General features: G+C 40.9%; 1 protein-coding gene across 2 annotated transcripts; it reads left to right on the top strand.

Annotated features, from left to right (window-relative positions):
* The first annotated feature begins 47,718 nt into the window (after positions 1 to 47,718).
* On the top strand, positions 47,719 to 106,217 carry LOC124784891 (serine--tRNA ligase, cytoplasmic). 2 transcript variants are annotated; one of them, XM_047254135.1, is made up of 12 exons: positions 47,719 to 47,966; positions 48,286 to 48,356; positions 60,865 to 61,134; positions 70,639 to 70,881; positions 74,609 to 74,749; positions 76,374 to 76,529; positions 90,195 to 90,392; positions 96,515 to 96,704; positions 96,967 to 97,064; positions 102,843 to 102,972; positions 104,838 to 104,917; positions 106,004 to 106,217. In XM_047254135.1, the coding sequence occupies exons 1-11, from the start codon at positions 47,831 to 47,833 to the stop codon at positions 104,897 to 104,899; spliced, it is 1,695 nt and encodes a 564-aa protein (XP_047110091.1). In that variant the 5' UTR covers positions 47,719 to 47,830; the 3' UTR covers positions 104,900 to 104,917; positions 106,004 to 106,217. The 2 variants fall into 2 exon arrangements, with proteins under 2 accessions (XP_047110091.1, XP_047110093.1); XM_047254137.1 differs by lacking the exon at positions 60,865 to 61,134 and having other exon boundaries at positions 47,721 to 47,966.
* Positions 106,218 to 144,179: the final 37,962 nt, after the last annotated feature.

Below are 144,179 nucleotides of genomic sequence, written 5' to 3'. Positions count from 1 at the left end.
TCGCAGGCGCTCCTGTCTGTGATGCAGCATCAAGGGTAACTGCAGCCGTGGTCTCCGAGCTGATAGTCCATGCTGCTGCAAACATCGTCGAACTGTTCGTGGAGATGGTTATTGTCTTGCAAACGTCCCCATCTGTTGACTCAGGGATCGTGACGTGGCTGCACGATCCGTTACAGCCATGAGGATATGATGCCCGTCATTTCGACTGCTAGTGATACGAGGCCGTTGGGATCCAGCACGGCGTTCCGTATTACCCTCCTGAACCCACCGATTCCATATTCTGATAACAGTCATTGAATCTCGACCAACGCGAGCAGCAATGTCGCGACACGATAAACCGCAATCGCGATAGGCTACAATCCGACCTTTATCAAAGTCGGAAACGTGATGGTACGCATTTCTCCTCCTTACACGAGGCATCACAACAGCGTTTCACCAGGCATCGCCGGTCAACTGCTGTTTGTGTATGAGAAGTCGGTTGGAAACTTTCCTCATGTCAGCACGTTGTAGGTGTCCACACTGGCGCCAACCTTGTGCGAATGCTCTGAAAAGCTAATGATTTGCATATCACAGCATCTTCTTTCTGTCGGTTAAATTTCGCGTCTGTAGCACGTCATCTTCGTGGTATAGCAATTTTATTGGCCAGTAGTGTAGATGTAGAAATACTGCAATTTACATTCTGTACATAATTTTCTGTATAAATACTTTTTAAAGACGTAAAAAAGGTCGGATTTTTTGTATACTTTCTAGCACGCTGGGGATACCGTGTGATTGGCTGTTTCATTTTAATGGTCTGTAAAGCACTTTTAGATGTGGAAGTATTGCAAGTTACGCCCTTTATGTATTGTTTGATGAATGCTTTCGAATATGGCACAAAAAATAGATCGCTGGATACTTTCTAGCGCGTCCACGATTACTGTTCTGGGCCTACACTGTGTTTCGCATCACTGGAACTGCCGTAGATATAATACTGTTGTTTATGAGAAGATCATGTTACGCTCATGTAAGAAGGAGGAACACTTATCTGCACATTTTGGTATTTGACAGTAGGTACACATGGAGAGATTGAGCACCAAATGAATTGTTACTAGATATTCAATAACACCGTTGATGACATGATCAATGATGCCATGTGCTGTTGCCAGATTTCCCTCGCCCCGCCACTCTGATGTAGTCCAGCTGCTCTGTGTAAAACATCGGGAAATTGGAAAAGTGATGGGAAATTCAAATACTTTCCACTTGTGTTACAGAGTTTCCCTCCCCACACTCTTATGGCATCACTGCGTAAATAGAGTTGTTGCCCTAAGTGTAAACTGGCAGGAAATTCAAAAACCTTAAATGTCATATTGTCATTCTGGTGAAAATAGGTCACTTAGGCGAAGTGCAGAATCAATGGGAAGAAACTTGCCTGCAAGAAAGTGCTCAGTCTTGTATAGACCTATAGTGCTATTTATAGCAGTCAGTTCACTCGTTCTAAGTGTGGCATTGCATAATACCTGTCCTAAATTAAACAATACTTTTGATCTGATGGCAATCCTATAATAACACATTTAACGTTGCAGAGAGTAACACCTCACTATGATATGGTGGTGATGTAGGAGATAATGGAAAGTCAAAGTCTGGAAACAATTGTGTGTATCATGGAGCCTGTCTGGAAACACTTCTGCAGCTGTCCTCAATATATTCTCTATGCTATTAAGTCTGGACGCTCGGGACGAGTGGTGAACAGAAACTGCTAGAAATGTTAGATACCCTATGGACAACGTAAACGTTTATGTGAGAAGTCACTTAAAAATGCAGTGCTAGGCTGGACATAAATCACGTTCTGTTTATAAGAGCGATGGCTCGCGTTTAATGTTCCATCTACATCGATATCAAATTTATATCACACCAAGGCTACCTGCAGCGAAAATAATATAAAACAATACTGTCACCCATCAAAAGAGTGTGTGGGTCACAGCGGTAGAGCTAGCTGAGAATCCATGGCTATGAATCTGCTGCACAGCTGTTGCAATCTGCAGTATGAATCCACTTTTATGAATTCGTCATGGGGCCTACTGTTCGAATCTATTGAATCTACTGCTACTATTACTTCTACAGCCTCCAGTAGTCTACTGACTGAGCCACAGTGATCCACACATCGGTATGAACTATGATAGCACATTTTCCTGCACAAGCACCTTTACAATTCATCGGAACTGATTTATAAATGCCCTGGAAACGTTAAATGTATTTATCAGTCTTTAATATACCTTGAGGTGTAGGACATTCGCAGTCCAAATCAAAAGGGCTACTCTGTCATGTCGAGAACTATTTGCAACACTTGAAGTACAGGAGTTTCACGTCACTTCTGCCGAGCTACAAACTGAAACCTTACAACGTGGATCACAATTGCTTTAGACTGAATACAAACTGTTGGAAAACCAGTTTCAAAGTAAAATTCCTTGTTTCAGACGCAAAATTGAAAATCAGTTTGCATCTCCTCCAGACGTATGTGGGATGATGTGAAGTACACCATTTTCATGTTACACCCTGGGCTTCATGTTAGCTAGTAATTAGTGTATTGATAACAGTCGCTTTTGTATAAATAACTGGTAACGAACTGCTAAAAGCTGACAGTTTATCGTAGACAATGTTTAAAACCACAGTATTTTTGAAAGGCCTTTGTATTTGAGATTAAGTTATATCATCTAAACTTATGGAGATTTCAAAGATACAGCAATGATACTAATGCTACTCACAGCATAACTTTGTTGGTGATTCTCTTCGAAAACGAAATGTGTCTCTCAAAAGAGCCAGGCAGGAGATAATACCACAGATCTACATACTCTCGTGAAGTGTATGCTTAAATTACTTATGGTCATCGTCCTTGCAGTGACATTGAGGTCAATGGCTCACTGGTGTACATCACGTTAAACCACAGACGGCATACCATAAGAAACCCACTGAGGATGGTGGTTGTTCTATGTACAACGTAAAACACTTCTAATTTATATGGGGGAATAGCTTAAAATCGCGTCAGTACACAGTCGCTTTCCGTTTATAGGAGGGACGACGGAAGTTTTGTATGTCTAGCGACTAACGCAGTGTCTTACAGACCGATGCAGTATTTCTCTATTGACTTTTCTTTGACATGTGGGTGCCGGCCGCGGTGGTCTCGCGGTTCTAGGCGCTCAGTCCGGAACCGCGCGACTGCTACGGTTGGGCATGGATGTGTGTGATGTCCTTAGGTTAGTTAGGTTTAAGTAGTTCTAAGTTCTAGGGGACTGATGACCTAAGATGTTAAGTCCCATAGTGCTCAGAGCCATTTGAACCATTTTTTTTTTTTTTGACATGTGGACCTGACTATTGGACGGTGTTAAATCATCACAGCACATTTACACCCAGAAGACAGTGCAATAAGAAATCCGTTACATATGTTGGATGTCCTATGTACAGCAAAAAACACCTATAGTTTTGGTGAGGTTCTGTCAGCTCTACATATGTCTCTCCATCCATTTGCTTGATAGTTATGGTGAGGGAGAGAGAGATTGTGGTGATCTAGTACTCTGTTCTGTTCTTGTTCATGACTTTAGTGCTGCATACTGTTTTAAATTCGGATGTCAAATGCTGCTGTCTTCCACACATTGATTCATGTCAAGGAATTCGCTTTAATTGTATTAGTTTTATAGCTGATGGGATGGCTATATATTTAATGAAAATTAGTTTGATATATAGTGGGTAACTTGAACCATTTTTTCACTTTGTGAAGTATAGTAAAAGTGGATGGAGGACTTAGATTTGCTGGAAGGTTCCTTGAAGATGACTTATACTTGAAGGAAAACTGGCATTGAGAGGACTGGTATGATCAGTTGTAGAGTTCATGACAACACACATCGAACGAAACTAGAGGCACTCTGCGAAGATCGTAACAGTTACCTGCAGTACAGCTTTCTCAGAATGATAGTCACAGCACTGGACTGTGAATTCAGTCAGGGCCGGCGCAAGCCCAAGTGCCGCCCCCACCCAGTCTTTTTTTTACGAAACGTTTGTGGAATTTTATTTAAACAAATCTGTAGGAAATGTCAGCAATCAATCGCCATTTTTGTTTTTACTTTTCAGATCTACCTAGGTTTCAGCCACTGAGTGGCCGGTCTCAACGCTTTTAATATATGCTTACATCTAGTGTGCGAGTAGTATTGTCAAACAAAAGTGCTTGTCAGAGTTTAATTGTTGTTCATGCAGGCGGAGACAGGTGTTTCTTGGCTCAAAAACTAGAACGTCCAACTATAACTCAGAAACAGACAGCAAAAATTTTCAAAAATATGTCGAAATCCAACTTATGCCAGGCTTATTAGCAATGTCTTTATCCCTTGTAATTACTCGCAGCGTATTTATCCATTCAGAATACTTCTAGCCATTGTAGGTGTAGGACATGTTTGACTGTAGTGATGTTCAACCATTTTTTTTCCATAATACGGGAAGAATAAAACACTCAGAAACTGCCATTGAAGGGCTTAGCAAAATTGCTTCATGCTTAACATGTAACCGCAGTATCGAACATTGCATTCGAATTTCCAAATTAGATTTCGTCTTCTGCAAAATTAGTTGTGAGTAAACGCACGGCGCGGAACAGGCTGGCAGCGCTCCACTCATACGAATACTGGCGTGTACGCCAAACTGCTTCCCCTCTCTGTTCCTCCAGGGTAAACACGACGGTGGTGAGGGAGAAATTAGTCCTCCTCCCTCCCCTTGTTCAACAGGGAAGGCCGGCAGGTAGTCGAGGCGCCATGCCACAGTTCCCGAAGCCGCTCCCTCCGAGGTTTGTTTTCGAATCCCCTCTTGGGCATGAATGTTGAGTTTGTACTTAAAAAAAAAGGGGGGGAGGCAGATTTGTCGCCCAACGGAAAGTGCCGCCCCGTATGGCCGCACGTTTCGCACGTGCCTTGTGCCGGCCCTGAATTCAGTGTATGTTTCGGTCGTTGGATGGTGCAGAAGTATCTTATGCATTGAATGCCATCTGGCTGTGTCTCGAACAGAGGACATCTGTGCCACAATCGCAGCAGCCTTGCGTCAGCACATTGATGGATGTTACGCTCTGCTTAAGTCCCCTACTGTTTAAGTATAAAAAGTTCTTTCTCTACTGTACATATGGCGAAATAGCTTTGGCTGTGACGCTGGACTTTGTGGCAGTTGGTGTGGATGGTGTGACGTTTGGTATGTGTGTCTATGTTGATACTGTGGCCATTGGATACATGTGTCTATGGTGGTGGTGGTGGTGGTTAGTGTTTAACGTCCCGTCGACAACGAGGTCATTAGAGACGGAGCGCAAGCTCGGGTTGGGGAAGGATTGGGAAGGAAATCGGCCGTGCCCTTTCAAAGGAACCATCCCGGCATTTGCCTGAAACGATTTAGAGAAATCACGGAAAACCTAAATCAGGATGGCTGGAGACGGGATTGATCCGTCGTCCTCCCGATGCGAGTCCAGTGTGCTAACCACTGCTCCACCTCGCTCGGTCATGTGTCTATGTTGATACTGTTTTCGATTCCACACTGTCATCACAATCTTTCTTCGGGATCCTGGATGACGTTAGATACACGTGCCTGTATCGATACAGTGTCCAACACAGTTTCGCACTCTAATCATATGAATAGAATATGGAATATTAAACCAGATTTGCTATTAGGTTGGCGAGTTACTAACAATGGAGCGTTGTTCTTCATGTAGAGGGAAGTTTACGATTCAAACGTAGTTACATGCATTCCTTTGTGAAATATTATTACAGTTTCTAACATTGGTGCTGTCTGGTACAGTGTGCATTATGGTGTCAGTTTGTGTCTCAGTGCTCAGTTGGGAAACATATCAAACCATCAAGAATGGCCGCACAGGGTAGCTGTGTGGTCTAAGGCGACTTGTCACAGTTCACGTGGCTTCCTCCATCGGAGGTTCGAGTCCTCCCTCCGGCATGTGTGTGCGTGCGTGTGTGTGTGTGTGTCGTCCTTAGCATAAGTTAATTTAAGTTAGATTACGTAGAATGTAAACTTAGGAAATGATGACCTCAGCAGTTTGCTCCCATAAGACCTTACTGCAAATTAAAAAAAAAAAAAAAAGTAGTAAAGATACTTTAACGAGGGGAAAACGTGTGTATACTTCCTTCCAAATCCTCATTTTTCCTATCTTCGAGGTTACCATCCATTCTGCTGGGAACTACCCTGCGGATGCAGTTTATGTGACTTTCATGAACTAGTTGATGCCGGAAACCCACCAAGGGATTGTGTTATGCAGAATCATCACTGTATTCCTTGTAAAATGTGTGCAAATGATATCTTCACTTGTGCTATCCATACTGCACACATACAATAAAAAGTGACGATAATTAAAGAATAATACTGACATCTATCATAGGTAGTGTATACTTTCATCAAATCAAATTCAGGCTTCATCTTTAAAAAATTGTTAGTCAAACACCAATATAGATCGAAAATTACGTTAATTTGTGTCATCATACAGCCATGGGGGTGCTGATACCATTAAGTAATTGCTCGCACCGAGTGTAAGTAGTGGAACAAGGCCGGCTTCTCCCCACTGACGTCATCCAAGATTGTGGCCGTGACGTCAGCTGACAACACGAGTACGTGACATCACATGATGCCAGCTGATGAAGCGATTGACGTCATCCAATGTGGCGGCCATGACGTTAGCTGATGACGTGAGCACTGTTATCCAAGATGGCGGCTTTTGTCGGGAAAGTGCCACGCCCCTCTGGTGGGAATTTCGAATTATGGAGGGAAGATAAATCAATTGGGTTATCTCCAATAACCTAAGAAAATGGTGGGAAAGAAAGGGCACTTGAGCTAGCTCCACTAACCTAAGTCACCCAATCGCCACCTCTTCCTAGGAACTGGTGGGGAAACGACTCAGCCTGTGCTGGACATAAGTCTTTATTTTCAGTCTTTATTTAAACAATTAGAGGCAGTATCACCATCAAGTTTGTTCGCCATGGGGTCCTGGCATGTTATCCTCTTGGAAAATGGGCGGGAATTTCGAATTTTAGAGGAAATTTTGCTCTAAGAGCTTACTCCTGCAGCTGAGGGGAGTTAGTATGGTGTTGCTCCCACTCGAGGCTGCTCATGATGTCATTCAATTCGAATATAATTTGTTTAAATTTCTACAAATATGTTTAATTTTGTATAAATTTGTTGAAATTTGTTGAAATTTCTTATCTACCTACAGCAGTAGCAACTTAATTCGGTGTTACCACCACAAGACGCTGTGATATCAGTGCTTGTTGAGCTGTCAGTGTTCAATTAGCGAGATGTTGGTGCCAGATGGGGGGAGTTTTAATAGCTGTATTACATGCACTCATTCGTCTGAGGAGTGCATCCACAGCTCACGCACAATTCCCTTGGTATCAAAGAAAACGATGATCATGCTCTTTACTTTGCTCTTCACCTGTCTCGCTTTTTTGGGTCTTGGAGAGTCTGGGTTCTTCCACTGGGACGATTGTTGCTTTGTCTCTGGGTCATAACGGTAAATCCAGCTCTCGTCGCTGGTGATAACCCGTGACAAGACGGTTGGATCATCAGATGTGGTCTGACGAAGGTCCGTGCACACTTCAACACGTTGTGCCTTCTGATCGGCAGTCAAGATCCTTGGCACAAATTTTGCAGCGACACGATGCATGCCCAATTCATCAATCAAAAATAGTTGACATTTCCCATAACCAATACCCACTTCATCTGGAAAGTTTTGAATGATTCGACGTCGATCTGTACGAATCAATTGTTGAAGTTTGGAAATGGGCCTTCCAGTGTGAGCATGATCTTCGACGTCTGTACGGCCAGCCCTGAACCGAGCATGCCACTCAAACACATGCGTACGGCTCATGCTCTGTTCCCCAAACACTTGTTGAATCATTGCAAGGGTCTCTGTAGCACTTTTCCCGAGATTCGCACAGAATTTGATACAAACGTGCTGTTCTGTTCGTGGATCCATCGTAAAATCGCCACACACCAAACAGAGTATTACGGAAATCACTGTAGATATGCAACACGTCTTCCCAGCTAAATGCTAATCTGCACACTGACTCATCAGATATGCAGCTCTCGCCACCTAGCAGTGCAAAGATCTACTACTCCTACTGTGGTGTCACCGCCAGACACCACACTTGCTAGGTGGTAGCTTTTAAATCGGCCGCGGTCCATTAGTATACGCCGGACCCGCGTGTCACCACTGTCAGTAATGGCAGACCGAGCGCCACCACACGGCAGGTCTAGAGAGACGTCCTGGCACTCGCCCCAGTTGTACAGCCGACGTTCGTAGCAATGGTTCACTGACAAATACGCTCTCATTTGCCGAGACGATAGTTAGCATAGCCTTCAGCTACATTTGCTACGACCTAGCAAGGCGCCGTATTCAATTGATAATTAATATTATGAAGCATGTACCGTAACGAGAGATGTTCTACAACTGTGGATTAAAGTTAAGTATTACATTATCTACGTACTTTATTTACAATTCTCAAGATATTGTCCTGTTCCACACCTCACGCCAGTCAGCGTGTAATTAAACGCGTGCATTTCGGACTCCTCTAGAAAAACAGTGTTGGCTCTTCTGCCAACACTACACCTACTTTCCAGATGGCAGCACCAGTCGCGAAAATTTTGGATTCCACATCTTAACTCGCATAAAAGGGACGAATATACATTTCGTGTGAGAAATTCGATGTGTAAGATCAATAACATCCCTGTCTCGGATTGGGTAAAGTGGATTTTTTAAACTGGAGAGAGTCTATGCTGTGGTGAAATTCCTATTAGAACTATATGTCCAATTGGCGCCTGCTTGTCTTGCAGTGCTGGTGGCATGAGTGGCCATGAGGCTTCGGTTGACTGGAAGCCGGGCTAGCTTAGCCTCCAGCGACCGGCGAGTACAAAGAAAAGATTCCTACTACCGGCTAGTCACCTCTTGCCCGCAGCCACGAGGACAAGTCCCAGCGGCGGCTTTCGCAGCATCCTCTGGGCAGGTAAATAGTGAACTAGCCAGTACGCTTGTAGGGCATCGACAGAAGTGGACATATGTGTTGCGTGAGAAGATTCAATATGGCGAATGTTTCGCTGGTCAGTTACTCTCCCTCATTTAAATTGGTCGGTTGATGGCTGGGCAGCCACAATGATACCCTCTCCCATCCCTGAGTGTCTTGTATGGCAGTTGTGCAAATACTGGGAGATTTGTGTTTAAATGTCGATGTGTTTCTGCGCTTGTAGAGCGTTCATGCTTACAAGACCTCAGATATATTTAGCAGTAGAGTTATTTCTTGCAGAAATTTAATTGCCTGATTTGTAAAATGTTTGTGTCTGATTGTCAAACGTTGAAAATATATTTTTATTGAAAGACGTATCGTTGTAAGGTTGTGGTAAATGTTTTAAGCGATCTATTTGACTCATGTAAATTGTTAAACAATTAATTTGATGGTTGGAGCAAATGGTCTATTTCACTCTATTTTTGATATCGAAATTGCGTCAGCTCTCGCTCTGTTTCCAGCATTAGTCAACAGGAGCACAGTGTTCTGAGGAGAGATGAAAACCTCCATGTGCGCGTTTGGAGACGTTGGTTGGCAGAGACAAACAGGAAGTGGCCTCTTGAGAGAGGCAGAGACACGAAGCGAGTCTGGAATTTCCTGATCAACAGACTGCCACCACCTGATGATTTTTTGGGGCCGCAAGATCACAAGAGGCTGACATTCTTTCTGTGGTCGGTTGTATTTAGTATTGTGATCTGTAATTCGGACATTGGGTGGGTTTGACCTCAGTGGCGGCGCCTGGACGACAGATGCACGGGCTGGAGACACAAAACAGGGGTTGTTATGCCGCACTTCATTCCATTCCTCAGTGCTTACAATTGTTACATCATGGGAAGTGGGGATAGGGTGGTGCTGACATGAGCTCTACCTAAGTGGGGAGCCTTATGTCCTGCAAACTGATTTAATAAAGAGTATGCATCAATATATTATTGGCATTGATTTGAATTTTGTGTCGTGAGATCCTTCCTCCCCATCCCAGATTGAGTCTTTCTCCTGCCAATTTTTGTAGGAGGGTTGGTGAGGGAGAGAGCGATGGATGAGGGATGGGACATCCCCTGGTGGTGACACTGTGCACTAGCTCAGTCGAGCCCTGTATGGCAAAGTGAGGACATACGAAAATTTTCCAACAAGACAACATCTCCAATCTGCAGCTGTGTAATTACATAATTAGGACATGTAGTGAGCTTATCTTGCCAAATATAGAGATCCAACGCCAGAAAACTGAATTTTGTAAATAAACAGCATATTGTATGTATGGTTCTCGGGTGAGACGTCGGATGTCATAGTGAAAACTCCACAATATTTCGTCAGCGCAACTGGCCGACATCTTCAGGTGCGACGAACACACTGCTAAGGCAGCACCAGGGCCCCCTATTTATGCCAGTTTTAGGCAGGAAGTACGCATGCGTGGAGGCGCCAAATTCGATGGCCAATAGCGACGGTATCAACTGATAGCTGGAAGGACAGTAACGCCACCTACAGGATGAAGGACCAAATACTTCGGCGCACGCGCGGAGGCTGCCGCCGCTGCTCTGCGCTGCCAGCGACCTCTGTCGGAAACCGCAAGGGCGGAGGCTGCCGCTGTTACTCTGCGCTGCCATCGGCCGCCCCAGCGACCTCCGTCGGAAGCCGCAAGCAAAACTGCGCGTCCACGTAGGCGCCTTGATTATCCTCCCGTTGTCAACAGAATATTTATGTTGCTGGCGAATCGTCGTCCGTCTTATGACCAATAGTATTCCTCTCTGCTCGAAGCGACTTCAATATGGCCAGTGCAGGATCCCATACTGAACTAAGCTGAAAGCCCGTGTCTCTGTTTACAAGATTCGTCGAGCTACGTATTTCCACTGCTTCCTTAATAACACTGTCCCACTACGAACTCGTCGATGCGAGAATTTTTGTATGTTGATAATTCATAGAATGTACTGTACTGAGACAATGCTCGGCCACTGCAGACTTTTCTGGTTGCTCCAGACGAGTGTAGCGTCGCTGTTCAGTGCATCTCTCTTCTACAGTGCGACAAGTTTGTCCGATGTACGACATGCCGCAGCTACAAGGCATCTCGTAAACACCGGGTCTTCTTAGGCCAAGGCTGTCCTTAGAGGAGCCCAAGAGAGCTCTGAGTTTTGCTGGCGGACGAAAAACACATTTAACTTTATGCCTCTTCAATAGTCTTCCTATTTTGGAAGAGACACCGCCGATGTATGGCAAGATGACCATTCCCCTTTGTTCTTCGCGCAGAGCAGCGGCGGCAGCCTCCGCGCGTGCGCCGAAGTATTTGGTCCTTCATCCTGTAGGTGGCGTTACTGTCCTTCCAGCTATCAGTTGATACCGTCGCTATTGGCCATCGAATTTGGCGCCTCCACGCATGCGTACTTCCTGCCTAAAACTGGCATAAATAGGGGGCCCTGGTGCTGCCTTAGCAGTGTGTTCGTCGCACCTGAAGATGTCGGCCAGTTGCGCTGACGAAATATTGTGGAGTTTTCACTATGACATCCGACGTCTCGCCCGAGAACCATACATACAACATGTCCGTCGGGAAAGCCTCAAGCAACAAAACAGTATATTCTCTGCAATGTAATTGGAATTGACTTCAATTTCATATCATGAGATTCTTCCTTTCCACTACAGCTGAGCCTTTTTCCCGCTATTTTCCAAATGAGGAAGGGGAGGGAGAGTGGGCGAAGGGAAGGGAGGGCTGGGGGATTTCCCAGAAGTGGAAGGGTAATTAATTGATCAGTTTAATTAATTAGCCAATTAATTTGGAATCAACAGTGTAAGAAAGAGGGGTGTGGGGTTTCTAAGGAAGATAGATTGTCCTCAGAGGGTCATAAAACAATTCTCAGAGGCTCATAAATCAGTTAGCGTAAAAATAAGTTAAGGGGAGGGGGAAAGGGTCATAAATCATCAAATTTTCCTCTGCACATATGCTTTCTCCTAAATGTATACAATCTGCAATGTGGGATGATACCCTCCTCATCCTACTGCTGGCATTTGTCACTTATTGTTAGTAATGCATCTTTCAGCTTATTGAAGTCTGACACAAATTCTTGTTACCACATTAATGGAACTTTCTTCCAACGGAGGCGATGCAAGGGAGCGGCTATCTGAACAGCATTAGGGATAAACCTGGCCGTTTGCTGATCCAAGTACTGTTGAAAAAAAGGCGGGCGCTGAAGCGCTACCGAAAGATAAATGCCGAAATCCGGATAGACCCATGTGCGTATTTATGACAAAACACTGGTATGACTTCTTGTCTAAGGGAATCAGCAGATAGGCATCTTTCAAAGCCATCTTTGAAAGATATCTGCCAGTACCTAGTCTCTACAATGAGTGGGAATCAAAATAGGTTCACAGTGGACTTAAAATCTGCACAAATAAACCAGCCATCCAGCTTGATTATTACGACCGAAGACGAAGACCAGTGGTTTGTTGTGATTGACTCGTTCCACTACACCTTGTTCTTGCCAGTGTTGCAAATCTTTTGCCACTTTGTCCCAAATAACGTGTGGTACTGGCCATGCCCGGAAGAATTCTGACTGTTCATTTACTTTCAGTGTAATATGAGCTTCAAAATCATTGACCATGCCTAACAAGTCTTGAAAGAGATCCTGAAACCCATTGCACGGTTTAGATACACTGTTATTAGGCACGAATGTGTTGAAAGACAGAACATCGTCCTGAATTTTCAAACCAAGCACTCCAAAGGCGTCCATGCCAAAAATATCTGGCCGTCTTTTATGCACAGCACCACAAATGACACTGGTCTTGTTACTTTCTAAAAGTGGCAGGGAAACTACGCACGCTAAGAATCAGAATATCACCCCCACTGTAGATAGATAGCATGGTTCGTGATTTTGAAAGTTTTGGCTGACCTAATCGTTCGTACGTACTCCTGTTTAATAGAATGAATGATGCTGCCATGTTTATTTGCAAACACACATCTTGATGACAAATTTCAAAGAGACGAATAACTTGTTTGCTTTTCTCTGGGTTAAAGACAGATTCTGTGACTTCGTGACTGACTTCACCACTGACTTGAAAACTGACTTAGAATTAACACTACTCGCCTCAGAAACTGGTTTTGACACAATTACATTCACACTGTTATCTTGCGTTTTGAATGAATGAACACTTGATTTGTTCTGAAATTGCTTTTGCGTGCAAACTGATTTGACGTGTTCATATTTGCTCCATGTAAAGCATTGTGCCTCCCTGTAAGGACAAGTTTGCTGCTTATGTCCCTTGAAGCACTGAGGACATGATTTAACTTTGTTTACAGCTCGCTTAGCGTGAGGCAAGTGTTTACTACGGCCGCCGTGTCGCACGGGCTAGGCCAGGCTGGTTCGATTCGCACTATGCCGCGGCACGTAACCTGCGCTCCCGGCCTGATTAGTACTGCCACTAGCCTGAACAACGGAAGTGTGTGGCGAGTCGAACCCCAACACCGCACTATCTAGTGTGTTTTGGTGATCAAACAAATCAGGAACCTGCTTGAGAATACGATCTGGGTATCTACGAATTTGATCTCTAAGACGACTGTTTGACACAGTTTGGGTAATTGCATCGCGCAACATTTCGTCACTATAATGTTTGTCACATTCACATTTAAACTTGTACTATCTGGTTAAGCCTCTCAAATCTCCGACCCATTGTTTGTTAGTTTGTTCTGGCTTATTACACAATCTAATAAATTTAAACCTTGCAGCTGCTGCATGAATCTGTTCGTCAAAATGCTTTCTTAAGCTACTACAAGTTTCAGCATCGACACTTGATAGAAAATAAGCAAGCCGCTTGTATGTGATAGGCTGAAAAGTGCACCTGCAGCTGTGCAGAATACTCAGTCCAGTCTTCCAGTTGAGCACTGAATTTCCAGAACTTGGTGCACAGGAGGCTGTACATTGCTACGGCGGGGCTTAGGTAACAGGAAGCGATGCCGTTATGTATGATTGCAGCTCCAAGAGTCTTTTCATACCGTCCATGAGTTGTTGAATTTGTTGTGCCTGAAAGTGAGAGATTTTTGTTGGAGACTTTTCTGACTTAGCCATGACGTACACAAATAGAAGTAAAAAAAAAATGGTTCAAATGGCTTTGAGCAGTATGGGACTCAACTGCTGTGGTCATCAGTCCCCTAGAACTTAGAACTACTTAAACCTAACTAACCTAAGGACATCACACACATCCATGCCCGAGGCAGGATTCGAAACTGCGACCGTAGCAGCAGCGCGGCTCCGGACTGGAGCGCCTAGAACCGCACGGCCACCGCGGCCAGCAAATAGAAGTAAAGCCACAAGCAATGACTAACTGTAAGCAAAAGCGAAATCTGAGCACTGCACAACAAAATACAGTATACACAACAGAAGAAGTCTCCTGCCAGAATTTTGTAAACAACAACACGTTAATACACTTATTACTGGTGGGCAACGGCTGGATCTGAAACAAACACATATTTACTACTGAAAGTAAACGACACCTTCTAAATTTTCTTTTTCATCGTCATCACATGTCAGGGCGCTTAACGTCGGCGCCAAATGATATGTGTCTGAGTGGTAAACACGCGTAAAAAAATACATTTCTGTTCAGAAAGGTGCACGGGAACTGAAGCATAAATCAAACGTGGAATGAATAAATAAACATCAATGTAAAATAGTTGTACTGAAAGTACTCAGCTTATATAGCGAATACCTGCACGTAGTGCAGTACAAAGTCCTTTGCCGGCTTCGGTAGCCGAGCGTTTCTAGTCGCTTCAGTCCGGAATCGCGCGACTGCTACGGTCGCAGGTTAGAATCCTGCCTCGGGCATGGATGTGTGTGATGGCCTTAGTTTGGTTAGGTTTAAGTAGTTCTAAGTTCTACGGGACTGATGACCTCAGATGGTAAGTTCCATAGTGCTCAGAGCCATTTGAACTATTTGAAAGTCCGTTGTCTGCTGACGGCGTTCGCGGGTCACAATTGTAAGTTTCTTTATAATAGTTCTGTGGCGCCTGGGAAATTAAAAGTTCCGCAAAGCTTACTGTCCTAGCAGTGAGTTGACGTTTCTTGAGGCGAGATAAACACCGAATAGCAGCGTGCGTCACTATACTGGTAAGTGCCTCCACTGGCACCATCGTAGACTAGACTAGCTGCAGCCGAAAGAGCAAGCGGGGTGTGACGCGAGTAACTGGAATTGCTACTGCAGAAGGCGCCTCTACAGGGCGATTCAAAAACGTTTGCCAACTGACATGGCACATATGGTATACAACAAGGATTAGTAATCATATAGGAACTGGGGTCGCAAACGCCACGAAAGGGCGCTACAGTTACATGTGGGCCGGCATTGTCAGAGACTGCTTAATTGGACTGTACATTCATCTGGGCCGACTTGATGGTCGCACGTATCTCATATTTCCGCTAGAGGTTTTGCCGGACATGATAATTGATGTTCCCGTAACTGTTCGTAGCGGCATTCGGTTTCAGCACAACGGAGCCCCTGTGCATTTCAGCAGATAAGTGAGGGCACATCTGCGGGCAACCTGTCCCAGCTGCTGGATTGGTCAGGATGTGCTAGTCACATGGTCACCACAATCATTCTATCTGCCAGTCAATCGATTTTTTTCTGTGGGGATATCTCAAAGGCCTTGTCTATGAAACACCTGTTACATCGCCGGAGGATCTAGTGGACAGGATTGTTGCGACAGCAGGAAGTCCTCGAGGTACAGCAGGTACCTTTGAGATAATGCATTGTTCAATGCAGCGTCGGTATGAGGCGCGGCTCGATGCATCTCGATAAAACTTTTGAGCATCTCCTGTAGTGGGCGTCCATTCGTGGCATGTGCCTAAATAACTGCAACACTATTTGCTAACCCAGAATGGTCTTTACAACCCCCAATTCTTATATGATTACCGATCCTTGTCATGTTCCTGGTGCATCGTGAAAGTTCGTAAAGATTTTTTTGAATCACCCTGTATATATTGTCGAGTCACGTGCCATGGTGATGCTGTCACAAATGGGTCGTGAATGTGGGCGTGGCACCACTCGAGGTTGGACGGTGACAGTTGCAGTAGCAATGCTGGTGGATGACAGTTGCAATTGTGCTGCCACTTCAGGGTCTTCGACGACGGTGCCCCTCTGTGTGATATCGATTGTGCAGCGATACCACGTTAATATTAGCAGAACTGAAAGGAGGCAATGCCTTTTCGCTAAAGACACTATTGAGAAGTGACATTGGTAGCAAGCGTAGATTTTCCCGTAAGATAAAAGAAATTAGCGATCGATAGATGTGATTCTCTCTACTCCTGTTTTTTGAGTGGCGCAAGGAACCATACTGTGTATGTGTCTGAGGAATGGAGCTATCATGATTGTGTGATCCTCTTATAAGGGACCTAGAGTTCGGACAAGCATTAAAAAAAAAAAAAAAAAAAAAAAAAAAAAAAAAAAAAAAAAAAAAAAAAAAAAACCAGAATGAATCTGTGTCTAACGTTTGTTCAGATTTATGTATACAAAAGAGTAGAGGGACAAGCTATGTAACTGTACATTTTATTAGTGCAGGTTGCCTACATCAGGCCCAGGTATGCACTCAGGGGCCAACTGATTGTTCTCCTTTGATTGACCGGTCCTTAACCTATTGTTCTGCTAAAAGGATTCTTCCTTTTGATTGACAGGTCCTTAACCTATTGTTCCCTGCCCCCTACTCCTCCCCCACTCCTCAGGAAACATTCCCCACCCCCCACCCCCTTTCTGCAACAGATACACTTTCAGGTGTGAGTTATTGGAATAGCCCCCCACTCTTATCAATTTGATTGACTACTTAATTAAATTGATAAATTAATTACCCTCCACATGGGAACCCCCTCCCCTCCCACCCTCCCTCTCGGAAATTGGTCGGAAAAAAAGACTCAGCTGATCGCCCATTTGGGAGGAATTTGATTGCAGTGCATGGAATATTGTTTAAACAATTTAGACAATGTCTAAAATATTGTTTAATTATTTATGGCAGTGTATGGTATATAGTTTATTTATTTATTTAAAGAATTTTGAGGAAATCGATCACCACCCCCATCAACCCATCACCGATCCTCATGCCCCCTCCCCTACCTGGAAACTGGCGGCTCTGTGGTGGAGAGGAAGGATCTAATGAAGGGAAATTCGAGGGTATATTGTTAATTTATACAAAAAATCAGTTTGCAGGGGCTGGAGTTCTCTTGCTCATCATTCCATGCTGTTTGGAAAGATGCAGGTCTTGTAAGAAGTAATTAAATCGATCACACTTCTTTTCATTCCAATTGCACTACCATCATGCAAAACACATCACACATACACACAGTTAAAAATCGATCGAGAAGCACGCACTGTCCACCTCCCCCGTCCACTGGACTGCACATGCTACCAGGATTCAGGATGCTCCAGCGGCCCTGCAAAGTGACGACACAGCCGTCAGCTTCCAAACCATGCACAGGTGTCAGTTCAGGTCCCACAAGGATGAGGCGGCGGCATCCATTTCATACATGACACGTGAGAAATACCTGTCGAAATACGTGTTCACCTAGGCACCTTTGCTTGCGTGACGATGGAGAGCTGCGGGTCCAGTGCTGAGAGAGATGTAACGAAACAGCCCACCCCTTACTTTGAGTCCCTTCTCGAGAAAAGTAAAGTGCTGCAGAAATAGTTAACCATCTGGAAGGTGCTGCATCCTGTCAAGACTCTCTTAAACAAGTATTATAAAGCGCAGACATCCGGCACTATGTGCTAATCAAGAATTCCCCCACAGTCTAAAGGGTTGGAAAGAAATCACCGATAAGGGTCGGTGTACTGCAATCAACTCTGCTTTGCCACTGGTGATGAAAGCTTGAATATTACAGCGTGAAACCGATCTCCAAACCGACAATATATCACCACATACTGTGTCGAATTGTAAACATACAATTCGTATCCTGCGCCATACAAATTCGTACCCTTTTGGGTCATGCATATAGCTATCGACCGCCAGACACTTGTACATATTCTGTGAATACAGACAGCATAATCACATGCACCATAGGTACACTCCTTGAAAGCGCTAGATATTTTCCCACAAGATCGGATAGTCATTCACCGTGGCCGAGGGTCACAAGTCATCCACTCCTGATGCATGAGCAGAGCGCCCTCAGTGGACTGAAATCACTCTCCGAACTGTTGTACAAAATCAGGGTCAGTTCCCCTCGGCACAAAGGCATTATTGTTCCTGGCCCTGACCTGCTTGCTTGGTTTGCTGGAATATCATACCATTTACGCGATACTTCTCGATATCAAGCACACATCAATATCGCTTGCATGCCGCTTGTATAACTTGCACAGTATAATTCCGAAGATATAGACTTGAAATTATTTCTCTAGAAACCCGAAACCTTAGCGAGGTGTAGCGTGCTGTAAACCACTTAGTAACTAGAAACTTACCCTGTCTGTGAAGATCTTTACATAAGAATTCGAAAAAAAAGAAATAGAGGAAACTGGTATTTCCACTCACGAATACAAATGTCGGTGAAGTAACAGATTCCAAGTCATTCTTATAATTTACAAAGACAACTAAGGTGTATCTCATGTCTAGAGAATCAGCAAACGTGTCTTCCATCCGTCTTTCACTTGCTAGATGCATTCAGCACAAACTACACTCCTGGAAATTGAAATAAGAACACCGTGAATTCATTGTCCCAGGAAGGGGAAACTTTATTGACACATTCCTGGGGTCAGATACATCACATGATAACACTGACAGAACCACAGGCACATAGACACAGGCAACAGAGCATGCACAATGTCGGCACTAGTACAGTGTATATCCACCTTTCGCAGCAATGCAGGCTGCTATTCTCCCATGGAGACGATCGTAGAGATGCTGGATGTAGTCCTGTGGAACGGCTTGCCATGCTATTTTCACCTGGCGCCTCAGTTGGACCAGCGTTTGTGCTGGACGTGCAGACCGCGTGAGACGACGCTTCATCCAGTCCCAAACATGCTCAATGGGGGACAGATCCGGAGATCTTGCTGGCCAGGGTAGTTGACTTACACCTTCTACAGCACGTTGGGTGGCACGGGATACATGTGGACGTGCATTGTCCTGTTGGAACAGCAAGTTCCCTTGCCGGTCTAGGAATGGTAGAACGATGGGTTCGATGACGGTTTGGATGTACCGTGCACTATTCAGTGTCCCCTCGACGATCACCAGTGGTGTACGGCCAGTGTAGGAGATCGCTCCCCACACCATGATGCCGGGTGTTGGCCCTGTGTGCCTCGGTCGTATGCAGTCCTGATTGTGGCGCTCACCTGCACGGCGCCAAACACGCATACGACCATCATTGGCACCAAGGCAGAAGCGACTCTCATCGCTGAAGACGACACGTCTCCATTCGTCCCTCCATTCACGCCTGTCGCGACACCACTGGAGGCGGGCTGCACGATGTTGGGGCGTGAGCGGAAGACGGCCTAACGGTGTGCGGGACCGTAGCCCAGCTTCATGGAGACGGTTGCGAATGGTCCTCGCCGATACCCCAGGAGCAACAGTGTCCCTAATTTGCTGGGAAGTGGCGGTGCGGTCCCCTACGGCACTGCGTAGGATCCTACGGTCTTGGCGTGCATCCGTGCGTCGCTGCGGTCCGGTCCCAGGTCGACGGGCACGTGCACCTTCCGCCGACCACTGGCGACAACATCGATGTACTGTGGAGACCTCACGCCCCACGTGTTGAGCAATTCGGCGGTACGTCCACCCGGCCTCCCGCATGCCCACTATACGCCCTCGCTCAAAGTCCGTCAACTGCACATACGGTTCACGTCCACGCTGTCGCGGCATGCTACCAGTGTTAAAGACTGCGATGGAGCTCCGTATGCCACGGCAAACTGGCTGACACTGACGGCGGCGGTGCACAAATGCTGCGCAGCTAGCGCCATTCGACGGCCAACACCGCGGTTCCTGGTGTGTCCGCTGTGCCGTGCGTGTGATCATTGCTTGTACAGCCCTCTCGCAGTGTCCAGAGCAAGTATGGTGGGTCTGACACACCGGTGTCAATGTGTTCTTTTTTCCATTTCCAGGAGTGTACATCAATGTTCTCTCAACTACATAAAGACGGGAAATGTGAAGAAGCAGTCTATAGAACAATTTACATGAGAGGTAATAATGGTCTAGCGGAAACACATCTCCATATTGAATCTTCTCAAATTTCCAACACATACTAAGTATCAGTCCGCTATTCGGCCTTCTAGAGGACGCCATGATCATGATTAAGGAAGCTACATTCATGCATCCCAACAGGCCTCTCCATTCAGACAGCTTCTACTGTTAGCTGGAAATGTGAATACATAATTCCCGCCATAGACCACTGCCGCAGCTGAGCGCCACGCACCCACAGATAGAATCATCTTAGGAAACATACATATTTCATTGCTATACCTAAAATTAAATGTTACGATTGCAGTCTCAATTGAACAACATTCGACAATGAGCGAAATATCAGAAATACCCCTGCTGACGGCTATGGGTCTGGAAATAGAAATATCTGTACCATTCTTATGACATGACATACTCTTCCCTTTGCTATCACAGCATTCCATGTCAAATCCATACCTTCCTTACGACTGGACATAGTTATTTCCTTTGCACATGTTGGAACACAAATACATACTTTATAAGCCTGATGCTCAAGGCACACCTATCACGCATCCCCTATTACAAAGTATAATACTTCACAAATAACTGATTGCTGACAATACGAAATAATACTGACCGAAAATCAGTGAGTGGTACCACGATGTCTTAGAAATAGAAACATAATCGTCTCACAAACCGCCAGATGTTAAAAAAACACAACCATATTACTATCACTATCGGTCCTGGTTCTACAGGTGCTCACAAGTATCCATGTTAAAAGCTATACTGGCTTTATAAATCGAGGTATTGCATTACCTCCAAATGAATGGTTTTTCCCAACTAATACCGCAACACTGAATACAGGGGGGGGGGGGGGGGGGGGTCCATTGATAGTGACCGGGCCAAATATCTCGCGAAATAAGCGTCAAACGAAAAAGCTACAAAGAACGAAACTCGTTTAGCTTGAAGGGGGAAACCAGATGGCGCTATGGTTGGCCCGCTAGATGGCGCTGCCATAGGCCAAACGGATATCAACTGCGTTTTTTTAAATAGGGACCCCCATTTTTTATTATATATTCGTGTAGTATGTAAATAAATATGAATGTTTTAGTTGGATCACTTTTTCGCTTTGTGATAGATGTTGCTGTAATAGTCACAAACGTAGAAGTACGTGGTATCACGTAACATTTCGCCAGTGCGGACGGTATTTGCTTTGTGATACATTACCCCTGTTAAAATGGACCGATATCGTGTTGATGTATGGCTATTGTGATCAAAATGCCCAACGGGCATGTGCTATGTATGCTGCTCGGTATCCTGGACGACGTCATCCAAGTGTCCGGACCGTTCGCCGGATAGTTCCGTTATTTAAGGAAACGAGAAGTGTACAGCCACATGTGAAACGTCAACCACGACCTGCAACAAATGATGATGCCCAAGTAGGTGTTTTGGCTGCTGTCGCAGCTAATCTGCACATCAGTAGCAGACAAATTGCGCGAGAATCGGGAATCTCAGAAACGTCGGTGTTGAGAATGCTACATCAACATCGATTGCACCCGTACCATATTTCTATGCACCAGGAATTGCATGGCGACGAGTTTGAACGTCGTGCACAGTTCTATCATTGGGCACAAGAGAGATTATGGGACGATTACAGATTTTTTGCACGCGTTCTATATAGCGACGAAGCGTCATTCACCAACAGCGGTAATGTAAACCGGCATAATATGCACTATATTGGACAACGAAAAATCCACAATGGCTGCCACAAGTGGAACATCAGCGACCTTGGCGGGTTAATGTATGGTGCGGCATTATGGGAGGAAGGATAATTGGCCCCCATCATATCGATTGCAATCTAAATGGTGCAATGTATGCTAATTTCCTACGTAATATTCTACCAGTGGTACTACAAGATGTTTCACTACATGACAGAATGGCGATGTACTTCCAACATGATGAATCCAGAATGAGATTTTCACTCTGCAGCGGAGTGTGCGTTGATATCAGCGCACACTCCGCTGCAGAGTGAAAATCTCATTCTGGAAACATCCCCCAGGCTGTGGCTAAGCCATGTCTCCGCAATATCCTTTCTTTCAGGAGTGCTAGTTCTGCAAGGTTCGCAGGAGAACTTCTGTAAAGTTTGGAAGGTAGGAGACGAGGTACTGGCAGAAGTAAAGCTGTGAGTACCGGGCGTGAGTCGTGCTTCGGTAGCTCAGTTGGTAGAGCACTTGCCCGCGAAAGGCAAAGGTCCCGAGTTCGAGTCTCGGTCGGGCACACAGTTTTAATCTGCCAGGAATTTTCAACATGATGAATGTCCGGCACATAGCTCGCATGTGGTTGAAGCGGTTTTGGATAGCATATTTCATGACAGGTGGATTGGTCGTCGAAGCACCATACCATGACCCGCAATTTACAGGATCTGACGTCCCCGGATTTCTTTCTGTGGGGAAAGTTGAAGAATATTTGCTGTCATGAGCCACTGACAACGTGTGACAATATGCGTCAGCACATTGTCAATGCATGTGCGAACATTACGGAAGGCAAACTACTCGCTGTTGAGAGGAATGTCGTTACACATATTGCTAAATGTATACAGGTTGACGGACATCATTTTGAGCATTTATTGCATTAATGTGGTATTTACAGGTAATCATGCTGTAACACTATGCCAGAAATGATAAGTTCACAAAGGTACATGTATCACATTGGAACAACCGAAATAAAATGGTCAAACGTGCCTACGTTCTGAATTTTAACGTAAAAAACCTACCTGTAATCAACTGTTTGTCTAAAATTGTGGACCATATGTTTGTGACTATTACAGCGCCAACTATCACAAAGCGAAAAAAGTGGTCCAACTAAAATATTTTTCTTCACGTACTACACGAATATGTAATAAAAAATGGGGGTTCCTAAAAAAAACGAAGTTGATATCCATTTGTCCTATGGCAGCGCCATCTAGTGGGCCACCCATAGCGCCATCTGGTTTCCCCCTTCAAGCTAGACGAGTTTTGTTCTTTGTAGTTGTTTTTTTACGCTTATTTCGTGAGATATTTGGCCCGGTCACAATCAATGGACCACCCTTTATAAACGGTCATCGCCGGAATGTATATTATCAGACCAACAGTGCGGTTACACGTCGCCAACGTTGCAACCTCGTAATAAAATTACCGAATTTAAAAAGTGATTCGGCCAAGGAACGTGGGATGAAACTGGTACTTGCAACTCCCTCATTCCGCCGCTAGATATTTCTCCAGAATTTGTACCGCATTCAGTCTCCATGCCACATCAGAGGATTGGTGATATATCCACTGAGCTATAGGTGGTGGTTGATTGAGAAGGATCACAAACAGTAAATGGTGCGCTGCTTGAGGTCATAAGAAATGTGCAATAGCTTTTCAGATCTCTAGTGCTACGCTTTCTGGTAGAAATGATGTCTATGATTTGGAATCAAGTCCTTCTATTGAACCACATACCTGCATTGCATCCTTTAATGATTACAGGCACTAGTGAATCATATATCTGGCACTCTCATATCTCGAAACGAACCACATTTTTCGAACCTGTCTGCTGTAGTAAAATTTTAGATAGTTCCTATTCCTCTTGCAACTGCTGCCATTTCTGCAGCTTTGCACATGTGATCGTTCCAATTTAAGTCGGAACTGAGCAGAAGTTGGAGAGAGCTGTATCTACCACCTTCTGCAACCTGTGAAGAAACAGAGTGACTTGAGTTAGTGCAATATGACCGAGTTTTGACCATTTGGTGGAAAAGGGAACATGTTGTCATAGCTTTGACAACAGTGTATGATGTGTCAGGTCAGCGCCAAATGAAGCCTGCTCCTGTAACACGAGGTAGTACAAAAGACAATGCGGGGACTAGGAGAAGGACGAGGATTTTGCTACTGCACTGTGGTGCATCCCCAAACTACATACAGGTACTGCTGTCTGAAGCAGATCTGCATCCCTCAGGGCCCATTCACGTCTATCACCCCAACATCGTTATTCAGTACCATCCTACAAGAAAAATTACGAACTATAAAAGATCCACTAACTTCATCCGATAGAGTACTCGACAAGATTTTCACCCCCATCTCTCTCCTCCCATATGTTAAAAACAAACACTCTCTGCATGCTGGCATCGAGCACATGTGATGATCCTATTAAATATACAGGCATTGATCCATTGCACAGACCAGTGTAAAGTTGCATCGCCTGTCCTGTAGGTGGATGACCATACCCCACAAACTATACTAGAAGTCGCAAGAGACGCTCCCTGTGAGAATGTGTTGTTTGAAACATTTTTTGTTTCTGCTATAACACGCTTTGTACATAGCCATACATTTTGTTTTTTCCTCCACGACTTCGAGGTCTGTGTCAAGTTCTAAACTGACATTAATACCTTCTGATACATTGCTTCTCACAGAAAACTAGACATCGCATGGCGTAAATCATGTTGTTACTACTACTACCCTCCCCCCATGAACCATGGACCTTGCCGTTGGTGGGGAGGCTTGCGTGCCTCAGCGATACAGATGGCCATACCGTAGGTGCAACCACAATGGAGGGGTATCTGTTGAGAGGCCAGACAAACGTGTGGTTCCTGAAGAGGGGCAGCAGCCTTTTCAGTAGTTGCAGGGGCAACAGTCTGGATGATTGACTGATCTGGCCTTATAACATTAACCAAAACGGCCTTGCTGTGCTGGTACTGCGAACGGCTGAAAGCAAGGGGAAACTACAGCCGTAAATTTTCCCGAGGACATGCAGCTTTACTGTATGATTAAATGATGATGGCGTCCTCTTGGGTAAAATATTCGGGAGGTAAAATAGACCCCCATTCGGATCTCCGGGCGGGGACTACTCAAGAGGACTTCGTTATCAGGAGAAAGAAAACTGGCGTTCTACGGATTGGAGCGTGGAATGTCAGATCCCTTAATCGGGCAGGTAGGTTAGAAAATTTAAAAAGGGAAATGGATAGGTTAAAGTTAGATATAGTGGCAATTAGTGAAGTTCGGTGGCAGGAGGAACAAGACTATTTGGTCAGGTGATTACAGGGTTATAAATACAAAATCAAATAGGGGTAATGCAGGAGTAGGTTTAATAATGAATAAAAAAATAGGAGTGCGGGTTAGCTACTACAAACAGCATAGTGAACGCATTATTGTGGCCAAGATAGACACAAAGCCCATGCCTACTACAGTAGTACAAGTTTATATGCCAACTAGCTCTGCAAATGATGAAGAAATTGATGAAATGTATGACGAGATAAAAGAAATTATTCAGGTAGTGAAGGGAGACGAAAATTTAATAGTCATGGGTGACTGGAATTCGTCAGTAGGAAAAGGGAGAGAAGGAAACATAGTCGGTGAATATGGATTGGGGGGAAGAAATGAAAGAGGAAGCCGCCTTGTAGAATTTTGCACAGAGCATAACTTAATCATAGCTAACACTTGGTTCAAGAATCATGAAAGAAGGTTGTATATATAATGGTAAGACAGAGATTTAGGAACCAGGTTTTAAATTGTAAGACATTTCCAGGGGCAGATGTGGATTCTGACCACAATCTATTGGTTATGAACTGCAGATTGAAACTGAAGAAACTGCAAAAAGGTGGGAATTTAAGGAGATGGGACCTGGATAAACTGAAAGAACCAGAGGTTGTAGAAAGTTTCAGGGAGAGCATAAGGGAACAATTGACAGGAATGGGGGAAAGAAATACAGTAGAAGAAGAATGGGTAACTCTGAGCGATGAAGTAGTGAAGGCAGCAGAGGATCAAGTAGGTAAAAAGACGAGGGCTAATAGAAATCCTTGGGTAACAGAAGAAATATTGAATTTAATTAATGAAAGGAGAAAATATAAAAATGCAGTAAATGAAGCAGGCTAAAAGGAATACAAACGTCTCAAAAATGAGATCGACAGGAAGTGCAAAATGGCTAAGCAGGGATGGCTAGAGAACAAATGTAAGGATGTAGAGGCTTGTCTCACTAGGGGTAAGATAGATACTGCCTACAGGAAAATTAAAGAGACCTTTGGAGAGAAGAGAACCACTTGTATGAATATCAAGAGCTCAGATGGCAACCCAGTTCTAAGCAAAGAAGGGAAAGCAGAAAGGTGGAAGGAGTATATAGAGGGTTTATACAAGGGCGATGTACTTGAGGACAATATTATGGAAATGGAAAAGGATGTAGATGAAGATGAAATGGGAGATAAGATACTGCGTGAAGAGTTTGACAGAGCACTGAAAGACCTGAGTCGAAACAAGGCTCCGGGAGTAGACAACATGCCATTAGAACTACTGATCGCCTTGGGAGAGCCAGTCATGACAAAACTCTACCATCTGGTGAGCAAGATGTATGAGACAGGCGAAATACCCACAGACTTCAAGAAGAATATAATAATTCCAATCCCAAAGAAAGCAGGTGTTGACAGATGTGAAAATTACCGAACTATCAGTTTAATAAGTCACAGCTGCAAAATACTAACGCGAATTCTTTACAGACGAATGGAAAAACTGGTAGAAGCGGACCTCGGGGAAGATCAGTTTGGATTCCGTAGAAATGTTGGAACACGTGAGGCAATACTACCCTTACGCCTTATGTTAGAAGAAAGATTAAGAAAAGGCAAACCTACGTTTCTAGCATTTGTAGACTTAGAGAAAGCTTTTGACAACGTTAACTGGAATACTCTCTTTCAAATTCTGAAGGTGGCTGGGGTAAAATACAGGGAGCGAAAGGCTATTTACAATTTGTACAGAAACCAGATGGCAGTTATAAGAGTCGAGGGGCATGAAAGGGAAGCAGTGGTTCGGAAAGGAGTGAGACAGGGTTGTTGCCTCTCCCCGATGTTATTCAATCTGTATATTGAGGAAGCAGTAAAGGAAACAAAAGAAAAATTCGGAGTAGGTATTAAAATTCATGGAGAAGAAATAAAAACTTTGAGGTTCGCCGATGACATTGTAATTCTGTCAGAGACAGCAAAGGACTTGGAAGAGCAGTTGAATGGAATGGACAGTGTCTTGAAAGGAGGATATAAGATGAACATCAACAAAAGCAAAACGAGGATAATGGAATGTAGTCAAATTAAATCGGGTGATGCTGAGGGGATTAGATTAGGAAATGAGACACTTAAAGTAGTAAAGGAGTTTTGCTATTTAGGGAGTAAAATAACTGATGATGGTCGAAGTAGAGAGGTTATAAAATGTAGACTGGCAATGGCAAGGAAATCGTTTCTGAAGAAGAGAAATTTGTTAACATCGAGTATAGATTTAAGTGTCAGGAAGTCGTTTCTGAAGTATTTCTATGGAGTGTAGCCATGTATGGAAGTGAAACATGGACGATAGCCAGTTTGGACAAGAAGAGAATAGAAGCTTTCGAAATGTGGTGCTACAGAAGAATGCTGAAGATAAGGTGGGTAGATCATGTAACTAATGAGGAGGTATTGAATAGGATTGGGGAGAAGAGAAGTTTGTGGCACAACTTGACTAGAACAAGGGATCGGTTGGTAGGACATGTTTTGAGGCATCAAGGGATCACAAATTTAGCATTGGAGGGCAGCGTGGAGGGTAAAAATCGTAGAGGGAGACCAAGAGATGAATTCACTAAGCAGATTCAGAAGGATGTAGGTTGCAGTAGGTACTGGGAGATGAAGAAACTTGCACAGGATAGAGTAGCATGGAGAGCTGCATCAAACCAGTCTAAGGACTGGAGACCACAACAACAACAGCAACTGCTACTACCATAACACACCACACACACTGGATAATTTTAAATAAAAGACGGATACAACATGGAAACTGGAAGAGTTTGGAGGAGTTGTGGAGCGTTTCCAAACTGCTGTTTGAAGGTGGCTGACGACCTCTACATTTAAACTCATATGTAACTGTGATGGAATAGCTGATGGCTCTGCATTCCGTTTCAACTGTTTTCTCATATTGCAGTCATGTATGCGATCACTGTTTCGGTGCTAGCCATTCCCAGAACGTGTTGCCCCTCCACCAAAACTCTTTCTCCAACTCAAACAAGCGTTGTCAATCAATCATTATGTGCTAACCAACAGCATACCAGTGGACAGATGAGATAGAAAAGACACTGTCGGTGTAATGTAATAATAAGCATGACAGTTAATAGTGCAAACAATTTTAGCAATTTTACAGTAATTTCAGCACCAACCAATGATGTGACAGCATGTTTCCCAATTTCAGTATCATCGCTGAACTGCCACTTCTCTACTTTGCGAGTATCATTGCGAAAGTAGATGGATGACTGTGCAGTATGTCCATTCACTGTTAATTCTCGAACGTATACATCATCAAAGTATACCAGACAGCGCTCTACATATTTCTAGCATATCAAGCACAGTGAATAATTTACGATCTATCTCTATGCAGATAGGACTCACAGAGCATTCTTGCAGTCTTAGGATAAAATTAGATACTGAAAGACCCCCTCGCACTGTCTTGATCTACCCGCCCCTGCAGCACTGCTACAAATTTAATCTGCAGCTGACCAGAAGTAGACTGCTATGTTCCGCATCTCGTGAATGAATAGAGCTTGCCGAGTCCTCGCCCATCCACGTGCACGAGATTTCTTCAGATGCGTCCTTCTCAAGAAGGTTAGCACCCCTTATCAGTGTATAGTAACAGATTTCAAAGTGTTGTAATAGCAGACAGTTAAGAAGAACAAGAAACGGGTGGTTTTTATGCATGATGGAGCCCCAGACGAATGGAGTTTGAAGCATTTTACGTAAATCAACTAAGCTATCAACTTTAAAGCAATGTTCTAGTGTCTGGGAACAGTACCAGGAAGGTATTGGTAAGAGAGAACATAAACACACGCTCTCCTAAGGCTACACAGTTCTGCACTTAAAACAGGCTATAATGTTAGATTGCTTCAGTTTCCGACCTGTCAGTCATGTGGAATGCAGCGCTGTTAATATCTCAATGTAAGAAATATATTTCCAGCACATGACATACATCCTTGTTGCAGGTTTCTCTACAATAAGCTATGATAACAAACTGTAAAATGAAAAACTATATCCTCAAAACATCGGCTCTGTGTGATACGTGCGCAATATACCTTTCCACAGATGTATAGCGTCCACTGTTCACATCCAAGCAAGGTTAGGAAATTATACTATGCGCACATCAGTCTTATATAAAACGATCGTTTGTAATGGACAAACCTCTTTTAAGGAAACAGATAAACGCATAACAGAGGCATACGACATGTGAAATTACACGTCATGCTGCCACTAACTCTGTAAACAGCACGCCTGTCAAGCAGATGTATACATGGGGATTGCACTGTCTCACAAACACCTACCAATATCTTAGAATCATCTTAGTCATGAAACTGAAGTCTCGATTTTATACCCAAGATGCGACAGTGGAGTAGGCTACATTGCCTAAATCTTTATTCGCTTAGAGGAATGTGTGGAAACAGGTTGGTCACGTTTCATCACACATGAGGTGGAAGTCATCTAATGACCGAGAGGTTTGCTGTTATCGATCGCAAGTAGACAGTGCTCTAAGTCACATACAGAATATGTGGTTGAATACAAGTTGAACGCAGGCTATGTCACACGACTGTTGGATTCTGACAGAAAAGTGGAAAAAATGGTCAATTGACCTGCAGCCACATCTCCAACTCTAGAACGCATCCTCAGTCTGCCATTAAATCATACCTCGTTATAGCTCCATCACAATCAACCACCCTGTCCACTCTCTGATATCCATTAACGCAGATGCACGTAAATTTATAGGCACATTGTTCTCTGTTTTCCTGAAAAGCGTCAAATACAGTAGTCAACTCACGTGTATCACTGTTACCTCAATAGACATACAGTAGAATGCTACCTCGTCGGAAAAAAAATTACTGTTTCCCTGGTTCCTTTCGCTTCCAAGTCGACGTTTTCTTGGATTCCTCTCGTTGTCGGATGCTTGTTCCCATGTACAAGAATTTTTCTGCGCCAGCCAGAAGACACTCGAGTACTTCCTCAATTTCCCTGCATTTCAGTGTATTTTCCCTCAATTTATACGTATTTTCCGTCATTTTTCGCAATTCTGTCGATTTTTAATGTCACTTCTACCCATGCGATCAAGACGTAACCTCTCGTTCCATTTTCTAAAATTGCATGTAAATGTAGTACAGCAGCCAACACCTAGCACAAATGCACTATGTTTCTGATTGGGAGACATAGTATAGCTCTGTACTCGATTGCATCCTGTCGCCTCCACCCACATCTTCCACGTTTGCAGTGCATTTGCTCTGTTTTCTGTATGTCTGTGTATGTTTACTACATCGACACGCTCTTCGGTGATATATTGCCAGTTTGAAGATCAGTTTCACGCTGTAATATTCAAGCTTCCATCCTCAGTGGCAAAGCAGAGTTGATTACAGTACACCTATCCGTATCGATGGTATCTTTCCAAACCTTTTGACCATGGTGGAGTTGTTGATTATCACATAGTGTTGGACGCCTGTGCTTTGTAACACTTGTTTAAGAGAGTCTTGACAGGATGCAGCACCTTCCAGAAGTGTTGACTGGAAAACTTAAACGTCTAATAACTTCCTAGAACTGAGGAGAATCGAGACATTTAGCTGGTGTGAATGTGGGCATGCCATAATTTTTTCAGGTGTTGTACACATGAAAATGAGAACTGCACTGTTTCTCTGAAGTATATGTTTGCAATGTAAATTTTCTGTGGCTTATGTTCCAGCACGTACAGAGAAAATGACTGTGTGTCCTATCGTGGGGGAGGTATAGATTCAGCACATCAATAGCCATAAGGGGTAGGAAATATGTTTTTCTATGTAGAAATTAATGTGCACTATCAATATTGAGATTCGTTCCAGAACCACAACCATCAAGAGGAGATATTTCCAGTACATTGCTTCGTGTCAGACTGCAGCAGCAATCCTAATATTTAATTGTAATTACACTGATAAATATGTGCCTGGTTCCCCATATTCTTGTGAGTCTGAAGATGGCCGTGGAAAGCACAGCAGCAAGCAATTAGGTGTGTTTGATGATCTGTAGACCAATTTTGTGGGGTTTAACTGTCAGTGCAATATAGCGATCCATACAAAATAATTTTGCCGCTGAAAGTCTCATCTACAGAAAACAATGGTGGATGGTGCTCCCACACCGGCAGCAACAGCAGTCTGGCAGCTACATTCAGTAAGAGCCAGTCAGAACGCTCCATCATTCACAAGAAATCCTTTGCGCTGGCACATAGGAGCCTCTACAGGCCGTTTTGAACAAGATGGGGCAAGCTATCTGCAGAAAGTTCTGAGAGATCTGTTTGTGTAATTGTTGTGATTTTCACCTCTGTGCTTAGAAAGTGCTCTCTTTCCAGACAACAAGAATACTTTTATGATTAACGGTGTTTTCGCGAGCGTGCACAGAAATGATGAAGGCTTTTGGCGTTGAGAACATTTACCATTCCTGAGACAATTTTCGAAAGCAGGACATTACATGTGATTGATGGGCTGTGTCGTTAGGACCACCAGGAGGAACGGATTCGGCGCTATTCTGGGCTATTTTCGTAAACAGGTTCTGTCAGGACAGGAATTTCCATTCAGACAAGCTGAGGCCTCACGAAACCTACAACAAAACCGATTATTAACTATTTCTGCAGCACTTTACTATTTCTGAGAAGGGGCTGAAAGTAATGGGTGGGCTGTCCTGTTACATCTCTCTCAGCACTGGACCCGCAGCTCTGCGTCATCACGCAAGCAAAGGTGCCTAGGTGAACACATATTTCGACAGGTATTTCTCACGTGTCATGTATGAAATGGATGCCGCCGCCTCATCCTTGCGGGACCCGAACTGACACCTGTGCATGGTTTGGAAGCTGACGGCTGCGTCGTCACTTTGCAGGGCCGCTGGTGCATCCTGACTCCTGACACCATGCGCTGTCCAGTGGACAGAGGAGGCGGACAGTGCATGCTTCGTGATCGCTTTTTAACTGTGTGTATGTGTGATGTGTTTTGCATTATGGTACTCCTTGTGCAATTGGAATGAAAAGAAGTGTGATCGATTTAATTACTTCTTACAAGACCTGCATCTTTCCAAACAGCATGGAATGATGAGCAAGAGAACTCCAGCCCCTGCAAACTGATTTTTTTTGTATAAATTAACAATATACCCTCGAATTTTCCTTCATTAGATCCTTCCTCTCTACCACAGAGGCGTCAGTTTCCAGGCAGGGGAGGGGGCGGGAAAGTCAGGGATGGTTGGGTGGGGGTGGTGATCGATTTCCTCAAAATTCTTTAAATAAATAAATCAACTATATTCCATACACTGCCTCGAATCCCCTAAATTGTTTAAACGTACAATATTACATACATTGTCTAAATTGTTTAAACAATATTCCATACACTACAATCGATTTCCGGACAAATTCCTTAACTGAATAAATAAACTATATTCCATACACGGCCATAAATAATTAAACAATATTTTGGACATTGTGTAAATTGTTTAAACAATATTCCATGCACTGCAGTCAAATTTCTTCCAAATGGCCGATCAACTGAGTCTTTTTCCCACCAATTTCCGAGAGGGAGGGTGGGAGTGGAGGGGGTTCCCATGGGGAGGATAATTAATTTATCAATTTAATTAAGTAGTCAATCAAATTGAAAAGAGTGAGAGGGGCTATTCCAATAACTCACACCTGAAAGTGTACCTGTAGCAGCGAGGGGGAGGGGGAGGTTTCCTGAGGAGTGTGGGGAAGGAGTAGGGGGTGGAGAACAATTGGTTAAACAACTGTCAATCAAAAGGAAGGATCCTTTTAGCAGAACAATAGGTGAAGGACCTGTCAATCAAAGGAGAACAATAGGTTAATGACATGTCAATCAATGGAAAGCAATAGGATTGCCCCTGAGTGCATACCTGCCCCTGATGTAGGCGACCTGCACTAGCTAAAAGCACCAGATCATAGCTTGCAACAATACTTGCAAGCACTGAACCGTCAGTGAAATAGAATTATTTGAAAGTAGTTCTCACAATAATTGTAGCCCATATCTATTAACTCAAGCAAGTAAGTATATTCATACTGTCTATCAAATCCTGTATCTTTTTGTAACACACCACGAATGCGTTATACATGTTTTTCATGTGAAAAATGTTTTAGATTCAAAGGCCAGTCAGAAGTATTTATTTATTTGTACAACACCATAATGACATTTTCACTGCATAGTGGAACCGTAACACATCAAAAATGACTATTTTTCTGCCAGCCATAGCTGCAATGGCATAAAAAAGCCAGTTTTATGGCCTTTGTTCTATAGGAAGTAACTTGGGCAGACGAAATTATTTCATCATCTGGCGAAGTAACTCTAAATTCCAACATCAGATTCGCCACAAAACAGCTCCAAGTATCGCTGTCTTTTGTGTAATCGATTCCCATGTTAAAACTATTGGCATACAATACATAGTTTTATGAACTATTACAGATCCTGTTTGTGAAGTATCGAAGTATTACATCCTGCCATTACCGAATAATCCTTTAAAACTACGCTCTTTGACAATATGTACACATTCACAACAATATATTCTAATCTTAGCAGTCATAACATTAAAAAGAAGTCATGATCAACAACATCTAATCTAGTATCACTTTCCCAGTAGACAAGTTGCAGAACGATCTTACACTACATATGTGAATAGTTTAACAGATAATGGTTTACGTTTGTTGTCAAACAATTCCTCTTTTACTTATCAGGATATCATAATTTGCTCTACATCGTTACCAGCAAGACAACATAGGACGCACCTTTGTTTTATCAGAATGAGTGTCATTATATTTTTTCCATTTTCCTAACATGCTATCAATAACCTCTGGGGAGGGTCGTGCATTTGATAGTTATAGCAACTGCAAACAAAAAATATGTTTCCCACACCACTATCTTGGCTGACGAAACAGTTATGTGAATAAATAGCCACATCCTTCCGCCATTGGCGAATCATTGTAGGTCCTGCCAGCCTTTTTTTAAATGATGTACTGGTGCAGGGTATTGTATACTACCATTACCGATTAATCCATTAAAACTAATTTCTTCCACGTCACGTACGCATTCAGATAAACAATACAACTCTTACGTATTCGATTAGTAGTCATAACCGGAAAAAACACCATGATCAACCCCATATGAGCTAGTATCCTACTCACTTTACATCGATAGTTTTTTAAACTATTACAGAGCCTTATTGTCTAGTATCGAGGTATTACATCCTGCCATTAGCGAATAAGCCATTAAAACTACGATCTTCAACATGTACCTTTAAAAGGTAACAGTCTGTCTGCTCAATGCACACTGCCTCCCTGACATCAGGAAGGTATACTGTGTTCTATATCTCTGCCAGCAAGGTAGTCAGACCCTCTAGTGATGTATAATGGTTCTGTGCATTCTCATATTCATGGTCAATAGGGTTTTTCATAGTCTTAACACTATGAAAAAATCTCTGGAAAGGTTTTGTATACCGAAGTGGTTTGCTTACAATGAACAAACTGTCATACAACCTACATATAGTGCACAGTAGAACTGTAAGCTTTGCTGTTTGGCATGGTTGATTTCCAGGTTAGATAATTAGAGGTATAGACATACAGAGCATAGGTTTATAACCAATTATCAAATCTGATTATATTACATTTATGCACACTATCCTGTCTGACTATATCGCATCTGGATTTTTACTGAATTTCTTACAATTTACACATTTTCACTGTTCCATACCACAATGCGTAAAAATGGAGCCGTTATAGGCTCGCTTTGTTTTCTGTCAGTATAGGAAAAATACCCTTACACTAAACAACAATGTAACAAATTAATTTCTATGTCGGATCATAAGCCAATGTAACTCTGAACTGTCCTGCACCAAGAGTTCAAACCTTCTACAAAGCGCACAAATAAATAGTACTGAATTAGTGCATGGCAACTCATGGCCCAAAAAAATTACACAATTCGCACCTCACTGGCTATGAATACTTTTTTCTGGATTTACCTCTAAACAATAGGTATGAAGGTTCCTGCAGTATCAGAAAAGACACTTTAAGAGTGGAACTAATGTCCTTGCACTTTGACATGGTCACAAAGAGAAAAAGATCAGAAAGGCCAACAGAAAAATGCTCACTCAACCCACTACATTGTGAGGGGATGGAAGTCCAGAAAATGGTAATAATGATTGATGATATTGCAGACGTGGTTCTGCTTCAGCAGCCGATGTAAACACTTCTGGTGCCGATTTTATAGTGGCCTACGATGAGATCTCTACTGTTATTAGGATGATAAAGTGTGCCAGGCCAGTCAGCACACTGGGCACTAATGACACAACATTAGCAGAACAAGAATTTATTCTTTAAAGTTCACACTCGCATATTCTCTTCTGTATTGGTATCCAGTCCAGCGGTGGGGATAAGTATTGGCCTCAGAAGTTGCTGATGCTATCTCAGTGGATTTAAGTGGCCATCACTCTTGGCGTGCAGCTCAAGTAATCATGGTGCTGTGCAGGTGACAGGCCCCCGAGGAGAATGGTGTAGTCTGCCAAACAGGTGAGGCTGACGAAGATTGAAACTGCAAATCACCAGGGTACTTTCGTTGATGTCGAAGGGGTTGTGCTCAAATAATCTCTCAGCAACTCTGAAAGATCTGGTGATGGTCTATAGCATTGCCCTTGTACCGAGGAAGGCTGGAGATGTCAGTTACTTCCTACAGGTTCTGGTCGTAGGCGGCAGTAGTTATTGCGCCTCCCAAATACCGTGACAGTTGTACAGTCACAGTTGTCTCAGACACTGCACTGCATTCTTTCATGCCACAGCAAGACAATGACGAGCGAAAAGAGTGTTCACCCAGTGCGGGAAGCACTGTAATATAGTGTGAGCATAAAGGAGAGTAGACACTAAGACAAATTGAGATTTGGGCCGGTCCTGGAAGCGTCCTCAGGTAGCCGATGTCGTTAAGGTGGCTGTTCGTGACAAGTGGGAAACCCAGGTTTCAGTCATGGTCCTACACAAGTTTTCATTTGTTTTGAACTAGTCTACAACTGATGGGGAATGATAATTGCAATTTGTGCATTCTGTCTATTTACAAAATTACAAAAGTCGCAATTTGTGAGTTCTTCCTACTTGAAAAATTATAAAACTTCCTACATCTGCACAGAAAAAACTGCAGAAAGCTTATTGCAGGAAGGGGGTGGGGGTGTGCAGCTTTGACAGTTCTGCCAGTGGCGAAGGATCTCCTTGATATGGCATGTGTCCTGAGCCAAATAAAGAGATAAAGCATGGAACTGACGATGAACAGTATGTGAGAAGTCACATGCGGATAGGTAGTGATTTTCTTTCTGAGTGCAGAGTCTATGTTAGATATTCTGTGGTTAGTTGCCCAAGATTGCCACCATCAGTTTCGTACATTTTGTGAAGCTTGTTTCAATAAGAGCATAGCTAGAGTCTGAGCTGGGGGTAGGGGACGGCTTATGTTAGTTACGCTATGAATAACGAGATAGTTTTGCGATTTCGTGACAAATATTTTGCATACGCTTCCTACTAGTCAGTATTCATTACATGTTCCAGCTTTCTTCAAACTGAAAATGAGTCGATTTGTCTGTCTATTTGGCAGGCCAGAATTCGAGTTTGGTTGAAGAAACGATTTTTTTCCTAGCTAATGAGTAATAAGGTGCCCTCCATTGTCTCACTGGATACACCCTTGTTTGTGCAATTCGTGATAGATTCAGAGGAGCAAAATGAATCATTTGATTACTCATGAGCTAAAATAAACATTAGAAATACCAAAAAGGTGTGAAGAGCTGGATATTCTTGGATGGGAAGCTGTTATGGACTATTTACAGGATCAAAAAGAAGCAGGTGGTATAAAAAAATATATGCTATTAAGATGAAGATGAAAGATTTTCAGAATCGTCGCATATTTTAAAAAATGCAATGCCTGGAAGGTAACAGAACGGCACCCAGAACGAATACGTTTTATAGAAAGTACTCAGAATACAAAGGAGGCGCCACAGGAAGAGCGTTGTTTAGGGCATTGGCCGGAATTGTTGTGTAGACTCACGAGATGTCACAGGAGCTCACGTGTCGAGCTGAGAGGGCGGCAGATTGTTCGTGGTAACCATATGTGGTTATACTCGAGACCTGATAGGGCAGTGTCGAGGTGCGCCAACATGGAAGGGGCAGAGCGGCCAGCTGCACAGTATAAAGGCAGATGTGGTGTAACCTGTGGGAGAGTTCAATACAGACAGCAGTCCAAAAGGGACGTCTGTGTAGGTCAAGCCCAGGGCCTGGACTAGTAGTATTCACTCTGGCTCTGCTTGCACTCATACTTCGCCATGTGTCTCCCTCCATGGGATCTTGCAGTCAGGAGCAGTTCATTCAAGTTATTATCCAATTCTGGCTCAGACAAGCAATTCAAGATTGTTGTTATTCAAGTCTTGCCTTTGTTTGATTATTTCCTGCCGAGCCATCTCCATGTTAGCTGACTGGACAGACCTTTTCCAGTCTCAAATGTCATTGAGCATCTAGACGGCTCGCTGTATGTGACAGAATGATATGTGGCAGAAGCATGATGATATGTAAGGCTAGTTCACATCCATAGTAGAATACAACATGTGCACTACTGGATAGCGTCATTATAGACGTGAACTAAATGAACTAGCGCTAACTGGCAGCTAGAAAATCATATTGATCTCCTGGCTATTTACTAGCACATCCTAATCGAAATAGCACAGACGAAACCCATTCGTCATTCTCATGGCCAGCTGACAAGAAAACTTGGACCTTGCCTCAGGATCTGCCAGCCAAATATAGAAGGAATAAGCAGAGCAAAGAGTGATGTCCTGCAAAAGGCTCTAATTGGTAACGACATTGATGTCACTGCCATTCAGGAAACACACACAGAGAACGAGGAACAACTAAGAAAACATATAAAATATACGGTTATGACTTAGTTCGTGCCGGCCGAAGTGGCCGAGCGGTTCTAGGCGCCTCAGTCTGGAACCGCGCGACCGCTACGGTCGCAGGTTCGAATCCTGCCTCGGGTATGGATGTGTGTGATGTCCTTAGGTTAGTTAGGTTTAAGTAGTTCTAAGTTCTAGGGGACTAATGACCTCAGATGTTAAGTCCCATAGTGCTCAGAGCCATTTGAACCATTTGAACTTAGTTGGTGCCACATACCACCACACTTATGATGTGACAACTTATGGAGATCCAATATCGAAAATGTTCAGTTGCATTCAACATCTACCAACAACAACATCATACAAAGTGGTTATACAAACCTCCTGCAGTCTCATGGCCACCACAAGTCCTACCACTTCTGCAACATCCATCTGTCTATGTAGGCGATTACAACAGTCATCACACCCAATGGGAATACAAAGAGAACGATGACAGTGGTGAAGCACTTGAAACTGGGCTGCTGAAAACAATATGTACCTCGTATTTGACGCAAAGGATAGAGATTCCTTCTACTCGGCAGCACGGAGATGAGAATATAATCCCGATCTTTGCTTCGCGACCACAGACAAGGAAAACATACCGCTGAGAATCTCTTGTAATATTCTACCAGACTTCCCACAGAACCAACATCGACCTGCTCTAATAGAAATTGGAAGTAAATTCCCATGGTTACTTCCTTTCCTCTCTTGCAGTGGAATTTACCGAAAGCAAACTGGAAATTTTTTTTCTAACAACCTGGATAAGTGCCTAGGTTGGATGCCTCCTAAACTAAAAAACTACAAGAGGTTTGTTGGACCGGTCATAAGCTCCACAAAAAAGGAAATACCTAGAAGGCACTGTAAACAATATATACCAGGATGGAAGAAAGAATGTGAAAATTAATACCAGGCATTCCTCAACACCAAACACCAGGAAATTGCTGATGACCTACTACACAATCTTGATGTGGCTTGACGAGTATGATGGATGGAAACCGTTCAAGAACTAAATGACGACAATTAGAGTGTGCACAAAGAAACACCAATATATCCAAACAAGATTGCTTCCCATATAGTATCAACCTCTAAAACTCTGCGAGATAGAGCTCACACCCCTCAGATTAAGCATGCACTTGTAACATTAAAATCTCCTTTGTGATGACCAAACGGAATTTTCCTGTGAATTCTTGGCAGAAGACATAACGAGCACTCTCAATGACGTAAGATCGGAAAAAGCACCTGGACTTGATGGAGTCCATCTGGAGTTTCTTCTGAACTGCGGAAAATATGTGAAAAGATGGTTATCAGAATTCTTTACAGATATTATAACACACGGCATAGTCCCTCAGCAAATGAAATGATCAAAAATTGCTGCTCTCTTAAGCCCAGGGAAGCTGAGTAACGAACCAAAGAGCTACCGCCCAGTGGCATTATTGAGCTCTGTTTATGAACTCCTGGAAAGACTTCTCTGTAACCACATTGCCACCAAAATTCTGTAGTCGGTTCCCATAGAGCAAGCGGGGTTCCGCCCTGGAAGCAACTGTATAGACCAGATTATATCACTAACTCCGTACATACAAGCTGGGTTCCAAAGGAAATTAAAAACATCAGCTGTTTTCATAGATCTGTCTGCTGCCTATGACACTGTCTGGAAACATGGCATATTGTACAAATTCATGCAAATAATCCCTTGCTTGAGAACTACCATACTTATAGATGCCATGCTTGCTGCCAGAACATTCCAAGTTGTAACAGGAGAACGTATAAGCGTCCAAAGAACCCTGAAAAACGGCCTACCACAGGGCTCTGTGTCGGCTCCACTACTGTTCAGCTTATATATTGCCGATACACCATCCACGTATTCCAGGAACTTTGGGTACACAGATGATTGTGTCTTGGCAACTCAACACAAGAACTTTGAGATCATAAAAACATCCTTGACATCTGACTTGGAGACATTAAGTACATACTTTCGTAAATGGAGATTACAGCCAAATCCTACAAAACTGAAACTACATGCTTCCAGCTCAATAATAAATTAGCAAGCAAACAACTTGACGTTCGTCTTGGGGGAAATCCGTCTAATGAGCATACAAAGTGCCCTGCCGTCACTTTAGACAGAGTGCTCACTTGTAAACGACCTCTGGAAAATACTGCAACCAAACTAAAGACGAGGAATAATATTCTCCAGAAGCTGTGTGGCACTACTTGGGACCCCTTGGCTGACACACTACACATGTCAGCACTTGGACATGTCGACTTGGCCACGAGTACTGCGCTCCAGTCTGGATGGACAGTGTTCACATAAAAAAAATCGATGTGCAACTGAATAGCATCATGTGAATTGTCAGTGAAACTATGAGATTAACCCCAACACACTGGCTGCCAATTCTGAGCCACATACCACCTGCAGACCTGCGCCGGAAGAATGCTCTTCTCTGCAAATATAGGAAGATAACTGACAACACCAAGCACCCTATACACTGTGACATGCCTGACCTGGAAAGAAACAGATTTTGGGCTAGACAACCAACAATGATAACAGCCAACGAATTGCAGAACATAAACTTTAATGTAATGAAGACCTGGAGGCAACAATGGCGATGGGTGTGCCTTGAGCATTGTCAAAGCCTCCCATGAATCACTGAGAGACCGTCTGGATATGAACTACTGTGTGAAATATTGTTATCCCTTAACAGAATACACACAAATCACGGAAGATGTCAGATACTCTTTACAAATGGGGAAAAACACCAACTCCCAACTGTGCCTGCAGAGCCAACAGACAGACCATCTGCCACATTGTCCAAGAGTGCGACAGAAGAGCATACAGTGGCAAGTTCAGTGATTTTCTCATGGCAACAGGTGCCACAAAAGACTTTATATGTAATCTTAATGTTTGTATTTAATTGTATTGACCATATATAATTTTGATGTTTGTATTTAATTGCGTTGCCCATTATCTGTATGTTTTATACTTCTTATTTAACATATTTTATTATGTTTTTATGTATATATTTCTTTAAACATTTGTAAGAAGCATAAAATGATACGCACTGCCATATGCTAAATAAATAAATGTAAAAGTTATTGGAGACAAAGACTGTTGTATTGGCAAACGAACAGAGGATAATAGTGAAGCACAGCAGAAATAGAATAATGTCATTAGGAGAGAAAGGAAATCCATCATGAGCTAAAAGAAAAAGGTAGCAAAGGCTTGTGAGGAGGCCATAGAGAGTGTACATTCCACAAGATGGCATTTTTGGAAACAAGAAAATCAGTTCCAAAAGAAGGTGGGCCGTATATTAGGTCAGATAGTACGAACAATATAGAAATGCTGCATCCAGAAGGAGAACCCGAAGAACAGCAGAAAACTGTCGCAAGTGTTAGGGAGGAGGTCAAATCCATGTACAGATCTGTCACAGACACTATAAAAATGAGGGGCAAGGCTTTAGAAGATACCCTAGCAGACTGAATCAGTGGTGTGGTCACGTGGAGCAAGAAATGCACACTGTACTATATATTGGGACTTTCAGGAAGATATCTCTGAAATCAGAGTTATGACAGAGCAGTATCCACCAAATACTCTTAAGATGTGTATAAGGTCCTGTTAAAAGAAAGGCGACATATTTCTATTAAAATAAAAGGGAATTCGCAAGGCTAGTAACAAAGTGTGTTACCACAGCTGATCTTTGTGTATAGACAGATTAAGCAGTTATCATGTAGTATATGCAAAACTGCCTCCTTTTGCCTTTGATAGATCATGAAAGCAGAGAAAGAAAACTTACTTTGTCACAAGACATCTATTGGAAGAAGCAGTTTCATGAGATGTTAAACCTGCGAAAGGTTGCTATAATTACCAAGAATCTGAAAAGAGTCTTCATGGAATGTCACTAGTAATACCTCAAGGCTGAGATAGGGAAAAAGTTAGAAGGAGAAGTATATAATAAAGAAGAGAAGAGAAACGGAGAGCAACACAAGGAAAGCACAGAAGAAATATGTTGCAGGAGTAAGAAAAGCAGAAACTTAAAAGAATTATGAAAACAAAAGGAACATCTAGAAGAAAATAAAATGGAAGTATAAAGAAGGAGATGTGGGTATTTACAGAACAACATTGAATAACCACAATTAGTATGCATGACATTGTGGAGAAAGAATTGCCTGTAGCATCAAGAGTACTGGGAATCCTGGAGTATCATATTTTCTAGGGGGAGAAGTGTTAAAGCCACTACACTACACTACACTACACATGTTAACAATGGTGTTTGGCATTTGTCTGGACTGTGCAAATATTTCTAAATTTTGCAGTTATAATACATAAGTATAGTATATAAATATAGAATTTATTATGTTCAGATCGAGATCTAACCATTGTCTGGGATATTTTACTTGCAAATTCATATGCCATTAATTAACTGTGAATAATTTTTGTTCACATCAGAAATTTAAGAGTAGGTTAACCTCAAGACATGGTAAGACATCAAAGGAAGGCAGCATTTTGACACAGAACAGAGCAGTGTACTACAAACATAGCAAAACTAAGCATGTTATGTAACAGCCCTTGTTAAGTAGGGCTTACAAAAACTTTGAGAGGCAATGTGCAAGCAAATGTAAACTGAACTATTATCTATATAGAGGAAGTGAGAAGTGACATATAGTGAGAGTGGATGTTTTGATTTCTGAATATGGAGTCCATATTAGAATACTCATAAATTAGTTGTTCATCAGCACTGTACATAAAGAAAAATGTTGAAATTTCATGTCTCATCAAAAATGTAGTCCAGTAAATTCCAACAGCATACAAGTGTTAGTGACTCTAATTGCCATATACAGCCTCATCTGTCAAGAAATGGTTCTATAGAATGGATGATTTCTTCAAACAGATGTATTAATTTGTTATTTAAATTGTTTTTGGTGCCTATGAATCTGTTTAAATCACTATATTCATGGTAAAAACAATTTAGTTGGATAATTTATTGTGTATCATACTAATACTTAGTACTGTACTACATGAAGTTATTTTGCAGCTGTAGAATGTTGTTTGACAACTTTGATTGACTGATGACAATATATTTTGTAAGAGAGTAAATGTGTTATGAGGCTATGGCCAGTATGTCTAGAAGTAAAGATATTCAGATTTTGAAAATGGGCATAATCTGAAGTCAGTATAGGTTGCAGCCAGCCATAATGAACTCTGTTTGAGATCTTAGTCCAATCCCATTGACACTGTCAGTCAGTTTGGGCTCTTTCATTGATTAAGCTCAGAATTTTCGCCCAGATTCATTGTTCGTTGGCTAAGCTGCCTGCTATATCATTAGAAAAATGGCACTCTGTCCTGGAACCCACAAAAACTCATTACTATTCTATCTTGCTGATTTTTATTGACTTCTTTCATAATGTCTGTAATTATGGGCATGCATATTATTGTTCTATTTTGCTTTTTAGAGCTTGTCAGTACACTTATAGGATCATCTAATATCAGCATACAGCTTTGCATCTATAATCGACTATATTTTTTGCCAGAACAAGTAGTTGGACAACTACATGTAAGAAAATATTAGGTAACTTGGAAGTTCTTCAATAAAAAGCTTCCATCTCAAATTCTTGTCATTGTACACTCCTAAAAACCATATAACTTAATTTTCTTTATTGATTCATTCCATACACTATCGTTAAAGTAAAGGTTATCTCTTGTGTTGCACAGAACTGAACGTGTCATATGGAGCCAAGGTCACTTTATAATTGTATAGTAGGAAACTGGTAAACAAGATATGTTGGTACTTACTTGTCAGGCTCAAAACAATTACCAATATAATTACCTGAAACGAAAATTCTGTTATTAATGCTAAGGAAATAGCAAGAAAGGCAGTTTTGAAACAAAACACTATGGCTGTCGCGACCGTGCACTATTTGTTACTCTCCACTGACAACCCATTGTGCACATTTGAAACTCGAAATAAATACCTTTCAGTGTACACAGGATACTGTGACCACTGTCAAATTAGATCTCATGCAGAAGCCGGTGCAGCATCGGTGCAATTTCTATTTTAGCTTGTCTGCAGTTTCATGAGGCATTGGTATGAGAAGCGCCATATGTCAACTTTTGAGTACTATGTACAAATGCACTATGCCTTTTCATTCACCTTTTCCTTTATTAAAGAACTTTCACATCGATAGCAACCCCATCATTGACAGAGGACTTTTGATGCAATCTACCTTTCTATTATGAGCCCATCACGAATCGAAATATTAATAGGGAAGAACATAAAAACAAATTTAATGCTCATATTTCTAAAATAAAGAAATATAAATTAAAAGTAAACACTGTACCCCTTAAGTTTTTCCATCATAAGAAAATGGTCATGAGAAAAGAGTGTCAATCAGAAACTGCTGTCTTTTTACTGAGGTGAATGATGCTGTGGAACTCCTCTGTTCATAAATCAGTATTTCATTTTAGGAAACGGCTCAGGGTCAAAAATATTCAGCTTGTTTCATTTCTCTATACTCGTATTTGTGACTTAATGGGTATGGAACTTTGGAAATTAGTTACGTGAGATCAGTTTCCATTTGCTCATTACTCTGTCAAATGATTTTAAACAGTTTAACTTACAAATGATCATTTAATCTGTAAGTAAACGTTCTGGGTGAAACTTGACATATATATAATGGGGTCAAAGTAATGCAATATGTATTTTTTCGTTTTTGTCTAATTTCACTTTTGAGAAGTAAAACACAACCCAAAAGATAATTTGGTATATTATATTTAGAAGGAACATCTGTGAAACTTTGACATATAAAAACGTTTCATGTAACAACTGAAATGTATTTAATGTTCTAGAAAACTGTGTAATCAAATTTTGTAGTAATTTCAAATTTTAGAAAATACCATTGCATCATCAATAAATTTTGAGAAAAGAAAATTTTTGTTACAGCTTAAATTAAAGAAGCTTTCACGCCATGTAAATCCATGTCTAATAAAGCTAATTTCTGAAATACCATTTTTGACAAATAAGCTGGACACAGTGTGCTGTTGGAGTATTTTCAACACACTGAATTAAAAGATTGAAATATTCATTATCATTCTAATTATTTATTTTACTTATTTTTCTTTTATTTTTAAGTTGTTACTTTGCACTAACCTTTTTATTTTGTGTTTTAGTTTACTGTTTCACCAATGTGTTGAAAATAATGAGTAACTCATTGTCATGATACAAAATCAATGCATAATCATAATCGGTAAAGAAATGCTTAAGACATGACGTTTTTAACATTATGCATATAGAATGAACGAAATGTCTTCACATGATACTCATGACAAATAGCACAATATTAAATAGAATTTAGTAGGATTCTCAAACTGCAGCATGTGAGCCTCTAAATATACTTATTTTTACAATTCAGTATACTGCAGAACATGAGTGAAGAGAACTGACAATTTACTAGTTATTGCAGCTTGGTTATATTATTTATCAAGTGGGGATTGTCATCATAATCATCCAGCAGAACAAGACCAGAAATTCTTCTCACAAAGACCTACCAACCTCGAAGAACTTATACAGCCAACGAATGTACCTGTCCCAGTGAGTCCTTTGGAGTCACCATGTGACCAAATTCCTTGTCCTCTGATATGATACTCAAAATGGTTCTTTAACCCTGACCACCACAATCATCTAACAATGATATAGATTTTTCTACCAGAGTGTGAAAGAAAAATTCTTTCAAATATCTTTTGACCTGATCAGACGTTGGTTTACAGGACTTCTAATCTATGACAAAAACATTTGGCACTTCAAAGACTCTCCATTAATAATTTTTTAAACTACAAAGAGGGGGGGGGGGATGCTCAGTATGGAAAAACCATTTTGAGATTTTGAGCATCATACCTGGGGTCAAGGAACTTATTCATATTTTTTATATATCATGTGGTGATTGACCCCAAAAGGCTCAATAGCACAGGTACAGCCAAAGGGTCATATATGTCCTTCGAGGTTGGAAGAACTTTGTGAAATGATTTTCTGCTCTAGTTCTGATGAATGATTGAGATATCAATATCCACTTGATAAACAATGTAATCAAGCTGCTGTCACTAGTACATAATCATTTCTCTTCACCAAGGTTTTGCAGTTCACTGAAATATGCCTTGTAGAAATCAGAATATTCAGAGGATTACCCACTGGAATTTAAGATTCCTGTTGAATTCTGTTTTACACTGTATTTTCTGTCATGTGTATTATGTGAAGAAATTTCGTTTAGTTTATGTGCATGGTGAAAAAAACATCATGTTTTAAGTATTTCTTTATATATTGCATTGTTATATTGATTTTGTATCATAATAATAAGTGACTCATTATTTTAACTAACAAAAGAAGCATATATGAAATGGTAAACTGAAGAAAATAAAAACGTTAATATATAATATAAAAATAACAATTTAAAACAAAAAACAAAAATAAGTAAAATAAATAATTGGAATAATGATGAACATTTAGGTGTTTCAGTCAGGTGTGTAGAAAATACTCTGACAGTGCATTGTGTGCAGATTATTTTCCGAAAATCATATTTCAAAAATGAGCTTTAATACACATGGATGAATGTGGTGTGAAAACTCCTTTAATTTATCTTATAACAAATTTATTTTTCAAAATTAATTAATGATGTTGTATTCTGCAAAATTTCAAATTATTGCAAAAGTTGATTATACTGTTATCAAAAATGTTAATTACATTTCAATTTTCATATGAAACATGTTTTTTATATATTATGATTTTGAAGATATTTTCTCTAAATATAATACTCCAAATTATATTTCATGGTATGTTTTAGTCCTTAAAAGTGAAACTGGGTAAAAACGAAATAAAGCGTATTGCATTATTTTGACTCCTCTACATTCCCATCAAGTTTCATGAAGATCGTTTATTTATGTTCCCTTGTTAGTCCCGCTCCGATCAACTGGTAAAACTGGGTGAACTCCGGTCAAATAGCGTGTTTGCTTCAGCACCCGCTTGTCAACCTTTGAGATCCTGCAATACTGTAGCGAAGTAGTAGCAATAAATCCATTGTTGAACTTGAGTGAGCTGTGTATGCGGCTGTTGCATGAACCAAGTGCATTGCTGTTACATAATTAATGTTAGCGATAGACACGTCTGTTCGGTAGAAGTAATTTCTTTATGATGCTACTCGTACGAAATAATACTGTAGAAATAGCGTTCTGACATAGGCGCGCATTTACAGTCGCTAGCTGGGGTAAAGATAGGAATAGAGGAGGAGGAGAAACCACATACCTCTCCTGGTTAATTCTCAAACCATATTTTAGTATTTCATGAATTATTGTGAAATAAATATCCGAAATAGGTCCGCCAAGCACCACAAAAATTACGCCCTCCCTCCCTCTGCGTCTGCACACCTATTAGCCACCACTCCTATATAGCTCATAATTTTCCTGCTGTTATTGAATACAACTGACAACTTCACAATTATTTGAAATCGATATACTATAATGCTGTCATTTGGTCCAAAAACAAAAGTAGGAAGCCAAATTCCCTGCAGCCAGTGATTTCTGATTTCTGTAAGTACCATGTCGTGTGTTATCTTTGAGCACGCCGGTGCTTGGAGCTGCCAGCTGCGTGGCTTGAATCTGTGTTGACTAACTTGCCGCATGGTGTTTTCGTGTCAGTTGTAATTTTTGACGGATCTGCCTAGGTTATTTATTTCACAGTAATTTATTAAATACGAATAATGGTGTTAGATTTAGATCTCTTCAGGCCTGAAAAAGGCGGTGATATCGAGAAAATTAGAAAAAATCAAGCGAACAGATTTAAAGACGTCGGGCTTGTTGATGAAGTTGTAAAGAAAGATACAGAATGGAGACAGTGTAAGTGCGATATGTTTAAGACTGTAGAACATTAAGAAATATGTTGCTAGTGCAGTCACCGTAACTGTCGTTGAAATCAATGTGGTTGCGGTCACTGTATGACCATGTGTTAAATAGCCAAAACGGCCGTGTATCAATAATGTTCCCTAACATGCGGGTCTCGCTTCTTGGCGAGAAACATTGCCCCAATACATACTCGTGTTTAGTTGGTGGTAAAGAGCAGTCATTTTGTATAGCATTGAAACTGCAAAGTACTCCCTATTTCCGTGTCCTTAGAGTGCCTAATTTTGTTAACAAACATGTTCCCCATTTTTTTCAGTGCGTCATCAGTTGGATAACCTGAATAAACTGAAAAATCTGTGCAACAAAGTAATTGGCGAGAAAATGAAGGTAAATAATACAGAGAAAATTTGTTAAATGTAGCTACAAGTATACTGTAACCATGTGGGCCGTATTCATTCGTCACCACTGTTTTTGATCTAGACCACTGGAAATAATGGAGCGTTTTGTTTACTGTGTGAGTTGTCAGAAACATAATTATTTCAGCTGGAAAGAGAGAAGAAGTTTTGCAACATGCATTAGTCTATCTATGCAGAAAGATAAAAAAAACAAGTTAGGCTGATGAAGATAGAAACCTTTATTTAGAGAGAGAGAGGGGGATGAATTTCAGCGATATTTATCACGACAGCCTCTACAGTCATTTTTCTTCTGTAAGCTGTGCCAGGTAAACTAGTGTTAGACATGCTGTTTCAATTACACCAGAATATTCTATTGTGAGTGCATAGTGTTAATATAGCTTGAGTGGAGTGCCTACAGTAAAAGTATGGAAATTTATTCATCCAAGGAGCGTTTCAGTATCTGGATTTTAAAGGTTAATAAAAGGAAAAACAATATTGAACAAGTTATCCCAACATTTGCCTGAAATAAGTTAGGAAAACCTGCATCAGGAGGCCTCTATGGAATATGAGAATTTATCGTGTAACTGGAACTAATGCCTTAACAGTTCCACTCACTTGTTCAATTTATAATAAGTGTACAGTGCTCCTGTATTTTTTCTTTAATTGAATTTTTCCTGCTTGGTGGTTTTATAGATGGTTTGGACATTTTGCAAAGTCATTAACAGGTGATTTGAATGTTTTACATAGCACCTTTCACTACAAGTGGAGACTAGGTGGGACGCTGGACACCCCCTCCCAACAAATAAGAAAAATAAAATAAAATCTATTGCAGCCATGGTTGTGGTGACAGGCTGTTCTTTAAGTTGAAAGATGACAATCTTGTTGAGAGTTGGCCAAGCCATCAAATATGGATGCCGGATAATGGTTGTGGCAATAGATTAACTCATAGTGTAGCCTAATTTTTATATTTGTATCATATTTAAATGTATTTTTCATCACAAAAACCAAAACTACAAGGTAAAATGTAACAGTGGAAGCTCTACGCTGGAGTAACAATAATATGGAAAGAATAGATTGCTACTCACCACATAGAGGAGGCATTAAGTTTTAGACAGGTACAGTGTAAAGAAAAATCAGAAATATTTAAGCTTTTGGACGAAGTCCTTTCTTAGAAGTAGAACTGTCAGACAACCCACAAACACATTACTACCATCTCCAAGTTCTCAGGCCTGACTGCCAATTGTTTGGAGTGTGGCCGTAGTGCATGGAGACAGTAGTCATGTGTGAGTGAATTGTTGTCATGTGAATATGTGATAGTTCTACTTCTGAGGAAAGACTTTGTCCAAAAGCTCTAGTACTCTTTCAATGTGTCTGTGTGTGTGTGATTCACCGCCTCCTGTATGTGGTATGTAGCAGTCTATCCCTTCCATATTGTTAAAACTTCAAGGTCAATTCAGGAAACATATGTTGATGCACATTATGTGTGTATAGTGCACATGAACTGCAAAAAAAAAATGCAAGAGGGTCCACTACATAACTGGGGTGAGTGCAAGATAAAATGTACACTGTGAGATCAAAAGTATCTGGACACCTACAAAAACCTACATTTTTCATATTAGGTTCATTGTGCTCCCACCTACCACCAGGTACTCACTATCAGCGACCTCACTAGACATTAGACATCTTGAGAGAGCAGAACGGGGCGCTCCGTGGAACTCATGGACTTCAAACATGGTCAAGTGATTGGGTGTCATATTTATGTACGCGAGATTTCCACACTCCTAACATCCCTAGGTTCACTGTTTCTGATGTGATAGTGAAGTGGAAATGTGAAGGGACACATACAGCACAAAAGCGTATAGGCTGGCCTCCTCTGTAGACTGACAGAGACCACCGATAGCTGGAGAGGGTCATAATGTATAATAGGCAGACATCTATCCAGACTGTCGCACAAGAATTCCAAACTGAATCAGGGTCCACTGCAAGTACTATGACAGTTAGGCGGGAGATGAGAAAACTTGGATATCATGGTCAAGCTGCTGCTCATAAGCCACACATCACTCCCGAAAATGCCAAACAATCCTTGCTTGGTGTAAGGAGCATAATCATTGGACGATTGAATTGTGAAAAAGCGTTGTGTGGAACGACGAATCACGGTACACAATGTGGTGATCTGATGGCAGGGTGTGTGTATGGCAGATGTCTGGTGAATGTCATCTGCCAGCATGTGTAGCACCAACAGTAAAATTCGGGGGCCGTGGTGTTATGGTGTGGTCTTGTTTTTCGTGGAGGTGGCTTGCACCCCCTTTTTTGCATGGCACTGTTACAGCACAGGCCTGCATTGATGTTGTAAGCACCTGCTTGCTTCCCACTGTTGAAGAGCAATTCGGGGATGGCAATTGCATCTTTCAGAATGATCGAGCACCTGTTCACAATGCACGGCCTGTGGCAAAGTGGTTACATGACAATAACCCTGTAATGGACTGGACTGCACAGTGTCCTGACCTGAATCCTATAGAACACCTTTGAGGTGTTTTGGAATGCTGACTTCATGGCAGGCCTCACTGACTGACATCGATACCTCTCCTCAGTACAGCACTCCGTGAAGAATGGACTGCCATCCCCATGAAACCTTCCAGCACCTGGTTGAATGTGTACATGCGAGTGTGGAAACTGTCATCAAGGCTAAGAGTGGGCCAACACCATATTGAATTCCAGCATTACCTATGGAGGGCGCCACGGAGTTGTAAGTCGTTTTCAGCCAGGTGTCTGGATACTTTTGATCACATGGTGTATATTGTGGTATTTATCACAGAATTACAAAACACTGAGCTTTAAAAGATATGAACTTCTAAAACAGAAATAGTATTTCAGAACATCAGCTTCTCATTTTTAAACTTCAGTAGCTTGTTATACTTTCTGACATTACTGTCGTGTTGTTCATCGTCCTCAGTGGATTTCACATGCAACGATTCAGCCGACTCTGTCCTGGATGAGATTTTCACTCTGCATTGGGGTGAGAGCTGATATGAAACTTCTTGCAGATTAAAAGTGTGTGTCATTCTGCAACATTCGCAGAAGAGCTTGTGTGAAGTTTGGGAGGTAGGAGATGAGGTACTGGCAAAATTGAAGCTGTGAGGACAGGTCATGAGTCGAGCATGAGTAGATCAGTGGTAGAGTATTTGCCCGCGAAAGGCAAAGGTCCCCTTCGAGTCTCGGTCCGGCACACAGTTTTAATCTGCCAGGAAGACTCTGTCCTGATTGCTCCAGGAATTAGAAGGTTTTTGCAAACACTTCCACATTCCTAACCACTTATGAAATCTTATTTCATTTTCCATCACAGCTTTCTTTAATTTCAGAAGGATCTAGACAGAAACTACTTTAATCAGGATTGTTAATACATTTTGGGCATCTTTTACACCACGTCACTCCATTGTGTCTTTCACCAAATGGTAAAAGCTGTATATTATGAATGGATCATTTGACATACATATTCTAGTTTACTATAAGGACTCTGGACTCACTGTCAAAACATGCCATTCTTGTGATCTGTTACTGCTAAAAGGAATATGAGTATTGTGCTCAGTCACATACGTTTTTATAGTGTCTTTCATTTCTTTTGCTACCTCAACCCATAGCTAACCATACATTTTAGCGAGCATGATCGCTCCACTTCCTAATCTTCTGGGATAACTGGCTTCCTTCAAGTGGGACAAATGAAGACTGTGGTACCACGTCTCAGCTTTGCCCCGTGACAGCATCCGGATGTTGGAAACTGCTGCAACCAGGACTTCACTCATTACACATGAGAAAAGACACAAGTAAAATGACAAATATTTAATAGTAGAAATACAGTGAAACTAATGGGCTGGCAACCCACATGAATTAGGGGGTTATGGGTAGGACAAACTAAATGTATGACAATCCTAATAATATAGACATGAAAACAAATACTGATGCTAAAATCAAGCAAACTACATCATCAGCAGTCAAGAAAACTGCAAAGAACCTGAAAACACTAACAGTAGTATCAGAAATTCCACGTGACCTATGTCCATGGTACCATGACCTCACACTCAAACCCAAAACTCTGTGGCGCAAATTTCACTTGACCTATATTGCTTAAGTGAAATGCACGAACCCGCACGTAACACCACCACATGGTGCGAGAATTTCACTTGACCTACACACTGTAGCTCAGCCATCAAAACCATACACACATCTACAAATCTGGTAGGCCTATCTAGCATTTCACTTGACTATTATAACTAAAGCAAAGTCAGCAGTATGACAAAATCAAAACAGGCTCACATAGCTAAAATCGAAAATATAACTTTACTAGGTGCCCCCCTCCCCAACTGCCCAAAAATCAACAAAACCCACACCCCAAAGACTATTCACCTAACAACATTAAGGACAAAAATAATCAGGAACACACTTCCTCCTGCCACACTCATCTAAAATGAGAGTGGAGATGAAAAGCATCTCTTCCCCCTCTCTGTTACTGTTTTCATAACCCTCAATACCTATCTATGTTATTGTACAAGCCCCAGTACGATAGTCCTGAATTTCGACACTGTGTCTCGCTATCAAATGCTGATACCCACTATTCCCTGAGCCTTTATATGAAAAAAATTAACCTGACACAAGAGTTGTATAATCCTCAGTTAAACTCAATTTTTTGTCCATCTCTCCACCACACAGAAAACGTCCAAAAACCCAGCACCTGAAACAAAAGTGTCCTACAGCCATTTGCCCACAAGATGATTCCCCTTCCCAAACTTTTGTTTCCCAAATGCAGAGTCTTTGGTTTCAACAACCTCCCCACCTCTGCACATTCCCGTACAGTTCATAAAATTTTGAACACACTTCCTGACAAAACAAAAACCAATCTAACACAGGATGGTCGCTTATGTCTGTCTTGTGAGAACAAAACTCAGTAGATGGATAATAATACAATATCAGTAACGTAATCTTTTGAATGGCCAGCCTAGAATCCTCAAATCAGTAACCCATTCTGGATAGACAGCCATATGTTAACCCATCAATAATGCCACATACACTTGTATGTGGTCCAAGATGCAGCCACGTGGTTCAATCTCATTTCATGTAGTTGGCAGTGAGACCAAATAACTGCTGAAAATTAATGGCTGTCAACATATTGTTCACTATAGCCATATGCGAGGAACTACTGGTGAACATAGTTATCATATCTGTAACTAACAAGAAACAGAACGTAAGTATCTGACCATACACATCATACAGCCCTAATAATCCCAAACACGAAAACAAATCCATTTGTCACAACTGCCAATATCAAAATAACACACTGCCACAAACTCTTTCAGTATTATGCTCACACACAGCACTCACCATGTCAATCAAATGAATTGCTAACATACCTCACAAACAACTTAGAAACATAAACTTTACACATTACAGAGCGTCACTACATAGCCCAACTTGGCAAGGTCCAGTTCAAATTGCCTGCACCACCGTGACGTCATACAACGTACATTTACGTCACAGGTCACGGAAGGCAGGTGATACCACAAACTTTGGTTGACCGTCCTCTTGTCCTTTGAGGTGAGAATAAAACAAGTCCTCTTTAGTCCATATTTCCTGGCAACATTCTGATACATTGGGAGATTCATTCACTTTTGCTGTCGCTCCTAGCAGTTGGTCCTGTGAGTAGGATTTACTTTACTTGATTTCACTTGTGGCATTTTTTGCAACTTGACACTTTTTGCTTGAAATACATCAAATTTATCTTGTATGATCATTCGGAATATGCTGTCTGAAAATTACCCCAAGCTGCATAAAACTCCCCAGTTTTTTTTCCCCAAAATTCCCTTTTCTACCACACAAATGTCCAGTAGTTTTATTCCTTGCTTGAAGAATGTTTGATGTAAGATGGTAACAGCAGAAAATTTCATTATTGTTGATGCACTAGTACAGTTTAAAACTAATTCTTTTGTTATATTTCTTTAAACTAGTGCTTTTGTAAACATGTTATTATTATTATGTAGTATTCTACCTAGTGGCAGGTCCATGTCTTCGTACGGAGAATTTCTGATTCCAGTGTTCCCTGTCTTCAGCTTCTTCCTTCAGTCTGTTGTATCTCCTTCCATCTTTCATGTCGTCCAGATGTTGAATTCTTCTTCTTCCTCATCCTGCGTTTCCTCTGAGTTTCCCTTCGATGACATCATGTATGAGTCCCTCGTGTCTAAGTACATGTCCAATCCAGTTGGCCTTTCTCTGAAGAATTGTACGTAGAATACTTCTCTTCTCTCCTACTCTTAGCAGTACATCATCATTTTTTATGCAATCTGTCCACTTGATCTTTTCCATTCTCCTCCAGCACCACATTTCAAAGCTTTCTAAGTATTTTTTCTACTTCTTTCTCATGGTCCATGTCTCTACTCCATACAGTGCAATACTTCAACTGTAGCACTTTACCAGTTTTTTCCTCAATGCCAAAGTCAACTTTCTGGTCAGCAGAGTCCTCCTCTTGTTGAAAGCAGCTTTGGCCGTGGCGATTCTTGCTCAGATTTCGTTGGTGCAGTGGGCATGTTAGGAAAATAATTTAATCAGGATACATGCAACTGCATGAGGAGGATTGCTCTTGCAGGCAATAAAGGTTATTTGACAAAAATTCAGATTCCTGTGGAAGTGGTGAGGCTGTGTGTTAGTTACTACAAATTTACGTGTTTGAAAATTACTCTCAAGTATTCCATTCATTAGTTTAACAGCTGATTTATTGTGCAGCGTGATATGGGATTGAACTGTATTGCCAATATTGTTCACTTTTGTGACTGCAAGGACTGGGAGTTTGGTCAATCAAGTATACACACAGAATATCAATGTAGGCTACAATCAGGACATCATATCAACCACTTAACGAGGTCTGTGGTGACCAACATTGTCTGCAGTAAAAAGCAAATAATCATTAATGACAAATGCTTGTGTTATACCAAACTGTAAATGACACATCATACCTATCTTGTACTGTTGTCAGAAAGTCATTGCAAGTGACAGTAAGCAAGCATTCCCACCATGGAGGATTTTGGTCCACGTGATCAATGGATCAGTGATGCAGCTATATTGTGCATTAAATTTGTACAATTGCTTCCTATTCTACCCTCTCTACAGACAAAACTTTATTGATTGACAAGGTTGAATTAGGATTTCTTGTCAGTGTGTAGTTATAAATGAGAATGATCATTTGAAGTAAATGAAAGTGGACAGCCTTGCACAGTGGGTCTACAATCTCATTATTTGAAAATCAATCGAGCACTGGAACACATGTTGTAGCACCCACCAGACTTTAATGGTCGGTTTCTACGCTATCAGTGACTCGACATGTCACAAATACAAGCATTTCAGTCTAACGAAGCATTTCACCACTGCTGTTTGTTCTGAAATAAACCTGTTATAGTGAAAATAAACCATTTGTACAGTTCTCCCCTTCAGAATTGTACTCCTGTCATTCATGAAAATAAACCATTTGTGCAGCTCTCCTCTTCAGAAGTGTACTCCTGTCATCTATGTACTCAATCATTTAGTTATTTCACAGAGTGAATGTATTGCAAAATGAAAATAAACAAAAGCAGCATAACTATGATATATTCATGATTCCGAATATTGTAACAATTGTTAACTATTGTTCTACCACAAAGTTATGAGAAAACTAAACAATATACAAAGATTCTTGTATTGTAGTTTTCCAGCTAAAGGTCACATAAACGATAGTATTAGCAGCTTCAGTTTCTTAGAAAGGCATTATTAGATGATTTTGATGTATGACTTAACATTGCACAACTCATTCTGAATAATTATAGAAAAGTATTTTCATTGTAATGCCATGTTTAAGAGGTAATACTCTTATATGATATTAATATAGAGCCTCCAGGAAGGGCAGTTAGTGTTTCGCTGACGGCAGGTTACGTGAACCCAATTGAAACTGAAAATGTGTGAAATTAGCATCATTAGTTCAATCACTCCAAATGTGGAACCATTTGGAAGAATGTCCACATTTAGAATGCCCCACAGTGAGTAACCACAACTAAAATTTGTAGGAACCTTGCAGTAGAGAGAGCAGTGGGCAGTCTAGCCATTTAGGTTCAGTCTAACCACTTAGTTTCATAAAGTCAAGAAGTAGGCTATGATCTTTACAATTTTTGATAATCAGTAGCCATTAAAATTGAAGTGTTGAAGGCAAGGAATGGTAAACATGAAAATCATAACAATATCTGGGCACCTATAGAAAACAACAGCATTCATTTTTGCTTTTAATTATGAGAGTAGTTCAAGACAAGTTTCATGTGCCTGAAATCATATCTCCAGTTCCTTAATGGTTGCTGCATTATGCTGGGCAAAAGGAAGTCCGACATAATATTAGGACATGGCTTCTGTCACCTCAGCGCACACTATCTTCTCCCAGATATTTTTTGCAAGTCTTTTGTTGTTGGAAATTAAGATTGCAGAGTAGCAGCTGATTTTAAATTATCACTAACATAATGTTATATAGTCACAGGAAAAGTAAAGACTAGTTTCTAGCAGTATCATCAACATCGTCATCATCATCATCAGTTTTCTGCTATATTAGCAGGTCCTTTGCCTCTCCATTTTCTGCGATCCATTGCTTCCTTCTTAAGGCTGCTGTATATTTTACCGTCCATCACGTCATCCAGTATCTGAAATCTCTTCCTTCCCCATTTCCTTTTCCCTTCTACATAACCTTCTAAAACTGTTTTTATCAGTCCGTCATTCTTTCTAAATATATGCCCAACTCAATTTCTTTTTCTTCTTTTTATTACATCTAGTAACTGTCTTTTTCTCTCCCACTCTTCTCAGTACCTCTTCATTTTTTACTCTGTCCCTTCAACTTATTGTTTCCATCCTCTGTCATGTCCATGTCTCAAAAGTGTCCAGCCTTTCTCTGTCTTTCTTTCTCAAAGTCCATGTTTCAGCACCATACAGAACAACACTCCATGCAAGACATTTTATGAGTCTCTTACTCTCTGTCCAGAGTGCTGCAGAAAATTCTCCTTTTCGTAGAAAATTCCTCTTTTGCCATTGTTATCCTTGTTTTAATTTCTGTGGTGCACTTCCAGTTGGTGTCTATCCTGCTTTCAAGATACTTAAATTTGGCACCTGTTCTAATATTTCTCCATTCTGCATAATTTTTATTTCTTTATTTCCTCCTAGTGCCAATACTTTTGTTTTCTTTGTGTTAATATTCATTCCATAATTTTTTCCATGAGTTTCAATGGTGTCCACCAAATCCTGTAATTCTTTTTCCCCTGTGCTAGAAGGACCATGTCATCAGCAAACCTCAAACACTCTACTCTTCTTCCTCCAATTTCTACTCCTTTGTCATCTAATGAGCATTGGTCAATCATATTTTCCAAGTAGAGGTTGAAAAAGGTTGGTAATAGACAGCATCCTTGTCTTAAACCTTTTCCTAGTCTGATCCAGTTTGTACTTTTTCCTCTCACTTTAACTGAGGCTTTTTTATGAAGATACAATGAGTTTACAAGTCTTCTGGTTTTCTAGTCCACTCTCTTTTCCCTCATTATAGTTGCCTGCTTGTCCCAAACCACACTGTCGAATACCTTTTCTAGATCGGTGAAGCACAAATATAGGTCTCTCCCTTTTTCAATAAACCTTTCTCCCAAGATTTGTAAGAGCCCTATTGCATCTCTGGTGCCCGTATTCCATCTAAAGCCAAACTGCTCCTCACCAAGATTCTCCTCCATTACTTTTTCAAGTCTCTTATTAATTATTCTTAACATCACTTTGGCTGCATGTGAAATGAGGCTGATTGTCCTGTGCTGTCCTGTGCTTCCTTGTTTTTTCGGTAATGGAATCATTACTGTTGTCAGAAAGTCCTCAGGCCATTCACCACTGTCATATATTTTATTACATAACCTCAATATTTCTCTTATTCCGTCTTGGTTCCAGCATTTTAATATTTCTCCCGTATCCGTACCTATCACTTTGCCATTTTTCATTGCAGCTACAGCAGACTTTACTTCTTCTATTATGATGGTTGGGTCCTTTCTTGTCATCACTTACACTGTTGAGTGATTCAAGTTCCTGAGTTTCTGGTTTGTGACGTGTGTCATATAGCTCTTTTAGATATTCTTCCCATCTCTGGAGGACATTGTCACACTCTTTGTACACTACTTCTTCGTCTTTACTCAAAATTTCCATAGTAGCATTTCCTGCTCAGTTTTGATCCCATGTCATAGTCTTTACTATGATTGTATAGTAAGTCGTATCTTCCCTTCCTGTCCAGTTCTTCAATTGCATCATGTTCCTCTTTTAGCCATTTTTTCCTAGCCTGCTCTGTTTCTCTTCGCAGTTCATTATTTAACCTTAGGTACACATATTTCTTGCATCTTCAGTGTTCTTGTTTTAAAATTTTCTTCTCTCCTCCATCTTGTAAATCATTTCTTGTGTGACCCATGTCTTTTGCCCTTTGCCCTTTTACATATCCAATATTTTGCTGTACTGCTTTAATGATTCCTTCTTTCAGCATATTCCAGTACTCGTTGGCATTATCAGGTGGTTCTTTGTCTCGCAATGTGTTTAGAAACTCACGTGACAGCTTTTCTGTAATTTGTTCTTTGTAGGATCTTATCTCTTCTACATCCCACTTCTTCGCCATGGTCACCTTCTTCAGTTTTTTCATTCTTATTTCTATTTCTGCCGTAAGTTGTGGTCGCTATTAATATCTGCACCTGGTAATGTGTGAACCTTCTTGATTCCATTCCTGTATTTTTCTTCTACCAGCATAAATTGGATTTGGTTTTTATATTTATCCCATGGTGATTTCCAAGTGTAGAGGCTCTTCTTCTGGTTCTTGAACAATGTGTTTGCCACTATCAGCTGCCATTCCCTGCAGAAGTCATTTAGCCATTCATCTCTATCATTTCTCTTTCCAAGACCATGACTGCCTACTGTTTCCCTCTTTCCCTTTTCCCACAATGGTGTTCCAGTCTCCCATTACTATTTGCACCATTTATTTTTTATTTTTGTCCGTTATTCTCACTATTACATTGTACGTTACCTCTACAATTTGGTCATCATGTTCTGAGGTTGGCATATACACCTGGACTATCAGTAAATCTTTTTGTGCTCCTTTCAGCCTTACACCAAAAACCAGGTCATTTGCAAAGTCCACATATTCCACACATTTAGCCAATTCCTTTGTCATAATCATTCCTACTCTGATCATACCTTTTACTTCTCTTCCTGAGTAGTACAATACATTTTCATCTGACTGCAACCCTCCACATCCATTCCATCTTACCTCAGCAACTCCTATGAGGTCCATACGACTCTTTTCCATCTCTCTTTTAAGGTTTTCTAGTTTTCCTGCTTGTAGCAGTGTTCTAACATTCCAGGTACCAATTCTCGTTTTGATTTTTTGCCTCCTTTCAAGTTGTCTGGAACATCAGAATTATTTCTTAAGTTTTCTGGCATAGTGGTATATACACTGTTGAAGAGTGCATCATTGCAGCTTTGGGTGGGGAAAAAGTATTGGCAGATTGCAGTGATGAAATGGTACTGAAATGTGAACATAATTTGATTGTGCAGTTTGAAAGGCAATGAACTGGATTCAAGCCCCAGCTGGCATGCTTTGTTAACCTATCATTCATACGTGCAGCTAGCATTAGATCGTTATTTGTGTGAAAATGTTCCTAAGAGATTAGAAGTTCATACAGATATGCACAATGAATATTTCCCACTGTAGCAGTGCGTGTGTGCTTTGTTGAAAACTGCTGAGAGATTAAATGTTTGTGCCAAACTGGAACTTAAAAATAGAAATTTGTCTGTCAATGGCAGTGCTCTATGGACTGAATTATCCAGGCACATTTTACAGTCCATTCTCACAATTTGGCAAGTAAGACAGAGATTCCGGCAGAATTGAAGCTGTAAGGATGGGCCATGAGTTGTCTGCATAGCTCAGTCAATGAAGGTGTATCCCAATAAACCAAGGTTTCGAGATCGAGTCCCAGTTCAGCATAAAATTTTAACTATGCACGTGTGTTTCTGCATTGATGTAGTTGCTAAAAATCTAACAAATATAGGAAAGAATGAAAAATTAAATATCTATGTCATTTTATTCATCGTCTTATGATTCCTGTTTTCGTTTCCTTTTCTTTTGTCTTGTTGACTGTCCACAGTATTTTGCATTTTATCCTTTCTCGTGTGACCTCTGTACTCGCCTCATTTTTCCCATATTGACACCTCTTTTTGATTTTGTCCTTGTTTCAGCAGCAATTACTTTTTCTTTTCTTTAAATTTACTGCCAGCACAGTTTAATTCCCCTTTTGTTCATTTTTAACGTATTGCAGTTTGCGTTTTGTGATGTGCTTTATTTAGTTGATTTGTAAGTTTTCATTGAGTGCTATCTTTGACAAAAGAATTACAATATTGTGGTGATACACTAAGCTGCTTAAAATGTGATACAGGAACTTTCATTTCAGAAAGGTGGAGTAGTAAAAGGAGGAGATGCTAAAAATGCAAGTATAGAAAAAAAAGTAAAATTACAGCAAATGTGCAACTCAGGGCTTGGCTCCCTAAATGACATTCTGTCAGAATGGAGCTACATCTACAGTTTTATACCAACGCAGGATGATGTATACGTTTTTAAAACCTTTACTTCTCCTCCTCCAGATTCCTTTCCTCATCTTCAACGATGGTATCATCATATAGCAAGCTTTGGTGATGCTTGTAAGGCTTTTCCAACTAGAGAGGTGAGCAAATGTTTTTGCTTTGCATTCATGTGTTCTTTGCACGTCTGGTTTTTGAACTGTATTAGGTTAGTAAAATCTTTGTGATTTGCATGTATGAGATGTGCCAGAATATAGGAGAGATGTGTGTTCAAAGCAAAGCTGTTCAGTCTCTCGGAAAAAGTATGCTGTTTTTGTACTAGTTTTAGGGATTTTTCTTCTCATGTATGATGCACATAGCTCTGCTTGTAGAAACGAAAATGACGTGGACGTGATAAGACATCCTGAGTAAAGTAAATTGTTAGGTAGTTCTGCTACAGTGCTGAAATTTATGAAAGCGATTGATTCCTCATTTATTTTATTGCTTTTTCAACCTCTAGTCCACTATCCACCAAATAGAGAAAATGCTGAACAGTGGACAAGCATATTGGAAAAATAGAAAATTGCTTAGATTTTTTATGCAGATTGTGCATTCATGTCCGCATGCCCGTGTGAGGGTGTCCTCCGCCCCCCCCCCCCCTCTCTCTCTCTCTCTCTCTCTCTCTCTCTCTCTCTCTCTCTCTCTCTCTCTCTCTCACACACACACACACACACACACACACACACTCACTCACTCACTCGTGACCCAAAGCTACTGCCTGCCTGGGCACTTTTTAACATAATTCCAAGATGTCTATTTTACTCAGTAGCTTGATTGTGCTAATAGCTAATAATATTTGAAAACACATTTCTAGACCAGATCTATTGTGACAGTAAAATCAGAGCATAAAAAACAAATTTACATATGCAGTTACAGTGATCTATATTGTATTATAAATCACTGCAACTGGTTACTGATGTCAGTTTGGTGTTCATAGTTGAAGTAAGAAATGAGGAGGTCCTCCATAGGATCACCAAGGAAAGTAATATATGAAAACAATGAAAAAGAGAAGGGTCAGGGTAATAGGACATCTGTTAAGATGTCAGGGAATAACTTCCTTGGTACTAGAGGAAGCTGTAGGTGGTTGAAGAAGACAGAGATTGTGATAGATCCAGCAAATAATTGAGGACATAGATTGCAAGTGCTACTTGGAGATGAAAAGATTGGAATTCGTGGTGGGCTGCATGAAACCAGTCAGAAGACTGATTACTAAAAAAAGTCTAACTTATAAAAGTAGTAGAAGATGTAATCACATAAGTAGGGCCAGAATAATTTCGTGAAGATGATAACATAAATAATGCGGATTTAGCAGTTTTTTTGTGAAATAATGTGAAATCTGTGATTTGTAAGAGATACTGTGAAGTTAGTAATTTTGCCACATAAAAATGTTATAAATATGAGGACAGCAGTTTACTTATATTGGATGTTAAAGCTGCATTTTGACTCCTAATCACCTCAAGGGTGACACACGTGTATAATCTTAAAATGACAGTTCATTTAATGCTTCACAAACAGCACTGAATCTGACAAAACACACTGAATGTAGCAGAGTAATACCAAATTTGGAAAAAATGCTGCATTTTGCAAAAAATAACTCCTAATTTGGCAAAAGATAATTCTAAAATTTAAAATAAAAGCTCCCCTCGAATTATGCTAAAACAGACAGATGTTGGGGAAAAAATCACAGAATATGGGAAAAACAATGTCAAATTTGGAAAAACACCACCAAGTATGGCAAAGAACAACACTGAATTTAGCAAAAAATTATATCGGATCTGGAAAAACCACTAAATTATGCAATAAATAGACATAATTGAGCCAAAAATAACACCAAATTTAGTAAAAAAAATAATGTAAATTTGGCTAAAATAATGCAAATTTCAGAACAACACAGACTTTCATTAATAATGACACTGAATTAGGAAAAAACACACAACCTGGTAAAAAACAAAATTCATAAAAAAATATTACTGAATTTTGAAAAAAATAACACCGAATGTGGCCGCAAAATGAAATGATTTTCCAGTTTTAATTATCACCTCAAGTAAATCAAGCTGCAACCAGGAAACTGTGTAGTAGAAGTCTGCATTTTTACTCTTCAGGAAACATTCAATCCTGAAAATCAACTCCTTTTCATTCTGGAAAGCCTGACAACTGGTTTTCATTCAAGGACAGAGGAAGGAGGCATGTCAGGAGAAAATAGGGCAGTGAGGCAAACTTTGGTAACTCAAGGAATCAGCATGTGTGACTGTGGCCTTTGCAGAATGTGCTGCATCGTTGTGGTGGAGCAGTCCCCTGCGAAACCTTTCCTTGACACTTCAACTTCACAGCCTCCCATAATCCCTTCAGGAGATTTTGATAGTATGCTCCTATGATCAGTTGCCCCTACACACAATCTGTTAGCATTGCACAGTGGCAGTTCCACGAAACACTCAGCATCAACTTTGTACGACAATGGCTGGTAGTTTACATTTTTTACAGGTGATGAATCCACATTCCACTGCTTGCTTTACTTGTGGTGATACACCTAGCACTTATCTGTGGTGATAAGACAGTTAAAAAGGTCATGTAAATTGGCCTCTCACAGCTGCAGCATGTGCTCTGTTGCCTTGGTTTGTTCGGCTTTTTGAAAGGGTGTGAGCAGTCGCAGAACCCAGGACCTGTGCCAAGTTGAAAATATCGTGCAAGATGTTGAAAACCAATCAGTGACAGAGGTTTTTTTTTTTTTTTTCCCCACTTGCGCTTTGATACTGGTACATCATTCTTCGAACCCTAGGTCTCCACTTCTCTTATAGTGACTGGTTCTTCACAGAGAGATGGTCTGCCACTTCGTTCGTCATCATTCACACTTGTGTGACAACATTGTAAGAGTCTGTGCCACCTAATTATTGTGTCATTTGATGGTGCTTTACCACCAAATGGTGCTTTACACCTTCACCATCTTAGCATGGGTTATTGCGGCTTTGTTCCTTCAAATGTAGAAAATGAATTACAACCCTGTACAAGCTCGGCTCAAAAAATTCTGGAACTTTGTCCACAAAATTTTTCTACACTTATCTCTTACTGATCTTGCTTGGTCTTCTTTAAAATACTCCCTCCACAATTGATACACTGCCACCAATGACGTTTCCATTTCCGGAAGAACTCTTGGTATGCTCCTTGCTGAAATGTGCAAGTGCTGTCTGCGTATTTTCTTTTATCTCATCTATCATTGCTAATTTTCATTCTTTCAACAGGGTTTTCAACTTCGGAAATGAGATAAAGTTCACAGAGGCCAGGTCTAGAAAATACAGAGGATAAGGCAGCACAGTGATTTTGTTTTTTGTGTGCGGGTGCCGTATTGTGAAGCAAGAACCATGAATTGTCTCACCACATTGCAGGCCGTTTCCTTCTCACATTTTCACGCAGGCATTGCAGCACATCCTGATAGTACTGTTGATTAACAGTTTGTTCCTGTGCCATGTATTCATGTTGAACTAATTCTTGAAAGTCAAAGAAAACCATCGGCATGGTGTTGACATTTGGCCCTACCTGATTAGCGTTTTTTGGTCTTTGAGAACCTTTCCCAACCCATTGGTCTCAACATCTAGACCCACATCTCATCACCAGTTATGTTCTCCTTAAGGAACATTTCATTCTCATTTGCACAGTCCAAAATCTCTTCACAGATTGCAAGGCAAGGTCTTTCTGACCTTGGCTCATAAACTGTACGACGAACTTCCATTTCAAGATGCTGTGTCAGGATTTTTACCTTCTGTCTGGCCATTTTTAAACCTCATGAACTATTTCTAACACCGAGTACAGCTTAAGCGTTCATCACTTTAGGCCTCCTGAATCATTGAGTGTGTCTCTGTAAATGTTTTCTTGCGTTCCATGCAAAATTTAATGCAGATGTGTTGCTCTTCTAACTCTGCCACCTCGAAATTCACAAACTGTGCAACACAACATTCTGCTCAATACAGCACTGAACTATATCTAACAAACTTACAACAGTGAAACTTTCAGTAGTTACACATTAAACACAGGCTTGTGCAGGTATGCCAACAGCATTTAGCTCCAACACACCATCAACGTAAAATTATGCATGTTCTGAAATTCTTTGAACAGACCTCATACTTTGCTTCATCATTGGACTGTGCACCATTTTGTTTTGGCTTCTGTAGCAGCATGCTTCTGTGCCGTGGCTTGGGAATTTCAATGTTTATCAAAACTGCAGACATGTTCCTGCAAACAAACAAAAATGATATATTCTGTTTGAATTCTTGGCTAAACAGAATACGAATATACAAAATATGCCACTTTAAAGTTGTCCCTGATAGAAATTCTGGATACAGTGTAAATATGAGGGGAACCTAAACTTAGTATAGACAGGAAATTGATGTCCATCTATACATCCTGTGAAGAAAATAGGTGTACTGAATAACTATATTGTAAGAAAATATCGGCAAAATATATTTATACTTGAGAAAATTTAGAAAAATATAGTGATGATAAGGCCTGATACCAACATACTCAGCTGCTATTATTATGTGAGCTATTCACACACACACACACACACACACACACACACACACACACACACACACACGACCACAGTCTGTGGCAGCTGAAGACACACTAGTGGCACACTATGATGCTGATGACTAGTGTGGCTTCAGCTGCCACAGACTGTGGTTGTGTGGTCGCGTGTGTGTGTGTGTGTGTGTGTGCGTGTGTGTGTGTGTGTGTGTGTGTGTGAGATCTATTTTTGACAGAGGCCTTTTTGGCCGAACGCTATTTTGTGACAGTCTTTTTGTTGTACCTATGTGCAACTCAGCATCTCGCTATATGATTAGTACCAACTGTCCTTTTGATAATATTGTTACATTCGGTCCTGGATTTGCCATTGTTTGAAAGGCACACCTACATTTAGAGCACTTGTGGACTTAGAGAAAGTGTTTGACAATTCTGACTGGAGTACTCTTTTTGAAATTCTGAAGGTAGCAATGGTAAAATACAAGGAGCAAAAGGCTATTTACAACTTGGATGAAACCAGATGGCAGTAATAAGAATCGAGGGGCATGAAAGGAAAGCAGTGGTTGAGAAGGGAGTGAGACAGGGTTGTAGCCTATCTTTGATGTTATTCAGTCTGTACATTGAACAAACAGTAAAGGAAACCAAAGGAAAATTTGGAGTAGGAATTAAAATTAAGGGAGAAGAAATATAAACTTTGAGGCTTGCTGATGACATTATGATTCTGTTAGACACAGCAAAGGGCTTGGAAGAGCAGTTGAACAGAATGGACAGTGTTTTGAAAATGGGATATTAGATGAACACCAACAAAAGCAAAACAAGGATAATGGAATGTAGTCAAATCAGCTGACACTGAGGCAATTAGATTAGGAAATGAGGCATTTAAAGTAGTAGATGAGTTTTGTTATGTGAGCCGCAAAATAACTTATGATGGCAGAAGTACAGAGGATATAGAATGTAGACTGGCAATGGCAAGAAAAGCATTTCTGAAGAGGAGAAATCTGTTAACATCAAATATAAATTTAAGTGTTAGAAAGTCTTTTCTGAAGGTATTTTTCTGGAGTACAGCCATATACAGAAGTGAAACATGGACAATAAACATTTTAGATAAAAAAGAATAGAAGCTTTTGAGATGTGGTGCTACAGAAGAATGCTGAAGATTAGATGGGTCAATGAAGTAACTAATGGGGAAGTACTGAATAGAATTGGGGGAAAGTACTGAATAGAATTGGGGAGACAAGAAATCTGTGGTATAGTTTGACCAAAGAAGGGATCATCTGAAAGGATATCAGGGGATCACCAATTTAGTATTTGAGAGAAGTGGGGGGGGGGGGGGGTAAGAATGTAGAGGGAGACCAAGAGATGAATAAACTAAGCAGATTCAGAATGATGTATGTTGCAGTAGTTATTCAGAGATGAAGAGGCATGCACAGGATAGAGTGGCATGTAGAACTGCATCAAACCAGTCTTCAGATTGCAGATACAAAAACAATGTTATTGAAAGGAGGCTACTATTGGGATTTGTAGAAAGTAGGAGGAATAGTAGATAAGTGATCATGTAAGGGGGGGGGAGGAGAGATTTTGGGGGGGGGGGGGAATGCTGAAATGGTACTGAATGAAACAAACTCAAACTAATTAATGAGAGAGTAAGCGAAATACGAGGCTGTGGTAGTTGAGTGAATTTTGTCTTTTAAAAAGGATAGAAGTATAATGCTGAGCAAGACTGACAAAGTCAAGTCTGTAAGTGAGGAGTCGCATAAATTGGAGTGCACAAGCATACATTCTTTAAGGTGATGTTTGCATGGTTCATATCAGAAACTAACAGAAATTAATTAAGACAGTTAAAATACAACTTGCTATTTATGCTGTCTCCTTATAAGTTAAAGTTGTGGTACACCACACTTTACTGGGCTTTCTTCAAGTGCTATTGATTTCCTTGACAGTGCAGACAGTAGTTGTAAAACATGTTTAAGGTGGAGTAGAGAGTCAGGTAATAAGTCAGACATTTCTAACATTAACCACAGTACAGAATATGAAGAGGTACTTCAGCTATTCAGCGTAAAAAGAAGAGTAATCTGTTTGTTTTAAGTCTTGTGCTATTCATTGGTGGTCTCTGTTGAAGTAACCTGCAGAGAAAGTCTGACTGTCTAATGATGTTCTGTGTGTTGCTTTTCCCTTTATTACAGAATCCTTTGTTGTAATTTAAGTTCTCATGTATCTGCTACATTATGCAATGTTTGAGGTTTTACGTAGATCTATTATCATTACTGTAATCTTTTAGATTTTTAGGCATGTGGTTTCTCTTTAGTTTTATGAGTAGTGCAGAAGGCATATAAATGACATTGGAAAAGGCACAAAGATTGAGTGCATCTCGTATAATGGAAGGATCTTAGTTAAAAAAAAAAAAAAAAAAAAATGTTGTAGCAGAGTTTTCTTGGTAACTTTACACTGGCCATGGCTGTCCTTTCAGTAAGAGATTAAGAAAATGGTAGTATAATATTAAATGAATAAACTATATATGTTCATATAACAGATATGCCAAGTTAGAAACATGTGCCATACTCAGCCTCAGATTTAGAGATCCTCCCCAGACAGTGCTCTCTGATTCAGAAATCTGAACATTCCTCATGTTGCAACTCAAAGCTTCGACTTGTCAAGGCTCGTTCCTTTCTTCCAAGCAGCACAAAGCCCTCGAACGATACTATGGGACTAACAATCCCCGGAGGTTGGATCCAGCTCTGAGTCTGACATAATCACAATCTGTTGGCAGAATATATGCACTGTTCATCATAAGATAAAATTATATTGCTTGTAAGATTCTCACAAAGCTGAAGAATGTTCATTACGATTTTCAGTAATATAGGGTCCAGCGAAAGATCCAACAATTTTAATTAATGATGCCTCTTTTATTACACAAGTTTGTCACATGTTTATTGCTACGACTTATTGAGGTTCATGTGCCGTTAAAGAGCGATAAAAATAAGACTATAAAACAAAGTATTACATTTTGGAAATGACATAATCTAAATAGTGGTCGTATCTCACTGTGCACCCGTGATGTAGTCTTCCCAAGCCGCCATAAACACACCCTAACACTTGGTTTGGTGTGGTAGAGATTTCTGGGGAGGTGGTACCTTCAAGTTTGTTCAGTATGTGTGAAATGCTAAATTTAAGGTATTTATACAAAAAGAATTACATGCGCCCTTGCCTGAGGAATCCACATCCCAAGCAATGTCACTGTTTGAGAATTTATGTAGCCAGGGAATTTAACTGTCAAGGAATTCATAACAATGCTGTCAGTGTGAATTGTTTCTCCATAATGTTGGAATCACATTTGATTGCTATTTTGGTGTCATCTTAGTTCAGGTACCAGGAAATTCTCAAGCAGTGGTGGATAACATTCTGCAGTCACCATAACTGTTTATCTAACATTCACCTCAGAGAAGTATGGCCCAATCACATACTTTTCCACAACTCCATGCTGTCACTGTGAAGATCTTCGTATTTACATCCAGGGTTATATCTAACCAACAGTGGAAGTTTATAATATAATTGGGTAGGTAAAAAATCCACTCACCAAGCGACAGCAGGAAAACACACATATAAAAGGTATTAAAGTTTGCAAAGCTTCCGGAGCCAGTGGCTTCTTCTTCTATCATAAGAGTTGAAGACGAAGGAAGAGGGCTGAAAGAAAAGGACTGGTGAGGTTTAGGAAAAGGGGTAGGGTTTGGAAAAGTCGCCCAGAACCTCGGGTCAGGGCAGACTTATTATCCTAAATCTCACCAGTCCTTTTCCTTCATCACTCCTCATTCCCCTTGAACTCTTTTGCCAGGAGGAGGAGCCACTGGCTATGACAGTTTGCAGAGTTAAACACCTCCCACGTGTGTTCTCCAGCTACCGCTTGGTGAGTAGATTTTTTTTATCTATCCACTTTATTATATTTTCAAAAAATGATTTTTTTGTGGATATGCAACACTGAAAGTTTGATTGTTAGCATAATCAGCTAAATGGGAACAAGCTTTGTCACCCATCATGAGAATCCAACCCAGAGTCTGAAAATATTATGCGTTTGTGAAATTTCAAATGTTTAGTCGCTGGAGTAAAGTCATTTTGTATGAATGACAGTGTAAATATGTTAAGTATTTGCCTTATACTGCAATAGCAGAGGTATGTGTATGAGCTGGCTGACACTGACAAACCTCCACAGCATGTGTTACTCACTAATGTTTTCTGGTGTTCTGAATAATATTGGATGAACAGTTGACTTTCACTCTAGAGCTGAACCTGTTTTTCTGAAATTTCTTTTCCATAATAAAATTGTATTATGGAAACCTGCCCTTCTCAGCCCATGTTGAAATGCTTGTAGAATTAACACTGAAATGTAATTCCAGATTCATCACTTAAAAAAATGTTTCTAAGACAAATAGACTGAATGAAATTACTTTGCATAGGCAGCAATTTGTTGCTGTACAACAGTGAAAATGTTGTCTAATATGTGATTTGTTTTTAATTGAAAACTAAAATTTTTTGCTGCAACCTTTGCATTCACAATATCATCATCCTCATGACATGAAATCTGCAGCATATTATTTGATTGTTGCCTGTCTTCAAGTTTCAACTTGTTGCTTTACTTTAATAATCCACTCTGATGTTCCTTACACCCAGAATTTCTGTCTTTAGTAGGCATAATTTTCTTCCTCTGCCCTTCCATGGTGTGTGCATCAAAGCTCCTACCACAAGTTTTTATAACATAATGTGTGTCCATTATTCCAAAATCTCAACTACGGGGTGATGCAACTAACATTTGTTAATTTTGTCCGTCCAGTAGATCTTCAGTGTGTTTCAAGATCCTTCATTTATACAGTGTCATCCATGCTTTTGTGTACTTTGAAATTCCTGAAGGTTATTCCTCCATGTACAAGGTTTCGTTTCTCCACCACTGAAGGTGTTTTATGTCCATGTGTGTTCACAGCCTCCCCTCCCCACCCCTCCCCACCCCTCCCCCCCCCAAGGCCTCCCCTCCCCCTCCCCCCCCCCCCCCACATACTTAAATGTTACAGAATCATGTGCTACCATGTTCATTTGTTTTGTTTCAGGCACGTGAGAATCAAGGTGATAATTGTGACCTGCCACAGGAAATTATTGATGGTGTGAACAGTATCACTATAGATGGTGCTAGAAATTTGACTGTTACTCAACTTAAAAGTCTGCGTGAGATTTACGAAAAGAAAATCCAAGAAAAGCAGGATGAAATCCAGTCCACTGAAATGAAGAGAAATGCAGCATTAAGGGAGGTTGGCAACATTCTACACAGCTCAGTACACATTAGCAACGATGAGGTGAGTGTAAAAGATAAAATTATTTGATGAAATCATAGACTTGTTCAGAGGCTTTGTATATGAGTGTAGTTCAGAATGTATTTACTCATTCACTTCATACTGTCTTTCAAATCGAATTGTAATGCATTTAATGCAAATTGTGATAAAAGTTGGTGAGGGCCTTCCACACACTTATCCTGAGGAATATCATGGTAATTCCGGTGTGAGTGATCATAAGAATTAAAATTATAGACTAGAAGCTGGTAATAATGAGATGATCATCTTTTGATTGAAGGAAAAGTAGTAACTTTGTTTCAGGTGTGACAACAGCATTGACATACTCGTGGTTGAGTGCACGCAGATTGTATTATTGGGCGATATATATCTTTTGCTGTGACAGATAGATGGCAGCAACCCATAAATTAATGCTTAGGTGGATAACCCTTAGTAAACATTAGATGTAATAATATTTTCAGCTTGTTTACACCATTTGCTCTGCTTATAGCAAATAAATTTATCTCCTTCCAACCCAACAGTGTGTGTGTGTCTTTCAGTATTACCAAGAGAATGAGCAAAGTGTCTGATACCAGGTGACTGCTTTGACGTGGATCAAATAGTGGACACTGCCATTTTGGCCTTGTGCAGTATGGCTGCAATGATGTCACACATAAGATGTGAACAGACAAAAACAATCCCATTACAGAATATAAACTGAAATAACTGTAAGAACAACATGAAACTAGTCGGACAGATGTGGGGATTCAATGGTTTTTGGCATGGAGAAATGAAATAAACGTCATTCATAATATAAAATATATACTCAAACAAAAACTTATTGAAAAATTCATGAAGTCAAGAGTATATGAAATCCTCAAAACTGGTATCAGAAATTTTCCTTAACCTATGTAGCTCAAATGAAGACCATGATCCCACAACTTGCTCGAGAAGCTGGTGTCGAAAACTTCGCTTGAGCTAGATAGCTCAAATGAAGTCCACAGTATAGTTCTCCAAAAGCTAGTATCAAAAATTCATCTGTGTAGCTCATGCAAATTTCCTAATACCCCAAACCACAACTTGCTTCAAAGACTAGTATAGAAAACTTCACTTGACTTATATAGTTATAATTAAGTTCAGGATATGAAGAAACAACAGATTGGTCGAAAAGCTTGGATTAAGACCTTCACTTCACAAATATAACTGGAACAAATTCCACAATACCAAAAAACCAAACTTGTTGCTCTAACTATTAACAAAAATGTAACTTGAACAAAATAGCTAGAATTATATCCACAAAACCTGTCAATCTTGATCAATCATTGTTAATTGTGGCTAATAACACATCCTGCAAATTCATCAAAAAATTCCATTAACATCAGTTTCATTATAGAAACAAAACACAGTCCTGTATGTGAGTTACCCACACACACACACACACACACACGCACACACACACAGTACTTCTGACCAAAATATAAAAAGAAAATGTATAAGGTGTTTACCAGCCAAAATGTAAATCTAGACTGGCGCAAAGACGCAACTTTGATTAACTTCGTAAATTTCTCCCAAACTCCGCACTTGATTTTCATAACCACAAGTCCATACAAATGGAGGATCTTTATCTTTGTTGCCAAATCACCAGCCACTGCACATGCAACAATATACTAGTGAATTTCCTCATCAAAACAAATACAAAGGAAAACCTAGATCTTCAATCATTAACAACACAGTGAACTAATACCATGATAGCCGAAAATAAAAATGTAGCCAATAACTACCAACACTACCCTGACTCACTAACAAAGCTCCAAACCCACAATTCCACTACAAAGCACACAAGTAGTATAAAATCCCTAACAATCACCAATACATCAGTCCTATCACACAATGACAGTACACAAAAGCAAATCTGATATGTTGAAATTCAACACCACGGAGTGCCACAAATAGTACAAAATGCTTTCTTCAGACACAATCCATTTCAAATATGCCAGCAGCCATGACATCACACACTACAGTACAGCTATGTCATGCGTCAAAGCAGATAACTGCCCTCATATTTCTGTTGACGCCAGTAAATATCCCATAATTAAAACAAATTCATTAATAACTATTTCACCAAACCAGTGAAGTGCAAGAACACTGTGCATGACATGAATGAAAAACAAACAATGGTTTTTCTAGGATGGAATGTAAGAATATTATGAAAGGAAAGTTGCTACTCACCACGTAGCAGAGGTGCTGAGTGTCAGATAGACACAACAAAAAGATTCCCACAATAGACCTAGATGCAAGACCTGTCCCATACATCTTCCCACCACCACCACTACCACCACCACTACCACCACCACCTACTCCAGTCCAGTCACTAACACCACCTATCCCAGCAAAGGCAGGGCTACATGTGAAACCAGCCATTTAATCTACAAGCTAAGCTGCAAATACTGTGCTGCATTCTATGTGGGCATGGCAACCAGCAAGCTGTCTGTCCTCATGATTGGCCACCAACAAACTGCGGCCAAGAAACAAATGGGCAGTGGGCCACCCTGTTGCTGAACATGTTGCCAAACATGGTATCCTTCATTTCAATGACTGCTTCACAGCACGTGCCCTTTGGATCCTTCCCATCAACACTAGCTTTTCTGAATTGCGCAGGTGGGAAATTTCTCTGCAATACATCCTACGCTTCCAAAACCCTTCTGGCCTCAACCTTCATTAGTCGTCATCCTCACCCATCCAGTCCGTTCCCTGTTGCCATTCCAACACTACACAGCCCTCATTCCACCATCACACCTAATCTTTTTATTTCTCTCATTTTCAGCTACTTTCCCCCCCCCCCCCCCCCCCCCTCACTTCTCCCCTTCCCCGTGTCTAACCTGCAGCACTTCAGTGTCCGTCACCCCCACCATACTATCCCTCGCCCTCCCCGCCCTAGCCTCCTCATTACCCCCACTCAGTTGCCACTCTTATCATGCACTGATGTTGCTGCTCGCAGTGTGGTTTCAGTTGCCTGAGACTGTACTTGTTTGTGCGAGTTGCATTTGCGAGCGAGTGTGCGTGCATGCGTGTCTGTGTGTGTGTGTGTGTGTGTGTGTGTGTGTGTGTGTGTGTGTGTGTGTGTGTGTGTGTGTGGGGGGGGGGGTGGGGGTGGGTGGTCAATTGTTGACAAAAGCTTTAATGGCTGAAAGCTTTAATTGTGAGAATCTTTTTGTTCTGCCTATCTGCGACTCAGCATCTCCCCCATCTCCCCTATATCGTGAATGAAACCTGTCATTGTGAGGCATAACCAAAAACGGAAAAAGAAGTATCCACACATTGCAGGCAGTTTGTGTTTTCTGGCTGCTACCAGTTTGACGTGGTGGTGCATTGCAACATTTGCAGTGTACCGTGCACAAGCACACTATGTGGTTTGCCATTAGTAAACATGAGCACCAATGACTACTACAAGTTAGCTATGTGATTGCTTTCTCCCAAAAATAGCTTTATTACTTTGAATTGCCTCTCCCTTTTTGTGGTTGGAGGAAGCTTTTGGCAACACCACAAGGTACCCCTTCCATCTGTAATTAATGTACCTCACAATGTTTTTGTGTTATCAGAGTTTGTAAATTTCCCTATTTTGATTACATCTGAAGTACTAAAAATGTTTAATTAACTGCCAGTATTATCAGTAAATAAAGCATTTTGGAATATGTTTAAAATAGATTTAAAATTTGGTGTATTAATGAGATTATTGTTTTTTTTCCCCTTCAAGGATGAGAATCCAGTCGATAAAGTTGTTGGGAATTGTACTGACCGCAAGAAGTTGTCTCATGTTGACCTAATCTACATGATTGATGGAATGGATGGTGAAAGAGGAGTTACAGTTTCTGGCGGAAGAGCATATTTTCTCAAGGTATACACTGACTTCAGGTTGAAACAGGTCATGTAACAGAATACACTGGCAGATGTAATACCCACAAAATCTGTTTCTTAGTGAGTAATGAGTACTGTTGTCTGTTTTGAGATGCTTTTTATTGTTGGGATGGTGATTGTATAGGGTTACATGTACTATGGTGAATCAAGATCAGCTTGAGTGTCAGGAATCGTCAGCATAGCCTACGCCCAGTAGCTGAGGAAGTGGCTTTGTAGATTGGTGGCTCCAGGCACAGGTGTGGCAGTGACCAGTCAGCTTGCAGTTAGCAGCAGTCCTCCAGGCAGAGGATCTCGGATGTGACACACAGAGAATGTCCAGTAACCCCCAACACATTCTTCAGACCTTTTTTTTTATATAGAACCAAACATCATTTTATTGCTCTACTTTGTTGGAGTAAATGTAAAGGAAGTTAGTAGTGGCATTGAGAATTTGGACAGAAATTCAATCGATAGGCATAGAGACGTTGCTTCATTAGTGATCATGATGTTTGGTTCTATCATTACTTTCTTTCTTGTGAAGCCATTGAGGGTTATTTTATTGTGGGTCAGCAGACTTGACTTGGCAGCCACCAGTGCCCACTGTTTGCAGGCTCCTGTGAAGTGCCGAGCCAGCCATCTAACTAAATCAACGTAACCCAGTATTGGATGGTGCAATGCCTGTACTCTGGGTTACTACATTTCTTTCTGCCCATTGAGGAGGAAAAAAATTTGTCTTTACTATAAATTCAATTCATGTTCATTCAAGAACAGTCAGAACTCATGTAAAGGTCCTGCACAAACGAGATTGCGAGGGGGAAAAAAAAAAAAACCAGATCAATTTACAACCCCCAGTATTGATTTTCAAAGTCATCATGACACTCAGTTTCGAAATATCATATTTATCCACTAATACCAGCCAACAACTTTAAGTTAAAATGTCCGCCCTGTACTGGAATTATGTAAGTACAGGTTGTGATGTAGGAACAATGACGTACGGAAATTTGGGTCTGGCTGTGGGTCGTGCATGGGTAGTCAAGGTGGTTAAGGAGACCACTCAGATAAAGCGGGAAATGTGGATTCAAGTTCTGGTCCAGCACAAATTTTCATTGTCCCCCACCACAACTATGAATACATTTCATGTATTTCATAACGGCTGTAGTTGCCGCAGTGACAGTTACTTCGGGCATGCGTGTGTATCTGAAAAAATATTGCGTTGTTCTTCTTAACAACACACTATTATACGTCATTACTTGATATACAGCAACCAACCATGTATTGTAAAGTTTTATTTATGACGAGATATGTTTCGGGTACCCACACTATAATATATTTTTTTCAATTGGCATAATACATCGGTATTTTAATCACTGATCACTGCCATGCTTGTGTTGATTACATTTTGAATGCTGGAGCTGTGCTCTGTTCTGTAACTTGTAGCTCATGTAGAATGTGTACCAAAGCTCGTACTTCGATTTTCTATTACCTGGTGAACAATAAACTGTTAATCAGATTGTTATTCTGATCTAGGCATGCTTTAAATACAGACAGAATTTTATGGTGTTTTTTTTTTTTTTTTAATTTCATTAAGAGGAATATTGTGACTAAGCAGCAAAGCTTTTTTACAGGGGCCAGCAGTATTCATGCAGCATGGTCTGGTGCAGTTATCACTTCACATGTTGTACAGCCGTGGCTATAAACCATTGTACACTCCATTCTTCATGCGGAAAGAGGTTATGGAGCAGGTAGCCCAACTTTCGCAATTTGATGAAGAACTCTACAAGGTATGCATTGCTAAGAAAGTATTGACTCATTATAAGTACTTGTTTTGTCATTGTACCAGTTGGAATATGCCAACTTAATTGTAAACATATGCTACAAAGATATAAAAAATAGTTTTTTCTCCTTTGTCATGCATGGCTAACATATATATGTAGAGAAGATCCTGTCAGGTCCTGAACATTTTGAGATAAAATGATTATTAAATGCCTATGAAACAGCCTCTTTGTCAGTGTGCTGGAAATGGATAGAACATACCAGAAAGCGTTCTTATATTACATTGTCCCAAAAAACAATGCATTAAGTATTCTAATAAGTCCCCAAGAAGAATGAAACACTGATATTAGGATGATGTGATGAAGGTTCTCCATGGAAAGCTGAATGAGAATGTGTTCATACAGTCAGTTACAAACATAGGCAGGTGTGTGTGTGTGTGTGTGTGTGTGTGTGTGTGTGTGTGTATTACCCATGAACGTGTGGACAAGGCAGTTTTACCACATGATGCAAAAATAACTCCTTGAGTGTGACAAATTTTTGTGATCCCTGCAGGATGCATAATCTTATAATAGTTCTTTTTCCTATGGTTGTCTTGAAAATCACTTTTGTGCTACTGGTTCATTCCACATCAAGGAGATCAGGGGTCCCGACTCGACCCTCTCCAAATCCAATGAAATTTGGTGTGAAGGTTCTACATGGTCTTTGATGGTTATATACCAAATTTCAGTTCAGTAACTTCCGTGGTTGGATTCTTAGGGGATTGTAAAGAGAGGCTACTCACCTCCCTGCCACCGTTGGATAAGCAGCTGCCAGCAGCAAGTCGTATACTCTTAGCTCACTTATTTGTTACATAGTTTAATTCTTAATTTCTTTGCGTGTTTTTGGGTACTTGCATAGTTTAATTCATAAATTTCGGGCGTATTGTAGTATTTGAGAGTTGTAGCATCGCATTTTAGTACCTGAATAGTGTACAATCGCGTAGTCTCCTTCTGCCACCAAGCAGTGTGTCAGCAGGGCGCAAGTAGCAGAATTACTGCATTTACTAGGCAATCTTGTATTTTAATAACCATTTAAATGTTGTGTTGAATTATTTGTACTCTCTGTAGATTAGTTCAGACGTTCTTTGCAAACAGTATTTAGCATGGATAGGGACTGCGACTACTGTGTTCGGATGCGGACTGAGTTGGCATCCCTTCGCTCCCAGCTTCAGGCAGTGTTGGCTTCAGTCACACAGCTTGAGGCTGTAGCCAATGGGCATCACTGTGGGGGTCCGGACGGGTGTTTGTCATGTCGTGGACGGCCAGCCCGTCCCACGCATCCCCCGATCAGACTACGGCTGTGGGTGCCTGGGATAATGCCCGCATTGAGGCTGACCCCTCACCCGTGGTAGAGTGGGAGGTCGTCTCGAGGTGTGGCAGGGGGCGAAAGACATTCTGGAGGGCTGAATGGAAGGCCTCTCCAGTTTGTCTGACAAACGGGTTTCAGGCTCTGTCTCCGGCTGATACTGATCTTCGGCCGGACTTGGCTGCTTGTCCTGTTCCAGAGGTTGCCCCTCAGTCTGCAAGATCCAGGTGGTCGCAGAGAGTGGGCTTACTGGTAGTTAGAAGCTCCAACGTCAGACGCGTAATGGGGCCCCTTAGGGATATGGCTGCAAGGGAGGGGAAGAAAACCAATGTGCACTCCATGTGCGTACTGGGGGGGAGTCATTCCAGATTTGGAAAGGGTCCTTCCGGATGCCATGAAAGGTACAGGGTGCACCCATCTGCAGGTGGTCGCTCATGTCGGCACCAATGAAGTGTGTTGCTATGGATCGGAGGATATCCTCCCTGTCTTCCGGCGACTATCTGATTTGGTGAAGACTGCCGGTCTTGCTAGCGGGTTGAAAGCAGAGCACACCATCTGCAGCATTGTCGACAGGACTGACTGCGGACCTTTGGTACAGAGCTGAGTGGAGGGTCTGAATCAGTGGCTGAGACGGTTCTGCGACCGTGTGGGCTGCAGATTCCTCGACTTGCGCCATAGGGTGGTGGGGTTTCGAGTTCTGCTGGATAGGTCAGGAGTCCACTACACACAGCAGGCGGCTACACAGGTAGCAGGGATTGTGTGGCATGGACTGGGTGGTTTTTTTAGGTTAGATGGCCTCGGGCAAGTAGAGAAAGGGCAACAGCCTCAATGGGTGCGGATCAAAGTCAGGACATGCGGGGACCAAGCAGCATTCGGTATTGTAATTGTAAACTGTCGAAGCTGCGTTGGTAACGTACCGGAACTTCAAGTGCTGATAGAAAGCACTGAAGCTGAAATTATTATAGGTACGGAGAGCTGGTTGAAGCCAGAGATAAATCCTGCCGAAATTTTTACAAAGGCACAGGGCAGAGAGACCATGGGTATGTGGGATGTTTGTGTAATTTCCCTTCTTCCCTTTCTTTCCCCTCTCTCCTCCATGATGAAGGAACATTTGTTCCGAAAGCTAGGAACGTAAATTTTCGGTTCTGTTTATGTGTTTTGTGTGTATCTATCGGCTGTACTGAGCTGAGATAAGTACTGGCCAGCCCCTCTATCTCTTTGCTCATATGAGATTTTCCATTAATCATTTAGATCACCTATATGGTCCACATCCTTCATTGTTTTGTCCCTTTTGTTAGCTATCACTTACGTCTGTCATCTTAACACTTTCTCTTCTTCAGTGTTTTATATTTACATAAATAAATATTTTCGTCACCAACTGTGCTAGTTTCATCTTCCTCCTATTATCTTGTTCCGTTTATAGTCCTGTTCTCTTTTTTATTTATTGATTTATTTATTCAACATTCCATAGTTTTAACGTTCGTTATCCGCTGTTTTCCGGCCAACAATCACTGCCAACAATCTCTTCTACACCTACCAGTATCATCCATTTCCGTCGATTTCTTGTTGCTGCCAATATTTTTGTGCCATTGGCTATCTTTCTCTGCCACAAGAAAAATTTTTGGGACATTTCTGCGCCACCCGCGATCTTTTTTGCGGCACGCGCGATCTTTTTTGCGGCACGCACGATCTTTTTTGCGGCACGCGCGATCTTTTTTGCGGCACGCGCGATCTTTTTTGCGGCACGCGCGATCTTTTTTGCGGCACGCGCGATCTTTTTTTCGCCACTCGCTATCTCTGTTTTTAAGCGACGTGTGTTCTTTTCCCCTGATCTGGACATACTTGCTTGGTCTGGTCAACTTTTTCCGTATTTTTCTTATTTAGTGGTCTTCCTTTGGTATTGAACGTTACCAACACAATTTCTTTCCTTCTCGTCCTTCCCTCCGCGTTTTATTCCTTCTTATGATTACTATTTCAACTTTAGTTATTTAATTTCCCTACCCACCAGTTACCCACTATGTACCCTAATCCTATGCCACATTATTTACATTCATTCCGGAAACATGCATTCACCGTAGCCAAACTGCAATCCCACATACTTTTCCTCCGGTCCTGCATAACCTTTGGAATTACCCCTAAAGGGCTTACCTTAAAAGTTCCCATCTCCGGGTGCAATTCCTCCTTCCACCAGTCTCTCCTGGACTTCCAGAACCTTCAATCCTTAGCCCTTACCCAACTTGTCCTGAATCTCTACACTACTTCATGTAACCACCACTCCCAACAGCTCCTATCTCTCTTCAAAGTCCTCCACCTGTCAAACCCTTGCTTGGAGAACACACTCAGGAACATCATCCTAGAAGCCAGCTGCAAACTTGAGTTCCATGCCACACACCACCTGAAAAAACTATACACAGTGCTAGTGCAACACCTAAGAAGTGGGGTCCCTCTCCCTGTCCCTCACAAACACCAACCACAACAGAACCTTCAACAAACCCCCCTCATAGCCAACAAACCTAGCCTAGCCACCCTACTCAATCTCCCCATCCCAGCACGTACCCCACACAGACCAAATCTCAGCTATAACCACAGTCAAATGCCACATATCACCAGTCCCAATTCAGTCCTAAACCTCTCATCCAGATCCCTCTCTCCGCCAGAGACATCTGTTCTATCAAAAGGCTTAACCTTTAGCCCCACGCCTAAATTCAACCACACTGCCCTGGTTAAAGATCTCCTCTCATTCACCCGGAACCTCAACTGGAAATATCACTTCACTACCCAAACACAGCCCCCAAATACTAGACCCAGTGTTGAACCCTGTCTAGAACAGTTCCGACTGCCTTCTCAAAGGGATCCTCCTCCCCTCCCCCAAAACCATCCCTTGCAGACATTTCAGGAATTCCTCACATCCAGTGTTGCCTCCCAGTCCTCCTTGAAGAACATCCCGACAACCCCCAACATCACCCCAGCTGAATCCCATGTCATTAAGGAGCTGGAAATAGACCGCTCTATTGTCATCCTCCCGGCGGATAAAGGCTCCACAACTGTCATACTTGACCATGTGGAATATGTGGCAGAAGGACTGCGTCAACTCTCCGACACCTCAACCTACAAATCTGTTACCCAGGATCCCATTCCCTCCATCCAGACTGAGCTGCAAAAAATCCTAAAAATCCAAGGTCCCTCACAAGGCCTCACAATGGCTTCCATAGACTTACTCACTCCACCTGAGCCATGTACCCCTACCTTCTACCTATTACCCAAAATCCACAAAGAGAACCATCCTGGCCGTCCCATTGTAGCAGGCTTCAAAGCCCCAACCGAACGTATCTCAGCTCTGGTAGACCAGCACCTCCAACCTATCACCCGCAGACTCCCATCCTACATCAAAGACACAAACCACTTCCTAGAACGCCTCAAATCCATTCCCACTCCTCTCCCACCTGAAACCTTTCTTGTCACCATAGATGCTACATCCCTTTACACAAACATCCCACATACCCATGGTCTCTCTGCCCTTGAGCACTACCTCTCCCAACGCCCACCCGAAGATCTTCCAAAAACCTCGTTCCTTAGCACACTTACCAACTTCATCCTCACCCATAATTACTTCAGTTTTGAAGGCCAGACCTACAAACAAATCAGGGGAACGGCCATGGGAACCAGGATGGCTCCGTCCTATGCCAACCTCTTTATGGGCCGCATTGAGGAGGCTTTCCTGAAGACCCAACAGCTGCTTCCCCTGGCCTGGTATAGGTTTATAGATGACATCTTTGTGGTCTGGACTCATGGTGAGGAAACACTCCTTAATTTCCTCCATAACCTCAACTCCTTTTCGAATCTGAATTTCACCTGGTCCTTCTCCAAAACCCAAGCCACCTTCCTGGATGTTGACCTTCATCTTGTTAAAGCTCACGTCCACACCTCTGTCCATATCAAACCCACAAACAAACAACAGTACCTTCACTTTGATAGCTGCCATCCTTTCCACATCAAATGCTCCCTTCCCTACAGCCTAGGTATTCGTGGCAAACGTTTCTGCTCCAGTGACGAATCCCTCAACAATTACACCAATAACCTGATCAATGCTTTCCTCTCCCGCAGCTGTCCCGCAGACCTTGTCCACAAACAGATTTCCCGAGCAATACATTCCTCCCCATCCAACAACAATGTTCCTACCCCCAGACCACACAGAAGCATCCCCCTTGTCACCCAATATTATCCTGGCCTCGAAAACATCAACAAATTACGCCGCCAGGGATATGACTTTCTCAAGTCAACCCCTGAAATGAGATCATCCCTTGACAAAATTCTCCCCACACCACCCAGAGTTGCCTTTCGTCGCCCCCCTAACCTCCGTAACATCCTTGTTAAACCCTACAATATTCCCAGACTACCTTCTCCACCCAGCGGTTCCTACCCCTGTAACCGACCCCGCTGCAAAACCTGCCCCATGCATCCCCCCACAACCATCTACTCCAGCCCCGCTACTGGTAAAACATACACAATTCAAGGCAGGGCCACGTGTGATACTACACATGTCATTTATCAACTGACATGCCTGCACTGCACAGCCTTTTACATCGGCATGACAACAACTAAACTGGCTGAGCGCATGAACGGACACAGACGAACTGTCCGCCTAGGAGATGCCCAATACCCAGTAGCGGAGCATGCCCTCCAGCATAATTCTAGGGACCTAGGAACCTGCTACACCGTATGTGCCATTTGGCTTCTCCCACCCAACACCAGTCCCTCTGAACTGCGCAGATGGGAACTTGCACTCCAACACATCCTTTCATCCCGCCATCCCCCTGGGCTGAACCTACGTTAAACAACCTCAATCCCATTTACTCTTCAGTCTTCTCCTCTTTCCCTTTCCTCTTTAGCCATTCACGCATCTTTTCATCCTACATAGTTGTGTTTATCTTTATACTATATACCTCTTTACTTCTGTATGCATCCTCTTTGGTTTGAAGCTGGCACAGTACTTACAGTAGAATATCTTTGGCTTCCCTCTGACAACCATGCCTCCATCCTTGCTACCCTCTCTATTTTCCTTTCCCTGTTGCTTCATAACCTGGGTTGTGAGTAACTGAATCTCCTTTCCCTTCTGCCCTTTCTTTCCCCTCTCTCCTCCCCGATGAAGGAACATTTGTTCCGAAAGCTAGGAACGTAAATTTTCGGTTCTGTTTTATGTATTTTATGTGTATCTATCGGCTGTACTGAGCTGAGGTAAGTACTGGCCAGGCCCTCTATCTCTTTGTTAGTATTTGTTTCACATCTCATATGAGATTTTCCATTAATCATTTAGAAAATCTGGAATACATTTCACATAAATTTCCTCAGCATGTTATAGTCTTAGGAGAAGATTTCAATTTGCCAGATATAGACTGGGACACTCGGATGTTTTGGACGGGTGGTAGGGACAGAGCACTATCCGAAAATTACCTCAAGCAATTAAATAGAGAACCGACTCGTGGAGATAACATCTTGCACCTACTGATAACAAACAGCCCAGAACTTTTCGACTCTGTAAGCGCAGAACAGGGAATCAGTGATCATAAGGCCATTGCAGCTTCCCTGAATATGGAAGTAAATAGGAATATAAAAAAAAGGAGGAAGGTTTATCTCTTTAGCAAGAGTAATAGGAGGCAGATTTCAGACTACCTAACAGATCAAAATGAAAATTTCTGTTCCGACACTGACAATGTTGAGTGTTTATGAAAAAAGTTCAAGGCAATCGTAAAATGCGTTTTAGACAGATACGTGCCGAGTAAAACTGTGAGGGATGGGAAAAACCCACCGTGGTTCAACAACAAAGCTAGGAAACTACTGCAAAAGCAAAGAGAGCTTCACTGCAAGTTTAAACGCAGCCAAAACCTCTCAGACAAACAGAAGTTAAACGATGTCAAAGTTAGCGTAAGGAGGGCTATGCGTGAAGCGTTCAGTGAATTCGAAAGTAAAATTCTATGTACCGACTTGACAGGAAATCCTAGGAAGTTCTGGTCTTGCGTTAAATCAGTAAGTGGATCGAAACAGTATATCCAGACACTCTGGGATGATGATGGCGTTGAAACAGAGGATGACACGCGTAAAGCTGAAATACTAAACACCTTTTTCCAAAACTGTTTCACAGAGGAAGACCGCACTGCAGTTCCTTCTCTAAATCCTCGCACGAACGAAAAAATGGCTGACATCGAAATAAGTGTCCAAGGAACAGAAAAGCAACTGAAATCACTCAACAGAGGAAAGTCCAATGGACCTGACGGGATACCAATTCGATTCTACACAGAGTACGCGAAAGAACTTGCCCCCCCTTCTAATAGCCGTGTACCGCAAGTCTCTAGAGGAACGGAAGGTTCCAAATGATTGGAAAAGAGCACAGGTAGTCCCAGTTTTCAAGAAGGGTCGTCGAGCAGATGCGCAAAACTATAGGCCTATATCTCTGACATCGATCTGTTGTAGAATTTTAGAACATGTTTTTTGCTCGCGTATCATGTCATATCTGGAAACCCAGAATCTACTCTGTAGGAATCAACATGGATTCCGGAAACAGCGATCGTGAGAGACCAAACTCACTTTGTTTATTCATGAGACCCAGAAAATATTAGATATAGGCTCCCAAGTAGATGTCATTTTCCTTGAATTCCAGAAGGCGTTCGATACAGTTCCGCACTATCACCTAATAAACAAAGTAAGAGCCTACGCAATATCAAACCAGCTGTGTGGCTGGATTGAAGAGTTTTTAGCAAACAGAACACAGCATGTTGTTCTCAATGGTGAGACGTCTACAGATGTTAAAGTAACCTCTGGTGTGCCACAAGGGAGTGTTATGGGATCATTGCTTTTCACAATATATATAAATGACCTAGTAGATAGTGTCAGAAGTCCCATGCCGCTTTTCGCGGATGATGCTTTAGTATACAGAGAAGTTGCAACGTTATAAAATTGCAGCGAAATGCAGGAAGATCTGCAGCGGATAGGCACTTGGTGCAGGGAGTGGCAACTGACCCTTAATATAGACAAATGTAATGTATTGCGAATACATAGAAAGAAGGACCCTTTATTGTATGATTATATAATAGCGGAACAAACACTGGTAGCAGTCACTTCTGTAAGATATCTGGGAGTATGCATATGGAACGATTTGAAGTGAAATGATCATATAAAATTAATTGTTAGTAAGGCAGGTGTCAGGTTGAGATTCATTGGGAGAGTCCTCAGAAAATGTAGTCCATCAACAAAGGAGGTGGCTTACAAAACACTCGTTCGACCTATACTTCCGTATTGCTAATCAGTGTGGGATCCGTACCAGGTCGGGTTGACAGAGGAGATAGAGAAGATCCAAAGAAGAGCGGCGCGTTTCGTCACTGGGTTATTTGGTAATCGTGATAGTGTTACGGAGATGTTTAGCAAACTCAAGTGGTAGACTCTTCAAGAGAGGCGCTCTGCATCACGGTGTAGCTTGCTGTCCAGGTTTCGAGAGGGTGCGTTTCTGGATGAGGTATCGAATATATTGCTTCCCCCTACTTATACCTCCCGAGGAGATCACGAATGTAAAATTGGAGAGATTTGAGCGTGCATGGAGGCTTTCCGGCAGTCGTTCTTCCCACGAACCGTACGTGACTGAAACAGGAACTGGAGGTAATGACAGTGGCACGTAAAGTACCCTCCACCACACACTGTTGGGTGGCTTGTGGAGTATAAATGTAGGTGTAGATCATGTACGAAGGCGCAAATGTGCCAAATTTGCTAGGCTTTTTTTACAAGTTCTAGCAAACATTTGGTTATTTGCTTTAATATACGTAGACCACTTTTTATGCTGAATCACACCATGGCAAAAATTAGGGATTTAGCCATACCTAAATATAGATACAAGCCTCTAAAGTGGCTAAAAAATTCATTACGCTATTCTGAGAGCCGTGGTTTGACGACCACTGCTAATTTTTGTGTGAGCCAATCACGCCAAAACTTCAGATGGCTATTCCTACCTATGTCTATATATCAATCAAATTTAATTAGCACTGGATGCCCAGATGAAAATATATGCATCTGTAAAGTTGACTAAAATTTTCTACTTGCAAATTTTAGGGTATTTTTGGGGGAAAATATCTCAGCTGTGTCTTCTTCAATCTTCTTTTTCTTGTCACAGCTGGAAAAAGCATGCTTTAAGCATTCAAAGAAAGCTCGTTTATTTTCTGGGGTCAAATATTTTGCTCATTGAGTCCCATAATTAATTATTTTTATTCAAGTGTATAAGTCAGTTTCAAATATTAATTTAACACATGACATAAAAGCAAGTGTAGTACGAAACACAGCAAATTTGCAGAACAAAACTACTAAAGAGTCAGTTCCCTTTTTCATTAAGCACTTCTACAATTTTGTCAATAACAGATTGTGGATAACTGTGTTGTCTTCCTCGTGATGATGTTGATGGGGCTTCTAAAGCCATTGGGGCTTCTAAAGCCATGAAGATGTGTTGCTCAGGAATCTAGCAGGTATCTTTAGCAGTTGGCCAGTGGAAGGAACCAAAATGACCGTGTGAGTGCATAAAGCTGATGAGGATGTCTTGTTGTTCGTGTGAAACTTCACGTTTCCAACATACCAAAAATTGCCATCCATACAAGTAACATACTGTCCTGGTTGTAAACTTGGAATTGAGAGTGCTGTATTTCTTCATCTACTTCGAAGGTGTTAACTGTGAATGCTGTAGCATCATTGGAAACTATGCTTACTCTGAGCTGATTACAATTAATTGATTTTCTTTTGTTCCAGATACTGTATGTCCCATCGTTAACCTTTTTTATTGATCTGGGTGGATTTCTTCAATTTCTTCTTTTGGTACATAAAAAAGCTTTACACCTGGAATACTATCATCACAGAATTTGAATAAATCATATGAAGTCAATATTTGGCTGTCCAAGGTCCTTTGCACACTAGCACAGGCTGCAAGTCCTTTTGCTGTTCCCCCAATGCACAAGGCAATTTACCATGGCTTGTTCCAAAAAAATTCTATTTGGCAGCGATGCCAAAATCCTTTTCATGCAGGCATAAATTGATGGAACTTCTGAAATTCTTATATTGAGCAGGTGAATCATCACCAAAGCAGTAAATATTCTTAATGTTTTCAGTCTTTGTCTTTAAATATGCTATCAACTTTATTTGAAAGGCACAGACAGCAATGGTATTATGACAGAACAGACGTTCTTTGCCATCAAAATAGACATCAGATGGATGAAATGTGGCCTGACTATTCTCCCAATGGAATCCTTGCACAGTATCCTGAAAAACAAATGAATAACTCTCAGCAAAACCTATCAATATAATTAATTCATTTTCTGTAAGATTTCTTTTTAGCTGCTTAAGATATAAACTTTGGTGTTCTGACACAAAGTGGTGGCTTCTTAAACTGATAATTTTCAAAATCAATGCCTCCATGATATCTCTGGCAAGTCTTCAATGTGTATCTGACAGCATGGACCCATTGCTTGTATTCCATTGTTTCGTCAGGGTCATAGTCTTTAAAAGAGTCTTCAACAAAAGCCTCTAGTCACATTTTTCCTGGACAATCCTCACAATGTTTGAGCATACAATTTTTTGATTCCAAATTGCACACAGTTGTTTCATCAAATCTTTGTAGTCATCTTGAATGGATGTTGCTGAAGCCAACATTAATTTGACATTTTGATGAATTGCACATACACTTACTGAATGTGATCCAGAAGCATCAGCTGTACTACACCATTTTAGCCTTAGCCCACAAACTTTTGATAAGCTTGGTTCATTTCCATATTGCTTACAATAAGCAATGAACAGTTCTTTAAGGTTATAAAGCAGAAGGCATTTCTCCTTGTGAATCTTTCGCCATTTATTCTTACTGCAACACAATCCTTTTTGCCTGGACATGAGCAAGAAAACTCATCATCTTCAAAGAAAGTGAGGACATTTTGTTTTATTTCATCAATAAGCTTTTCCCCATTTACGGTTTGCAGGTTTTGCTGAAATCCCATCTTCCATCTTTAGTTTCTTAGCATTCTTCAGCACCTTAGTTGAAACAGCAAAGTCTTTAGCCATTTTTTCAGTAGTGCAGCTATTTGGGGCCAGGGTCAAAGTTTGAACTTTACTGCTATTGCTTGAAATCTGAAGTTTAATCTTAATTTGTTCAATTAAGATTTTTACATTTATGGCACTCTTCCATTTGTATCTGAGCAGTAACTACTTGGCTCACACCAGTAACTGTGGCAATTACCTTAGTAATACTGCCTTGTTCACTTGCATTTTATGTATCCCACTGAATCCCTTTTGCTGATCCTGAAGATTTAGTAGTGATTCTCCAAGTGATGATAATGAAGTGTTAGCAGCAAAGCAAGCATCAACAACACCCATGGCTTCAGTGGATGGTGATTCTTGCTTATCCTGGCGGGATGATTCTTTTTGGGCATTTCATGTCAACATTTGGTACAAATTTTCAGACCAGGTTTAAAAACTTTATTAGTCAGTAACTTCAGCCTATGAACCATTGCAGTGTTTACTGGTCTCAACCTTCTTGGTTATTTTTTCTTTACCAAATGGGTTGCAGAAATTCAGCAGGAATTGAAATTTTGTCGTCAACAAGGCATTCTGGTATGAACAAATTTGGGCATCTTCAGTAAGATCAAGCCCAGACCTACACTGAAGAAGCTCCTTGTCAGTTGGTGACATTTCCTTACCTGATCGTAGTTCCCTTTTGCAATGATAGAATGGTGATGACTTCAGACAATATTCAGTTTTGTTTTTCTATAAAATATACAAATTAGGCTATCAAAACATATTGTTTTAGTGCTTACCTTAAGCTACAACAATAATTACTGATTATTCAAGCACTCAGTACTCAACACTAAGATTGTACAGTGTCAACATCAAAGATTACACCACACAAAAGACAAACTGTGAAAATTGCATTAATTTTTTTATTTATCAGTAATCCATTTTCCCTACTCTTGATAGGTATTCTTACTCATCAATATGCAAGATTCAGAAATTAAACAATATAGCTTTGAAAGCTTAAAGGATGCTCTGTCCAGCTGTGGCAAGAAAAAGAGGATTGAAGAAGACACAGTTGAGATATTGCCTCCCAAAAATACCCTAAAATTTGCAGGTAGAAAGTTTTGCCCAACTTTGCAGTTGCATATCTTTTCACCTGAGCACCCAGTACTAATTAAATTTGATTGATATACAGACATCATAGGTAGGAATAGCCATCTGAAGTTTTGGCGTGATTGGCTCACACAAAAAGTAGCAGTGGTTGGTCAAACCATAGTTCTCAGAATAGTGCAACGAATTTTTTAGCCACTTTAGAGGTATGTATCTTTATTTAGGTATGGCTAAATCCCTAATTTTTGTCATGGTGTGATTCAGCATAAAAAGAGGTCTATGTATATTGAAGCAAATGACCAAATGTTTGCTAGAACTTTTAAAAAAGCCTAGCAAAGTTGGCACATTTGCAACTTCGTACATGATGCGGAGGTGAGTAGCCTCTCTTTAAAATCCCTTAAGAATTCAACCACTGTAGGTACTGAACTGAAATTTGGTATATAACTATCAAAGACCATGTAGAACCTTCACACGAAATTTCATTAGATTTGGAGATGGTCAAGTGGGGACACTTTTTAATAATGGTCCCTTTGACGTGGAATGGCCCTACTCCATGGTTTGGTAATTATGTATTTGTTTTTAGTTTTGTTGCTGGATCCCCTCTTGCCACAACAGTCATCAGATAATGCAAAGGAAAAAAATGTTCTGTGTGCCATCTGTCTGGGAGTGGTGTAAACTGTGTTGTGTGTGTCATCATATTGCAACTGTTTGGAGTGTAGGAACCAGACTGGCATTTGCCTAAACCTGACCAACAATCATGTGTAATTGATCTGTGTCTGCCATACCTCCTTGTCTTCTAAGATAACAAACTGTATATTATGATATGCAAGCAGGTCAGACAAACTTATAGTTCTTTATAGTTAAAAACTATAGCTATAAAACTAGTTTATTTCCCCATTATGTGACATGTTTTTTTTTTTTATTTTAGTATACCAATAAATCACATGAAATTCTTACACTTTTGAAAATTTGAGTATTTATTTTATGCAACACTTAGTGATACTGCAAATATTTTGTTCTGTGGATGTCTTCCTAAACTATTCATAAAGATACTAAGGAATAGAGTATCCTGTGACATAGTGCACCTATTTACGTTGCACTGTGTTTGGAAACTGTGAACATAAGATAAGGTACCATATATTTGCGGCTGAGGAAGTGTTAATCACAATAAACTTACTTTACTTCCATTACAGGTGACAGGAAAGGGTTCAGATGAGAAATACTTGATAGCAACATCAGAGCAACCCATTGCTGCTTTCCATCGGGATGAATGGATTGGTGAACAGGAGCTGCCCATACGCTATGCAGGCCTGTCTACTTGCTTTCGGCAGGAGGTTGGAGCTCATGGGAGGGACACGCGTGGTATCTTCAGGGTGCACCAGTTTGAGAAGGTGAGCAAATGCTTTGAGAATTAATATGTGAAACCTAATACCACAATTGTTAAAGGTATGCAATCTGTTATTCCAGCTACAGTTCTCTGACCATTTTTAGTCATCATCTATGAATTATAGAGGTGATCATACAGGGAAAATTGAGGATGATCATAGAACCACATCTGGAGTAGTAGCAGTTTGTTGTCAGAAGTAACAGATCAACAGGGGATCTAATTTTTCAGTGCCTGCATATTGATGCAAAAATACTGGGAGAAATGCAAGAACCTGTTAGTTGCATGTATGATAGTGTTGCAGGGGAGAAGATCTGGATGTGCTTGAGGAAAAGGAATATATCTAAAGGACTGGGTAGGAAAATCCAGATACTGTATGAGGACTGTACTAGAAGTAAAGAAGTTGGAGAGGGATATTCTTTATCGTTTCAGACCAAGAGTAGAGTTCAGCAAGACAGTGCACTGTCCCCGATGCTGTTCATCACTGTTATGATTTACACAATGAGCCGAAGAAACTGCTACACCTGCCTAATATCGTGTAGGTCCTCCGCGAGCACACAGAAGTGCCACAAGATGATGTTAAATGGACTCGACTAATGTCTGAAGTAGTGCTGGAGGGAATTGACACCGTGAATCCTCCAGGGTTGTCCATAAATCCCTAAGAGCACAAGGGGGGGGGGGGTGGAGATCTCTTCTGAACACCGTGTTGCAAGGCATCCAAGGTATGCTTAATAATGTTCATGCCTGAGGAGTCTGGTGGCCAGCAGAAGTGTTCAAACTCAGAAAAGTGTTTCTGGAGCCAATCTGTAGCAATTCTGGATGTGTGAGGTGTTGCATTGTCCTGCTGGAACTGGCCAAGTACTTCAGAATGCATAGTGGGCATGAATGGATGAAGGTGATAGAGAGGAGGCTTACATACGTGTCACCTGTCAGTCATTTCAAGATGTATCAGGGTTCCCATGTCATTCCCAACTGCAAATGCCCCACACCATTACAGAGCCTCCACCACCTTGAACAGTACCCTGCTGGCATGCAGAGTCCATGGAGTTATGAGGTTGTCTCCATACCTGTACATGTCTATCTGCACGATACAATTTGAAACAAGACTCGTCCGACCAGGCAATATGTTTCCATCATCAACAGTGCAATGTCAGTGTTGAGGGTCCAGGTGAGGTGTAAAACATTGTGTCATGCAGTTGTCAAGGGTACACGAGGGGACCTTCAGCTCCGAAAGCCCATATTGATGATGTTTCATTGAATGAATGGTTTGTATGCTGACAATTGTGGAGAAATTCGTCAGTTTCAGGAAGGCACATCACTGAATTGATTAAACCACCTATTTTTAAATCCTTGAAGAGTTTGACTTGGCTAACAATATGAAAGTTATTATCAGCAAACCCCGACCAACGCCACCTGCAAAGTGAAGTTCAGAGAAGGGAAATCTGATGCCTTTGAAATCAGTATAGGGATGAGACAATGAATGAACTATCATCTCTTTCTTTAGCTCTGTTTCAGAAAAGGTCATCAAAGAATGGCATAAAGGAATGAGCAATTCAGGGGTAAAAAATGGGGTAAGGCTAGGCTACAGGTATATGAATCTTACCATTAACTGTCTAACCTTTGCACATGGTCTTTTCAGACTCAATAGATATGGCAGCAAAACAGCTTGGCTAACTGTAAATGCAGGTAGTGAAGGCTGGGATCCAAATCTCCTTTGAGAAAGCACAAACACAAAATCAGTGCCAAGAGAACTGGAGGTTGGACTAAGAAAAATGAAACAAACAGAAAAGTTTAAAATATATAGGTGAGTGGATAGAGCCTAACCTGTTGGAGATTTTTTTCATCCATTAACATAATGGGAATGGTCTACCAACCAATTAAAGGCATCGATAATAATGAGACTGACATCTTTAAATGCAAAAATTAGGCACTATTTCGCTGTTACTCGATTGGAGGCCCTATATGCAACACAGACTCTTACAGTGAACAAAAAAGCTCTAGTGGAGGAACTTGAGACCAAAGAGAGATTTAAAGAAAAATGGTCCCATCAAAACAACAGTGAATACAGAAGACACGACAACCACAAGGATAGTAACCTACTTTCAAGGTAAGGAAACCAAAGGAGCATCATTCACAGTGAGATCTACAAGAATTGGAAACTTCTCGTAGGAGTGTCATCAAACTTAAGAAAAAAATTACCGAGACACACAGGTTTTGAGGGGAAACAGAAACGGAAGACAAGGAAGACGTGGACCCAAAAGAGAAAAGAACACGGAAATGAATGCAGGAGCTTGGGCACCAAAGATGGCATTGTAATCAAAGGAATAGGAATGGGTACACAACTGTAATTTACAACATGCTACTCAATGTCCCTTCAATATCCAATGGCACATGGCACCTCACCTCCATGCTGTGAGGGTAGAACGGGCCAGTATTTCATATCTCTAGTTGGAACCCTATCTGAAACGTATTCCTCGAAACAGGGGACTACTTGACATGCCACCATGGCCATATAGCAGACTACAGTGTATCATAACAGGCAGTCTACTGTAACCAGAGCTCCCATATCGTACAGTCATAGAACAGATAGCAGCTCTAAACATTACAATACTTGTGCAGTTTTTATTGCCTGCACACCCACCTATCATTTGGAGAACAGACATGTAAGTGGACGATGCATGTTGCAACCACAGAAGAAAGAATTGAAATGATCCTGATTTACGGAGAATGTACGAGAAATGTTGAGGCTGATGTTGGCTTGTATGCTGAGCGTTTTCCGGGGAAAACTCACTCTCGTTCTTTCTTTTACAAGGTCTTTACAATGCCTTTGTGTCTGCTGGCAGCTTACAGACTGTCAAAAGGAAACGAAGCAAACATGTTACAGGAGAAGATAATGAAATAACTGTACTAGTGGCAGTGCACCACAATCAACATATAAGCGCTCGCCTTACACCACAATTCCGGTGTGTCCAGAGGTACTATTGTCACAATACTGCATTGTCATAAGTATCATCCATACCACGTGTCACTGCATCAAGAACTTCATGGCGCCGATTTACACAATCAGGTAGTATTTTGTGAATGGGCACATCAACAAATGCAAATGACCCCCACGTTCTTTGCCGAGATACAATTTCCCGATGAGTCTTCATTCACAAACCATGGTAGCAGTAACCAGCATAACATGCATTACTGAAGTATAGACAATCCCCAATGGTTAAGGCAAGTTGACTATCAATGTCTGTGGTTGGTTAACATATGGTGTGGCTTCATGGGGAACAAACCCATTGATCGATATTTTATCACCGGCATGTTGAATTGACTCAAATATCAAACATTTTTGGTACAGAAACTACCAGTACTGCTGTAGGATGTTACCCTAAATGTTTGACAACATACATCATGTTGCCCAGCACATCATGCAATTGAAGTGCGGGAGGTATTAGAGCGTGTTTACATTGGTGTGTGGATCAGCAGAGGTGTCCCTGTTCATTGACCTACTACGTCTCCAGATTTGACGTTGCCGGATTTCTTTCTGTGGGAATATTTAAAAGACAAGGTTTGCTAACAAGTGGCAGCAGGCCGTGAAGACATGGTAGACCGCATAAGAAACACTTGTGCTGACATTCCTGCAGATATGCTTGCGTCCTGTGTACGGTCATTTGAAAAGCAGATCCCAAAGTGTATTGAAGTTGGCAGTACTAAGTTTGAACACTTACTCTGATTGTAAAAGCAGAGTAGTGTTTGCTCCGAGCCACAGCCATAGTGGCACGTCGAGTAATTCTCTGTTCAGTATATTGGACAAATACAACATTGTGAATGGGGTTTCCAATTCAAAGTTGTGAAATACTGGCCTGTCCTCCCTCGCAGCATGGAGGTGGAGTCTCCACAAGCTTTTGGATATTCAAGAGCCTTTGAGTAGTGTGTTGTAAATTATGATTGTGTACCCATTTCTATTCCTCCAATTACAGAATGATCTGTGGTGAAATGAAGAAAATGCTTCAGACAAAATAGATGTAGATTTTGCCATAGAATCGTAATTTGCAATCAAAAATGGGGTTTGTATTGAAGATTTCAGAGTTGCCACCCACGCACAGGGTATTGTGGTATCATTGGATGTCCTGCAAGAAAGAACTTAATTTAAGGAAACTAATCCAAAAAAATGTGAAGTGTTCAAACTGTAAAGCAATGTGTGAATTGCAGTTGTATGACATGACATAGTAAAGTTAAAGTAATTTGCTATGTTCGACTTCAAAATAAAGATTCCTCTTTTATCAGAACAAGGATACTTTAACAATGTAGGAACAGACAGATTGCTACTTACCATAAAGAAGACATTTCAAGTTGCTGACAGGCACAGTTAAGACACATAAAGCTGTTGGACACAGTCTTCGTCAGTTGCCAGTAAAACACACACACACACACACACACACACACACACACACACACACACACACACAGTCACACAGTCACACACCATTCGCACACACAAAAGCACAATTCACATGCAACTGCTGACTCCAGCACCTTGGCCCGAGGTGCTGGCGTTGGTTTATTGTGTGTGGGTTACCGATGAAGGTTGTGATCAAAAGCTTTGTGTTAGAATCTTTTCACTGTGCTCATCTGCAATTTGACATGTCTTTATTACAGTAAGTAGCAATCTATCTTTTCCTACATTGTTGATAATGCTACCTGGAGTTTCCATCGTTTGAGGATATTTTGATTAACTCTAGAATCAAAAGACGGTGACTAGCTTTTAAAGTGTCAGGTTTAAATCTGATAAAATGCATAGCACTCATGTTATGTGCTCGTTGAGACTGCTGGTTCCAGAAAAGTGATGGAACTGCAAAGACGTACCATCATATTGCGTCTGTGATGGGTGACTGCTCGTTAATGCTGCATAATACGTGTGTCTTGTGCTGGACAGCCACAGATGGTTGTTGACAACAAATATATATGCCCTTTTGCTAGATTTTAAGTTAATTATTTGAAAATATAATTTTTAGAAGATCATTGCTGTAAAGATGATACTTAGTCCTCTTTCAATATATTTGAATCTTTTGTAGGCATAGAAATGTCAGAATGGGATTTTTAGGTTTGAATGTTAGGTGAAACATTGTATATCTGGATACAGTGTACCTATCCACTTCAAGTTTATTGTTATGAAATGTGCACATTTATTCAATCTTTCGTTGCAAACAAAACTTGTGAATGGCCCTCGAAAATTAACCCTGTTCAGAAAAACACGTCTCAGTTCTCCTCTTCCACGTCATTCAAAATAGTTCCCAGCTCATATTAGGTCTTGACTTCATATTCCCTCTCATCCATATTAAAGTTCCCAAAATTAGAGCATACCATTTGACTGACACATTCACACACCTGCATGGCTACCCACAGTCTCTTGTTTTAACAAGTTTATCTTCTGCTGTAGCAAAATCTTACAGATTATGTAAAATACACAGATCTTTTTGCGACATGCATTACATACAATCACAACAGAAATTTATACAAATACACACATTATATGTAATAATTTTTTTACTCTTTTGTCACCAATTTTATATTAGCATAGCAAATATTCCATACAATAAAATAAGAAACTTAAAAAGGAATGAGATGTATAATGCAGATAGCACATTAATTAAATACAAGTGTGCATAAATAATCCTCTGTTATAACCCCTTTGTGATGAAGTAGTACACTGTATGTCACTGATAAAGAAAATATTAAAATGATTTTTTTCTAACTGTACAATTTTTTAAGCATTTATTTAGAACTAAGTTAAACAGTAGATTAGATTATAAGGCAACAAAATGGGTGTTACCTTACGTGTGTAGTGGTACAGTAACAGTGGTCAGTAAGTGTGACATGTGGTCATTGTGTGTCTGTCACTAAGCACTGAAAATAAACATATTGAGGTTCACAGTGACTTGTATCTTTTAACGAACTGCAGCGTATTCCTTTCAAATAGAAGTGTGCTGATTTTATACACATGTATGTTTGTATTAGCAGCTTAATTGAAACCGAAGTTTTTTTTAAAATTATGAATAATGCAGTTACCAGTTATTGTTAGTGATTATCTGAAATTAAATTAATGTTTCACTGTATTATAGGAGCTTATTTTTACAGGTAGAGCAATTTTGCCTCACTTCTCCTTACGACAACAAATCATGGGAAATGATGGAAGAAATGTTAGGAAATGCTGAGGAGTTCTGCAAAAAACTCGAAATTCCATATAGAGTAGTAAATATCGTGTCTGGTGCTTTGAACCATGCAGCTGCCAAGAAATGGGATATTGAAGCTTGGTTCCCTGGTTCTGGTGAGATATTTCTCAATATGTCAAAATGAGCAGCAACCTGATAATGAATATGTTCTTATTTACTATTACCATAGATTAATAAATCACTTATTTAGATCAATAGTTAATATGAATTGTGTTTTCAACTCATTTTGAAAGTTGCTTACCATCAACAATTAGAAATAAATTATTTTCATATCCTCACATGTTCATTGTCAGTATTATATTAAAAAATGCAATTGTTGTGGAAATATATGTAATAAATTTCCTCATCTTGTCCCAGGTGCCTTCCGTGAACTTGTCTCATGCAGCAATTGCCTTGATTATCAGGCAAGAAGGTTGCTTGTTCGATATGGTAAAACAAAAAAGATGAACACTGCTGTAAGTTTCCATTTGTGACGCATTAAATAAACTGTTCCTGACTATTTGTAACTGTTTCGTATTAGAGTACTGCCGACCAAACAAGAGCTAAACTGTTTTCTGCAACCATAAATTTTAAAACAATTTTAAGGTTATTTATCCATTGCGCCTTGTCTCTGTGCTTGCTGGAGTGCTCAGATCTCATTGTTTCTCATTCCTTCAATTACATGTCTCAAATTTTTTCAGTATCTTGTTTCTGATAAGTTTTGTACATAGAGCTGTTGGCATTCATTGTAGCGCCTCTCAGCAGCTACTGCAATTTTGCCTTCAGTAAGTTCTTGCCATTCTTTTATGGTGGTTTTCATCGTTGTAATCTAGTGCTCATGTTCGACTTACTTAAAAAAATTTAAAATGAACACAAATGTATGGATGCTGCATAATCATTTTCTGCTATTTTCAAACAAACTTTCACGGTATTTGGAAGTATACTCTCTTAGTGGTTTCTTTGTTTTCTGTCTTTGTTAGAGCAGGGAATTGAATCTCATTGTTATTGGATAGTTTGCCAATCTTTTCATATTTTATGGCATTATCAGTAAATGTCATTTCACACAATTGAATGCCAGCATTTCTTTGTATGAATCTTCCTAGTATCATATAAGTGAAAATATTGATCAACGAAGATAACTGATGCCCTTTGCTATTATTTTGTACTTGAAACTACTCTTTAATCCTTTATTTGGCACAGTTTTATTATATTTCATTCGTATGAATGCAGTGCTCTGGTACTGACTTACTGTTAGTCATGTAAATCAAAGTGAACATCTTTGGTATTTGAAATTTTACTAACCCTTTCACTGCTTCAGATGTGCTCTCTGCATTCCATGCTGAGGGCAGAGGAAGTTGGTACACCTGGAAAGATAACATTGATTTTGATCCTGTGATGCATATGCCTCCTGAGGGACAGTAGAGATACTGATGATGATTTCAGTGCCGTCCACCAACAGATAGTGTTGTGGCATAACAACTAGAGCACCATCTATGTCTACCCTTTAACAGGGAATGCTCACAGCCAGAAGCCTTAGTGTGGTGCAAGTGTGTGAAGCAAGCAGGCAATCATGCCACACAGACGTATTCATGCATTGTACAGTCAACTGAGTAAGTTTAAAAGGGTCAAGTAGTGACCTTTCAAGTGACGGGATGATCCTTTCAGAGAATTGCCACATAAGACGAACATGCTGCGTCAGATGTGCAATGATGCTGGTATCGATGGTCACGTGGGCATTCTCACACCTGTAGACAAGGTTCTTAATGTCCATGCAACATTAACGCCCACCAGGATTGTCATATTGTAAGGGTATCACAACTACCACAGCACAGATAAGAGGGCTTGTGAGTCCAGATGAGTCAACGCGAACTGTTGGGGATAGGTTATTAGTAGGGGGGCTATAGGCACGCACACCTCTAGCCCATCTTCCACTCACACCATGCTACAGCATTGACATGCACAACTCGACTGGTGCCATCAGAGGATCACTTGGAAGATGGAATGGCGCACCATGGTCTTCAGCGGTGAAAGCACTCTCTCCATGCTCCCAAGTGATGGTCGTTTGCGTGTACGACGTAGACCTGGTGAATGCTGTCTTGTAGAGTGCATTTGTCCAAGACACACTGGTGCAACCCCAGACCTTATGGTCTGGAGTATGATAAGCTACATCTTTCATTTCTTTTCCTGCTCTTCATCAGTGGTCTTATTCTGATATTTCCCAGAAATCACGTCTTTCACTTGATGGGCGCTGTAGCCGTTATTCCTGAAAACCTTGTGTAGGTGGCTCAGTTCATGGGGCAGGTTATCGTCGCCTGATATTACTCTTGCACGATGCACCAATGTTTGTAATACTGTGCGCTTCTGTGCTGGATGATGATGCCTGGTGACGTGCAGGTACAGGGCTGTGTGGGTGCGTTTTCTGTAGATGCTGTGGCCAAGGCACCCTTACGGTGGACAAGGACGTCAAGGAAGTTCAATGCATTATCTTTTTCCACCTCTGTGGTGAACTGGATATTACTGTTGATGCCATTGAGGTGTTCCAAAAACTCGTCTAGTTTCTCGCGTCCGTGTGGCCAAATGACAAACGTGTCGTCAACGCATCGAAAGAAACACTTCGGTTTCAATGGTGCAGTATCTATGGCAATATCCGCAAAATTCTCCATGAAGAGGTTTGCAACAGCTGGAGCCAACGGGCTACCCATTGTTCGCTGTCTGTCTGATCGTAATACTGGCCATTGTACATGAAATAGGAGGATGTAAGAGTGTGCCTAAATAGCTCGACCTCGTACTTTGTGCCAAAACAGTCTCATTTATTTTATGTGTGTTACAATTTCTGCAATATTAGACAGGCCTATTTCATTTCATCTAGCAGACCGTGACAAAATAGACGTGATCAGATCAAGAAATCATATCAGTCTTGGCTACTATTTGTATTAACAGCTTTTTCACTATTATACAAGGATATTTCGGTTCTTCATGTAGCAAAATGTTTGACAAACTTTGATGAGCTAATAGATTCTTTCGCAGAAAGGAAAACAAGCCATGTAAAGCTACAGCAAGAGTAGAGAGAGAAAAATGCTAGGATGTAAGAATTGAAGAAATGTGTACTGTCTTACTTGTCTCTTTATTGTTTTATGTATCCTATATTTAATGTTATGTCACACAAAATAACAAGTTATTAGCTAATAAAGAGTGCAAATTTTCTGAAGATTCCTCGTTCTCCTGGTAACAAATAATCCCATCCAGTATTAACTGCAAGTTTTTCTTTAAGAGGGGGCGGGATGTCAGACTGACCGAGTGGTGGCAGGAGAGGCACCACAGGACATTTTAATTTCCACTGTTGTGAACACAGTTTGATGGCATCGATTACAAAATATTCACGTTTGAATTCCACGGAGCGAAATACAATGATGTGCGATAGAAGAATGCTGTGTGAAGAGGCGTGGCGCTGCACTTGGGCACACTTAAGACCAAATAACATGTCTTACATTTCCTCGAACATATGTTTTATGTTTAAGACTGTTCAGAAAGGTGTACACTACAAAATGAACATTTTTTGAAAAAAGTTTGGCATCCATCTCAAACGCTTGGGAGGGAGGGTGGGGGGGGGGGGGGGTGGTGGAAGTATTGTAGATGTTGGGCAGCTGTGCAGAGCAGTCTGAGTTGTAGTGGGGAGGTGTCCACATGTCCCTTGTTTACGTTTAGTGATTTTGGTGTTTCCTCTTTGTTCGCTGCTCTCACGTCAACTGAAAACAAAACGGATTTCTGTGACTGCGAGCTATCAAGTGAATTAAAATATATTCACTGAGGGCTAAAATGTTATTAGTTTCAGATCTCATTTTATTACCACCTTTCTGATTGTCAAGTATTAATCACCTTGCAGAACAATGAAGTTATTTTTGACGGCTTGCTATAGAAATTTGGCTTTTATTAATCTTTTCCGCTGAGGCAGTCAATTAATTTGAAACAAAGTGTTTAATTCCACGCTATTGGCTAGTTTTAGCTGTTCGCTGCATTTCAAGTGCACATTTTCGTCTTCTAGCACATATGGCATTATGCCATTATAAAGAACCAAACATGAGATAATACAGTACTGGTACTCCAAGAAAATTTACATTCCAAAAACCACACTGAGGTTGATTCCTACTTTATTGGTAATCTGGACATGCAAAGGTGCACTATAAGCCAAATTATGCATTTTAGTATGGGTCACGAAATTCTGATGCTCTTGGAGTATCCTCTGATGTCTTGTTTCTTTCATGACATAATGTAAGAAAACATGTGAGAAACATGAACACACCCAATCTGAAACTCTTGCAACTAGTGTCGCCAAAGTTGAAACACGCCGAGAGTGTTTAGTTTCACCGAGTTGGGCAAATGCGCAGTGACTGGTAGTGCAGTTGCCTGCAACCTAGTAGTGTCGTGTAAACTAGGCTTTACTTTCAAAGTAAATTTCCTTTTGTGCAAGATGAACCATGTGCGAGAATGTACGATGAATTTCTTAAATCACAGAGTGTTTGACTCTCAATTAAAAATCAACTCTTCGAGGATGAGTCATTTAGAAGAATTTCAAGCCTGGAAGATCAGACATTTAAGTCATTAGTAAACATTTTACTGACACATTTGTTTGATGTATCTTAAAGTGTAACAAGCATAGAAAAGATCAACATTATATTTGAATGCTTAGCTTCTCTTGCAGCTTATTATTCTATAGGTAGTGGAGAGCGGGCTTGGTAATTATGACAATAAATAATCACTTGCACTCCCGACACTTACTATGAATACTTTTATTTTCGCAGCATATACACAATGCGTGTAGCACAGAGCGCGTACTACAGAGAACTGGTCTGGAATAGATACAGTTGTTCTCGCTGCGGTATGGTAGCGATATCATTGGGAGGTGAGCTAGTGGTTCTACATCCCCACAGATCTTCGAGACCAATATTATATGTAAAGATTTTGCTTTTCTCATAGCAACACTATGTACATTAATTTAAAACATTAACTTTTCTATTTGTGTGTTCAAACTACTCAACAGTGATGTTGCTGTTGGCTGACATCATCAAATACCCTATGCTCTGAATATCCACTGTCATCGGCTGGTGAGATCACATGACTTGCACTGTGCCTGGCTTACACACACACATTTGCAATCACGATTTCAGTGCTTCAGAAAGTAATATGTGGTGTTTGGTGGGATTTGCATTTGAAAATATGCAGCGTACATGTTGCTGCACGTCAAAGATCTTTCCAAAATGTGTTTGTTTTCCCCCTGAGTTTCATTTTCTAAAGTGACTAGACATTCTAAGCTGGTGTATAAAACCATAGTCATTCAAAGAACTGATAACTTCTAAAGTTCCTAGGGAAAGTATACTGTCGCTTAACACGGAAAAAGTGTATTTTCACCCGGGGGAAAATGTATATATAACTGGGAAAAATCCAGAAATTTTTTTTACTTATCTACGTATACACCCTGGTTGGTCACCCAGCACATAATTCATCCCAGAGAGGGCTCTGAACATCAGTCTTACATATGTTTATGAAGAGAACAAATAGTAATCACATAGTGCAGTATTCTGGTGAATATGGTAGCTGCATTAGTATTTTCGAACTAAACCAGATTTATATCACACAATGTTCGTATTTAATTGAAGCAAAGGAAACTTTTCCATGCACAGGTCGTGGGTTTATATTTTGTTTATATTTTCATCCATACGTGCCAGTTATTGTGACTTCAGATTTGAGCTAATATTTGTTGTTAGTCAGAAAGGTTTGTGAACTGCAGTAACTTTAGCAGGCTATTAAACACAGCGTTGATGTAGCAGTGATGATTATTATTATTATTATTATCATCATCATCATTATTATTATTGATCACATTTTACTAGCTTCCAAAGTGACAGAAGTATTCTTGAACGTTTCTTACACTGGAGATAATAACTTTTACAAATTGCCCACTGTCTCCTCAGTCCACCTTATAAATAATGCTGCAGAATCTTGCACTTTGTGTAGCTTATCACTATCACATATACAGTGCATACTGAAATGATTTCAGCAAAATTTCCAGTCTGTAAATAACAATTACAATGGTCAGTTATTAAATGAACACTAGTCATATTTTTACCATCACTTGTCTGTAGTTTGTTTGAGACTAAGCTTGCAAGTGTTGGTGTAATGCTACTTGAAATACCTGTAATGTAGTCAGATTCACTGTCATTGCTATTTCACTTGATCATTTGGCATATTTTTTGCAGATTCCATTTGTACACATGCTTAATGCAACAATGTGTGCTACTACTAGAGTCATTTGTGCCTTGTTGGAAGTCCACCAGACAGATGATGGCATTAAAGTTCCTGCTGCACTGAAGCCTTACATGCCTCCAGGTAATTGTTTTGCAGTTGCTGCTCATTTGAATGTGATGTTGCCTGTGGTATGTGTTATATGTAAAGATTCCGCAGCTGTTATATCTAACCATGCTCAATAAAGTGAAGTGACAAAAGTAATGGTATGGTGATATGCACATGTACAAATGATGGTAGTATCATGTACACAAGGTATATAAGACAGTGCATTTGCGGAGCTGTCATTTGTACTCAGGTGGTGCATGTGAACAGGTTTCCAACGCGATTATGGCCGCATGACAGGACTTAACAGACTTTGAATGTGGAATGTTGGTTGGAGCTAGATGCATAGGATGTACTGTTTTAGGGTGGATGGGGATATTGTGTAGGTTCGGTGGGTGGCAGAATAGCTCTGCTGTTCCAGTCCTGATTGGTACTTAGTCATGAGGGCATTTTCCTCACCCAGGACTGGATAAACTTAATCACATTCTCCATCAGGGTTTCGACTACCTCTTGGTGTGCCATGAAATGAGGAGTATCTTACCTACTATACCCTTCCCATAGTGGTATTCTGCTGCCCACCGAACCTACATGATATCCTCGTCCATCCCTATACAACCCCTGCTCCCAGCCCTTTGCCTCATGGCTCATATCCCAGTAATAGACCTTGATGCAAGACCTGTCTCATACATCCTACCACAATCACCACCACCACATATTCCAGTCCAGTTAAAAGCAGCACCTGTCCTATCAAAGGCAGGGCTGCTTGTGAAAACCAGTCTTGTGATCTACAAGCTAAACTGCAATCACTGTGCTATGTTCTACATAGTCACGATAACCAAGAAGCTTTCTCTCTGCATGAATGGCCACTGACAAACTGTGGCCTGAAAACAGCTGGATCACCCAGTTGCTGAGCATGCTGCCCAACACTATGTTCTTCATTTAATGACTGCTTCACAGCCTGTGCCATATGGATCCTTCCTACCAACACCAGCCTTTTGGAACTGTGAATGTGGAAACTCTTCCTTTAATAAATATATCTTACGTTCCTGTAACCCTCTTGGCCTCAACCTTCATTAGTCATTGTCCATCACCCACCTATCCCCTTCCCTGTTTCCACTTCAGCAATATACAGCCCTCTATTCCACCAGCACACCCATAGTCTCCTTACTTCTCTCCTTTTTCGCTCCCCCCCCCCCCCCCCATCCCACCCTCCACCCCTCCATCCACATCCCCCTGCCCTCTGTCTAAGCTCCTGGCTGCACCCAGCTGCCCTACCCTCTCTCCACTTTGTTATTGTATGCTCCCACAAGCAGCTCATTACTGTCCCACCCCTACCCTGTTATCCCTCTTCCACCCTGCCCCAGCCTCCCACTTACCCCCACCATCCAGATGGCTTCTCTCATCATGCACAGCTGTTTACAGTCTGGCCTTAGCAGCCAGAGGCAGTGGTCATGTGTGTGAGAGAGCTGCGTTCGCATGAGTGCATGTAATACAACAGATAAACTTGAGGGGCATGTCAGTGAAGAAAGATTTATTGTTACTGTTATGCCACTGAAATTTCTGTCTCTGTTTCATGACTACCTAAAAGTTCTTCCATTATATGCACTTAATATTCATGTGTGATCAGTAATGGTAATATTTTGTTTGAAGAAAATGTAGTTTGAAATTCTATGGCATGATGATCTTACGTGTTTGCTTTATAGTTCATAAATGTTTATATTTCATAAACAGTCAGGTGTTATGCATGTATTTGATTATGATTATTCTGCAGAATCATATTTAATTTTCAGTGTAAACTGTTTATCTGTAAGCAGACAATTAATTTGAGGTCCTTTAGGTACATAAATTTGTGTCATAATTTCTTTTAATTCATATCATGAGTTCCAACAATTGTTACTTTTCAGAATATCAAGAACTGATTCCATTTGTGAAAAAGGCGCCAGCAGTTCCAGCGAAGGAATCTTAGCGTGGTTCAGCAGTTTAGGTAAAATGTTTTCGTGATTCATCTTCAAGCATAGAAATATTTTGTTTTAGAGTTGTTTACTGTTCTCCTGAATCTGTCTTGCACTTTTGTAACGTGTGCTGTTATTGCAACTTAATATTTTCATAAATGAGGGAGAACTGAAAAGTTCCTAGCTTTGTAGAAGAAGAATAGTCAGAATTTTGACTGTACGCATTTGTTCAACGTAACCCTAACCCCCCTCAGATTGATGCACTTGTTTGATCATTGCTTCATCTCTTCTGTTCTGTCAATGGTATACTGTCTCTGCCCCAGAAAATGAACAATAAAATCCGGGCAATTTCTGGGTGAGGAACTTCCATGGTCATAGGAACTGTGTGATGCTGTTTGTTTCATGGTTCCTCAGTTCAGGGATCATGAGTGAGGAGCCAGTTTCCATGCTCAGCCACTAATCTAGCTACAAAATCCTTTATAGCATAAAAGTGGCCCATAACAGCTTTGGTTGTCTCAATTTATGCCTCCTTTTGCCTGCTGTTCAAACATTTCAGGACCCACATCACTGCGAGCTTCCTCATGTTTAGGACATTTTTAATAATTGAATCACTTCCTTCCTGGGAAATGTCCAGAACCTCAACTACCTTTTTGGCAGATATACCCTGCTCCCCAAGTCTCAGAATGTGGACAGCATCCTTTGTAGCCAAACCCACGGAATTCAACTAAAGTAGTGAAATGTGCAGGTTATGACAGTGATATAAAATGGACAGTTCTCCCATGTTTGTGGCATCATAATGCGAATACCCTCCGTATAATTGTCCGTTGTATATTTGATGATGCTACAGATGTGAAACTTGTTTGACCGCTGACCATTTCACATTCTTCCTTAAATTAAAAATAGTTGTAAGAATAAGAAAAGTGTGATATTTCAGTTACATAATATGACAAGATATTAAACTTTTGTATGGTGCCGAATCCCTGTTTCAGTTCCAAGTGGAAGGTGTCGAAGCCAGGAACTTTTCAGTCTCCTTGTTAGTGCTGTTGCAGAGCTTACCTTATAGACAAAATAATTTTGTATGAATGCTGTATGAGGTATTTGAACTTTTTCATTTTCAGAATATAAAGTTGGTGTGAACTGGAAAAAAGATTATCAGCTTCTCATCTCAGTGCAACATCGGTGATCTGAAAGACACATCATTCTATTGCATAGCTGATCTAGTACAATTTGCCATCAATAAAGAGACTGTCATATTTTATCATAAGTCCCACGATTACTGATTTGTATGAGAAAATAAATTGAAATGATTTTTTAAAAAAATCTCTCACCGAAGTATGGATGTTTCCTTTACTGTGGTATTTGAGAATGGGAGCAGACCAGTAGTTCATGTAAAGTAAAATTGGTTGCTTAGATGGGTGAAGTGTGTGACATGTGATGTGAGCTTGAAAAAAAATCTAGAATTTACGGTGAAGACTTGATCTGGTGTGACTACAGGAAAAAATTTACCCCTAGCATCTATTCAGTTTATGTTAAATCTGTTATGAGATATGAACGTGTGACATGCCAGTAATGATGTAGGAAGAAGAAATGATGACAAAATTGATTATGTTCAGTAGAAATTAAATTTGAATAACAAACTTTAAGGATAATGAAGGTAGTTAAATGTGGAAAGTGAAGCTGTGAAAGAAATCAAGGTGAAGGCATTAACTTAAACAGAACAGTTCACATGATCTGACTATGAGAAACAAATGTTTGGCAAAAGTGTACAATATTAGATCTTGGAGACCTGAATGAAAAGGGGGAAAAGCTGCTCATAACAAAAGATTTAAGTTGGTGTACTTCATTTAAAGGAAATATGATGGGTGCTCAATAAGTAATTCAACACATTTCTTTTCGGAAAGAATTTTGGTTTTGTTCAGGATTCCAATATACCACTTTTTGTCTACAAAGACCTGTTTTTCAGCATATTCTCTGTTTAATGCAATGCTACCTTACTAGGAGGGCCTGTATGCCCTCATGGTACCACTCTACTGGTCGACGTCAGAGCCAACGTCTTGGTGCATCAATAACCTCTCTGTAATCCACATACTCTGTCTGTTGGAGTGCGTTCTTCATTGGACCAAACATATGGGAATCTAAAGGTGCAAGATCTGTGCTGTAGGGTGGATGAGGAAGAACAGTCAAGTGAAGTTTTGTGAGCTCCTCTCAGGTGTGCTGACTTGTATGGGTCCTTGAATCATCAAGGAGAAAGGGGAGTTCATTTGCATTTTTGTGGCAGTGAAAAAGCTGCAGGAGTCACAGCTGTGTGTGACCAGCCAGTAGGTGTGTGATCAACAGGTTTATGCATCATTGTTGTGATGATGAGACACATGTTGCCCAATGATTCACTATGCTTTTGTCCACTACCAGATCTCTGCAGATATTCTGCAAATGCCTGTTAAAATCTGCATTGCTATGGTTTTCTGCCAGTGAAACACAGTGACAGCTCACTGCTAGGAACACACCTCTGTTACAGGCGCTTTTCCTGCTCCTGTAGTGTTGTCGCCTATTGGAACTTCATGAAACTACAGGCACTGAAGTGAGAATATTCCACTATGTCCCACAACAGTTTCCAAATTTTTTCAACTGAAATTGACTGACAAAAAAAAAGATGTATTGCATTACTTGTTGAATGCCCCTCATAAGTCAGTAGTACTGGGGTGTAATGTTAACACAGTAGTGTTCGTGTAAAACAACACGCTAACCACTGTGTTGCATTGTTTGTCTGCCTTTCAGTTTGAACAGAGACAATGTTGTTGCTGCTGTTCTTCTGATTATTGTTTTGATTTGGGAGTGACATGTGAAACCCATTTCTCACAACCTTGATGAAATGTTCAAATAGCTTATGTACTTCCTCATAATATGTTAAGAGCACTAACCAACTGGATAGTTTAGTCTGTATCAGTAAGTGTTCTTCAAAGCATAAAGAGAGCTTATTTTTCTGAAGTTCAGAGTTTCAAAAAATTAACCTCAGATCAGTGACAATTATAGAAAGATGTGTTGCATGTTTCATTGTCAAACAGCACACTCTGAATTGTCAGTGATTACATGTTGCTGATCTGAGTACTGCTCATCACCGAAGTTCGCAATTTTGTATTTGAGCCATCTAGAATTTTAAGCTTTCCAGTTGTTTAATGTGAAACAATACTCCACTGCTGTGACACAAGGAATGCTGTGAATCTGTATAGATACACTTGGAAGCAACTGCAAGAGATTTAAGTTATCAAAAAACAAGTCATACAAACATAACTCTCCCACTATTCTTAAAAAAAAAAATTAGATATGTATATTTACAGTGGCGGCCAGTTATCATGTGCTAATATGCTGCAGCACACTGTAAATATGCATTAAAATTGCACCATTTCCATTTCTCTTCAAATGCTTGCTGGTATGCTTTTGTAGCACTCTTTCTGAGGTAAATAGAAACCAGTGACGAGTGTTGTAATAACTGTCAGTACCCTATGATCAATTCAGAGAAGGGATGCAGTTGTCTGTTTTCAGCTGCGCGTGCTCTGATGTGAGGTTATCCCTTTTGGCACTAAGAGTGCTACATTGCTCACAGCACTAGATCAGCATTTTTCTTTAAAACTGCTTGTTATGTATAGTGCAAGTTTAGGGCATGAGGAGTATTTTAAGGGATGATTGCAGTAACAGCTCAGTGGGCAAGTGGTTAGCTGCACTGAGTAGTGATTAGTTGGCCTGGGTTTGATTCCCACTGCTGCCAAAACACACACACACACACACACACACACACACACACACACACACACACAATTTCTCACAGTGTCAAACAATTAATTAGCAATTTTAAATATATTGAAACAGTTAAATTAAACAATGGAAACTCCAGGTAGGAATGTCAACAATGTAGGACAAGATAGACTGCTACCTACAGTAAAGAAGGTGCATCAAGCTGCCGACAGGTATGGTTAAAAGACACACTCCCTCTCTCTCTCTCTCTCTCTCTCTCTCTCTCTCTCTCTCTCTCTCACACACACACACACACACACACACACACACACACACACACACACACACACACAACCATACCTCACACACGCTTGACCTCCAACTCCAGCATCTTGGACCATAATGCAACATCATGTGGGATGCAAGCAGCTATCTGCAGGGGGTGGGGAGAGGGATGAATGTTGTCCTGTGGAGTGTGCAGGGACTAGACTGCCAATAGGCGCAGTGTCAGGAGGTTGTGGGGCAGGAAGATGGGTAAAAAAAGAGAGGAGGGGAAAGACGGGCGGATGCATTGGTAGAGGCCTGCAAATAAACAGGGTGGGAGATGAGATTGTGGAGGAGATGATACGACAGAGGGGTTGGAAACTGTTAGGTGGGGGGGGATGGGGACAATGGGTCACCGTATATTGAGGCCGGGGTGATTAAGGGAGCAGAGAATGTGTTGTAAGAATAACTCCCATCTGCACAGTTCAGAAAAGCTGGTGGTGGGGGGAAGGATCCAGATGGCTCAGATAGTGAAGCAGCCATTGAAATCAAGTGTGTTATATTCAGCGCCATGTTGTGCCACAGGGTAATCTACTTTGTCTTGGCACAGTTAGACGGTGGCTGTTCATGCTGATGGACAGCTGGTTGGTAATCATACCAATATAAAAAGCTATGCAATCATTGCAGCAGAGCTGGTAAATGATATGGCTGCTTCCGCAGGTGGCCCGGCCCCTGATGTGGTAGGATAAACCTATGACAAGACTGGAATAAGAAGTTCTGGGTGGTTGGATTGGGCAGTTTTGTACCTGGATCTTCCACAGGGATATGATCGTTGTGGCAAAGGGTTGGGATAGGGAGTGGCATAGGGATGGACGAGGACTTTAGGAGGGGGGAGAAGTATCTCAGGTATGATGTCCCTCATTTCAGGACACAATGATAGGTAATAAAACCCCTGGCAAATGATATGGTTCAGTTGTTCCAGTCCGGGGTGGTACTGGATGATGAAGGGCCTACTCCTTTGTGGCTGGTTTTTGAGAGTGGTGGAAGGATTTTTCCCAGCTCCCATAGTTTTGTCTCCTTGAACTTCGTGCATTGCAATTATCATTACATGCCTGCAATTGTTACCATTTGATGCATGACTTGTTTTCGGTGTTGTGCCAATCTTCTTCCCAGCAAATCAATCATACAGATTGCAGACAAGAACTTGTCTACACTGTGATCAGGTGTGGCCACTAACTTTTTCCTGATGTTAGGGGGTAGTTTTAACTTTAATATTTTTAAGACATCAGTGGGAGCCACTTCCTTATTCCGGTGACATGAAATGATCATATGGCATTGTTGGCTGGGAGGCCCCATTCGGAGGAGTTCGGCCGCCGTGTTGCAAGTCCTCTTTAGTTAACGCCAATTCGGCAACTTGCACGTCAATGACGATGAAAGTGATGACGGACACACAACACCTAGTCCCCTGCTGGGAATTGAACCTAGGCCCCCCTGCGTTGTAAGTGGTAATGCTACTGCTACGCTATGGATGCGGACCTTATTCCAATATTTTGTCTTGTTCATGCATTCTTCAAAATAATCACTCTGGTTTCCTTGTTTACTTTGAATGTAGCAGGATTGAATACCTCTTTTTTAATCACTCTTGATCAGTATTTGGCCGAAAATACCTTCTTGAACTCACTGTAATTTAGATGTTTTTCCTATGCATTGATCACCCATAAAGCAGTCTCCCTGCACAAATACTGCAATGAATTTAATCTTTTGCTTGTCATTCCAGCTGTTAGGTACAGAACTTCTAAACGAGTTGTGAAAATAAATCCATTTTCTTGTTGTGGTATGCTTTCCTCCATAAAACATGTTGGAAGATATGGTACTGTCCCCATAACATGTGGTACAGTGGTTGAATTGACTTACTTTGATGGTGTTGCATGCACTGCCATTGTTATTTCTGCTGATCTGGCCGCTCATGCTAGACACATCATCTGCATCATGAATGGATGCACCCTCCTCTAACAGTTTCAACTTATTCTTGAATTCTAAATTTTATGGTACATGGATTGCATCTTTTTATGGACCCAGGTTTGTAAATTCCATCTAAAAGAAAAATTATGTGTGGGTTTGACAAATGGCTGGCTGGATGGATACTGGGGGCTGGGGGGGGGGGAAGAAACAGTAACCTGGTTTGGCCATAGTCAGCCAGGACAGAGCCATCCAAAATGTGAACTTAAATATACACCAGGCATATATCAAACACATTTAAAAAAGACACACATTTCTATTTACTTACAGTTCAGATAATAACACTCAATTAAACATCGAAAAAATATATGATGAAAAAAAAATCATTTTACAAAAGTAATGGGTGAAAATTATCATGTGCATAGTATTTCAACACAAACGTTATCAATAATGCCATGGACAATATCACTATCACCAGCTACACAGCGGAGACCCATCTAGCGGCTGATAGGCAGTAGACCCATTCGTAAACACATTTGATCACAATATTATTGCACCTGGTAGTGAGGGCACTTCAGTTGGCTTATAATGAGTTTCTATCATCATTTTTCATGAGGACATGCAGAACCACTTGACAATATAGGCACAAGTGTCCTGAAAGCATTCACAGCATGATGCATTTTCTTTAATCATGACTGTACTTGTTTACTGTAACATCACAACATATTTCAAATAACAGTCATTGGAGTCCAAGTGCAATATAATATCATGGTTGGGTAGTACACTGACAGCTCCCACCAGTTGGCACTGCTCAGACTGCCCACATCCAAAGGCTGATGCTCTGTGGAGCTAGGTAGGTGCCAAAGTTACCACCCAGATACCTTATCATGACTGAGTGCACTTTGCCAGTCAGTTTGCAGAAGGGTTTCGTGATCATAACTGGTCAGCAATGAGTGATAATTCTATTTGCTAGCAAAGTTGGATATATTCAGTATCGTGCATACAGCAAATCCTCGAATTTTCACACCAGTTTTATGTTGAAATCAATAAGATCATCTCGAACTCAATGAAATTTGCATTTAAAGGAGGGAATTTTTGTGTCATACAGTATCTGTCATTTTCCAAGAACCATTCCATCCGCTTCTTCTGTAGATCTTACAAAGTCAAAGAAAGATTCAACTGTATCTGCGAAAGGTTTTTACAATCATAGTCATAAAGGTTTGATATATTTTGTGCTATTTCAAATATTGAGTTTACATATCTACCTGGTGATATACTTTTCAATTATCCAGAAGCTTTTAGAATGATACGGTACACAACATACGAGGGCAGTTCAATAAGTAATGCAACACATTTTTTTTCTCGGCCAATTTTGGTTGAAAAAACCGGAAATTTCTTGTGGAATATTTTAAAACATTCCCGCTTCGTCTCGTATAGTTTCATTGACTTTCGACAGGTGGCAGCGCTGTACGGACCTGTTAAAATGGCGTCTGTAACGGATGTGCGTTGCAAACAACGGGCAGTGATCGAGTTTCTTTTGGCGGAAAACCAGGGCATCTCAGATATTCATAGGCGCTTGCAGAATGTCTACGGTGATCTGGCAGTGGACAAAAGCACGGTGAGTCGTTGAGCAAAGCGTGTGTCATCATCGCCGCAAAGTCAAGCAAGACTGTCTGATCTCCCGCGTGCGGGCCGGCCGTGCACAGCTGTGACTCCTGCAATGGCGGAGCGTGCGAACACACTCGTTCGAGATGATCGACGGATCACCATCAAACAACTCACTGCTCAACTTGACATCTCTGTTGGTAGTGCTGTCACAATTGTTCACCAGTTGGGATATTCAAAGGTTTGTTCCCGCTGGGTCCCTCGTTGTCTAACCGAACACCATAAAGAGCAAAGGAGAACCATCTGTGCGGAATTGCTTGCTCGTCATGTGGCTGAGGGTGACAATTTCTTGTCAAAGATTGTTACAGGCGATGAAACATGGGTTCATCACTTCGAACCTGAAACAAAACGGCAATCAATGGAGTGGCGCCACACCCACTCCCCTACCAAGAAAAAGTTTAAAGCCATACCCTCAGCCGGTAAAGTCATGGTTACAGTCTTCTGGGACGCTGAAGGGGTTATTCCGTTCGATGTCCTTCCCCATGGTCAAACGATCAACTCTGAAGTGTATTGTACTACTCTTCAGAAATTGAAGAAACGACTTCAGCGTGTTCGTAGGCACAAAAATCTGAACGAACTTCTCCTTCATGACAACACAAGACCTCACACAAGCCTTCGCACCCGAGAGGAGCTCACAAAACTTCAGTGGACTGTTCTTCCTCATGCACCCTACAGCCCCAATCTCGCACCGTCGGATTTCCATATGTTTGGCCCAATGAAGGACGCAATCCGTGGGAGGCACAACACGGATGATGAAGAAGTTATTGATGCAGTACGATGTTGGCTCCGACATCGACCAGTGGAATGGTACCGTGCAGGCATACAGGCCCTCATTTCAAGGTGGCGTAAGGCCGTAGCATTGAATGGAGATTACGTTGAAAAATAGTGTTGTGTAGCTAAAAGATTGGGGAATAACCTGGTGTATTTCAATGCTGAATAAAACAACCCCTGTTTCAGAAAAAAAATGTGTTGCATTACTTATTGAACTGCCCTCGTACATGTTCTCAGCTTGTGCTTTTGGTTTTAACCAATGCCTATGGTAAGCTGTCATCGTGTCATTCATAGCAGCTCATGTTTCATGTCACTTCACTGACCAGTGCAAAGGAAGCAAATTCCTTGACGAAAATAGACATTTGCAGGGCAGCAGCTATTCAGGTTTGAACATAACAGTATGCTCCTCATATTGTACTAACATTACGAAGAGAACAGAACGTGACAATAGCTCACCCCGATCTCTCACTCACAATGCAAGCGTATTGTTGAAGACTTATCATCAAACAGTCTGCGAGTACATATATTAAAGTAAAATCAACAAAGCAGTAGTGTATTGGTCTGGAGGACACACACTTTAAGTGCTGCATGACCACCTGATGCTTTTTGTGCGACAGAGAGAGAGCTATGTGGTAGGGAACATGCTAAGTAACCCCATATAAAAATGCTCACACTCGGCGGTACAAGGTTCTGGATGTGCTGGCTGCAACAATTTATCACCAATACGAAGTTTGCGTCATGTTCCATAATGTACAGTTCTTCCTAGATACTGATGTGAAGTGTTATTTCATTCAACAAGAACGTTTGCCTGGCAAGTCTTGCTGAGCAAGGCCTCAAATGCTTATGATAGCAAAGGTCTGCTTTTACAACTTACACTATAATGCAGACTCAATATTGCCAGGAGATTGAGCATGCAGACGAACAAGTTCTACAGCGGTTTTAAAGTAAAATCGTTTGAACACTACTACACTGGTCTGCAGGAGAAACTTCTTTAAGCACTGTACAATCGACTGATGTTTTCCTCACAACATACACTGAGCTATGTGGCAGAGAACTTACAATGTAACTACATATAAGAACACACACACACTGCGGTATTAAGGTTGGTTTACCACCAATACCAAATGTGCTTCGTGTTCTTTCTAAATATGATTCTGAGGTATCATCATAAGAATGATTACAGTTATGAGCTAAACTATGTGATCAAAAGCATCCTGACACCTGACTGTAAATGACAGAAGTTCGTGGCGCCCTCTATCGGTAATGCTGGAATTCAATGCGGTCGGTGAGGCCTGGCACAAAGTTGGCATTTCAAAACATCCCAAAGGTGTTGTATAGGTGTAACCACTTCCGCACAGGTCGTGCATTACGAACAGGTGCTCGATCGTGTTGAATGATCAGTCGTCATCCCCGAATTGCTCTTCAACAGTGGGAAGCAAGAAGGTGCTTAAACATCAGTGTAGGCCTGTGCTGTGATACTACCATGCAGAACAGCAAGGGGTGCAAACCCCCTCCATGAAAAACATAACCACACCGTAACACCACCGCCTCCGAATTTTACTGTTGGCACTACACACACTGGCAGATGACGTTCACCGGACATTCGCCATACCCACACCCTGCCATCGGATCGTCACCTTGGGTACCGTGATTCATCATTCCACACAATGTTTTTTCACTGTTCAGTGGATCAATGATTATGCTCCTTTCACCAAGTGAGGCATCGTTTGGCATTTACTGGCATGATGTGTGGCTAAAGAGTAGCTGCTCTTCCATGAAATCCAAGTTTCCTCACCTCCCGCCTAACTGTCATAGTACTTGCAGTGGATCCTGATGCAGTTTGGAATTCTTGTGTGATGGTCTGGATAGATGTCTGCCTATTTCACATTACAACCCTCTTCAACTGTCGGCGGTCTCTTGTCAGTCAACAGACGAGGTCAACCTGTACGCTTTTGTGCTGTACGTGTCCCTTCACATTTCCACTTCATTATCACAAAAGAAACAGTGGACCTAGGGATGTTTAGGAGTGTGAAAATCTCGCGTACATACATATGACATGCAATCACCTACATCTGCATCTACATATATACTCCGCTAGCCACCAAGCGGTCTGTGGCAGAGGGCACAATTCGCACCAAAGTCATGATCCCTTCCCCTTCTCTTCCACTCATAGATCGTGCGAGGGAAAAACGATTGTCTGAATGCCTCAGTATGAGCTCTTATTTCCCTTATGTTTGAATGATGATCATTATGCGATTTGAAAGTTGGTGGTAATAGTATATGCTCTACATCCTCGGCAAAGATTGGATTTCGGAATTTAGTGAGCAGCCCCCACGTTTGAAGTCTGTGAGTTACACGCAGCGCCCCATTCCGCTTTCTCACAATGTCTAATGACTACTGAAGTCAGTGATGCGGGGTATGGTGGTAGGTGGCAGCACAATGCACTTAATATGAAAAACATATGTTTTTGGGGATGTCCGGATACTTTTAATCACATAGTGTATGTTCACAATCAATGACAACATATCCGTATGTATGGAAAAAATCCAACTAGGTGTATCAGCCTACTATTGTTACAATTTGCAGTGCACTCTAAATGGATATTTAGGTTTGTCGATGGAACATCACGGTAAGTGAATTCTTCCAGGTTTGCCGAGGTATTTGACATTACTTGTTTACATATTTCTCATAAATTGAGAATGCGGAGCTGGCATCCAGGTGCAGTCAGATCAGGTGAATTTGATGTCTAAGACATCAACCTAAAATGTTCCTCAAGCCATAGTCAGTTGTAAGAGTGTTTGTGCAGGAATATGCGCTATAATCTGTTGGCATAAAAAAAAACTGAGTACAAGAAATACATCTGGAAGAGTGACTGACATACTTTTCCACATAGTCACTAAACACATTGAGGCATTTATCATAGTGGTGGACAAGCTTTGAAAGACCTTAGTCATAAAATTCTGCTGCCTGAGACTTCAGTCAGTGAGTCACGTCCGCCTGGAGTTCTGCGTCGTCATCAAATGGCTGTGTTGCGAGTCAGTTCTTCATCTTGGGAAACAAGTGGAAGTTGCTTTGTGCAAGATCAGGGCTGTAGGGCAGATGAGGGAAAATTTCCCATTTGAATGAATTAAGGAGTTCTTTCTTTAGTGCGGTTTGCCATGTGAAGTAGGGCATTATCGTGCAAAAACAAAACTTTGGATGTCAGCTTTCCTCGGCATTCGTTTTAAACTGCTCTTCTAAGGCTGTGCAAAGTTTGACTGTTCCGGGTAGAATTTATGGTTGCTTCACGTTCGAAAAAATCAATAAGAAGCAAACCTTACCTATCCCAAAACAGTGTCGCCATCAACTTCCTTGCTGACCAGGTTTGCAAACATTTTCTTGGTTTTTGGGGGGGACTTTGTGTGCCCCCACTCCGTGGACTGTAATTTTGTCTCGCAGTTGACATATTTCACCCAAGTCTTGTCACCAGTTATGATTCGATCCAGTAATGAATCACCATGTTTGTGGTAGGCCTCCAGAAATGTCAATGTTGCTACCATTCGCTGTTCTTTATGGTGCTCTGTAAGCATTTTGGGCACCCATGGTGCACAAAATTTGTGGTAGCCTAGCTTTTGAGTGACAATTTCAAACAACAATGTCCGTGAAACTTGTGGAAAAGAAAGCGAAACCTCCATTATTGTGAAGCGACGGTTTTCATGAATCATTATGTCAACTGTAGTGACAAGATTGTCAGTCACAATGCTCAGGTGCCTACTCTTCTCTTCATCATGAATGTTGGTTCGACAATTCTTAAACCGAATGCACCATTTCCAGACAGAACATTCACTCATTACGTTGTTTCCATGTACTTCGCACTGTTCATGATAAATTTCTATAGGTTTTAGATTTTTTGCCAACAAAAACCATATCACAGACCGCACCTCACAACTGGCGGGATTTTCGATTGCAGCACACATTTCAAATTTGAATATCGAAAAAACCAGAACTGCAGGGACATTCCCACTGTCATGGATGGATGCCGACTGAGTTGCCGACCACACACATACCAAAATATACATGATCGGCACTCGCCTAGCAGTGTCACACAGTAACATTCCCTACTTTCTGAATAGCCCTCTTATATTACTATACAGGGTGGATCGAAACAGTATGAAAAGCTTGTAATGGTGTTTTTGGGGAGGTTGTGCTGAGAAATAATTGCTTGGAAAAAAATTGATATGTTGCCCCGTTTCCGAGTTATTTAGCTGTGAAGTTAGCCAATAAAGTCATCGCACACACAAATCCAAGCGGTCTTCCAGAGGTGCTGTTGCCAAAGGTATACTCCATTTGGTTTTCTCAAACTGAACAAATGTAGCATTTCCTCACTTAACTTAAATTTGTCACCTCTGAAAAAGGCACATTTTAACTCGTAATGAGCATTTCAACAAATGGTAACTCACCAATCAACAGATGTGTATGCATTACCACATTTTAGCACGTCCAAGTGCTTGAATTTGGGCGCACAGTGACCTTATTGGCTAAATAACGCCGAAACGGTGCAATGTATTGAATTTTTCTCTTAGCAGTTATTATCACCTTCCCCAGGGGTACCACCTGTTCAAATGCATCTTATGTGCTAAGTGGGGAGGCTCCTGAGCTCTGAAGAAGCTGGGGGTACACTGGTGGTAGTGTAGCTGCTGACAGGGTCACCCAAGCTGATAGGCCCCAGCGAAACAGCCAGACTAAGTGTGTCCTGCACTATAGGATAGGGCAGGGCTCTACAGGTTGTAAACCCTTCCAGGGGAGCTAACCCTGAAATGAAAGCCTTGTCCTTCATGTTGGGGGTTGAGCATAGGCTCGACACACCTCCGTTGTAAAAAACCTGTCATTGATTTAATAAGAAATACCAAACTGCTCTTAAGAAGATTAATTGTCCAAGGAACAGCAATACAGGTATGTTGATGCTTACATATGAAATGTGGAACGTGCGAGTACTGCTGCAGATAGGAGCTATGAATAGTATTGTGGAAGATGTGCTAAGCTATAGAATGGAAGTTGGTGCACTTCAGGAAATCAAGTGCAACGGAAGGGGTGAGATTCACAAGCATAGATTCTCCCTATATTACTCAGGAAAAGATGAAGGACAAGGGAAGCACGGAAGTGGGTTTATAGTCTCCAAAGATATGCATAGATCTTTCATTGCTTTCATTCCCAATAATGAAAGAATATGTACTCTGTATATCAAAGGCAATTTCACAATGCGACATTCATGAACATATATGAGCAGAAGACTCAGATGAGGACATGGCAGATGATTTCTATGGTCAGCTACATGAGGTTTGTGGTAGAACACATGGATATGATTCCAAACTAGTCCTTGTTGACTGTAATGCCAAACTCGGCAAGGAAAGGCTTTCAGAAGAGTGCTTGGTAAGGAAATTTGGCACGATGACACTAGTAATAATGGCATGAGGGTTGCCAAATTTGCTTCTGAAATCAAATTAAAGGCAGTAAGTCCCTGTTTCCCAAGGAAAAATATTTACAAAGAGACAGAAACTACCAGGAACAAGTGAAGCAAACCAAACAGACCATATACCGGTATCGAATAGGTGGGCATCTGATATGGAAAATGTGCGCACTTTCCAAGGAGCTAATTCAGGCTTTGGCCATTATCTAATAGGAGCCAAAATGAGGCAGAAACTTGCTGTGGCTGCCAAAGGAAATAGTACCAGAGTAAGGAAATGGCATATAGAACAACTGGAAGATAGTTCTACCGTTCAAGAGTCAGAACAGATTGAAAAGAGCAAACAAAAGATGGTGAAAACCATGCAGCAAAGAATGGAACTCTATTAAAAATGCTATTCTGTCAACAGCACTTGAAATATTGAGGTAAACAAGGAGACTTAGAAACGATCACTAGTACAATGAAGAATGCAGACAGGTAATGGAACAGAAAAGAGAAGCAAGACTGAAATGCTTACTGCAAAATACTAGATCAAATCAGGCATTATGTAATGAAAAGAGCATAGAGGCAGCAAAGTTGTATAGTAGGGAAAAAAAGGGGGAAGCCACAAGGAGAAAGGTAGAGGAAATGGAAGGACATGATCGAAGGAATGAGAGCAGAAAGTTTTATAAGAAAGTTAAAGAAGGAACTCTAGAATACAGACCGAAAATAACAGCATGTAAGGGCAAAGAGGGACAATTCTCACAGGTAGAAACATGGTCTGGACAGATGGAGAGAATACTTCAAGGTTATTCTGGAGGGCAATTTTACCTCGAGAGTGCAGCCACTCTATTACAATGCAGGCCCAGAGTTAGAAGAACCCACATTAGAGGAGGCACAGAAGGAACTGATGGAATAACAGCAAAACTGTTGAAAAGTGGGGCAATTGGCTTCCATAAGCAAATCCACAAACTTATCAAGTTTATATGGAATCAGGAAAGAATTCCAGAATAGTGGACCTCAGGGGTAATCTTACTAGTCCATAAAAAAGGAGACGAGAAGTTTTGTTCAAATTACTGAGGAATTACCCAGCTTAATGTAACCTAAATGATTCTTTCTAGTATTATTTACGACAGGCTAATTCCATATCCAGAAGAGATTCTGGGAGATTATCGGAGAGGAGTTCAGCCTAATAGGTCAAGAAGAGATCAGATATTTGTGTTGAGACAAATACATGACAAGGCATATGAGTAAAATGTTGAGCTTCATAACCTCTATGTAGACTTTTCATAGTCTTGATAGGTCAGAAATGCTAAATGATTTGCTACTGCTTGGTGTACCATCTAAGTATATTTCACTTATCCAAGCAACAATGGCTGGTTCCAAGGCTGCAGAGTGAGTGGATGGAGAACTGAGTAAGTGTTTTAAACAGTCGTAAAGGAGTCAGACAAAGGGATGCCCTTTCTAGAATGCTTTTTAATCTCACACTTGAAGCAGCTATTCAAAAACTTGAAATATCTGGTTACAATGGCTCGAAGTCAGCCCAGGTATGAGCATATGCTCATAATGTGGCAATTATTAGTAGAAGAACAGTTTCACTAGAGAGAACAACAGGTGGGTTGATAGAGGCCAAACTGCCTTTATATTAATGAGAAGAAGACTAAATACATGAAGATTAAATACAAGAAGGAAAATAATAATTTGGATAAACTATCAGCAGCTGCTTTCAGTTTTGAACATGTGCAGAAGTTTGATTTCTGGAATGCAGTATTAATAGGACAAGTTCCATGTCAACTGAAATAAAACAGCTCATCCTACAGTAAGTAGTAATAGATGCTTCCACATTTTTAAGAAATTTTTGGCTTTTATGTTATTAAACAGCCTACTGAAACTTCAAATTTATAACATCATGATCAGGCCATTTATAACCTGCGGATGTGAAACACTGACCACTAATGAGTGCTGATAAGATACAGCTCAGAATATTTGAACTCAGGGTTCTATCTAGAATCTATGGGGAAGTTCAGGATGACAATGGTTTCTGGAGATCTAGAATAAACACCGAGCTGTAGTACCTCATACAAGGTGCTGTCATTTTAAGAACAATAAAAAGTAGGAGAATAGCCTGGCTTGGAGGTGTCCTTAGGATGGAAAGTAGATGAACAACTAAAATTATTTTTGAATGGAGGCCAGCTGGAAGAAGATACAGAGGAAGTCCATGAGAGTGCTGGGAAGATTATGTGGAAGAAGATATAAAATCTCTCAGAGTTACAGGATGGTGCAGAACTGTGCTGGAGAGGGCAGAATGGAGGACATTTGTTGAAGAGGCTACGAGCAGAAGAAGAAAAAGAATTATTTCTCAGCACAACCTCCCATGCAATACCCTTACAAGCTTTTCAGACTGTTTCTGACCACCTTATATACAGATGCGATGTTGTTTAAGGTTATCAGCAAAACTCTCAAAAAGTCCTTGACCAATTTACTTTAGATTTTTTTATGATACTCTGATGAATGTTTGGATGGAAATAGGCTACATATTTTTTAAATGTACATGGCATATGAATATACATGTGATGGGAAAAAAAATCCCAACACCAAGGAGGAATTGTGCAACATAAATGAAAGTAGGTAGGTATGTTTCTACCTCTGGAAGATGATATCTGTTCAAATTTCGTGCCAGTTACATGAGAGTAGCACCGCTCTGAGGATGCAAATCAGATTTGCTTTAAATACACGCTGTAACAAACATGAGCATTAGTTACCTTTGAGATTCGATATAGTAAGTTGGTGTTAGTCAAGAATGACTTTAAGGTGACAAAGACACCATTATCAACATCTCCCCAATTTTGAATGAGTTCATGTAATAGCACTATGAGAAGCTGGATGTTCCTTCTGCCTTATTGCAGAAATACTTGGCAGAAGTATAGCCTCTGTACATGATTGCTGGCAGCGGTGGTTACGAGAACATACGATCGCAGAAGACCATGCTCCAGACAGCTGTGACAAGGGCAGACCACTGTGTTCGACGCATGACTTGGTGCTCTGTAGTGCATCTGCAGTAGCAATTTGAGCAGCCGTTGGTACCATGGTGACTCAATAAACTGTTACAAATCGGTTACCTCAAGGACAGTTCTGAGCCAGATGTCCTGTAACGTGCATTCCACTGACCACAACCACTGCCCTGTGTGACTTCACTGGTGTCACGCAGAGCATGGAGGGCAAAGTGGGGGGTCTGTTGTGTTTTCTCATGAAAGCTGGTTCTACCTCGGTGCCAGTGATGGCCGTACGTTGGTTAGGAGGCGGCCAGCTGAGGACCTCCACCCAACCCGTCTGTGTGCTAGACACAGTAGGCCTACACCTAGAGATATGGTGTAGTGTGCAATTTCATATGACAGCAGGAGAACTCTTATGATTATCCCTGACTGGAAATTTATATGCCAATCCTGTGATTTGACCTATTGTGCTGCCATTCATGAACAGCATTCCAGTGGTGTTCTCTAACAGGTTAACACTCGCCCACTTGCTGTTGTAACCCAACCTGTTCTATAAAGTGTCAACATGCCTTGGGTTGCTCAATCACCAGGTCTGCCTCCATTTGAGCCCGTATGGGGTATCATCAGATAACAGCTACAGCATCATCCATGAACAGCACTAACTGTCCCTTTATTGACTGAGTAAGTGCAACAGGCATGGAAATCCATCCCACAAACTGACATCTGGCACCTGTGCAACACAATGCATCCATGTCTGCATTCCTGCATTCAACATTCTGGCAGTTCCACCAGTTAACAACGTACCAGCATTTCACATTTGTAATGGCTTATCTCACACTTATATTATCCTGTGAGCTTGCAACACTAATCACGTAGCCAAATGTATTCCCAAAATTTCCATTACTCTACTTTCATTATTTTTAGTGTTGACTTTTTTCCATCAGTCTATATATAATAGGAAAAGACAAAATGTTGTTGTCAAAAACATCGAAAAATTCATGACTGATATATTTCAGATTTTTACACAATACTCTAATAGACATCTGCATGGACACAGGAACATATTTTTAATATACAAATTTATGAATATTGTATCATGGGGAAACATTCTTAGCAAAAATCTCAAAAAGTTCTGCACCAATTTACTTCAGATTTTTTCTTGGGGCTCTAATAAACCTTTAGATGGACACAGGTTACATATTTTTTAAATATATATAATACATTAATTTATAAAAAATACATAAAGGGGAAACATTCTTACAAAAATGCTTCGCCGATTTACTTCAAATTTTTACATGATGCTCTAATAAACCCTCTTAAGGATAGAAAGTTCTTGGCCAATTTGTTTCACATTTTTACGTGATACTCTAGCATTAATAGGCAAACATTGTTAGCAAAAATTTCTAAAAGTTCTTGACCGATTGATTCACTTTTTTACTCAGTACTCTAATAAACATGCAAACAGACATAGGCTATATATTTTTGAAACAACAATATACAGGTATTCCATTAAAACTGATTGCACGGAAAAAATTCTGTGCTGTGAAACTGTGTGGTTTCATTTTCTTTCTCGCAGTCAGTTTTAACTATTATATCAGGGCATTTAAGTCATTAGACATATTGTTCCTCCCACACACATTCGTGTTCCTCATGTAATTTTAAACAAAAATTGTATACACAACAATACGTCTTTTGCTTTTTTCCTCGCAGTCAGTTTTAAAAGAGAACAGGAAAGTTGTGTTTATGGCTTTCAGCCTATTTTGTAATCTTAATAGTCTGAAACATTGTAGTCCCACCCATTCACAGATTAGTTTGTGCAACATGTTCATTGATAATAAATACAGATAAATATTTATACAAATCTGGAAATATGAATACAGGTTTCAGTGATCATTATGCACAGTTTATTGAATTCCCAGTAGACACTGCAGGAAATACTGAACAACAAATGACAAGAAAAGGTAGAAATTTTAGCAAGCACAACCTAGAACACTTAAGGCACTTACTGAAAAAAGAAACATGGAATGATATAGACAACTATGAGGACACATGTAAAAAGTTTGACATGTTCATGGAAATATTCTCCCATTATTTCAATATTTCTTTTCCAGTTAAAAACCAAACATTAAAAACTAAAAAAAGAAATGTTACATGGCTGACGAAAGGCATTAAAATATCATGTGCTGAAACGAGGAGACTTTACGAAATCTCAAAAACACAAAATGTTACAGAAGAATTTCTGGTGCATTTCAAGAATTATAAGAGAGTGCTTCACAAAGTCATAAAAGAATCTAAAAAAACAACAAATGATCACAATATAAAAATGGCCAGGAACAAAATGAAAGCCATGTGGAAGATAGTCAGAGAACAAGTAGGAAACGAGACCTCCCAAAATGTAAATCTCCAGGTAATCCAAGATGGCAAAAAAATTACAAATCCAGAAGAAGTAGCCAATGCTTTTAATACATACTTTGCAAATATTAGTGAAAAATTACTATCTGACATAAAATCTTCAAATAAAAATCCTGCTACAACACCATCCAATCAAAATAGAAACTGCAACTCCCTATTTCTTACTCCAACCAACCCTAAGGAAATTATACTATCAATAAGAGAGTTAAAAACAAAATTTTCAACAGGTGTGGATGAGATTCCAGATTATGTCATTAAAAATGTGGGGGACCTCATTGCAATACCATTAGCCCACATTTTCAACAGTTCATTAACAAATGGAGTCTTTCCTTCCTGCTTAAAGACAGTGAAACTAAAACCACTGTTCAAAAAGTGTAAGAAAGAAGACATAGCCAATTATAGACCTATTGCCTTGCTATCTACATTTTCTAAAATACTAGAAAAAAATTTTCATAAGAGGTTGGTAGATTTTCTAGAAAAGTGCAAAATATTATCCACAACCCAAAATGGCTTCCGGAAAGGCCGATCAACAGAAACAGCAATATATGAATTTCTGGGTGAAGTACTCGAAAAAATTGATAGTGGACAAAAAGTAACTGGCATATGCCTTGATCTGTCTAAGGCTTTTGACATTATAGACCACACTCTATTTTTGCAGAAGCTTGAAAGAATTGGTATCAGAGGTATGCCTAACAGCTGGCTTAGATCACAAAGAAAATAAATCAACAAGACACTATTCTGATTATAAAGCAGTAAAATATGGAGTACCGCAGGGCTCGGTACTGGGCCCTATCCTATTTTTGCTATATATACTCGTAAAAGACCTAACATCAGCCAACCAGTACCATAGCACTATCCAGTTTGCAGATGACACAAGCATATTAGTCAGCGGGAAGACTGCAGAGATACTACAGACAAGACTGTCTGAAGCATTAACAAATGTTGTAAAGTGGTTCAACCAAAACAAACTAATAATAAATAAAAGCAAAACAGTAGCATTAAATTTTCATAATATCAAGAGAAACATTGAAGAGGATATAAGAATTCAGATGTCAGACACGGATATTGCAAGTGTGCCTAATACAAAATTTCTGGGGGTCTGGCTACAGGATAATCTTAGATGGGAAACTCACATTGACAACATATTAAAGAAGCTAAGTACCATGTGTTATTTAATGAGAGTGCTAGAAAACTGCTGTCATAAGGACTGTCTAATGACAGTTTACTATTCTAATATACATTCTGTCCTAAAATATGGGATCACTTTTTGGGGTAACTCGCCATCCTGCCTAAAACTCTTCAGGATGCAAAAAAGAATAGTGAGAATCATGGCTGGAATAAAAAGGAACAAACCATGTAGACCATTATTTGAAAGGATGGGGATTCTTCCCCTTCCATGTATTTTCCTATTTGAAAGTGCAATGTTTATAAAGAAATATACAATAACAAATCCTAGTATCCTCCCCAAAAATGAAAATGTTCATCATCATAATACAAGACAGAAAACTGACTTTCATGTACTCCATACAAAAACCAGTTTGTGCCAAAAAGGAACATTACACCATGGAAAAATTATCTACAATAAATTGCCAAGAGAAATTAAAGTAATGACAGATGTAAAAAATTTTAAAGCAGCATTAAAAGAATATCTGTCGACACATTGCTTTTATAGTGTGGAAGAGTTCCTCCAAAATCCTCGAGAGTCTAAGTGATGATTATGCAAATACTGTAACCATTAATATTGGCCTATAAATACATTCAGATGTAATTCTCAAGTTTATAATGGGGTTCAAGTATAAGTTGTATAGCGACTTGCCCAGTATATGAAGTAAAATTCTGTGAATGTAATTCTCTAGTGTACATGTCAGTTCATAGTGTAGAAGAGTTCCTCAAAAATCCTTAGAGCTTAAGTGAGGATCATGCAAATACTTTAATCGTTAATATTGGCTTATACATGTATTCAGTTGTAAACTTCAAGTTTCTAATGTGGTTTAATTATAACTCACACATTGACTTGCCCAGTATATGAAGTGCTGTAAAATTTTGTGAACATAATTTTCTAGTTTCTAAAGTGTTTTAATTATAAGATATACTTTGACCTGTCCAATATCTGATGTGCTGTACTGTACATGTAAGATTTACTGGACCAATAAATACAATACAATACGATACTACTATTCTCACAGCTAGAGGTGTCTCTTTCATACCACGTATACCGATTATAACCAGATATGTAGAAGGGGAAGGAGGAGATGAAGAGAGTAGCGTAGGAGATTACAATGTACTGCTCATCCAATTTCCATACATATTTAACAATTGTGAAGCACTGCTGGGGTGTAGTTACTAGTGTACTCATATTATATTCATTCCATAGATTTAATAAAGAAGATTCAGTAAATAAGTAGTCTTAAGTTTATACTATAGATTCAAATAGGTCCTCAACTAACTGTAGTAGTAGTAGTAGTAGTAGTACATTCAAATTGCAGATTTTCAGCGACAATGGCAGAAATGCGAAATTTCAGGTATGCATTATTTGAAATTTCTGGCGTGCATGTGCAAATTTTCCGTTGCCCCCAACAGATAGTTTAGCTGCAGCAATGATTCAAAATGGCATCTGCAAGTGATGTATGTTACAAGCAGCATTTTGTCATTGTATGTCTCCCTGTGGAGAAAGAAACTGCTGGGAACATTCACAAACAATTGTGTGTAGTTTATGGAGCATCTCCAGTCGACAAAAGTACAGTTACTTGAGGGGCAGAGAGGGTGAGGTAATTACAAGAAGATAGTTTGGCAGAAATCCAAGAATTGCAGCACCCTAGTGGGCCATCCATGGCTATCACACGTGACAAGACGCAACTTGATGATGTGCTCATTTGTGATGCAATGAGGCTGTACGATTAAGGCTAAAGATATATGAACACATTAACCAAACTGAAGAAGCACTTCCAGTGACTTTGGTGTCATAACAGTGCAGGAGATTGTTTGATTTAACATGATAATGGTCAGCCTAACACAAGTTTGAGGACTTCAGAACATATCTCTAAACAGGATTGGACGGTATTACTCCATCCACCCTACAGCACTGATATAGCTCCCTCAGACTTTCACTTTTTCAGGCCTTTAAAGGATGCCATTCAAGGAAGGCATTACGAGAATGACAAGGTGATTTGCACAGTGAAGAAATGGCTTTGTGACCAGACCATGGAGTGATGCCAACAGAGCATACACACCCCTATGTCTTGCTGGAGGAAGCCCATAGAACAAGAAGTATATTACATGGAAAAATAGGTAGTATAGAAGAAACAATATTATTTTTTGTGTGTAAATTTCATTGTGTTCAATAAATAATTGTTCAGGAAAAAACGTGATGCATTACTTTCTGGGCAATTGTCGTACCTGCACCACAGTGACCACACAATATTTTGATGAACAAAGAACATGTATGTATAGTGGCGGTAGAATCTCACAAATTCCTGTCAGTGACTCAAAATCGTCACAACTATGAAACTGAACAACTCAGTGTATGTCCAAGCTGCTTAAAAGTATACCTGATGTTGCAGAGAAGATTCTTTTAGGAGTTTTGGATGGAATGGAACTTTACAATACCCAGATAGATAGCGCAATGTGGTGCAATACCTGGACTGTTGTACAGGGTAGTACAAAGCAGTATGCAGCCCACTACCTGTATTATGCAATGTGATGTGCATTTCTCCAGATACGTACAATACTTGAATTACAGTGTGTGCCGCACAAAACACCAAATATAATTCCCTGAACTATGCAGTGGGTGGTGGTGTACCCAGGCATAGAGCCATGTGTGCCTTGCAGTAGCCAAATTGTGTAGTGCACCATATTATATCCACATGCAGTACCCAGAGTGACTTGGAATGGGACAGAACAGATAAGGGGACGACATCCCTAAGACATCTTGCATGGTACACATGTACGTACTTTAATTTTTGAACCACCACATTCCACACACATTTCTTCTCTTGTAATAATGAACTGCTGAGTCTAACAGCAACAGCTCAAAATACATGAACTCTAACATAATGACAACAACTGAAAATATGTGAACTGTTAAGTGTCTCTTTGACACTGCAGCAGTTGAACAGTCAAGTTTCATTTCATGTAAAAATGTGCTAAGTCTGTTTGACATTGGCTCCACACATTAAGAGCTGATTTACAATGCACACTGGTGTCCAAAATTATAGTAACAAACAGAAACTTTGCAAGGTTGCATTTATTTTGCCACAAAACAGTGTAAACAGGTGATAGTAAAGTAGAAATAATGTAAGGAACACAGAACGTAAACAACTGCAGCATGCATAATGGTGGACAAAAACGTCCTTCATTTTTTTCCAACTTAATGGATTTGCTACACACTAGTTAATGTACTCAGAAAAGGTGTTATTGTCGTTATAGTCTCTGGCAGCAATACAGACCTGACAACGATGGGGCATGCTGTGAGTGATGTCATCAGTCTCATGTTTAGGCAGTAATGCCCCTTCTTCCTGCAGAGCTGCTCCCAAGTCTTGGAGAGTGTTTGGTGGATGCTGACATGATGCAAACTGTCTCCCTAGCACATCCCAGACATGCTCTATGTGATTCAAATCAGGAGAGCAAGCAGGCACACCATGCATGCAGTATCTTCCATTTCAAAAAAAGCATCAACTATCCATGCTGTATGAGATCGAGCATTATCGTCCATCAATAAGAAGTCTAGGCCCTCACCACCTTGCAGCAACTGCACATGAGGTCCCGAGATCTCATCGCGATATCTGAGAGCAGTTAAACCTTGCTGATTCACCCGTACAATTTCATGGAGAAGTGTTCGATTGGCCAACATAATCCCTGCCCACACCATTAAGGACCCTACTCAATATCAGTCTCTTTTTGACAATGTTTGGATTCCCAAATCTTGTTCAGCATTCCCTCCAGTTGTGATTGCATTGAGAATCACTCTCCAGACCAAATAGGGACTCATCTGTGAAAAGAACATTAGCCCATTATTTGATTGTCCGGGTGACGTGTTGATGACTCCAATCTAGACGTTCCCTTCTGTCAAGACTCATCATAGGTACATGTACAGAAAGTCTCTGACAATAAAGGCTACTTTGGCAAAGCCTTCCGTACATGATTTGTCTCAATACAACCTATCCAGTTGATGATGTGAAGTCAGATGCCAGTTGCTGTGCAGTACTGAGGCAGTACCGTTGTATCCTTATGGGCAAATAGTGGTCCTCTCTTTTTGATATCATGTGTAGTCGCCCCTATCCTGGTCATCGGGATACTGTTTCAGTCTCTCTAAATTGTCGACACATCTGAGAGGCAACAGAACAATTCACATTAAGCCTTGGGGTCACGTCAGTTTTTCCCCCTGTGGGTCCGGGGGTTACAATAGGCCCGAGGTATTCCTGCTGTCATAAGAGGCGACTAAAAGGGGTCTCACACTTTTCAGCCCTATGAGTTCAGGTCCCATTCTATGGTTTGACCTGCCACTTTCAAAATTCTACAGAAGTGCGGGCCATATGGGGAAGGACGCCTTACTTGGTGCACGAGTGCCCTTAGATTCGATCTCCTGAATCTCTTGTCATGGCTTTGCATCTCCACCTGCGATTCAACTGTTTGGGCGAGGACACTTTCCAGGGTATGTCATCTTCTTCCGTTGTCTCCTGTCCTCTTTCACCCCCATGAAAATATTGGATTTCCCTGCACCCAATTTCCAGCACGGTAGTCAGTCCATTGTGGTGGGGCTGTCATGTACCCATTTGGTGGTAGCCCCCTGACAACACAGGGATTGCACTGCTGATGCCTGAGCTGCAAACTCCCCATGTATGCCAAGGAGTAGATGCTTGTCTTCCTGGGGCATCAGGACTCCCGGCAATGGCCATCATGCCAGTTGGCCTTTGCTGTGACTGGGTGACGCCAGTGGGGAGAGCCCCTGATCTGAGTGGGTGGCATCAGGGCGGATGACCTGCAATGAAGTGGGCTAAGTCATCTCTTGCTGGTGACCGTACGGCACCAGCAGTCTCTAAGAAGGGCAAGATAGAATACAATGCCGACAGGTATGACCCTAAATCGTTTCCCTCCCTTGCTACACCTTGGGAAGAACGTAGAGCTACCAAACAGAGAGAGCCTTATTCGCTTTAGTTTTTAGTCTGTAGCAGAACCGATGTGAACTCTTTCCTACCTACGAAGTCTCAATTTTTCATTGAACACCTTGAGGATAAGTTTGGACAAGTGACAGTGGATCCAAGGTGCGAAACAGCACAGTCTTGATTCAGACAGCATCCCCAGCCCAATCCCAAGCGTTACTCGCCTGTGGCAAGTTGGGTGATATTCATGTTTCTGCCACTCCCCATAACAGGGTAAGTTTTTGCTCTCACACAGCTGTACTTTTTCGTTATGTTGCTGTCAAAGAACATTTTTCTGTACATGCAACTTGTATGGTCATCACAGTTGATTGTAAAATTGTGTTCCAAAATACCTGGTATAAATAAGCATTCAGCATTAATCATCCCTTGACTTCCACTTTTAACACTGAATCCCAGATTTTATTGTCATTCTCCCACTTAACATTTTGTTGGTGTTTTTTTGTTTCCACGTGTTGTAAAACATCTTTTTTCCACCATGGGATACACAACAAATGTCACATTGGCAAAAATGCAACCGACAGGTCTTTCCTAGAATTGATAACGCACTGAAACTGTTCGGAATATTGCTTCAAGAAAACGGGACGTATTCCATCACTGTGAGAGACGAGTCTAAATGTAGAGCTCTTGAATCTCCTTTGGACTATAGTTTGGAGACTCTACACAACACGAGCAAACTCTTCCAGTTTGCTTATGTTGCAACTGTCTTTTATTTAAAATCGGCCGATGTGTGGCATGTTATGGTAACCACTGTAAGAACATGATTCACACTGTGCAATGTCTAGTTTCCCGCAAAAGGCCATGGATCAAAACTTCTTAATGTCAGTTTAGAACCTGGCACAGGCCTCAAAGTTGTGGCAGAAAAAACGAAATGTTTGGCATTGTACAAAAGCATGTTAGGAAACAGTGTTTCAAACAACTATACAGGACCAGAGGGAGGCTCTTTTGCGACTTAATATAGTCTGTGGGATATGATCATTCGCCTAGAGTATAAGTGATCAAACTTTAAAGGGGCCTCTGCAATGCCTGTATATTTAATAGGATCGTGCCACACAGGCAGCAGTAGCAGCAGCAGTTTTAGGTGTAAATTCGGTGAGGGACAGAGTATACCGTTAGAAATGCTTGGAGGGCTGCACTCTGCGATATTCTGGGAAGCGTTGCAAAATCTCCCTCTCCGCACTGGAGCCCCATCACAGCTTTGCGTTATTGCGTGAGCAATGGTGCGTAGGTGAGTTCTATATCAGATGAAGTTAGTGGAGCTTCTATAGTTATTTATTTTTCTCTGTTTGGGGGTAGAGAATAACGATGATAGCATGTTGGGCTGATAGATTTGAATGGACGCGGATTTGTAATACTTGTATGTAGTTTGGGGACACACCACAATGCGCGCATTTCCACTGAATGGTCAAAACATGTTCCTGTCACACTAACTCAGGTCGCTCTGTTTCTACACGGGTTGCAGAAGGTGGTGGATATGGTTTTCTCCAACTTCTGCTCAGTTCCGACTTAAAATGGAACGATCACATGTGCAAAGCTGTAGAAATGGGAGCAGTTGCAAGATGCGTAGGGACTGACTAAAACCAGGTTTTAATTTTACTGTAGGAGACAGGTTCAAGAAATGTCACTCATTGCAAGATGTGGGAACGCCAGATTGTGATTCACTTGTGGCTGTGATCCAGCGCAGGTATGCAGCTGAATGGGAGGACTTGATTCCAAATCGCAGACAGCATTTCTAGTGGATAACATAACACTGGAGAACTGAAAAGCTAGTGCACATTTCTTATGACCTCAATAAGCATACGATTTACTACTCTTTGTGATCCTTCTCAGTCATCGCCTAACAGTGGATATATAGCAGAACCTCTGAAATGGTATCAAGATAAAATATGTTACACATACTGGATAAATATCTAGCGGTGTTTAATACCACGTTCCTTAGCCGAATAACTTTCAAAATTCAGCGATTTTATCACGAGGTTGCATCGTGGGCTACGTGCAAGTGCGCTGCTGGTATGATAATATACACTCCAGTGATCACCATCTTGGTATTTGTCCGGATAGAAAAACCACCTCATTCAGAGGTAATGTCTTATCTCGATTTATAAAGCCAGTATAGCTTTTAATATGGATACTTGTGTGCACCTGTAGAACCATGACCGCAAGTGACAGTAACATACAGTAGTTGTTGGGATCGAGTTTAGCATCTGGCCGATTACATCCCTCTTTCTTGGACACGGTGGTGGCACTTGCAAGAAAAACTTATAAGACATGTCCACCAATTATTTCGTATCGCTAGCGATCAGTTATTGATGAAGTGTTATATTTAGTAGTAGGGGGTGCTTGATGGGTTCGCGTTGAGTATCAGGCTTATAAAGTATTTGTTTGTGCAAAGGAAATGACTATGTCCAGTCGTAAGGAAGTATGGACTTGACATGGAGTACTGTGATAGAATGGGAATAGTACGTCAGGTCGTAAGAGTGGTACTGATATTTCTATTTCCAGAGCCACAGCCATCAACAGAGTGTATTTCCGATACTTCGCTCATTGTCAAATGTCATTCAACTGAGACTGCTACCGTAACATTTAGTTGTAAGAACAGGGGGAAAATATGTATGTGACCGATTTCTTAGGATAAACATTCTACCTGTGCGTTCTCGCCCTGCAGCGCCAGTCAACAGTGCGGGGGTAATTCACGTTTCCCATTAACGGTAGGAGCTGTCGGACTGGAGATGCCTGTTGGAGTGTAAGAATGTAGATGAATTAACCGTTTTGTCCTCTAGATGACCGAATAGCAAACTAATACTTAGTATGTGCAGACCGCTTGAGACGACGCTTCATCCAGTCCCAAACATGCTCAATGGGGGACAGATCCGGAGATCTTGCTGGCCAGGGTAGTTGACTTACACCTTCTAGAGCACGTTGGGTGGCACGGGATACATGCGGACGTGCATTGTCCTGTTGGAACAGCAAGTTCCCTTGCCGGTCTAGGAATGGTAGAACGATGGGTTCGATGACGGTTTGGATGTACCGTGCACTATTCAGTGTCCCCTCGACGATCACCAGTGGTGTACGGCCAGTGTAGGAGATCGCTCCCCACACCATGATGCCGGGTGTTGGCCCTGTGTGCCTCGGTCGTATGCAGTCCTGATTGTGGCGCTCACCTGCACGGCGCCAAACACGCATACGACCATCATTGGCACCAAGGCAGAAGCGACTCTCATCGCTGAAGACGACACGTCTCCATTCGTCCCTCCATTCACACCTGTCGCGACACCACTGGAGGCGGGCTGCACGATGTTGGGGCGTGAGCGGAAGACGGCCTAACGGTGTGCGGGACCGTAGCCCAGCTTCATGGAGACGGTTGCGAATGGTCCTCGCCGATACCCCAGGAGCAACAGTGTCCCTAATTTGCTGGGAAGTGGCGGTGCGGTCCCCTACGGCACTGCGTAGGATCCTACGGTCTTGGCGTGCATCCGTGCGTCGCTGCGGTCCGGTCCCAGGTCGACGGGCACGTGCACCTTCCGCCGACCACTGGCGACAACATCGATGTACTGTGGAGACCTCACGCCCCACGTGTTGAGCAATTCGGCGGTACGTCCACCCGGCCACTATACGCCCTCGCTCAAAGTCCGTCAACTGCACATACGGTTCACGTCCACGCTGTCGCGGCATGCTACCAGTGTTAAAGACTGCGATGGAGCTCCGTATGCCACGGCAAACTGGCTGACACTGACGGCGGCGGTGCACAAATGCTGCGCAGCTAGCGCCATTCGACGGCCAACACCACGGTTCCTGGTGTGTCCGCTGTGCCGTGCGTGTGATCATTGCTTGTACAGCCCTCTCGCAGTGTCCGGAGCAAGTATGGTGGGTCTGACACACCGGTGTCAATGTGTTCTTTTTTCCATTTCCAGGAGTGTATTAACAAAACACAATCTCATAAAACTAACACACCAGTTGAGCATAACAAACTGGGACAAATTATTTCAAAACTGTGATTCCAGTGCCCAAACAGTTTATGAAACATTCCACAATTACTTAACAGGTATTTTAAAAGCCCATCTTGTTCAAAAGAAATACCATAAAACAAGAAAAGGTAAATTTTGGCACACCAAAGAACTGGAGAATCTAAAAAATAAGCTACTGCTGTTGAAGCGCCTTGCCAAAGTAAACAATTCTAATGAAATTAAGGATCTCGAAAAAATCACTAAGAAACTGTATAAGAAAGAGTTGCAATTAGCGAAACTAAGATACAACTCAAATTTCATAAAAAATAGTAAAAACCAATGCAAAACAGCCTGGTCAGTAATTAATACTGTTAAAGGTGAAGTCAGAAACTTCGACAAGACAGTCCCAATACCAGCAGATACATTCAATAAATATTTTGTAAGCTGTGCTGATGATATCAAAAAACTGATCAGTAAACCCAATGTAACATGTATAGATTATCTGAAGAGAGCAAACCAAAATCATAATAGGGCCGGATCATGATTGAAACACTTCAAAGAGGTATGCCAACATGAAGTTCTTAAAATAGTCAAAGAAATGAAAAATTCATACAGTACAGATATTTTTAATATGTCAGACAATCTATTGAAAGAAATCATACATTACATTGCAGCACCATTAACATATTCTATAAACCTGTGTCTCATAGAAGGGTTTTTTCCTGATCCTCTCAAACTATCCAAGGTAATTCCAGTCTTTAAGAAGGGTGTCAAATCAGATCCTGCAAACTACAGACCAATTTCACTAATTCCAGTACTAGGAAAAGTCTTTGAAGGCATAATATATAAGCAGATGTATGAGTACCTAGAACTAAATGGTATGTTAAGTGCATCACAGTTTGGTTACAGAAAAGGAAGGTCAGCTATACATGCCATAGAGCTCTTAGTCAGAGACATTCTAGCAGCATTTGAGGACCATGCGCACGCACAGGTAACCTTATGTGATCTGAGCAAAGCTTTTGACTGTGTTGACCACTCACTTCTGCTCTCTAAACTTGAGTACTATGGAATATGTGATAAAGTTTAAAACTCATCAAATCATACCTCAATAAAAGGAACCAGGTGGTGAGTTCAGGAAGTCATCTGTCAAGCATACTCGAGGTTCAACATGGAGTGTCACAGGGATCTAAATTGGGACCACTTCTATTCCTTGTACACATAAATGACTTACCAGGAAATATAGATGTAAAGACATATATGTATGCAGATGACACGACTTTTCTATCTGTAAACCATGTACTTGATAACCTTGTAAGTGATATGAAATTGGCAAAAGAAAATGCAACATCATGGTTTAATGCCAATGGTCTGCTATTAAATGAGGAAAAGACCCAGAATATGTGGTTCAGTCTATCAAAGACTACAAAAATAGAAAAACAGAAGGCAAAGTTTTTAGGTATTGTACTTGACAACAGTCTAACATGGAACTCTCATGTTGATCACATAGTGGTTAGGTTGTCAAGAGTTATATATTTGTTGAAGAGACTGATGTGTTGTGTGACATTTGAGTACGTAAGGACAGCATACTTTGCCTTTTTTCAATCTGTTTTAAGGTATGGGTTAATACTCTGGGGAAACAGCAGAGAAATAAATGAAATTATGGTGATCCAGAAGAAAGCAATCAGAGTAATGGCTAAGGTAGATAATAGAACACATTGTAAACCATTGTTCACTAAATATAGAATTTTAACAGTAATTAATTTATATATTCTTGACAGTGTTAACTACATACTTGCTGAACTACCTAATTTAAGTGTAACAAATGAAAGACATGGCTACTATACAAGAACGTGTACTTCTCTGCTGTTGCCACAAAATAGATTAGCTAAAACTAACAATAGTCATAAGTATATGGCAATTGAAATATATAACAAATTGTCTAAAAATGGGTCAATCAAGCCTGACAAATTATTTAAAGACAATGTTCATAACTTCTTGTTAACCAATCCATTCTATTCATTAGAAGAATTTTTAGAAATGCCTAATATCAACTTAAATGTGTAAAATTTTTTTTTTTTGTAAAATTAATAGGTTAAGTGAACTGATGAAGTCTATTGCATGTAACAATGCTGAATGACTAATAAAGAATCTGAATCTGATACAACAGGAAAATGTGACGCTTCTGGCCTCAGTACTGTAATTACTTTTTGTTTATATACTTAGAATATCCGAGAAGAGAAGTATGTGCTATGAAAAGCGTACTTTCATAATCTATTTCTATTCACTTTAATAGTGTTTGTATCGATAATTTATAAAGCCAGAACTCCAAAAGCAATGATTGATAGTTTAGAGGCACCGATTTGTATTTGAGGCATTTTCAAATTTTAAATGTTCAGGTTTGCAAGAAACTTACCTTACTTCCTTTGGTGTTTCATAGATGTATGCAGGGATGATACAAAAAGGCCAGCTGTCATGTCAACAAAGTGAAAGATTCGTTAAATTACGAAGGAAAAGAACTGAATTTAAGATAGTCAGGCCCACTGTAGTTTCAACATCTGCTTTGTTTTTAAATTGTACCTACCAAGTGACATTCAGACTGGCAAATAATAGCAATTTACAGGGTAACACGACAGCACAGTGATTAATGTAATGAACTAAATAGCCTGGACTTAGATAGGGAACTTTGATTAAACAAATATGTAACCTTTTAAGTACTTATAATTTAACCACTGTAACAGGTGTTCCACACATTTTACTGAAGATTTAATTAACTACATGTAGTTACATTACTTTAATATTAAATTATTTGCATTTTAAAACATTAATCCCCATTTCCAGGATTTCTTGCCAGGACTTTTCAGCTACTTGGGAATAACCAAACAATGAAAACCAAGTGTATTGCTCACCTCCTTCCAATTAATTTTAAATTCCATTTTGAGGGTTTTGGGGTACACAGAGTTACAGCAAATAAGTCAGTAACAATACTTTATATCTCATGCAACTACTTTTATTTACTTATTCTTCATCCATCCATCACCCAGATAATGTTTAATACATTGGACATTTTCAATACAGTACATTAGTGAACACAAGTATGAAAAATAATTTATGTTTTCTCTATACTGAGTGCACAAATGCTGACATGGCAACATGTACATAAGCAGTTAAGAATTTTCTTTTTACAGACCAAACTAAAATGAGACAAATCTGACGAATGTAATACAATCTCAAGAAGAAAAGCAATCTTTTACACAATATTGCTCTAAGAGAGAATTCTGCAGTTTTAAATTCACATTTCAATTGCATGACATTCTGTGCCAACATGCTGCCAATTTTAATCACTTTTACTTGACAAAGGATTTTAAATTTTAAGTACAAAAAGTGTTTTGGTTGATTATATGTCTTAACTTGTAAGGGCCATTCTTTTATATACACATATATTAAAGAAGATGCGCGCTGGTAGATTGACTGACACACACACACACACACACACACACACACACACACACACACACACACACACACACACACACGGAAAGTACTTTCCAAAAATATTAGTCGAAGTCAACTCATCTGAGCATAGACACACAAATCTTGGATAACACACAGCATTAAAAATCTTAAAACATACCTGGGAAATTGTTTAAATAGAAATGGAAGAAAGATTTAAGGAGCAGGGTATTGTACTTAATGAAGAACAGCATTTTACCATTATTTATGATGTATTAACACCACACAGAAAAAAAGCACAAGTTTTGTGTATGCTGATCTCAACTTTATTTGCATGTAATGCTATCTGTGGCACATTCTGCAGAGTGTTTTTGCCATTTCAGCAGATACCTTTTGGGAATTGCCTTGATCAGCAGCAGTAAATGATTGTCTAATGGGTGCTGATCCTTCATGTGTTCTACCAAGTCAGTGAATATTTGTTTGTACAGAAATATTGTGAGTATTTCTGACACACACTTAGAATATAGGTGTTTCTTTGGGACTTCTCAGTCTCCAGCAGTGTATTTTCTTAATGTCTTTTCTGCAGAAAGGCAAATGTCAACATCATTTGAGGGTGAAATTAAATCACTTCTACTCTTTATATGTATAAGGGAATATAAAGTATGATTGCCATCACAGATAAGTATTGTTCACACTGAAGTGTACTTGCTAAGTGGCGAACGACAAACCCCACAATGTAAACTACAATATGAGCAACCACCTCAGAGAGAAACACACCAGCTTCAACATAGTCATGGTCACGAGTCACTAAATAGCTGTCCATGTCTACTAGCTGCAAGCGAGTTGAGGTGAGATTTGTGTGTTCTTCAATACTCTGGCCACAGTAAGTTAGAATAGAGATATCTTCAAGTGCTACACAATTGCCTTTCTCAGACTCGCAAATCTCATTGTGCGCTAATAGCCTTTTGAAGGCAGACATGAACTGACGTTCAGTCGGGTTATTGTTCGACCCACCACGACTACGAATGGAACTGAAAAACATTTCTAAGTGGTCTTGAGAGCACTTGTAAGTTGGTAGAAATTTCATCAAAGGTGCAGAAGATTGAGGCTCAACTAACTTTGCATACAAGTGTAAAACACTATGTACACAAATAATAAAGCCAACAAACCCCGTCTTCCTATTAGAGTCCACAAGTTTTGTTTTATGAGGCACTGAAAGTGTTTTGATGTACTTCTCTGCATCCAACAAAAATCCTTCCAAACCTAAAGTTTGGAACTGTCAGAGGCTTCTTCTTCCATTGTTTCTGGATTAGGCTCCTCAAATTCAGCACATCGAAAAGGTTATTGAATGTGTGAATAAATTCCATAGTTGCAGATGCATCATCAAAGCCAGGGATCTTCAAATTACAACACTGCTGCATTGCATTGGCCACAGAGTTGCTGAGAAGCTGGGCTGCTAATGTAACTTTCATTTTGTTGCGTAAAAAATGTATATGGTAGCCTGTAATGCTGTTGCCTAAATGAATTCCCTACTTTTACCTGTGTCTTACGAAGCAGTTCAAAAAGGTACCAATAAATTACACCACCTTTCTTACCCCAGAAATGTTTCTTTTCTCTTAAGGAAATTCTCATTAATTTCAGCATATGTGGAGGGTCTAGCAAAAATGCCACTTCACAAGTGGTACCTTCAACGATAAATGTTGTCTTTAAATTATCAAGGACAAGATTGCATCCCATGTATTAGGCCATGGATAAACTTGTGGCACAACCATCACAAGAGAGAGAGACCACCTGAACACTACTGGCACTTGCAAGGCTAATGGATTGTTAAACTACACTCCTGGAAATGGAAAAAAGAACACATTGACACCGGTGTGTCAGACCCACCATACTTGCTCCGGACACTGCGAGAGGGCTGTACAAGCAATGATCACACGCACGGCACAGCGGACACACCAGGAACCGCGGTGTTGGCCGTCGAATGGCGCTAGCTGCGCAGCATTTGTGCACCGCCGCCGTCAGTGTCAGCCAGTTTGCCGTGGCATACGGAGCTCCATCGCAGTCTTTAACACTGGTAGCATGCCGCGACAGCGTGGACGTGAACCGTATGTGCAGTTGACGGACTTTGAGCGAGGGCGTATAGTGGGCATGCGGGAGGCCGGGTGGACGTACCGCCGAATTGCTCAACACGTGGGGCGTGAGGTCTCCACAGTACATCGATGTTGTCGCCAGTGGTCGGCGGAAGGTGCACGTGCCCGTCGACCTGGGACCGGACCACAGCGACGCACGGATGCACGCCAAGACCGTAGGATCCTACGCAGTGCCGTAGGGGACCGCACCGCCACTTCCCAGCAAATTAGGGACACTGTTGCTCCTGGGGTATCGGCGAGGACCATTCGCAACCGTCTCCATGAAGATGGGCTACGGTCCCGCACACCGTTAGGCCGTCTTCCGCTCACGCCCCAACATCGTGCAGCCCGCCTCCAGTGGTGTCGCGACAGGCGTGAATGGAGGGACGAATGGAGACGTGTCGTCTTCAGCGATGGGAGTCGCTTCTGCCTTGGTGCCAATGATGGTCGTATGCGTGTTTGGCGCCGTGCAGGTGAGCGCCACAATCAGGACTGCATACGACCGAGGCACACAGGGCCAACACCCGGCATCATGGTGTGGGGAGCGATCTCCTACACTGACCGTACACCACTGGTGATCGTCGAGGGGACACTGAATAGTGCACGGTACATCCAAACCGTCATCGAACCCATCGTTCTACCATTCCTAGACCGGCAAGGGAACTTGCTGTTCCAACAGGACAATGCACGTCCGCATGTATCCCGTGCCACCCAACGTGCTCTAGAAGGTGTAAGTCAACTACCCTGGCCAGCAAGATCTCCGGATCTGTCCCCCATTGAGCATGTTTGGGACTGGATGAAGCGTCGTCTCAAGCGGTCTGCACGTCCGGCACGAACGCTGGTCCAACTGAGGCGCCAGGTGGAAATGGCATGGCAAGCCGTTCCACAGGACTACATCCAGCATCTCTACGATCGTCTCCATGGGAGAATAGCAGCCTGCATTGCTGCGAAAGGTGGATATACACTGTACTAGTGCCGACATTGTGCATGCTCTGTTGCCTGTGTCTATGTGCCTGTGGTTCTGTCAGTGTGATCATGTGATGTATCTGACCCCAGGAATGTGTCAGTAAAGTTTCCCCTTCCTGGGACAATGAATTCACGGTGTTCTTATTTCAATTTCCAGGAGTGTATATGAGCTTTCTGCTCCCCTGTTATCCCAAAAGTCAGAAAGTAACCTATTGGTAGCTTCCAAAAGGAATTAATAGCACATAACATCAGTACAAATGCCTCTTTAGCTACAGGTAAGCTAGCCATGGCTATAGAGGACCCCATATCAACATACCCATCGTACTGACTACCTTCGAACTCAATGTGTTGGCTGATTGCAATCTCATCAACCAATTGGCTGCAGAGAATACTGTCACTTGATCCTGTATGAAATTCTTTAGATCTAATTATGATAAAAGCTTCGGAAGTTAATCTAGGTGCCCCACCCACACACTGGTACCACCTTGATAATGTTCTAGGATGTGGCAAACAAGTATTAAAAGTATTTCTGACATACTTATGTGCTCTTGGAGGGTAAAAGTATAAGTTTAACGCAAATGAATGTAGTTCGGGTCTTTATGTTCTAGGCACACTCTGATAGTTAGCTTTTGCAGTTTGCCATTTCAATAACTCCTTCTGCATTTCAGAAATACTTTCCAGGACAGCGAGGCCACTTTCATCAATAAGATTATTTTTCCTAAGTTCATTAATAACACTGTTCAAAGATGTTACTTTCTTTTTTTAGACATCGTTTTGACTGCTGAATAACTTATTTTTTCTTGTATTCTTCATTTTTTGATGACAAAAAACTCAGATCCGTCTTGAGTTTTTTTACCACAGCTGATGCTTCATCATGTCTACCACTCTAACACTGTAGTCTCAGCAGCAAGTAAAGACACTTCAGATTCAGTTGCACTCTTAGTGGCTATATCTGTAGTAGTTCTTGTAGCCATCTGCCTTTCTGCTGGTTGTGGTCCCTTCCTCTCTTTCTAAAAAAAAATGAAAACAAAAAACTTAGCTAAATCATTTCAACTGAAATGTGTTGCATGTAAATATACCAAACTTGTCTCACAGCAATCTAGAAACTCCAAAGTTAAATGTAAAATGTCACATTCTCATAGAAACTTATTAAATAAATGTAATAATTATCTTGCACACAAACAGATTCAGCGCATTATCAGGAATGATGAAGGGACATGCATATATGGTAGAGAAGACACTGAACACTGGTGCTTAAAGTTCATTAATCAGCTAGGGACAGAGCACGTTTTTGAAATTTCTGCTACAGAACAAAGTTGAATATAATTGCGAAAATGGAAGTGATTGTGCAGTAAAAAGTCAAGGGAGTGATTGCAGTGTCAAAAGTGCTCAGCTGATACCATCTGAAGTTATGAATGGTCTGCCAGTTTAAATGCAGTTAAATATAAATTCTTGTTTAACATCTACAGCACCAGAAATAAGATCTGTAATCTTGCCAGAAAACAGTCAAACAACAAAATAGGACAATAAAGGACAGTAAATGTTGATTTAATTTGCTTGAAAACTTCTAATTAAAACAAATAACTTCCATACAGTGCAGAAATAATATGACACACACACACACACACACACACACACACACACACACACACACAGAGAGAGAGAGAGAGAGAGAGAGAGAGAGAGAGAGAGAGAGAGAGAGAGAGAGAGAGAGAGAGAGAGATATGGGGGGGGGGGTGAGGGAGGGAGGGAGGGAGAGAGTTTAAGGACATTGATAAATAAAATGGCATTAATGTAAATGAACTTCCCTTTCAAATATCTGTAATGTTTAATACAATAACAAAGTGAAAATAACATGTCTATGAACAAATACGAAGCTATTATTACATACAGTTAATTCCGTTGCAATCTCCACATTTCAGTTACTACACGTGCGTAACTATGGCAACTGAAATCTCCAGACAAGTAGTTCCGGATAGTGACGTTTTATCCCATAATTTCATGGCAGCTGAATTCCATATTAATATGCTACATCATCCGATTTCAAGGAAACTATTAGGTAGAAAAATTTGATTGTTCTGCATATTACAGCCTGATACCCTCTCTCGGTAAAGGACCGAATTTCTTTTCGTCATTCGTAGTGTTTAATAGCTGTATCGCATTTACACAAAATTGTAATGAGTGTGCAGAGGTAAAAACGCATTGCGTGGACTTTGCGGCATATAATGCTGCGCAAGAAATATAGCTTACATATCCACATTATTTTTAAAGCTGGAAGGAAAGGCGTACCTGTTTCCAGTCTCGAGTCTTGTGGCCGACGAATTATGACGCGCCATACTCGACGCTATGACTGCGCGCTGCACTATTCCGCAGCAGTACTAGTTTGGGAGCCAACTAGCATGGGCGTACGCAGAAGAAAGCAGGCAGTGTTTGCTTATTTCGTTTACAAATACATCAAGCAACGCAACAGGAGCTTTTAGGTTCACCCGCTTATTAGTTCACGACTGCTGAAAGGAGCGTTCGTGACTCTGTTTACAGATTTACGAGAAGATGAAAGTAAATTCTTTATTTTCGAATGATTGTACAGTCGTTTGATGAATTAACAGTGAAACTACAGTCATTTATCAAAAGCATAGACTCTGCGATGAGGCTTTCAGTTTCACCTCAAACATTGTTGGCTGTCACTTTGAGGTAAGCGGAGAGTATTCACACCATGTTAATTATTTTAATCAAAAGCTAAAATATAGTGAACTGGATTATAACTGTAAATGGTATTCTTATATCAACGATATTCTGTTATCGTATTACTGAATATGGGCTTTTACTATTGTATTTTAATATAAAGCATCATAACTAACATCAGTAGATTAGGACTAGTCGAAATATGTTGCATAAATAGCTGTAAGGTAATTAAACAACGTCGTGCAGAAACTTCAATGCAACACAAGAATATATACAGGAAAGTCTAACAACAGACACACATCTCAAAACAAAATATTTATTCGATAAGTAATTACAAACACACTTAGAAATACCGTTCTTTTCTATACTTGTCGAGTATGGATATCAAAAATGTCTGTAGAATCCTCACTTTCTGTTGTCACACATGTACTTCTGTAGGACGAAGGGCTAGCTGTGGTGTACTGGCACGTGCGTGAGTCTGGGTAGGCGAATCACGAGACAACACATTCGCTTGACTGCTGCAGTGTGCAGAACGATCAATAGATTGCCTTTGTTGAGGACATTGCGGAGCACTAAGTTGGAAAGTCTCATTCATGTTTCTGAACTTTTGCAATGATTTCATCACATCACATTTAAACTCCGATTTAACGTCCAAAGGTAAAGTTTTAACTGCAGGAACCAGTGACTCAAAAAATAATTTGTCATCATCCGGGTGAAGCTGAAGGCACTGGAGTATTCATGAATTTTAATAAA

Source organism: Schistocerca piceifrons, chromosome 1 (assembly GCF_021461385.2).
Source record: "Schistocerca piceifrons isolate TAMUIC-IGC-003096 chromosome 1, iqSchPice1.1, whole genome shotgun sequence".
Classification (NCBI taxonomy): domain Eukaryota; kingdom Metazoa; phylum Arthropoda; class Insecta; order Orthoptera; family Acrididae; genus Schistocerca; species Schistocerca piceifrons.
This window is presented reverse-complemented; position numbering and strand designations above follow the sequence as displayed.

Coding starts and splice junctions, on each gene's coding strand:
- LOC124784891 (XM_047254135.1), top strand. CDS start 47,831: ATGGTGTTAGATTTAGATCTCTTCAGGCCTGAAAAAGGCGGTGATATC. Junction 47,967..48,285: donor AGATACAGAATGGAGACAGT/GTAAGTGCGATA, acceptor CATTTTTTTCAG/TGCGTCATCAGTTGGATAAC. Junction 90,393..96,514: donor GGGTGCACCAGTTTGAGAAG/GTGAGCAAATGC, acceptor TTATTTTTACAG/GTAGAGCAATTTTGCCTCAC.